Source organism: Amaranthus tricolor, chromosome 16, assembly GCF_026212465.1.
Source record: "Amaranthus tricolor cultivar Red isolate AtriRed21 chromosome 16, ASM2621246v1, whole genome shotgun sequence".
NCBI classification, from domain to species: Eukaryota; Viridiplantae; Streptophyta; class Magnoliopsida; order Caryophyllales; family Amaranthaceae; genus Amaranthus; species Amaranthus tricolor.
In genome coordinates this window covers 2,256,632-2,392,500 of record NC_080062.1, presented here as the reverse complement: position 1 = coordinate 2,392,500, position 135,869 = coordinate 2,256,632, and the positions used below count along the sequence as shown (strand labels likewise).

At 31.2% G+C, this 135,869-nt stretch overlaps 14 protein-coding genes and 1 pseudogene across 23 annotated transcripts; 3 read left to right on the top strand and 12 right to left on the bottom strand.

Annotated features, from left to right (window-relative positions):
- Positions 1-14,193: 14,193 nt before the first annotated feature.
- LOC130802321 (cell number regulator 9-like) lies at positions 14,194-17,453 on the bottom strand (annotated as a pseudogene).
- Positions 17,454-21,460: 4,007 nt separating this feature from the next.
- On the bottom strand, positions 21,461-25,147 carry LOC130802320 (cell number regulator 9-like). Of its 2 annotated transcripts, XM_057666282.1 has the most exons (4): positions 25,003-25,147; positions 24,049-24,120; positions 22,737-22,949; positions 21,461-21,769 (listed from the first exon to the last, which is right to left on the bottom strand). In XM_057666282.1, exons 1-4 carry the CDS (start codon positions 25,079-25,081, stop codon positions 21,693-21,695), a joined length of 441 nt encoding a protein of 146 aa, XP_057522265.1. In that variant the 5' UTR covers positions 25,082-25,147; the 3' UTR covers positions 21,461-21,692. The 2 variants fall into 2 exon arrangements, with proteins under 2 accessions (XP_057522265.1, XP_057522264.1); XM_057666281.1 differs by lacking the exon at positions 21,461-21,769 and having other exon boundaries at positions 21,805-22,949.
- A 7,752-nt stretch (positions 25,148-32,899) lies between these two features.
- On the bottom strand, positions 32,900-34,881 carry LOC130802319 (membrane protein PM19L-like). The gene is made up of 2 exons (XM_057666280.1): positions 34,433-34,881; positions 32,900-33,488 (listed from the first exon to the last, which is right to left on the bottom strand). The coding sequence occupies exons 1-2, from the start codon at positions 34,563-34,565 to the stop codon at positions 33,085-33,087; spliced, it is 537 nt and encodes a 178-aa protein (XP_057522263.1). The 5' UTR covers positions 34,566-34,881; the 3' UTR covers positions 32,900-33,084.
- A 698-nt stretch (positions 34,882-35,579) lies between these two features.
- Positions 35,580-41,804, bottom strand: LOC130802318 (RHOMBOID-like protein 9, chloroplastic). Of its 3 annotated transcripts, none has more exons than XM_057666277.1 (7): positions 41,679-41,804; positions 40,461-40,956; positions 39,561-39,705; positions 38,450-38,615; positions 37,481-37,651; positions 36,748-36,902; positions 35,580-36,226 (listed from the first exon to the last, which is right to left on the bottom strand). In XM_057666277.1, the coding sequence occupies exons 2-7, from the start codon at positions 40,894-40,896 to the stop codon at positions 35,950-35,952; spliced, it is 1,350 nt and encodes a 449-aa protein (XP_057522260.1). In that variant the 5' UTR covers positions 40,897-40,956; positions 41,679-41,804; the 3' UTR covers positions 35,580-35,949. The 3 variants fall into 3 exon arrangements, with proteins under 3 accessions (XP_057522260.1, XP_057522262.1, XP_057522261.1); XM_057666279.1 differs by lacking the exon at positions 41,679-41,804 and adding an exon at positions 41,628-41,645; XM_057666278.1 differs by lacking the exon at positions 41,679-41,804 and adding an exon at positions 41,294-41,599.
- Positions 41,805-45,673: 3,869 nt separating this feature from the next.
- LOC130802317 (uncharacterized) lies at positions 45,674-52,693 on the top strand. Of its 3 annotated transcripts, none has more exons than XR_009039767.1 (12): positions 45,674-45,947; positions 47,405-47,502; positions 47,606-47,692; positions 47,817-48,483; positions 49,072-49,214; positions 49,298-49,495; positions 49,575-49,665; positions 49,736-49,904; positions 50,690-50,794; positions 50,921-51,017; positions 51,472-51,635; positions 52,211-52,693. XR_009039767.1 is itself a non-coding variant. In XM_057666276.1 (11 exons), the coding sequence occupies exons 1-11, from the start codon at positions 45,834-45,836 to the stop codon at positions 51,578-51,580; spliced, it is 1,878 nt and encodes a 625-aa protein (XP_057522259.1). In that variant the 5' UTR covers positions 45,674-45,833; the 3' UTR covers positions 51,581-52,693. The 3 variants fall into 3 exon arrangements, 1 of the variants encoding a protein (XP_057522259.1); XR_009039768.1 differs by having other exon boundaries at positions 45,691-45,947; positions 52,217-52,684; XM_057666276.1 differs by having other exon boundaries at positions 51,472-52,693.
- Positions 52,694-55,297: 2,604 nt separating this feature from the next.
- LOC130803321 (transcription factor SRM1-like) lies at positions 55,298-55,957 on the bottom strand. Its single transcript, XM_057667522.1, has 2 exons — positions 55,925-55,957; positions 55,298-55,804 (listed from the first exon to the last, which is right to left on the bottom strand). The coding sequence occupies exons 1-2, from the start codon at positions 55,955-55,957 to the stop codon at positions 55,298-55,300; spliced, it is 540 nt and encodes a 179-aa protein (XP_057523505.1).
- Positions 55,958-61,254: 5,297 nt separating this feature from the next.
- LOC130802316 (uncharacterized) lies at positions 61,255-67,188 on the bottom strand. The gene is made up of 9 exons (XM_057666275.1): positions 66,813-67,188; positions 65,118-65,164; positions 64,933-65,035; positions 64,578-64,664; positions 64,353-64,436; positions 63,448-63,501; positions 62,540-62,620; positions 62,059-62,104; positions 61,255-61,511 (listed from the first exon to the last, which is right to left on the bottom strand). Exons 1-9 carry the CDS (start codon positions 67,092-67,094, stop codon positions 61,456-61,458), a joined length of 840 nt encoding a protein of 279 aa, XP_057522258.1. The 5' UTR covers positions 67,095-67,188; the 3' UTR covers positions 61,255-61,455.
- Positions 67,189-71,019: 3,831 nt separating this feature from the next.
- LOC130802315 (uncharacterized) lies at positions 71,020-77,401 on the bottom strand. 3 transcript variants are annotated; one of them, XM_057666274.1, is made up of 5 exons: positions 77,027-77,401; positions 76,638-76,682; positions 76,132-76,455; positions 75,108-75,313; positions 71,020-71,388 (listed from the first exon to the last, which is right to left on the bottom strand). In XM_057666274.1, the coding sequence occupies exons 1-5, from the start codon at positions 77,229-77,231 to the stop codon at positions 71,200-71,202; spliced, it is 969 nt and encodes a 322-aa protein (XP_057522257.1). In that variant the 5' UTR covers positions 77,232-77,401; the 3' UTR covers positions 71,020-71,199. The 3 variants fall into 3 exon arrangements, with proteins under 3 accessions (XP_057522257.1, XP_057522255.1, XP_057522256.1); XM_057666272.1 differs by having other exon boundaries at positions 71,020-71,400; positions 77,027-77,393; XM_057666273.1 differs by having other exon boundaries at positions 71,020-71,400; positions 75,108-75,310; positions 77,027-77,342.
- An 8,777-nt stretch (positions 77,402-86,178) lies between these two features.
- LOC130802314 (uncharacterized) lies at positions 86,179-94,352 on the bottom strand. 2 transcript variants are annotated; one of them, XR_009039766.1, is made up of 8 exons: positions 93,214-94,352; positions 91,791-92,075; positions 89,439-89,564; positions 89,220-89,300; positions 88,960-89,017; positions 88,410-88,483; positions 88,190-88,314; positions 86,179-86,860 (listed from the first exon to the last, which is right to left on the bottom strand). XR_009039766.1 is itself a non-coding variant. In XM_057666271.1 (6 exons), the coding sequence occupies exons 1-5, from the start codon at positions 94,145-94,147 to the stop codon at positions 88,989-88,991; spliced, it is 1,455 nt and encodes a 484-aa protein (XP_057522254.1). In that variant the 5' UTR covers positions 94,148-94,352; the 3' UTR covers positions 88,493-88,643; positions 88,960-88,988. The 2 variants fall into 2 exon arrangements, 1 of the variants encoding a protein (XP_057522254.1); XM_057666271.1 differs by lacking the exons at positions 86,179-86,860; positions 88,190-88,314; positions 88,410-88,483 and adding an exon at positions 88,493-88,643.
- A 2,706-nt stretch (positions 94,353-97,058) lies between these two features.
- On the bottom strand, positions 97,059-99,866 carry LOC130802313 (allene oxide cyclase, chloroplastic-like). The gene is made up of 3 exons (XM_057666270.1): positions 99,504-99,866; positions 99,292-99,416; positions 97,059-97,758 (listed from the first exon to the last, which is right to left on the bottom strand). Exons 1-3 carry the CDS (start codon positions 99,715-99,717, stop codon positions 97,354-97,356), a joined length of 744 nt encoding a protein of 247 aa, XP_057522253.1. The 5' UTR covers positions 99,718-99,866; the 3' UTR covers positions 97,059-97,353.
- A 3,043-nt stretch (positions 99,867-102,909) lies between these two features.
- On the bottom strand, positions 102,910-108,670 carry LOC130802311 (indole-3-glycerol phosphate synthase, chloroplastic-like). The gene is made up of 10 exons (XM_057666269.1): positions 108,261-108,670; positions 106,605-106,865; positions 106,355-106,531; positions 105,718-105,792; positions 105,589-105,633; positions 105,343-105,507; positions 104,652-104,730; positions 104,449-104,531; positions 104,258-104,326; positions 102,910-103,410 (listed from the first exon to the last, which is right to left on the bottom strand). Exons 1-10 carry the CDS (start codon positions 108,432-108,434, stop codon positions 103,327-103,329), a joined length of 1,212 nt encoding a protein of 403 aa, XP_057522252.1. The 5' UTR covers positions 108,435-108,670; the 3' UTR covers positions 102,910-103,326.
- A 2,964-nt stretch (positions 108,671-111,634) lies between these two features.
- Positions 111,635-115,885, bottom strand: LOC130802310 (putative disease resistance RPP13-like protein 1). Its single transcript, XM_057666268.1, has one exon. The coding sequence runs from the start codon at positions 115,843-115,845 to the stop codon at positions 111,916-111,918; it is 3,930 nt and encodes a 1,309-aa protein (XP_057522251.1). The 5' UTR covers positions 115,846-115,885; the 3' UTR covers positions 111,635-111,915.
- A 2,278-nt stretch (positions 115,886-118,163) lies between these two features.
- Positions 118,164-122,394, top strand: LOC130802309 (GDSL esterase/lipase At4g01130-like). The gene is made up of 5 exons (XM_057666267.1): positions 118,164-118,439; positions 119,055-119,267; positions 119,637-119,794; positions 120,193-120,463; positions 121,809-122,394. The coding sequence occupies exons 1-5, from the start codon at positions 118,214-118,216 to the stop codon at positions 122,075-122,077; spliced, it is 1,137 nt and encodes a 378-aa protein (XP_057522250.1). The 5' UTR covers positions 118,164-118,213; the 3' UTR covers positions 122,078-122,394.
- Positions 122,395-123,806: 1,412 nt separating this feature from the next.
- Positions 123,807-128,279, top strand: LOC130802308 (GDSL esterase/lipase At4g01130-like). Its single transcript, XM_057666266.1, has 5 exons — positions 123,807-124,254; positions 125,053-125,256; positions 125,873-126,027; positions 126,515-126,785; positions 127,591-128,279. Exons 1-5 carry the CDS (start codon positions 124,023-124,025, stop codon positions 127,857-127,859), a joined length of 1,131 nt encoding a protein of 376 aa, XP_057522249.1. The 5' UTR covers positions 123,807-124,022; the 3' UTR covers positions 127,860-128,279.
- Positions 128,280-128,432: 153 nt separating this feature from the next.
- LOC130802307 (ultraviolet-B receptor UVR8-like) lies at positions 128,433-134,252 on the bottom strand. Of its 2 annotated transcripts, XM_057666263.1 has the most exons (11): positions 134,093-134,252; positions 133,823-133,967; positions 132,811-132,921; positions 132,462-132,522; positions 131,836-131,951; positions 131,297-131,382; positions 130,944-131,145; positions 130,651-130,704; positions 130,262-130,372; positions 129,160-129,216; positions 128,433-128,891 (listed from the first exon to the last, which is right to left on the bottom strand). In XM_057666263.1, exons 1-11 carry the CDS (start codon positions 134,113-134,115, stop codon positions 128,688-128,690), a joined length of 1,170 nt encoding a protein of 389 aa, XP_057522246.1. In that variant the 5' UTR covers positions 134,116-134,252; the 3' UTR covers positions 128,433-128,687. The 2 variants fall into 2 exon arrangements, with proteins under 2 accessions (XP_057522246.1, XP_057522247.1); XM_057666264.1 differs by lacking the exons at positions 128,433-128,891; positions 129,160-129,216 and adding an exon at positions 129,316-129,381.
- Positions 134,253-135,869: the final 1,617 nt, after the last annotated feature.

Sequence of the window (135,869 nt, the reverse complement as noted above, 5' to 3'; positions counted from 1 at the left end):
TAAGTAATTTTTCTAGTATATAATTAGAAAATTTTACTAAGTTTATGAGTTTGGTGTTAATTTTGTAAGATTATCATTGAATCTTGTTATGGGTAAGAATTTGATTGATGATATGAATGTACTTATGAATTGGGTTTTTGAAATATGGATGAAAAGTGTTGAACTTTGTGTTATTTTCATTGAATCCTTTTGTGGGTAAGAATTTGATTGATGAATTAAACATGTTTATGACTTAGGGTTTGAAGTGTGATTTAAAATTATGGGTTGTTTTTCGATTTTGTAATAGTTTCTTCGAATCTTAGTATGGGTAGTAATTAGGGCTTGGATTTAGAGATGAAATTGCTAATAATGTGTGTTTTATACTATATTTTGGTGATGATTGATTAAATAACTTTAAAAGTTGTTTTAAGATTTGGTCGATTGGTTATTGTGAATAATTAGTAATGGTGATGATGTTAGTTGACTATGAAAGTGATTTTGATTGATTAAATTAAGAATAATAGCTACTAATTGTTGTGGTTTGATTGTTGTGAATTACAAATACTCTTATTAGGTTGTTATTGAAGTTATAGATACATGATATTAGTAAGCCAAGAGCATAATGTCAACTTATCGTCGATGGTTGCTAAAGTTAATTGTCGTGTTGTTTTGACTATAGTTCTTAATAGCTTTGGAGAATGTAACAAATGATATCTCGATACGATAACTCTAAGATTTGCCTTATCGTTATATTAATGTTATATTAAAATTGTAAGATTTAGTTGTGATTAGTTATTTTTGGGTAACGCGAGCCGATATGCTCAAAATTAGTTATTGTAAAGAAACGATTCACACATACTTCTACTTTAAATTGATGGAAAGACTTATGTTGTGTTGAGTTAATGATTTTGACTTGTATTGAATGAGTTGTGTGCGTGCTAGGGTAATCGAAAAGTAGTTACTTGGTATTTAGTTTGGTATGGCAAAGTAGTTAAGGGAACTCATTAGTTCTACTCATAACTTATATAGGTGCCCATTTTGTAAGAGGAAAGTAGAGCCTTAGTCGGGTGATTTTGTGACTTTTGATCGTGCAGTGACGCTTACAGGTACGTACACGCAGTAACTAACCCTTATACGCAATTTCCCTTAAGACATTATTGTTTATTGTGATAATATGTAGTGTATCAAAACTATGAGGTGCTAGTGAGAAAACTTTATATATGAAGGGCCATCGATTATGAAATCCTTGAGCTTAGAATAGTTTAGAGAATGAGAGTGTTAGTAGAAAGCGGGGACCACCCCCTTATTTATTTAAGAATTAGATTATGCCTTAATTGGAGTTATAATGACTCCTTTATAGGTGAATTTCATATTTTGATGAGTGGCTCAGTGGGTTTTGGCGTGCTGCTATCCCAGGGCGCTCATTATTAGTCGAAAGTGGAAGTTATTCCCTTCTGATAAAGTATTAGATTATGATTAGCTGGCGTGACTCAACTGGATTATGTCCGGTTGATTTATTAGTCCCCTAGGTAAGGTTCGACGGGACCACCGTAAGGGGGGTATGAGCATGCTTGGGTCACTGGGCGCCGGATGGCCGATACCGCCCCTTGACCGAGGTGTTACCATGCGGGCCTTGCAAACCCCAAGTGTGTTAGTTTTTTTCCCGAAGGTAGGACCCGAGAGGGTCAGCTGAAGGGGGCATGAGCTCGTACTTTGCCATGGGCGCTGGATGGCTGATAACGCCCTTGGCTGTGTCACTATGCCAGGAAGTAGAGAAAGATCCACTGATAAGAAATTATTCAGTGATAGAAAATTTATTCATTGATCGAAAGTTATTTAATGATAGAAGGTTTGTACTTTGATAGAAAGCTTACACATTGATAGAAAGTTGACTTTTGATAGAATATTTACTCATTGATAGAACATCTACTTATCGATAGAATAGTTTATGCTAGTGAGAAGTGTGCTTAAGTTAAGTTACCTCAAGGGTATTACAGACTATGATCACCCTTACCTTAAGATAGACAAGCTCTATAAGGTCATGTGTTAGGTATTCTGTTAGTGCCTTGGTCGAGTTGATACTATACGTGTTTTGCAAGAGTTTATGTTTGAAAAGAGGAGCGTGAAGACCTGCATTCTACCCAAGAACACATGGTTCGGCTTGGAAAGCACGTAATGAAATTAAGAAGTATAAGTGGCCGATAAACGGTTACTATCTGTGTTTGCGTTTTATGAAATCATCTTATGTTGTTTTATGATATAATGATATCTAGTAGTTGGCCTTATTATATTTGATGCCAGTTACTGACGTGTACGTGTTTGTGTTTATGTTTGATTTTTGATTGTCCTGCTATGATTGTCCTGCTATGACACATTAGCCTTTGGTCTAATGTCGAGCAGCAGGAGGATTATAGACAGGCGTAGCAGGTTCTGGAGCTTCTTTTGCATTGCATTGCATTTAGGGAGAGTGATGAGGGCAAAGCATAACCTGTGTCATACCGCTATCTTTCGATTTTGTAGCTCTTGTTATCTTTTGTAAATTTTGGTTGTATATGTTTTGTTATGAGGCCTTGTGTCCTCCCTCGTATATTTGTATTTCCGCTGTGTAGTTTATAACTCTGTATTGTTTTAAGGAGTTAAGTCTTTTTAAAACGCAAACGTCGACACTGGAACCACGATCCATGCTTGGCATGTTGATTTGAGAAGCTGGCGACGAATCATTCCGCCGTGACATAGTTTTGATAGGCCGTTGGTGCCTTTACTTTATTAGCTTCTAAATAACTTTTGTTTTTCTACAAAGCCGTATAATTTTAAAGCAGATGCTGTCGAAATTTCCACTCACTCACCTTTTTAATTAATCTTTAGCGTTTATTTTAATTATGTTCCCTTTTCTTTTTATGTAACACCCGAATTTCCTCCTTTCCTTCACGATTCTGGTTTCGTTTAAGGGGTTGGAAATTCAGGGGTGTTACAATAACGCCATTGAAGTTGCTGGTAGTGTTAAGAGGCGGTCGTAAAAGTGGACAACATTCAATTCAATTTCAATTTATAGATTTCTTTTGCTTTTTTTTAAAATTTATTTTTTGCTTTTTATCCTTGCTCATATTTGAGGAAAAATTATTTATTCGTGTAAGCTGAGATAAGCGTTACTATTAATGTCGGGTTGATCATTATCGGGCTTGAGATGAAGCAGCCATGGAAGGAGAGCAGAAAGAGGAAAGGGAAAAGGGAAAAAGAAGAAACTAACCACGGTTAGGTTAAATTCAAAATTTAACGGGCACTTAACGGAAAAATGTTTAATAGTGTCACGGTTGTAATTATTATATAGTTGGGGGTACCGTTGGAATTAACTGGGAAACCATTGATAAATTGCTATAGTACAGGGGTACCATTGATAATATCCCTTAATTTTAAATTTATGTTTGATACAGATGTACGACATTTATTATGCGTATAGCATATTGGCAATGACGTGGAGAACATGGTCGATAAATTGTGCGGCGGCAAGAAAAATCAGCAGGGGCAGATATTGAAGCAAACAAAATGGAACCCCTTTGTTAACAGTCTGATGATCCCTGAATTTGAAAACAGATGGGAAGGGATTGTGTCTACTTGGTCGATTAGGAACAGGAGGGTCGTGCGATATTTGGCTGGAACATGGATTCCTCACAAAGAGAAATTGGTGTGTGCGTGGACGACTGATTGTTTGCACTTGAGTAACCAGACTACCAGTAGAGTTGAAAGCCAACACTCTTCCTTCAAGTACAACTTGGGTACCGGTAATAGCTCATTTGGTACGCTCTTTAAAAAGGCACAAGCACAAATAACGAATCAGCAATCGAGGATAAGACAAGCTCTGGAGGAATCTATGAATTCCATTTCAAGGACGTCGCAACTTAATTTTCTAAGACCGTTGTATCGTCATTTTTCCATATTTTCCTTGGACCAATTGATGATGGAGCACAACCAGATGTTAAACTTAGGTAGTTGTCTTTTTGAAAAATGCGGTTGTGTCATTCAAAAAACCCACGGATTACCATGCGCGTGTTACTGTTACTTGATGATGGCAAGCGTTTAGAGGGCACAACCCTTAATAAACATTTGTGGAATTTGTATTGATGAACAGATTTTTTTTTACTTGTATTGATGAAGAATTTGTAGTATTACGTGTTGCGTTTGATTCACTTACACATTTATTCACTAACTTAATTATGGAATGAATACTATAAATATAATTACTACAATGAATACAATTAATAAAATGATAACACTAAGTATAGTATAATCAGTACAATAAATACTATGGAGTATCTAAATTGACCGCGTCTTCGGCGATGTTATTTTGTTGTCGTCGTTGTACGCCGCACAGTCTATTCCAAAGTGATATCCTATTGCGATACTGTATCTCTAAATCTATACATGAATTGTTAGCTGCTGCTCTCAAATTTTGCTGGACTGGCGGCATTGGAGATAAATCATCGTTCATTAAAAGCTGAACATAATGATTCCTGTTAACCCAAAGAATATGTACAAGTTTGTTTATGCCATGCATTCCCCCTGTTCTCCTTAACGAAAGAACTAAACAATTATAAATTAGATTACCATCGGCAAAGCCATAATACGCAATTGCTATGTTGAGAAACGTTGCTGCAGAATATAATGCAGTCATTTCCATCCAGTGACTGTACGGAGCAGGTCCTTTGCTGTAGGCACCAATTCTGTATATAGCTTCCTCCACCAAATCTGCTGATAGATACACGCGTCCATATTGATCTCTATGCGTTTCCATTTCCAAACTCATTGCACGTTGTAAAAGAGGCCATGCTTCCTTGCCTCCTCACTTTGTGACGACAATAGCTCTAAATCCACAATTATCGTCACCTATAACATCAATCCAATCAAACAGATACGGCGGAAGAATAAACGGAATGTGATTTTCCCACGGAAAAAGTGAAAAATCATGACCTGCTGAACCATCTGAAAAAATAACAGTATATTAATATCATTCGATTGATCTAAAACATATATGATTATATGAAAGGAAATAAGGGTACCAGATAAGTTGAAATTGAAGTTAATTCCAACTGACGATTGGTGCGACCAGCTGCTAGATCTACCACTAGATCTCCCACGTGATGAAGATCTGGATTCGCGACCCCTTGAGGACGATCTACCGTACTCAAACGCACTTTTGTTTCTCCTCCGGGTTTTGCTTGTCGTTGGTCTTCCCTTCCTCAGTGGACTTGCTTGTGACTTAGGTATATCGGTATCATCAGGGTGTAGTTCATGTTCAAGTACTTGAGACACGCGTCGTACAACTGAGGGGTCGGCTTTTAAAACTTCATCCACCAACGATTGAAAGTACTCTTTATCATCGGCGTTTACGTGTCGTACTTCTTCGTTGGCACCTTCTTCTGCCTCTAAGTACTTTAACGTTTTTCAAAATGGATGTATATCGTTCAAGTACAAAGCACCATGAGACCTGCTTGACAAGTAACAGTAACACGCGCAGGGTAATCCGTAGGTTTTTTGAATGACACAATCGCATTTGTCAAAAACACAACTACCCAAGTTTAACATCCAGTTGTGCTCCATCATCAATTGTTTCAAGGAAAATATGAAAACATGACGATACAACGGTCTCAGAAAATTAATTCGCGACGTCCTTGAAATGGAATTCATATATTCCTCCAGTGCTTGTCTTATCCTCGATTGCTGATTCGTTATTTGTGCGTGTGCCCTTTTAAAGAGGGTATCAAATGAGCTATTACCGCTACCCAAGTAGTACTTGAAGCAAGAGTGTTGGCTTTCAACTCTACTGGCAGTCTGGTTACCCAAGTGCAAACAATCATTCGTCCACGCACGCACAAATTTCTCTTTGTGAGGAATCTATGTTCCAGCCAAATATCGCACGACCCTCCTGTTCCTAGTCGACCAAGTAGACACAATCCCTTCCCACCTGTTTTCAAATTCAAGGATCGTCAGACTGTTAACCAAGTGGTTCCATTTTGTTTGCCTGAATATCTGCCCCTGTTGATTTCTCTTGCCGCCGCACAATTTGTCGACCATGTTCTCCACTTCATTGCCAATATGCCATACGCATAATAAATGTCGTACATCTACATTAAACAGAAATTTAAAATTAATTGAGATATATATATATATATATATATATATATATATATATATATATATATATATATATATATAGATCGACAATAATTAATCATTAAAACCTGTTTACTTGGAAAGACAACACGAATAGCTGCAAACAAACCCTCATCCTGATTCGTTACGATTACGTTAGGCGTCTGGACTCTGCCGTAAATATCCCTCAACCTCTCCAACACCCAAGAATAAGACACAGCCGTCTTATCTCGCATCAAATAGAACGCAATCAAGAAGTTGTGATTTGTTGGCGTCATTCCAATGATTTCGCAAAGGGGCCACTTTTGCTTATTCGTTTTGTACGTTGTGTCTATCAACACAACATGGGGCCACGAACGTATCATCTGCATAGATGTTGGATTCGCAATCAATAATCTACTTAACTGCCCCTCACTATCCAAGTTTGTCCAGACTACATAATTATGAGTCGTCGCCATATTTAGACAGTGTTGAAGAGGAGTCCTACCATCCATCTCTTCTCTCCTTATTGATTGTCTTAGATTGTAAATTTGATTCATACTAGACAAAAACCAGAAAAATTCCTTCTAATTGAAGTCATTATAAACGCTGGTTGCATGCCAGTTGCACTGAGATCTCGTATGTGCTGCCTAATATCGACAGTCATCCTATTTACTCTTAATAAATTATTTAATGTCATCTAAATATTTCTTATTTTATTTTATTTTTAAATTTCTCTAGCAGTAATTTATTAAAAGATATATGATTAATATTATGTTTTCTAATTTATAATTTTAAATTTATTAATATCACCTAAATGATTCTTAATTTATTATTTCTATTATCTTAGTCATTTTATAGATTAGAGTATTTGATTAGTTGAAATAATTTCTATAACTAAATCAATAAATTTAACAGGTTTAATATTGATTGATTGTCAAATCTTTGATTCTGTGAACTGGTCAGCTATTTAATTCAGTTAGTTTAAATAATCCAATCGAAAAATTACACATGACAAGTGCTCTAGAAATTTGACACTTGACTTTTTACAGCTTTTTTAACAGATGATTTGATTCTCCTATTATTTTTATTTGTCCGGCCCATTTTTCATTTTCCTCTATTAAATTAGTGCATCATTTAATGAGATATTGGAAAAATAAATATAGTAAGAAGTAGTATATTTTTTAGGTATCACTTATACTCCTATATATTAATATAGAACACCCATTTTTCAAATCCTTTATTATTTGATAAGATATTGTATTAAATTATATGAAATTTTCATGTAGTAATTTATAGTTTTTGACTTTTTTATATGATAGAAAAATATTTTTTAAAATTCGCATGGTAACCTCAAACTTTTAATTTTTCTATATGACAGTTAAAATGTTAAAAAATTTCATTTTGAACAAATTTTTGAAAAAGGTACTCCACAAAGGTGATCGTGACGTTTGAGTTTATGTAAATTTTGCAAAAATCTTAATTTTTTGCCTCGAAAAATAAATCACTACACGAATTAAAAATACGTTAATCCACCACATAAATAAATCAAAATTTATTACCACCACAAGAAATTTCCCTAAAGCTGAATTACACTCAATATGCGAAACTTTTTGATAGTTTCGTTCAATTATTGTGTTTCGCACTACCGTGGACTTCATAGTCAACACCTTAAAGCTCGGGTCTAGTCGCGTACCCGCGTAGGCCCCCGATTTTGGTATACAATAATCAATATGTACCACAAAGAAAAATTAGTTCAAATTGACTATACATTGAGTTATGTAGTATTACATTTTTTTAAAAAATTTTAATTTAATTTTCACCTAATTATAGTCTATACTACTTAAATGAGACGGTCCCACGGTGACACCATTTCTATTGGGCTGGTCTAATATATATTTTTTGTCTTAAATTGATTACTTATAACGTTAAAATGATCACTTATAATTTTAATATAATTACTTTTTATAGTCTTAGAGTGATTACTTATAAACTTAAAACGATTACTGATAATCTTACGGCCCATTTGGTAGGTAGTAATAAACGGTAGATATGAAAATGATTAACAAGTGTAATTTTGGTTGAAAAATCTCTTGGTTACCTTAATGGTCATGCTTGTCCAACTTCAATCATCTCGTTTTCTTCATAAAATTCATTTCAATGCATTATCATTAGAAGAGGTAGTATTAGGTGGTAATGAAAATTTGTAAAAAAAAAAAAAAAACTTTTTAGTGATCAAAGTTTCATTACTATAGGAATGTAATAAAACTTTTAATGAAATTTTACACTATAAATCATTTCCATTACCGCCATTTAGTATCACTAACCAAACGGGCCGTTAAAATAATCAATTGAAAAAATGTGATATTATATGAATTTGTCTCATTGTGAAACAGTCTTATACAAGACCAGCTGTATATTCTATCCTGAAATTATGAAAAAAGAACGTTTAGTATTTATTGTATACCATCTATTCATAATTCTTTTAATTAAGAGTTATTATAAATAAGATAAAATTATTGCGTACTTTTCAAAACTATTTGGAATCCAACAATGATAAGTCCATATATTAATCTTAGTTTTATATTTTAATCTATGTTCTTAATTTACTTTTTATTTATATGTTAAGGTCATAACGGCCGACAACCGTATACGCGTACTAGGGCTCGCTCGATCCAAGCAAGCTTGCTCGGTCTGTCGAGCAGCACCCTAGAACTTACTTATTTTGCTTGACCTGTCGAGTAGCACCCTAGAACCTATTGACCTGCTTCTGTCTAACTGCTCGATCGAGCCACATTCGCTCGACTGGTCGAGCGGTCTTCAACAGCACCCTCTGACCTTCATGAGTGCAGCTGCCATGCTTGAGCAATCAATCCTTTTAGTCTTGCTTTGTTCATCTTGAGATTTGGTGCTTGGCACAACATAAGAAAATTAATTCAAGACAAAATGTATTGAAACATTATAATCTAAAATTACTTAAAATATAAAAAAGTTTACAAACAAATTACTTAAAAAGTGTTGCTCAGACCCGGACCTGAATAGCACCACTTAATATTTGAGATCCTTCGGTTACCTTAAACGGTCGGCTACCTCAATTATGTTAAGAATCGGCCATGATTAAGTATAGGGGTAAAAGGAATAATACAGAAAATAAGAATGCTATGGTCATATCAAAAATAAAAATTATATAAATTTACTAGGATGAACTAAATAAAATATAAAACAAATTGAGTGAAATAGAGGAGTAAATTATCTAGGGAATCCCAATCTTTATTAGTTAGGTATGAACCAACAAGAAAAGTACATGATAGATGAGCTCTGGGTAGATGATGTGTTGATGGTATGTAATTAATAGACTGAGTGGACTTAGAATGTTTATTATGGGTTCATTCAAATTGATTATACAGTGGATATTTTGAGTGACTGTGTTTCTGAGAGATCGTTTTTTTTTTTAAATGTTTTTTAGTCTCAATTTATTAATGTTCAATTTTATCTTTTACTCTCTATTTTTTTTTATGGATTGGTCAAATTAGATATGATCTCTCAAAAAGACATTTTATCACAAGAATTTGAGTTGATTATAATAGCATAAAACCCGTGCAATGCAAGGAAATTCTTAGTATGAAAAAAATATATAAATCTTATTTTCAAAAACATGTAATAATAAATATATTCTATACTAAAGATGAAGTAATAAGTAATTGTTAAAAAGGGGTGATATGACATTTTTATATGTGTAATAAATTTAAATAATTTGTAGCTGAGTGAAATAAATAACAGGTTGATTAACTTTATTTACCACTTAAATCAATATGAACCAATAAAACTCTTTCATCTAGCGTGACTCTAAAAGATTGACATGTGATTTTTCAGTTTTTTTATTAAATTGTATAATGATTAGTTTCAAATAATTTCTGTAATTTAACCAATGTAAATCTTAATAAATTATTTAATGTCATCTAAATATTTCTTATTTTATTTTATTTTTAAATTTCTCTAGCAGTAATTTATTAAAAGATATATGATTAATATTATGTTTTCTAATTTATAATTTTAAATTTATTAATATCACCTAAATGATTCTTAATTTATTATTTCTATTTTCTTAGTCATTTTATAGATTAGAGTATTTGATTAGTTAAAATATTTTCTATATCTAAATCAGTAAATTTAACAGGTTTAATATTGATTGATTATCAAATCTTTGATTCTGTGAACTGATCAGCTATTTAATTCAGTTAGTTGAAATAATCCAATCGAAAAATTACACATGGCAAGTGCTCTAGAAATTTGACACTTGACTTTTCACAGCTTTTTAACAGATGATTTGATTTTCCTATTATTTTTATTTGTCCGGCCCATTTTTCATTTTCCTCTATTAAATTAGTGCATCATTTAATGAGATATTGGAAAAATAAATATAGTAAGAAGTAGTATATTTTTTAGGTATCACTTATACTCCTATATATTAATATAGAACACCCATTTTTCAAATCCTTTATTATTTGATAGGATATTGTATTAAATTATATGAAAATTTCATGTAGTAATTTATAGTTTTTGACTTTTTTTTATAATAAATAAATATTTTTTAAAATTCGCATGGTAACCTCAAGTTTTTAATTTTTCCATATGACAGTCAAAATGTTAAAAACTATCATTTCGAACAAATTTTTGAAAAAGGTACTCCACAAAGGTGATCGTGACGTTTGAGTTTTTGAAAAAAGTTATTATAATATATAATAATAACGTAAATTTTGCAAAAAATTTTAATTTTTTGCCTCGAAAAATTAAAACATTAAAATCACTACGTGAATTAAAAATACGTTAATCCACCACATAAATAAATCAAAATTTATTACCACCACAAGAAATTTCCCTAAAGCTGAATTACACTCAATATGCGAAACTTTTTGATAGTTTCGTTCAATTATTGTGTTTCGCACTACCGTGGACTTCATAGTCAACACCTTAAAGCTCGGGTCTAGTCGCGTACCCGCGTAGGCCCCCGATTTTGGTATACAATAATCAATATGTACCACAAAGAAAAATTAGTTCAAATTGACTATACATTGAGTTATGTAGTATTACATTTTTTTAAAAAATTTTAATTTAATTTTCACCTAATTATAGTCTATACTACTTAAATGAGACGGTCCCACGGTGACACCATTTCTATTGGGCTGGTCTAATATATATTTTTTGTCTTAAATTGATTACTTATAACGTTAAAATGATCACTTATAATTTTAATATAATTACTTTTTATAGTCTTAGAGTGATTACTTATAACCTTAAAACGATTACTGATAATCTTACGGCCCATGTGGTAGGTAGTAATAAACGGTTGATATGAAAATGATTAACAAGTGTAATTTTGGTTGAAAAATCTCTTGGTTACCTTAATGGTCATGTTTGTCCAACTTCAATTATCTCATTTTCTTCATAAAATTCATTTCAATGCATTACATTACCATTAGAAGAGGTGGTATTAGGTGGTAATGAAAATTTGTAAAAAAAAACACTTTTTGTAATTAAAGTTTCATTACTATAGGAATGTAATAAAACTTTTAATGAAATTTTACACTATAAATCATTTCCATTACCGCCATTTAGTATCACTAACCAAACTGGTCGTTAAAGTAATCAATTGAAAAAATGTTATATTATATGAATTCGTCTCATTGTGAAACAGTCTCATACAAGACCAGCTGTATAGTCTATCCTGAAATTATGAAAAAAAAAACGTTTAGTATTTATTGTATACCATCTATTCATAATTATTTTAATTAGGAGTTATTATAAATAGTTCAAATTATTGCGTACTTTTCAAAAAATATTTGGAATCCAACAACAATGATAAGTCCATATATTAATCTTAGTTTTATATTTTAATCTATGTTCTTAATTTACTTTTTATTTCTAGTATATGTTAAGGTCTTAACGGCCCGTTTGGTAGATGGTAACAAGCAGTGGTAATAGGAATGAAAACTAGTGTAATTTTAGTTGAAAAATTTCTTGGCTACCTTGATGGTCATGTCCAACTTCAATCATCTCATTTTGTTCATAAAGTTCATTCTAGAGTTGATCAAACACCGGGCCGGGCCGTGTGGAAAAAAACTGCCCATTGATGCGGGCTGGGCCGAAGTGCGGGCCAAAAAGTTCTTGCCCAAACCCGTAATTTGCGGGCTTGCGGGCTTTTTTTATATATTATTTAATTGTATCATACAATTAAACTAAAATTAAAATATTATTTTTTCCGTTTCAAATTAATTGCAACTTAGAAAAATGTCATTATTAATTCTTTACTCTTAATTTTTGTTTAATTTTTTTATTTATAAGTTGAAATATAATTAAGTGATATCTTGTTTGATTCATTTCATTGCAAAGATTATGAATATATAACTTTTGTAATTTTCATTACATATAATTAAGAATATTAATAATTGAATTAGTACATCAAACTTCATAACAAATAAAATATTGCAAGTATTTTGAAATGGAAGAAGCATCCGTGTTTTTATCGAGTCAAATAGAGTCATATTTAATTTGAATAATTAAAATTTTCGGCCAGCCCGCGGGCCAAACGTCAATCCCAAACCCGTCCCAAAAAAATTCGGGCCACTTATTTTCTGCCCAAAGCCGCCCATCGGGCCATATTTTGGTACCCAAACCCTCACTTTTTCGGTCCGGGCCGCCCATGATCAGGTCTAGTTCATTCCAATGTATTACCATTGGGAGATGTGGTATTAGGTGGTAATGTAAATTTGTAAATAAAAAAACTTTTCTGTGATCAAAATTTCATTACCATGGGAATGATATGGAACTTTTGATGAAAATTTTACACTATAAATTATTCTTGTTACCACCAAGTAGTACCACTAACTAAATGGGTCATAAGGATATTTAATTATTTATTACTAGTTTATTGTGTTTCGCCCAAACGCATAAATCAAAAAAAGACGTTGGACTACAAGGGCAACGACAAAAATCGTCACCTGATCGTCGCCATTTTTTAGAATACCTCTGGCTCTGGCGATGTTCATCGCCTAATTCATTTGTATGTAGTGTATCATCTGTTCCAAATTAGTGGTAATACAGGTAAAAATGGCATTACTCATTTATCGCTTTTAATTTGTGATTAATTTTTAATTTATAGGTTAAAATATAGTTAAGTGGAATCTTGTTTGATTTGTCTTATTGCATCATTCTTAATCAGAGATATTAAGGATTAAATTAATGCATTGGACGTGCAAGTTATCACTCTAAGATAGAGGGTTAAAACTTAAAACCATATTTAAAATTAATATTTCCTCCTATTCAGCTTATGTGTCTCATTTCCTTTTATGGTCAAGTTATCTTAATTGTCCCATTTCTATTTTTGGTATGGGTTTTTGACTTTTATGCCTAGCTTTATTCTATTTTCAATTATACCCTCCATTACCCATACTAATTTTCCCCCCTTACATTAAAAACCCATAATATCACTCTCTTTCCTACCTTAGACTCCCACTTTTGACTCTCCTTAAAATTCGTAAAAAGTCAAATGGGACTATTAAGGTGAATAGGAGGGAGTATGATAGAATTAGGGCCATTCCTGAGGGTAGTTTTGAGGTGTAACCGCCTAGGGTCTAGATTATGTAGGGGCCAAATTGAGTTAATCCTTATAATTAATAATTAGTATTTGCATAGGTAGCTTCTAGCATGGATCAAACTTGTTGTTTTAGGTTTCTCAGTTAAGCGCATGACTATTGAATTACACAGTTAGAGAAAAAATAACCGAAACTTTACTTATATAAAAGCTTTTTTTATTTTTCGCCTAGAACCCAAAAATTATAAAAACGACCACTTGATAGACTCATTTATTTACGGAGCATACATCTTGTAGTGGCCTTTAACAAATTTGTTTACCATGAACTAGACAGATTTTTTTTTTGAAAAAAAAGAATATTATAACGCAATTTATTTTATTTATATTAATGGCCAAGAATAGCATATACAAGCTCATACACTCACACTAAAGATATAATCGCACAAAAAGAAAATATTTTAAAAAAATATGTCAACTCAAACATTTTATTTCCGATTTTAAATTTCTTCAAAATAAAAAAAGTTCAGAAAAATGATCTTCAAATTTTAGCAATCACCATCAAAACCATAATAACACCAAACGAGAACTTATATTTTAGTGTAAATTATCAATCATATTCGGTGTAAACCGTTCATAAAAAATTATGGTCAAAATCTGAGGAAGGAAGAACAGCGACAACTCATATCTATAAAGATTTTTAGTGTAATACACATGAAAATTCACACAAGATTTTGTGATGTATTATGTCAAGCTCATCGGGCCATGCGATCCGGCATTAATGGAGGCATCATGGCTCCTTGTTGTTGTCTCTCCATATTACCATGCCATCCTGTAAACATAAAAAGTATTTAACAAAACAAATCAACACCATGGGTCAGGAAAGGAGAAAGTTAGGTAAAAATAAAATTTTAAATTTATGTGTGAAAATGATACTTACTTATTGTAACTGAAATAAGATTTGATTTTAATTATTTTTAAATTAGCTGAAAAACTTATTTTTAGCTAAAATTAGAAAATTGCCTTAAGATATTTATTGTTAAGTATTTGTATGTTGAAACACCTTTTCTCTAATAAATCATCAATGAGTAATTTTACTAGGCATTGACATTAATAAATACCTTATGCATTTGACTTGGCAGTTATAGAAAAAAAAATATTGGTAGTTAATTCAACAAGCCAATTAACTGGTCAACATTCAATTTTGTAATTTATATAATATTTTTGCTTTTCTAAACGATCTTTTATTTTCAAGTATTATGATTCATAATTAAAAAGTTGTACAAAACCTATTTTTATCAATATAATTGATGAAAATTGATTAATTATAAAGTTAAAATGATCCATATATTATTACTAGTATAGACTTGATCCACACAAAAACTATAATATTCATAAAATTACTAATTCTATCATTATTAATAATATTCAATAACATACATATGAAATTTCATAATAATTAAAGAAAAACACCAAGTAATAAGGATGTAAAAAATCATAAAATTATCAAAATATAAAAATATTTTTCAAATAGATTAATAAATGGTTAAATGAGAATCAAGCCTTTTCTTAGTAGGAATATAAATCGCTTTTCTCAAAAGAAATCAGTGATGGATCTTGGCCCACTAAGCCATATATTTTATTGTAATAACGCAAAAATTATAAGGGGACGAGCCCCAGGCCATTGAGACAAACACAAGTTTGATTTTTGCTGCCCTTTTTTCCAGTCCTCTCTTCTCTCTAACCTACATGTAATCAATATAATTATGATAATAATATTAAAAATACTAAAAAAAAATAAATGGTTAATATTACCTAGGGCAGGATCAAAGCCACGGTGTTAAAGCTCGCGATACTCTTGACTTAAGGCACAAGGCTCGCACCAAAAGTGAGTACAACAATCTTTACAATCATCTTGAGGCATACCATATTGTGCCTTCATCTTTGATATATATCCATTGACATGTTGTGAGTACCATTATTAGTGAATATAATGCTCCACTTACTCCACATGCTACCTCCATCAATTATTTAAGTATTAAAATTAATTTTTATAAATTTTTTTAAACAAATTATTTATTAAAATTAAAATTATTAAAAATAACCCATGTGATTCCACGTTGAAAAATTAGAACAAAGTTGACTAACATATATAAGTTTAATGATTTACTTTTTCTATTGTAAGTTGGTTTTAAAATGAAATCTCGTTAAATTTGATCTGTGCAGTTAGTTCTTTTCTTATGTGAGTCTTGTTGTTTACAAGTCAAATAACAAATTTATCAATTTAAGAGCAATAGAAAAAAATACAGTAAAATAATCAAAACTCGTTGTTACCATTTTTACACTTTAATGATTTCATTAGAACCTCCCCTAGTTTGGTATACTCTATCAAAATAAAGAAATTGCACTTTTTGACAGTAAATTAATTTTTTTTAACCTAACAACTTATTTATTTAATTTAAAAGGTAATTTTTTTAAAAAAAAAACTATAGACCATGTGTAGTAATACTTACATGATGAACCTTTATCAACAATTTCTGCTATGCGTCCGAAGGTGATGCATGGGCACTAGCAAGTCAAGAAATCTACATCATTTTCAAATTTATTATTAATTACTCCCTCAGTTTCCTTTTGTTTGTTCACTTTATTTTTTTACGTATTTTAATGTAAATTTAAACTTCGATATCTCATAGTACGCATAATAAATAATTATAAAAATTATATAATAAAATATTTTGCATCAAAATGAATCTAACAAGATCTCACATGAATATATTTTGTTTTGAATATATACTTCAAAAATCAAATTTAAACTTATTTCTCATAAAGTGGAAAAACTTAAAGTGAAAAAACAAAAAAAAAATAGAGGGAGTACATATTAATCATAATAGCAAATAAATTGTTAAATACTTATTGTTGTAAAGTTACAAATTAATTTATAATAATTGTAATTATGATAAAAGAAAAAGGAAATCGATAATAAATTAAAGACTCAGCTATATATATATATATATATATATATATATATATATATATATATATATATATATATATATATATATATATATATATATATATATATATATATATATATATATTTATTTATTTATTTATTTATTTATTTATTGGTCTTCTTTAGACTAAAGTTCTAAATTTAATTAAATATTTTAGAGTTATAACCATCACCTTAAATTTTTATTTTAGTTCAATTAATTTTTTGACATATGCTTACACATAATCCAAATGCATGACCATTAAAAGATACTCTCTTCATTTTCATATATTTTTCTCAAATAAAATTTACGAATTTTAGTGTCAAACTTTGACTACAATTTTTATCGATTTATAAGAAAAAAACATATTTATATGGGATCTTGTTAGATTCGTCTCAATATATACTTTTTAAATACCAACTTTAGAATTTTTAAAAACTCTCAATTACAACTATTTGATTTTAAATTCAGCATTATGATCCGCAAAAAAAGTAAATGAAAAAAACATTATAAATCAGAGAGTAATAATTAAAATTCTAATAACAATAATTTTTAAAATCAAACCTAATACTTTTTTAATAAATAATATTTACTTTACAATTAAGATTTATAATAAAAAGATTAAAAGTAGACTTATAAAGAGGAACATCATTGGAACAATCATAAAGACCAGTAGAAAACCCTGCAGGAGCGACTTGTGTTGGGGCAACATATGGAGGTGGGTTTGGCTCACCCATTGGAATTCCCATTGCAGGTTGTGGCTTCATAATTGATTAATTAAATTAAACTACTTAATTAACAATATAATTAGGTAAGAATAATTATATAATGATACAATGTGATATTAATCCAAAGACTTAATTAAGTTCCAATATTCAAGTATCCTGATAAATAGCATTTATATAGAAGAGTAACTTAGAATTATATAATATAATAATTTTAATTAAGTGTTGATTTTTCTATGGAGAATTTGTCTAGGTTTAGCTAATTCTTAGAGTACTTACCAAGCAAATAAATTTAATACTCATATTTATCATATATTGTAATATTAATTTGAGGGACACGTATTAAATTTGATATATATAGGAGAATATTTTTTTTAATTATTAGATGGTTATTTTGATGTGTTAGTTCAAAAAATCTATACTATACGCTCGCTACAAAAAAAATTAACTTTTGTGACATATATTTAGTGATATTGAAAAATATGTCATTAATTTATACTTTTGGTGTTATAATTGTTAGTTTTTATTTTTAGAAATATCACTAGATCCAATGTTTTGAAAATTTTTAGTATGCTTTTTTTTATTTTCCCGTTAAAGTGTCCAATAAATATCATTAAAGCCACTATATATACCGTTAGAAATTTAAAATAGTGACATTTAAATTATATATCACTAAATATATCCCACTAAAAGTGTATTATGTTGTAGCGGCTAGATATTCCTTTGAAATTGCTATTTTCTCTCATAATATATTTTTATCAATAGCAATTATAATATTTTAATGTTTAAATTTTTTTGCTTTAAATTTTTATTTAAGAATGATAAGCGATTTCATTGGATTAGACTTCTATAAAGTGGAATGTTTCTTTACCAAAAAAAAAAAAAGTACTTCTATTTTTTAACCTGAAGGATTGATTTGGTATTTGAAATGATAATAACAACAATCTTTAAAAATTTATGTCCATAATATAATGTATAAATTGTGAATTTATAACTAAAATATCAGACTGTCTTTTTAGTTATGGTGTAATACTACTTCCAAACAAGGCCTAGCTAGCTCAGTCAAAGTAGTACTAATTTTTAGGAATGTTCAATGCATATAAGTATACAATTCACTCTGTATTATTTATTTTTTGAATAAAAATAATGAAAAAGAAAATAAAATTGAAAAATAAGAATAAATAAAGTAAATGATAAAAGTAAGTGATTAAATAAAGAAAAAAAAAATGTGGGTCACGAGATTAAAAGAGGAGATTGTGACCATTGACAAAAAAAATAAAAGTGAATAATCAGTAGAATAAACTAAAATAAAAAAATTCCTAACTGAGAGGGGCAAAACGAGTATATGTGAAAAATGATTTCATTTAATAGTGCCAACTGTTTTGTTTTTAATTATTAATTAGGTATAATAAAAAAGATGAGAGCTAAGTGAAAATTTAAGAGAAAGACATTACTCAGGAAAATTGATACTTGGTAAAATTAAAAACAATCAAGACTGGACCAAACTTAAAGAAAAATAGTAATTGACTCAAATTAATGATTAAGAAAAATAGTAATGGACTCAAAATAATGATATGTTATAATATGAACATATTCCATGGATGATATTAGATATACATCAACGGAAAAGTAGGACGTTTAATGCTAATATTATATAATAGTAACAAAGTTTACTTTCTAAACTTTTATTTAAAAATATATTTTGTGATGAATTTTTTAGTTTAATGCTATTATATAATTTTTAAATAATTTTTAAACAATTTACAGTTTAAAATAATTCAAAATTACATTGATTATACTCCAAAAATTTTGCTACATTTACTATTCACACTATCCGATATACTTATTCATGATTAATATATTTAACTATATACAATAAATAATTATAAAAAATTAATATTAATAAAATCTGCACAACACGAATCAAATTAATTTAACTTGACTATGTTTTAACTTATAGATTAAGAATAAAATACAAATCAGATCAATTTATAAGCAGTGCCAAAAAGCAACCGTTGCAAAGTGTTAGGGACATAAATAAGCTCGTTTTGTATGAGACGGATCCATATAATAAGTTTATTACTCTAACTGATCAGCCTAATAGAGAAAATCTCACCATAAGACCGTTTCATTTAAGAATTTGTGAAAACAATTAGGAGACTATCCATATTGGATGTGAATTCAGCAGCCTTAGATTTGGGCCTTTTGGGCCGATTGAGCCAATTAATGCTTCGTGGCTTAATTGATGGGCCAATGTTTGGGCTTTCAAGCTCGGTGCAGGTTGTACATTTGAACCATTTGTGATCACCTTCAATCTACCCTACTAGCTCCATAAAGCAAGTCATAGACTCATGTGTTTCCATATGAAAAAATGTCATCATGATTGTCATTTATATTTCGCTCATAAAATTTATAATCAATATTTAGGAGGGTGAAAATATGACTAAAAAAAATCAAAAAGGTTTCAGGCAATGAAAATAAACGACGTACCCGTAACCCGTATAAAAAATGTAAAAACATTAAAATGAAAATCAATTTTTATTTAGTATTTTTTAAAAGAAATACAATCATACACCAATGCAAGTCAATGCTTAATACACTAGGAGATAACACAAATCAACAAACACAATACAACAATTGATTTCAAAAAGATGAATACATGGGAATGGTAGTTTCATTTAATCACCACCACCTCCGCCCCCACACCCTCCACCACCACAATTGCTGCCGCCGCCACCACTACCGCCACCACGACCATGCCAACGTTTTGGTGGTTTGAGATGATCAACACATCCAAATATAAACATAGAAATGATTGAAATTGACAAAAACACCAAACGAATTAACGCCAACATACAATCCATGCTTCCAATCATACCATGGAAGTATGGAACATGTTCATGATCATTCACAAAACCTAGTAACCTTGCCATTTGATCACCTTAATTTCTCCTTTTTCTTTAGTTTTCATGTGTGTTTTTTTGTTCAAACCTAGAGCATTGGAAAAGCCATAAGTAGGGCCATAGGGGTAAGTTCTTCAATGATCATGGTTGACTTAGTTGTTTAATGACACATATATTAAAAAATTGTGTATCATGGGCTAATTAAATAGTGGAATATTAAGAGAAAAAAATATCGACTATAAAGATGCTAGAGTTATATCCAAAAATAAAAATTAAGCGAATTCAATGTGATAGACTAACAAAGAAAATGAAACAAATTAAGCTAGACAGATTGAGTATAGCTGTAAGTTGTGGGTTGACTGGTTTTAAAAATTTTAAAAATCAAAGAGCTGGCAAATCTAATTTATAGATTAAATTATTAATTGATGGATTAGGATTTATGTGTTAGTTTGTTGGAAACAAGGTTAAGTCCATGGAAATTAGAAATTGTAATTGTAAGAACTCTATACACATGAGAAGAGAGCTGGAGAGCCGTTTCTGAGCGTAGTTTTGAGGTGTAATCACCTAAGGTCGAGCTTATGAAGGGGCCTAAATTGAGTTAATCCTTATAATTAAATTAGTATTTGCAGAAGTAGCATTTAGCATGAATTAAACTTACAGTATTAGGATTCTTAGTTGAGCGCATGACTAAGAATTTTTTTTTTAATTTTTCACCTAGGGCTCAAAATTGTCAGAAACAACACTAAAAAGAAGAAAGAATTGAAGAGAAAATTGACTTTTGTATGTGATGAAAATCGAAACTTTAATATAAGGTTGGAAAGTTAAATCTTCAACTACTCAATTAATCCAACTATAACAATATTTAAAGAAAATATGTTGGAAAGATATCTAAAGAAATGTCGTTATTCAAATATAAGTAATAGAAGTATAAAACAACACCAAATGTAAAATTTAAAGGACAATCCAAAATAAGATAAATGTAGCAAAATAAAAAATAGCAAAAAGAGTATCTTGTTAGGCTAATTACAATAATTATTTTACAAAATCATTTATAGACGGTCGATAAATTGATTATTGGAACACAAATAAAATAAAAATCAACAAACATCACAAAAGAAAAAATATGATGTACATACATACATCACTAAAGAAATGTTTGTCTATTTTATTTTGCTATAATTTTTTTTATGAAAATATTCCCACTACTTTTTTATATTCTTATTCATAAAAGTACATTTCAACTCTTATTTAATATCATCCACACAATTTAAATAATCCTATATAAAGAAAAATATATAATATTGTTAATATTATATATTATCAAACAATTTAATCTCATAATTGATTTTCCATTACACAGAAATTAGAAAATTGATATCTATCGAATCATGCCACCAGGCTCTTGAGGAGGCACAGTTGATGTAGGCCTTTGTTTCTCCATGTTACCTTTCCATCCTAGTAATGATTAACTTAGTAAGCATATCAAAAAACGAGTATGATCTTTTTTCTTTCTTTTCTTTTTTTTTTTTTTTTTTTTTTTTTTTTTTTGTAAAGAAGGCTACATATTATAAAATCAGGCTCTGACCTGATGGTTTGAGCATGATCAATTTAAGTTATTGTTTTTGACTTCCGCGGTTGTATTATACTGATTACATTTTTTTTATTACTGGTTACATTTTATTACTATATATGTCATAAAGTAATTTATAAATTGTCTTTTTACTTCTACTTTATTCTATATACTTTATTCTTACTTTATAGGTCATTAATTTTTACACTTTTGTTGTTATTTAAGGGAAAAAAATGCTCCCACTTATTCAGTTTAAGTGACTTATTTGACTTTTGACACTATTCATCAATCACGTTAAGATGTATTGTATTCTTATGCCTTGATTAGTTCACCTTAAAAACAATAAGTAATCAGTAAGAATAAGTTTTGATCAGTAGAAATCGGTTTTAATCATCAAAACTCAGTTACAACAAGTAATAATCGATTTTATTCAGTAAAACTCAGTTATAATTTATAACTAAAAAAATGGTTACAATTTATTAAAATCTGTTTCAATTAGTAAAAATTTGTTGCAATAAAAAATCGGGTTTGATAAGTAAAAATCAGGTGAACTAAACAGGGTTTAATCTATAAGTTATGAAATAGTCATTTGAAATCTTGTTTGATTCGTCTTAATATCAACTTATTATAATTTTTAATTATGTACAATTAAAGATATTAATGGTTAAAATGGTACATTAGCAAAAATGTCAAGTTAAATGAGATGCATATGGTGAATCTAAAGGAGCACTATTTTGTTTTTAACCAATTATTTATGCGTATGCCAAACTGAAATAGTGCAAGTACTATAGAACGGAGGTAGTATGTATGGAGAGAGATAGATGTATATTTGGAGGATAGAGTAGTAGTTACCAAGAGAAGGGTGGTAGCCACGGTGCTTAAGCTCACGGTACTCTTGAGCCAAGGCACAACAATGACAAAAGAAATGGGCGCAACAATCATCGCAAGTGCTCTTTGGAAACCCAAATAAGGCCTTCATCTTTGCGCGGTATGTGCATGTGTATAACCAGTGGAACCCAACAAATGTTGCAAGTATTAAATAAAATGTTCCAGCTGTACAACATGCTGGCTCATCCAAAATATATTAATAATTAGTGGCAGGTCTTCGAACGGAAGTTAGAAGGGCTTAAAGTTATTATTGAAATACAAATATACCGGAGGCTAAAATTTCAACTCTCAACCTCTTGATTAATACTATGGTCTTAATCACTATTAGAAAATATTTTGATTTTATAAAATGACCCAAAAATTTTCAGACGGCCAAGCTCATCAGCCATACTGAATATCTGTCATTGGACGTAATCGTACTATTCTATATCAGCTATTCTTGTGAGAGATCATCTCTCAAAGAGACTACGTCAAAACAAAAAGCCCATATTCTTATTTTTTCTTTAATTTGTATTAATTGGGCTATTTAGCCCATATATAATGTGTCTCTCGGAGATACCGTCTCCGACAACAATTTGTGATGCCCATAATTTTGTGGTGTTTAACTAGTAGCTTTTTGACCAATTTTTTAGTTGACTTTTAGCTTATTAATCTATCAAATAGTCAATAATTAAACAACTAATGTTACTAAACATATACTTCTATCTTCTTAACAGTTGGTTAGTTTATATACTTCATATAACTAGCAAAACAACTACCAAAAACAGTCAAAACTTCCTACTAGCTAGTCTAATAACTCAATTGAGTCGGTCAATAACTAATAATCAATTGTTAATTATACAATCCCTTTATAAATATTTTTGAACAAATAATGAGTTTTGCTCCAAGGTGTTATAATTTTGATAACATCCAGGTCAATTTTCATAATAAATATTATTAGAATACTAATAATTTGAAACAAAATTGACTATATAAAGTGGTTTTTTGATAAAACAATTATTCTACAAATCATTTAGTGAAAATTTGCCTAAAGCAATTAATTTCAAGGTAAAATTTGCCAATAATTTTGTATTTTTAAACACTTAATATATATATATATATATATATATATATATATATATATATATATATATATATATATATATATATATATATATATATATATATATATATATATATATATATATATATATTAGGTAATTTAATATTAAGCGATTTAGTATATTAAATACATTCAGAAACTCATGTCACGCTAAGTGTGTCTTTGTAAACTTACATACTGAGCCTTGATCGAGGATTTCTGCCATCCGGCCAAAGGAAACGCAGGGGCAACAAAATGTAAGGCAACCTACAACAATTTTGGTTTGTCATTTTATAGCATTATTATTATTATCATACAATTATGAAAGCCAAAATCAATTTTATAGCATTATATACGACAATTTTATAGCATTTTACCTTTTACCTTTTACCTTTTCTTGTTAAATTATTATTATATTAGATTTTTTTTATATTATAAATTTGAAAATATAATAATTTATTTTGGAATTTCTACAATATAAAAATATTTCTTGTCATTTCAAGGTATGTTTTTAAACAATTAAAATTTATAACTCGTAAATTCTCCAAAACTCCATTTTAAAATGATTTTTTTGTAAAATATAATTTGCGTCAAATATTCTAATCATTATTCGATTTTCCTACACTAACTTTCAACATAAATTGCTTCGGATATCAAAGTATCTATTGATAAAAATATTTTATAAGAATTGGCATTACAAAAATCAATGCTATATGAAAAAATTTTAATTAAAAATCCTAACATTGGGTATTTCAATTCTAACAATATTAATTTTGAGATATTATTTATTAATCTTAACTATTGGAGGGTTCTTATTTTAAAAATCTCAAAGTTAAACTTTTTAAAAATTTAGAAAGGAAATTTTACATAGACTAATAAAATAATATTATGTATTTAATTTTTTTTAGCTTTTATAGTGACCATGATCAATAAAATAGATGTTTTAAAATAAGATATCTCTAAAGTTGGAATTTATAATTAAATAAATTTGCCTAAATTTGTGAATTTTAAAATCATTTTTTCAAAAAGAAAATATCAATATATCATATTAGTCTAACATAAAACATATATAAAGTAAAGTCTATGCAAAAACAATATGAGAAAATAAAAATAGTGATTGTAATGACATTATAATTAAGCAATGCTTACAGCCTGAACAATCAGTGCAACAATCACAAAGGCCAGTAGTAAATTCACCAGTAGGTGTTTGATATTCCCCTTCCTTCATGATATTTAATAAGTGTATAAATTAGCAATATCAAAAATAAGGGATTTAAATATTATAATTGATAGGATATTATAAAAGCTCAGAAAATAGAGCAATAATGCAACATATATATAGTACTGGCTTGATGCTAAAAACACTATTGAATGGAAATATTAAAAAAATAAAATAAAGTCAGAGATATTATGTATTAAAAATATTTAAATTTGACAGTTTTATGTATAAATTAACTATGAAATTTTGGAAATAGTCAACAATATATATTATGTGATATATTACAGTAAAAATTATTGTGAATAATCCAACCTATTTTCAATTACTTGTCAATAATTTCACCTTTTGAAATTTTTTTAATAATCCAACTTTTGCTTTCAATTTGTTGCCAATGGACCCTTTAGAAAATGAACTGTTATATTAGATTTCCTCTCATGTTCTCTTTCTTTATAATAATCCAACTTATTTCCCATTACCTGCCAATAATCCCTCCTTTATAATTTTTTTAGTAATTCAACCTTTGTTTTCGTTTTGTTGTCAATGGACCCTTCAAAAAGCTAAATATTCAATTTCTCTTTGCAACTACTTTATAATAATCCAACATATTTTATCCATACATGTTAAGTCTCTTTTAATTTCTTTAATATATTTTCTCTTCAATTATTATTAAAAATTTCACAATTTTTAAAATACTCAATTTTACTTTTTGCCACTGATTTAAAGAGGAATTTTACTTTGAAGGGAATTTAAAAACTTACGACTATTATTAATTTTTTATAATTATATTTATTATAAAATTTTAACATGTAAATTTCAACTTGATAAAGATAATATATAACGGGTAGGGGGTACCCGACTCAATATATTTTGTGGCCCATGACCCAACCCGGTTAAAGCAGGTCGGGTACCAAGATCCGAATTATATTATTTTTTAAAAAAATTGATCCGCCATTTAGGATGTGGGTCAGCGAATCGGATCAAGCGGGTCAGATTTTTAAACACCCCTGGTTGATGGGATAATGTATGTAAAGACTATTACTCCCTCTTATTCACCACTAAAGTCCCATATTGGTTTTGCACGGATATCAAGAAATGCATTGGGGACCACTAATAGATGTAATTAGATAAAGTAAGGGTTATTTATTTACTTTAGTAAGGGTAAAATGGAAAAAAATCATTGCTAAAATAGGAAATGAGACATTAATGGTGAACTGACCTAATATAGAAATGGGATGTTAGTGCTAAATTAGAGGGAGTACTACTTATGCAATGATCAGTTTCATAAACTTGGGAAATAATAACAATTTCATTTAGCTTTTTGAATGGTGGCAACAAACAAAAAGCAAAGGTTGGATTGTTGAACAAAATTTTAAAGGTGGGATTATTGAACAAAATTCTAAAGGTGGGATTACTGACAGGTAATGTAAAATAAATTGGATTATTATAAAGAAGGAAGAAGATGAGTGATAACCTGATATAATAGGTCATTTTTTTGAATGGTCTATTGGCAACAAAGTGAAAACAAAAGTGGGATTATTAAAATTTTTTCAAAAGGTGGGATTATTGACATGTAAAAGAAAATAAGTTGGTTTATTCACAACAATTTTTCCTATATTATATTCTCTAATTTACTCAGTTTAAAAAATAAATGCTAGTCAAAGATACTTTATTGGTAGAGATAATGATCAAGATCAAATGTCATGTATTTTTTTTAACCAATAAAAGAGTTTCATTTTGTAGACTCTCCTTAGTTGTGACATTTGAAAATTTCCAAACTTTTTAGTATAATGTATAACATAAAGCTTATTTATATAGTACCATCAAAGGGTAAAAGAATATAGTGAAGTGAGATTTTATTTAAATCGTCTAATCAACAAACTTATATAATATTGTCTTTAATTTATCATGCATAACTCAAGATTTAAGTAATCAAAACCATCATCTTCATCATCATCATACCCAGTGTATTTTGTTCATAGAAAAACTATGATTAAGATTTAAAGAGAAAAAAAAAACGACAACTCACACTCATAAAGAAGAGTACGATCAAAATATGTCTCAGCTCAAAATGATTTAAATTGCAGAAATTAATTTATCTAATTACGTAAAAAGTAAATATAACAAGTACTCATGATGTGTTTTGTACGATGCGATATGGTTTTCGACTTTTGGTGTTACACGTTTTAAGAAAAAGAATATGATCAATAAGAAGAGCCACAAAAATTAAAATACTTGTCTGCTAAATGCAAAACATCCTGCATGTGCCTAGGAATTTAATCAAATTCTTTATAGGACACCAAGTTCCCAACTATATAATAACACGTTTGGTTTGAAAGTTGAAGCAAAGACACAAGTGAGTGACATACTAGCTAGTACTATGTGAGTTGTGGACACTTATAATAGCTGGTAAATGGTTAGGGACGAAATTATTGACCGATAAACCAGCTATTTAAGTTAGTTACGAAGATGTTGGAAAAATCAACTATTATATTTTTTTCGAGTTATTATTTTATTTTAAATCATAGTTTCGCATTTTAATTTCTATGTCTTTGATTTGATCCACTCTATTGTAACTATTTTTTAAATTAAGGTGTACAGAATATTTTTTCTGAGATTGTAAATTTACTATTGACAATGACATTTCCTCTTACAAGTATAACATATTATAATTATAATTATCTTCAAAAATTGTCATTAGTGTAAGTATATGTTCATTTAATGAATTGGTTAAAATTAAATTGTTTCATACTATCAACATATTTGAGTTAGATTTAGCAAGAGTAAAATTTATCTTAAGAGAATCGGATTTTGTTTAATTTGGAGCAAGTTTTGCGTTTTTGCACAAGATCATTGGAAATTGGAATCAAATCTCATCTTACCCACAAAGTCATTTATCTTTAATTTTTGTTAAGCTTCGTGATGTTAATTAATGAACCTTCACTATAATTACGAGTAATTATTAATAAAATCCCATCCATCATTTATCATTAATAAGTCCATTACACCATTTTATTCTTAGACATTCACTAAATACTTAATCTTAACATCATGATTATAGTGGAATAGTCGTATTTGTCTTTAAATAATGCAAAAACAATCAATTGATGTTGAAACTTGAAAAGAAATTAATTAGGTAATTAGCTCAAAATTATCATTTGCAAATTGCAATATGGAATGTGATGAGGAAAATGAAAGGGATATAATTGAATATAGATTAACTTTTGAAATTTAATTAGAAAATTATTTCTTTAATGAGAATAATTTTATAAGAAAATTATAGCTCATAAATTGCTACTCTTTTCGTCCTTTTCTTTTTTATTCCTTTCTTAAGCATTATCCAAATAATTTAATGTAGTACAAAATTACTTAAAGAGAAAAAATGTAGTACAAAATTACTTAAAAGAGAAAAAAAAATGTAATACAAAGTAAAAACGAAAGAAAAATATACTTTACATGTAAGTTACATGGTATAGTAATCTTATTAAAACACAAAACAATATATGTTGTGACAAGCCACAAATCTCATGTAGTTGGTGATGGCTTGATCATTCAAGCAATTGCATAAGATGTTGTGAGCCTTGATAAATGCAAGAAGGTGCCCCGAAGAGGCCTTGATAGGTGCGCGATCAAGTCAAGGGACCAAGGAGAACGTGGCTCGTTTGAGGCAGCACACGAGCGGGCGCAGAAGGCTCCTAAAGAGCCATGTCGAGCAGAGCTGCTCGGGTCAAGCAACGTGCAGCTCATCGTTAGTATGCGTATTCTGTTTTTGTTGCGGAAATGTTTGGGCTTTAAGCCATTGATCCTAGGGCTTCTAATATGTGCTAGGCTATATAAGAGAGCCTTAGAACATTACTAGAAGAAAGAAGAGAGGCAAATACATTACAGAAGTTAGGGCATTGACCATTAGAGTGTTTTCTTTGTATTAGTGCCATTTGTGGAGTTTCACCATTAAAGGTGAAACCTTTATGGGTTAAGGGTGAGCTCTTAACTATTGTAAGTTGAGTTATTAATGTAATTGGGATTATATTAATGATAAGATACTTTATTTGAGGAGGAGGTATCCATTGATACCTCATAAACACATTATGTTGCTTGTTTGATTGTCTCGAGTTTATTTTCTGTTTTTCACTCAACTTCTACTCATTAGTTCTATCATTGTTAAGTTTGAGCCATTCTCTTTCAATATATTATTATGATTCATACGATAAAATTTAGTATATATCTTAAGACTACAATCGTCTGACAAGAAATTCCATATATCATTAGTGGAAAAAACCTTATTTGCTGCGGTTTTGGCCCCAAGCAATAGTGATAGCAGCAAATGGCCTACTTTAAATGCTGCAATGCTGCGGTTAAAAACAGCAGCAAAAAAAGGCATTATTTGCTGCGGTCAACACAAAACTGCAGCAAATAAAGAGGAGTATTTGCTGCGGTCAACCCCAAAACCGCAGCAAATACTCCTCTTTATTTGCTGCGGTTTTGTGTTGACCGCAGCAAATACTTGGTATTTTTTTTCTTTTTTCGTTTTATACTAATAATAATCCAATAATAATGTACAATGTAATAACAATGATTAATCCAATAATAATCCAATGATAATCACAAATAATCACCAATAATCTCTTTGTAATAATAAACTCTCGATCATATATATAATATAATATTATGTACGTACACATATATATAATATACATTAAAGTTCTAAAAAATCTATACTAATTACAATTTATCAAGGACAATAATTAGCAAGATACGCGGCAATCTTGTCTTTTAATTCGCACATCTCTCCACTTCTCAGAGGGCGTGTTTCCCTTAAAATGTCGTATAAAACCTTTAATATAATATAAAATTAAAAGATTAATAAACATTAGATTTTACCAATAATAATAATTTAAGAATGTAACAAATACTTACGGCATCTATATTTTCGACTTCAAAATCCTTCACGGATTTTATAATATCGTCCATGTACTTCAGCGTGTAGTAGTCGCAATCAATGGAAGTAGAATGTTGTTGAAAGCACTAAGATAAAGTAAATGTTAGTGCCAATTAAAAAGCTTAAAAACGCATAAAATCGCAACTTAATACGTAATTTCTAGCATATGACTATGATTTTCAATTCTAACCACTTTAACACAATAATATATACCAAATAGTGTTGTGTGCCAAGTTTCGTGCAAAACAAACCAAGTTTGAGCTACTTTATGCTCAAAAGTGGCAAAAACGCTTAAAAACCGTTAAAATCGCAACTTAACACGTAATTTCTAGCATATGACTATAATTTTCAAGTCAAAAACACGAGGACGTTTTCCTAACTCATCCTCGACTCCCTCCATCATCTCATCAACACGATCCACATCCTCATCGACATTCTCTTCATCTGTCTCATACCCATCAACATGATGTACTACATCCTCATTGACATCGGCCACATTATTGACGTCCTCAACAACACTTTTCTCTATGTAAACTCCCTCCTCACCATGCCAAACCCAAACATGATATTGAGGCCTAAAACCACGTTGAAGTATGTGCTTCCTAAGGATATCAACACTATCTACCTTTGATAAATTGCCACAACTGACACATGGGCAATAAAACCCAACTCCCCCCGTCCTAACTTGATGTTCAACCGCAATACTACAAAATTTTAATACGCCATCAATAAATTCCGACGATTCAATGCTTCCATACATCCAAGAACGATCTTTTGTCATCCTAATTAGTGTGATTAATTAATTCAAAACAAAATTAATACACAACTTTTAACATATATACTTAACGAACTCTAACTAACCACAAAATTAAGTAATAATCATTCATTTAACCCTAATTAACCCAAATAATAAAACAATGTTTTTTAAACTGTCCAAATGATGTTTATTGTACTAACCATAATTAATATTCATATATATTAACAACATATAAAAACAATAAAAATAAAATCACATTCATAAACTTGGACAACTAATTAACGTTCATATCAACAACTCATTCATTTAACCATAAACAAACCTAATTAAACCTAATTTACAAACTATAAAAAAAATTATGATAAATTTAAAACTTAAAAACCACAACTACATACACATTCATGAATAAAATGAAGAAATTACTTAAAAATATAACAAAACATGATATATATGATAAATTTAAAACTTAAAAGCAACAACAACATACACATTCATATATAAAGTATGACAAATTTAAACCTACTTTAAAAAATCAAAATGAAAAAAATACCTTGAATTTTCGTGGGTTTTTTCTAAGTTAGTGTATAACCTATACAATGAAAAAAAAAAATTAGTATAAAAAAAACTAAGCGCCCTAAAACTTACACAATTAATGAAGCTTGAACAATAATGGGTTTGAGAACTAAGCTTTAAAAAATTATACCTTGAAGAAGAGCAAGAACTAAGCCCAAATTTCGTGGGTTTAAGAAGAGCAACAACAATGTGTACATTATGTATGTTTCGTGGGTTTAAGAAGAGCAGTTTCAAGAAGTAGATGATGAATAAGAGCAATAAGAAGAGCAAGAATGATGAAGAAGAACAAGAACAAAGATGATAAAGAAGAGGGATTGAGACAAGAAATAACCGCAGTATGTATATGTTTTGAAAGAGTAGTGCAACAGTCGTATTATGAACAATGAAACATAATGTATATGTTTTAACGTTATAAAATGGTGGGTTTGAGAAGAAGCAAATGCTGCGGGCAAGGAAGAAAACCGCAGCAATTGAGTGAAGCAAAAGAATATTTGCTGAGGTTAGTTGAAAAATCGCAGCAATTGAAAGAGCTATTTGCTGCGGTCAGTTGTAAAACTGCAGCAATTAAGTGTGCTACTGAGTATTTGCTGCGGTCACACCCTAAAACCGCAGCAATTAATGGTTTTTTTTTTCTTAATCTTTTTCCTATTTATTGCTGCGTATATACAAAAACCGTAGCAAATGATAAGCAGCAAATACGATTTTTTCCACTAGTGTATTATCGACATTATTGGGGTTGGTGCTTTGAACATTATGATCTCAATTTGGACTATGCTATTGGAAGCTCTTTTATTATAGTGATGTGATTAATTGGCTAACTTTCATCCTAAATGGAAAGAAATTTTTGAAACAATAAAAATTATTGATGACGTAACCCTCTCAATTGATTGCACAATGATGTTAAACAAAGACTTTGGATACTTATAATTCTTTTTTTTAAATGTGATATGTGATCGGCTGAGTAAATACATTGATAAAGTGAAAGATTACTAACTCGTCGTGCTCAAATAAACAAGCAATTTTTCAAATGAAAACAATAAATGCATTTTCAAAAGAATTCAAATAGTTTGATCTCTAGTTCGAGCATAATGCAGCTCGTCCAAGCAATGACACATACATGTATAAGCCCGTCCCTGATTAAACTATACATATCCGAGCATCATTAATAACATCAAAATATTCAATTATAGAGAAACAATTTAACATGTATTAGTATACTTAAAAAGAAAACATAAATTATTGTGATTCCTAAAAAAATTAGTTTCTAGATGAAAGAAAAAGTGACCTAATACTAATGCATAAATACGCAATTTGAAAATAAATTTCCACATATTAAATCAGATTGAAACTTAAATTATCGTTCAACATATAGAAACAAAATCAAATAGTGTTTAAGTTATTTTCTTTTACCAAAATAAATATTACTTTCACTTCACATTAAAACATTAAATTGTTTTAATTACATTTACATGTCATTAAGTAAAACAATAAGTCTTATATGAGACCATTTCACTATAAATCAAGTTTATAATTAGTCTATTTTTCTAATTGGTCACTTTAAGGTTATAAATTATCACTTTTACTGTAAGATATCACTTTAAAATTATAAGTGATCACATTAAGACAGTAAATGTACATTGAAACAATCCAATAAAAATGATTTATCATGACACCGTCTTAGAGAGTTTGTGCTAAATTAATTATTTGTAAAACCATGATATATATAATGTATACCAATTTGATCAATCAAGCATTAGCATGAGTTTCACTGCTTGAAGCCTTTTGGGCCTCCGATATTGGGCCTTCATGACCATGTTGGGTATAGTAAGGCCCATATATGTGATTAAATGAACCAGCATGCAGGAGCATTATGTACAACAAGTGGATCAAAGCTGAAATTATGATAAATACTTCAAGTGTTGTTAAGCGTTTCCCTCTATGACCACCTAGCCTGACCTCCTTCCAGGCCAGTCCAAATGCCAGCCCAGTAAGGGCCCATGATATGGCAGCCACGGAGGCGGAGGCAGCCATGCTGGCTGTTGACCATGCTCGGTAGTGAGCGAAACCCGCTAACACCGATGCAATCCCGGTTGTTCCGGCTAAAAGAGCAAAAATAAGCATGTAACTTGTGGCTGCATTTCCACCCAAAACTGCATTGAAAGAGCAATTTTTATTTGCATCAGCCACTATAATTAGCTATCAGCTACTAGTTATCAGTCATTTGCCAAATACCTCATATGACCCATAGAATTTCCATATTCGATGGGATGATGCTATCAGAGTATATAACATATTCTGAGTTCTTAACTATCAATTTAAGTTTTTAATTTTGTAATTGAATTGATTCCTTAACAATATATTAAAAGTCAACGTAATAAAAGGTTACATGCTCAAATCTCACTCAACTCTATTAAATATAAAATAACATTTTAATTGAATTGATTACTTAATGGCTACAATAATAATTTTACTTGACTACTTATTTTACAACCTTTAAAAATTAAAAGTAATTTAAAAAATAATATAACCTCATAAATTATCATGCGTTTATCTACGTAAAATAATTTGAAAATTAATATAACCTCACAAATTATCATGCGTTTATCTACGTAAAATAATTTGAAAAATAATATAACCTCATAAATTATCATGCGTTTATCTATGTACTCTCTTTGTCATTGCCCCCACCTTTAATATTAGTCTCGTACTATATATTTTATTTGTTTTATTATTACTTTTACACATGATTTTAAAATATTTATAGTCCGTTTGAAAATCATTATTAAATAATAGAAATAATAATGGAAAATTAAGTGTAATAATAAAGAAATAGTTTTTATAAATTTAATAGTCATACTTATTATCATTTAACGATCTCATTTAGCTCATAAAATGCAGTCCAATTATTACCCTTTAAAAATATAATGTCAAGTAATAATTAAAAATTGTAATTTTATAATTAGACTTTCATTATATGGAAAATAATATAATACAATTCATCAAAATATTTTATATTTATAAATATTTTATAAAATTCATTTCAATATATTAAATTTAATTTGAAAATAAAATATGATGAAGAAGTTGAACTTACGAGGGTTATTTTGTTGGCCATCGATGTACTTATTGAGAGACCAAGAAGCAAGACCCAAAATTATGAGGTACACAACCAAATCAACTACTAATACGGGCAACATCAATACTCTTCCTACCTTTCCTTGTGCCATTTTTTTGTGCTTAATTCTTTAAGCTTTACTAATCACAACCAAATAAAGAGGAAAACAAATACAAATTAAACAAACGGTGGGTTTTTGTCTTTCTTTTTATGTTCAAGCTTTTCTATTTATTCCTATCTAATTTAAGTTTTTTTTTTTTTTAATAATATTTCATTATGAGATGGCAACTATGAAACAAGTGGAAGGTTCTTGAGTCATCTTTCTTTTGCTTTACAAGTATACTTCTATTCCCCTACTTTTAAGTAATATTTTTATTCTTAAATTTCACTTTTAGTAGTAAATTTGAGGGATAGATGAGTAGGAGTTTAAGAGGAGCATTTTTTGACGAGATACGCTTGTAAAAGACTCTCTATCCGTGAAACAACCTTAAAACAAAAAGCTTATATACTAATAATTATATTAATTAGGCAATTATGTTCTTTAATTTCCACTATAAAAGGAAAGGAATATAATAAAGGGAGTACGATCTCTCTTGGGTCATAGCATTAGCATGTCCTAGAACGGATTGCTTCCTCACTAAATAAAAAGGGTGAGTAATATTTTTTTATTTAAATTAAATAAAAAAGTGTAATGTTGATATGATTGAGCATTTATGTTGAAGTACTATAGAATTTACTCAAATATAATATTTAATAAATTATTAAAAAAAATAAATTTAAATTTGAGTCAATTTCAGTATTGTTTTAAAATTATTATTTTCAAATTCTTTATTTATGATTTTATAATTAATATTTTATAATTTAAAATAAATATTTATTCTCAAACACAACCTTAATGTTATTAAGTGGTGCAGTGGTGCACACTTAAACTTTCACCAAAATGAATTTCAGAGTATCGAATAATCATCATATGTATCTACGCTTGAAAAAATCATTTGGTATGTAGTTTTGAAAACGTTATTCTAAAGTTTGGCAAACAAAGACTTTATGATAGAATTCAGTAAAAAATTTTCGATTTTCGGTAACTATAGTTGTAGCTCTAGTTTACTTTGTGGTACATTCTCTCTAAAGACAAAGCCAAGAAAAGTGAGCATTCTATATTATTTTCGTTTGATTGTTGATAATAGACAAATCAACAACTTTACAAAAATAAACACATATGCAATTACGCATAATCTACAAACTGTTTTACCACACTCTATTATAATCAAAACAAATAGTTATATAGCTAATTATATGTAATACATACTAGTGTTATATTACAATCCTATGGTATTATATTTCCTATGTATTACATCAACTTATTTATTACACAATTGTATATAATACATCCGTTTTTATCAATAATTACACTTTACTCAAAAAGCTCTCACGTAAAAGGGTAAAATGTAGTTATTAATAAGAAAACGGAGGATGGCAAAAAGGACGCAAAATTATCACTCAATAATCTGGATAAGTTCATCAACTTCTACACTATCAAGTGAAGATTGAGTAAGGAAAAGCAAGGAGCAAAAAACAGACACAAAAAGAGTGAAAATAAAGAGTGATTTGTAGGGATTTGCAGCTTGTGTGTTATTTAGGATGATTTCTTCTTTAATTCTACTACTAGTTTTTTGTGATGTAGAAGTGGGACCGGATGTATTATCTACTTGCACCATTGGACATGTGAAAAAACCATATATGATTCCTGTTATTGCTGCACCAAGACTTGTCCTGTTACATTTAACATTAGAACTTCCATTAGAGTAGCAACGTTAGAGTGTATAATATATTTTTGGGTCTTTTAACTATTAGCTTAAGTTTTTGATTGAGTTGGTTTCTTAACATGGTATCACAAGTCAGCGTGACAAGAGGTCACGGATTTGAATCTCAACCACTTCTCATTTAAAGTGGAATATTCAGCGCCAGGTATGAGAAGGGCCTATGTTGCATTCACAGTTCTAGCCCAAAACGTTCTAGGGTGAGGGGGCGAGTTAGAGTATTTAACATATATTGGGCTTTCAACTATCAGCTTAAGTTTTTGGTTGAGTTAATTACTTGACAGCAACTTGTAAGTTTTCAAATATGACTCGATTTGAATAAACTTTTACTCTCGAATATGATCTTGATAAAAGATGTCAAATCATACTCATTGACCATTATAGAGAATACAGCTAAAAAGTCTCTCCAGTCAACCTTATTTGCTACTTCTAGAATCTTAAGTAACATAATTAAGTTGAAATAGAGGAGTTTACCAATTATCCATAGGCCCAAAATTTCCAAGCAAAAAGTTGAGTGTAGTGGCAAGTATTGCCTTCTGAAACATAGAGTCAGAAAGTTCCTTTGTAATAACATCCTTGTTCTGAATCTGATAAACAAGCCAAGCTCCTATAACTGCAAAAACTGGTCCCTGAAATTGGTGTTGAAGACTTGGTCAAACAATATCTAGGAAAACTAACTCAGATACTCGCTCCGTTTCAGTTTGTTGGTTACACTTTGACAAAAATTGTGTATTGGTATTGACAGTTGTCTTCTCAAGCGTGCTGTGTATCACTCATCCTTCTATTGCGGAAACCTATTCTTTTGGGCAGAGTCGTCTTGGAAAATTTGGGGCCCTATGCAAAATTTTTATTTTGCGCCTTATTTATAATAAATATATTTTTTTATTAATTAACTTAACGTATTTCTTTGTTTATGATTAACTTATTCATATACGGAGAAAAAAAAGTCTTGTGCGGTCGATCGCCTCGCACACCCTTAAAGACCCTTCTGCTTTTGGGGGTAAATTGAGTACACGCATCCATGCCCTCTCCTTGAAGGGGCACGGGTATGATATATCTGCTCTCTCTCCCTGAATTCTGACTTGTGCAGAATATTAAATTGATGATTATGAATATAACTTTGACAAAAATTGTGTGAGCTTTATGGTCAAAGGGTAACCGGCAAACCGAAACGGAGGGAATAATAATTGAGGATAAAATTGCTTACTGATCCACCAACAGTAGGTTCTGTTGTATGAAGGAAGCTTGAGAAGTTTCCAGAAATACCCCCTACTATAAATATTAGGAGGAATGTAAAAGGACCATATCCTTTGCATACTTGAGTTCCAAATGATAAGAGCACCCATGAACCAAGTGCAATATGCAGAAATCCTATATGCTGCACAAATTTCACCTTGCTTAGTTTGAATTCTAGAAATGTTTAAAAACTCTTACTAATCGGTCAATCAGAAATAATATTTTTGTTATTATAAGAGTAAAATTATGTACATTCGATCATTAAACTCTGTCTAGATAGAAGTCACCTAATGACGTTGGAATGATAAAATATTTAAGTCTTCTTCAAGGACGGATATTAAACAGTAATTAGAGGGGTCAAAGTCATTGATCAAACAAATAAATTTGGGATTGAGATTCAAATCTAACCTCTAGTTCAAAAACTACACTCTTGAGTCTTAAACACTAGTATTGTTTGTCAAAATAGCTTAATAGACAATTTTAGCTTATTTTATTATAATATGTAATGTTAGAATTTGGTAAATTGGCTGGTTGAAACAGTTTATTGTTATGAATAAGTTATTTTTGAACAAGCAACTCATAGCAGCGAATTCAAAATCAGCTGGTCAAACAAGTCAATAAAATCAGATGGTCAAATCAACTACTAGCTATCAGCTATAAGTCACATATTTTTATTGTTATAGTTATTTAACTTTATGTTCTTCTATACTGGCCCAAAAAAATTTAGGGGATGTTGGCCCCATTTTCACTACACAAAGATCCACTATTATGTAGATTAAACCAGCTCAGCTACCACTCTTCTGTTTTACATGCTATACAATTCATTGTTAATAGCGTTTCTTCTCGACTACCATTTTCAAAATGTAATCAGTTTAATTAAGGACTTATTGTGATCAAACATAAACAGAAGGAACTACCAACCGAATCATTAATCTTGTACCAGAAACATGGGTGTGAGAAGCCTCCACCATTCACCAAGCATGATGAGATCATTAACCTTGGCACCATACATCATAGGCAGTGAATAAAGGTTATAGTATGAACCCTTTACTGGACTTGCTATCTCGAACAGAAACACTGCTATATTTATTGACACCAATGTACTTCTGCAGGAAACAAACCACATACATGTTAAATAATCACCAACATAAGGAATTACAACAATATTCCATCATTTCAATATCACTAAGTAGGCCCAAGCCTTAACGTATAATGGAGCAAGAAAGTTCTATGTCCCGGTCCCATCTAAAGGTTTTAGAAAAATCATGCTTTAATAGGTAATAGTTAGAGGCCTATAAAAGTATATTTAATTAGTAGTCAGGGGTCCATAATTAGTTTTCTGCTCTGGGCCTCACAAATCTCAAGGCCGGCCCCGTAAGTGGCTTCCACCAAGGTAGAGTTTGAAGGGCAGGACGTACACTGTACACAACCTTACTCTTACTAGTGATTGACGACAAAGATGCATTTTTCGATCGACTCTTGTTTTTGTGTTACTTTCACATGGATAAGAAGTGTAAGTGTTTTAATAACTTCTTATAATCCAAAACCAAACGATAACTCTATGACCCATCAAAACAAGGGACATAATATACAGAATTAACTAGCAACAATAACATTTCATTAGCCTAATGCCTTTAAGCAGTATCGTCTCGTTTTTTTGAACCCTTGAGCAAAAGATAAAAGGGCCCCTAAATACTTAAGGCGTAACGAATAATATAATATACTTGTTATTTTTTATTGTTGATATTTAAATTACTTTGTAACAAAAGCACTAAGAACTCACATTACTTAATGTAAGTAATATCTAAATTTAAATAAAATTAATATCACTTGTATACATAAAAATAAGTTTTTTGGGCCCTAAAAAATTCAAGTCCCTGACCCTTGTTAATCGACGGCCATGCCTTTAAGTAGTTTCCACCTAGGTGGGATTCGGGGGTCGTATATATACAACCTTACCTTGTGATAACAAAAAAATTATTTTTAATTAGTCCTTATAGCAAACTTATAGTCTATTATAATCCGAAATAAAAAGCGATAAGAAAGTGTACATGAGGTATAAGTAGCCGCTCTCTTTCTCATCATACATAGGAAATGATGCAGTTTTCCTTGTGTAAATATCATTTTTTCTGTAAGTTTGTGTTCTCTTGCCTTGCTGTTGATTAATAACAGAGTCTTCAGAATTTCCTGATGCATCTGCATGGAGAGAAACAGTAAGATTTCATTTCTGCCACAAATAGAATGACGCTAGTCTAGTCGAGACTGATACGCTAACAAAAAAAATATTATATAAGCAAATATTAATTCTAATGTTTTTGTATGGAAAATTTCTATAATTTAAGATAAAATGTCTATTGAATTTTACCAATGATTAATTTTGTAACTTAAATAAAAGATCTTAACCATAACCTTAAAAATTCACATTTCAACAGCTTTTACCATTTATTTTTTTTTTGTTGAATTTAACAAGTAAATATATATAATTCAACATGGGCCTCATTGTTTATTTTAAATTGTGTTATTGGACAAATAGATTGGCTTACTCAAAAGACTAATCTAGTGGTCGAGACTTGAGAGACTATATTTGACTATCAACCCCACACCAATTGCAACACAATCATGTGGGATACACAATCGACTCCCATAAGGCCAACATCCTAATTGGGTCACAGTTACATTAGTTCATGACTAGTTTTCAACCCACCCACTCCGAGTCCAGCTCTGATGTATTATTTTAAGACAAACATAAGATTTCACCCAAAAGTCTAACCTAGTGAGTAAGAGAGTCTGTTTACCAATAAACCCCACCCCAATAACATACGCAATCGAATTGTAACAAGGACATCATTAATATAAAAACATATTGAAATATATATAACATTCAAGATTAAGAAGAAAACAAGTACTATTGTGTTCCTGCCTCTAAAACCCAACTTGTTCTCAATTCTTACCTTCTTTAAGTGCATTGAGGTACTTCTCAAGTAACCCAAGTTCCTTCCTTGCAAAAACTTGACTACCATGATCATCAATCTCAGATTCATCACTTCCATCAATACCCTTAACTTTCTCCAAGTAAATTTCCAACGAACTCCTATGTTTTTCTATGGAATCAGATTGCTCTGAAGCATAAAAAACAGGACTTAAACCATCCTTACTTAATAAACCTTCAATTCTATTAGCTTGTAAACATTGATTACACCTTTTTATCTTCCCATGATCATCTTCATCTTTTGAAAAACTTACTCTTCTATTCATCATATTTGTTATACTCTCATTACTTTGATGCTTTTTCTTGCTAAAGTTGGTATTTATTGATGATGATGAACATCTAAAAAACTCTTGAAATTCTGAACTGAATCTTCTTGGTATTGGTAAGATTGTAGCCATCTTTGTTGGGAAGATTATGCACTATTGTTGAAGATTGAAGGGAATATATCAATTGGGTACCTATTCATCAAAAGATATATGATTAAGTTTTGTTCATAAAACTTCAAAATTAAGCTCTAGCTCAAGGGAAATACAAGCTAAAATCAACTCGACCAAAAGCTTAAGTTGATTATTAAAGTTTCAGATATGTTTTATACTCTATCAGCCCCTTAAAATGAAAGTAAGTAGATGCAACACATGTCCTCTTACAAATCGTGCTAAATGTTCTACTTGAAATGAAGAGTGAATAGGTTTTAAATATATGACCTTTTTGTTGCGTTTGCTTCTAACAGAGTATACAACATATTTTGTTGTTTTAGCCATTTCATTAGGCTTTTAGTTGAATTGGGTTCTTTACCTTAACAATAGGTAACACATTAGAATATTTACAACTATGATGAGGTTTTGTATTTCATCGACACTTCTCGCTCATAAGAATTTTGTATTACATACTTTAGAGTCTTAACCAATAGCATAGACATTTGGTTGACTTAGTTCCTTTGCAGTTTCTGATGCCATGTTAAAAAAACCAAATCAACCAGAATCTTAACAGTTAAAACTCTAAGCTATGATATATACTCATCAAGATGGAAGAAAGAAAAGTTCATGTCAATATACTAATCAAAAACCTGAAAATATATAATTGTTTCATGCAGAAAACATAAAATAATAAATGAAAATGGCGGCTTTACCATTATTAATTTAAAAAAAAGACAAATTAAAGAACAAAAACATTATCTTACTTCGTTAGATTATTCTTCCATGAAAAATTTGTATTTTATAAGAAATATGATTCAAATTGTTGTGAAGAAAATTGTAGTAATAAATAAAGAAGAAGTGGGTACTTGTTAAAGCATAGTGAAAGAAACTAGAGAGAAGGCCCAAGAGGATAATCCAACAAACTAAATCTACTCTTATCCATGTTGGCCTCTAGGATGCTGCCACGTGTAGAGAAATCAAATTTATGTCGAGTGTTGGTGGCCAGGTATTTGATTTACAATTTGGGATTGTTAACTTCAAACCATTTTATGACAAGAATGTATGGCTGAGTTTGGTCTAAATTTTGACACTTTAGTCCATTAATACTTTAGAAGCAAATGAACAAAAGATACTCTTCTTTTTTTTTGAGTTTGTGACATATATAAAATGTTAACTTATATATTTGGATTTTATTTGAAGAAAACAAGGTAAAATATTTAATGATACTGTATCAGAAAAGCTAATCAGAATAATTTAGAAGATGATTATCTAGAACTATCTAGTGTTAAATAAAAAGTAATAGTTAGAATATACTAAAATATAGTGAAAGGAAGGTGTAAAGTAAGAAAAAAAGTATCTAGATAAAATCCTAACTTAACTACTAAAATGGTCAATAGTAAGTATAAATAGAGTATTATGACACTTGCATTATATGGAGCAAGAAGCTCCCATAAAAAAAGGATTGAGCCATGAGCTCAAATCACAAAATATTTACACAAAAATAGAGAGATTGATAAGTAAGATATGAGCTCACGCATAAAAACATAAATGATGAGTGTATAAGTGCTAAGCAAGTGTCCCACTAAAATTATTATTGTACAAATTATGATGTAATCAAGTATTTGTATTCAGTAAATGTATTACAATATTTATTTGGGTTCAAGTACAAATTTCGCGTGTGTCCAAAACTTCTATCAAGTGCAGGGCTAATTAATTCACCTTATGTAGGATAGTGTGAACATGAACTCTAGACAATTGGTTGAAGCAAAGACAAAGGATGAACCATGTGCGGCACAAAATAGCACAACAGTAGAAACGATAGGGGCTGACTAGGGTCAATTTGCTCGTTCGAGCATATCACAACAGGGCTATTTCATATTAGAAATGTATTTGATTTCCTTGTGCGAGATTTTTTTTTACTAGTTTGGTGGGGTTTATATGAGACCTAATGAAATAGAGTTTGAGAGCCTTTATAGAGGGTCTTTCATGTATTAGTGTGAAGTCTCTATTAAAGAAGCGAACTTTAGCTAGTGATCAGAATATTTATTTTTTGTTAGTGGTATTCTTTAATGTATTATTGAATAGTTAATGAAATATAATCTTATTTGAAGAGGACATTAATTTCTAAGATACCATTGTATACTTATATTGTGTGTTTTGTTGATTAAGGCTTTGATCTCTATGCTTGACTCTTGTGTGTGTCCTTTTGAATTTATTATTATACATATTTATTTATTTTGAATATAATGGGATATGTAATGTCCTTGAAATTATTTATGTATATTTATATTCTCGGCTTATAAAAGGGGCATGGGAGTGAGTGAAAAAATATAGTGTTCTAATATTAGGTTAAGAAAAAGGTTTAGGGAAATTCTCAGGTGTTTTTCCTTAGTATTAAAGCGAACTTTTAGAGTGAAAACTCTATTTATGGAGATTTTGAGACCTTGAATAAGTGATTTTATTATTGTATATGTGAATACATTAATGTAGAGTTTGGGAAGAACTATTTCATTTTAAATATTATGAATTTCAATTATGAAATCATAAATGAAGAATTTGAGAATGACAAGGTTTGGGTAGTTATTCTCAAATTCTCAACTTTAACTACTTTGAAAACAATGGTGGAATTTGATTCAAATTCAATATTGAAAATTTTTTATTAGCTAAACAAAAAATTTGAGCCAACTCTAAATTTTCAAATGAAATTAATGTTTCCAAACATAGCATAATAACCTTTTTCCTATTTTTGAGGGAAAGGTATTTAAGATTAACACTTGTGATTTTGCTTGCTTTATTTAATTATGTCATTGTTAGGTCTAATACTTTTCTCGTATAAGAACTTTTTGGATATATATTACAAACTCTTTATGTACTATTGAGAAATACTCTATCTCTTCTCTTGAGTTTGTTAATTTTTAATAGCAAACTTAAAAAAGAAAAAGTAAAATATTAGAAAACAAAAATTATATTAACTCTATAGTAATATATAACACACACAAAACTCACACTTTGCCCCCACTCGCAACCATCACAACTAAAGCATTGATCCTAGTGGCAATGGTCAATCCCACTACCCCAGAGGCTTGAGTTCTAAATATCAAGTCATGGAGATAAAAAATAAATAAATACTCTCCACTTATTATTCTCTCCCTCTAATTAAATTTAACATATTTATTACTGTCATCTATTAATCAATCTATTAATTATCTAATATTAAAACAAAATACTGCTCATGTTATCACTTAAGAAATTGTTTAATTGTCATTTTCTCAATAAAAGTTTTCCCTCTAAAATTGGATGATGATGTCATCGTTATTACTCCCATAAATTATTTTCATATCTTTAACTTACTACAATCTAATCATTATTTTTTAAATTTTAGGTCACATCATTTAATGTTTTAGAGAATTATATATTTTATTTTATTTTTTTCAATTATTTATAAAATCTTTCAATTTTATTGATTAATTGATTTGATGTATTAGATATTTTGAGATGGTTAAAGCATAATATACTTTTTATCTTTTATTATAATTTATTTGTTACAAACTAAATTTTCTCAATCACTTGCGCGCACAATACAAAATATAAACAAATGTTCAAAATGAAATGAAATATAACTATAATGTAAAATTTATTTCTTAAAATTTTAATTTTTTAGTTTATACGCACAAGTATTATTTAGTTAATTTAATATAATAAATCTCATCTACAACTTAATTCTTTCCTTCATCTCATTAATATACCTCCCATTCACCAATCTTTTATAGGAGTATGATCTTATTCATCAATTAACATTTATATAAACAACTCTGCCCCTCCAAATTCAATTAGTATATCTAAAATATTTCATAGGAGTATTTGAGTTTATAGTATTTTATTTGTTTTATTTTGTTTATTTCATTTGAAATATGTAAAATAAGAAAGAAATTTAAATATGATTTTTTATGATGTATTGAGTGAAATTTTAATAGATTCATCTTAATGTATAAAAATTTAATGAATACTTTTTATGTTTTTTGCGAAATATTTTTTTTAATAAATATATGGAGTAATAATAAAATGCATACTTCAAGTGTCTCATTTAATTTGTATTTGTCTCACTTTACTCTGTAATTCTTCCTTTTCTTTTTGATTCATTGGTACGCTAGAAGACTCTAGCAATAAGAGGAGCGGATTCGGGTATCAATTTTTTTTAGATGATGAGAATTAAAAATTTTTCTTTAAAGGAGGAAAAACGTTCAACTACTAGTGTTAATATGATTTTCTTTTGATATAGTTCCTACAATTTTTTTCTAATCTCATTTACTACTATAGATCACAAATTCATTTTCCTTTTAATGTCATTCAACACTTATTGTTTACCTATTTATTATTTGTCTTATTTACTAAGTATACAAATTAATTACACATTCATTTATAAAATAATACTCCCTTCGTTACTTTTTGTTTGTCCACTTTAAGTTTTTCCAATTTAGGAGAGAGAAATTTAAATTTTATTTTTGAAGTATATATTGAAGATAAAATATATTTATGTGAGATCATGCTAGATTCATCTTAATGTAAAGTTTTTTAATGTACAATTTTTACAATTTTTTATAATGAGTACTTAAAAATATTAAGACTCAAATTTTGTTTTAAAAAGCATGTAAAAAATAAAATAGACAAATAAAAAAAATAGATAGACAAACAAAAAAGAACGGATAGAGTACAAATTAAATACAATATAAAGAATAAATACAATTGAAAGAGTATTAAAGTAATATTAACAAAATCCAATTAGACCACATTTGTTACCATTACCATTGCCCAATAATAAATAAACACAATCCAAAATTCAATTTGGCGCCATATACTCACCTCTAAATCTCCTCAAACAACACAATAATCCAGTTGCTGATGCTGAAGAAAAGAAGGAAATGGAGCCACAAATAGAGGAAGTTCAGAAGAAGATGAAGAGGAGTAAAGATCCTGGAGTTAGGGTTCTTCATGGAAGGATTTATGATTCCCAAAATGGCAAAACATGTCATCAAGTAAAAATCTAATCTTTGTTTTTTTTTTTTTTTTTTTTTTTTTGGGGTTGATGCATGAATTTTAATCACATTTGTGTTTATGGGTTTTTTAAATTGAATTTTAGGTTATTGAAGAAATTTCTAGGAAAGAAAACCCTAGACATTTGGTAATGATTTTTTTTTTTTTTTTTTGTGTTGATGCATGAGGTTTAATCAACATTTGTGTAATGGGTTTTTATTGAATTTGAAGTTTTTGAAGAAATTGATAGAAAAGAAAACCCTAGACATTTGATCTTAATTGTTCTTATAAAAGAAAAATACTTTTTTTTAGGGTTTATGTCTATTTTTAATGGAGCCAAAAACTGATACTTATGTTGTGATACTGGGGCAATGTGTTATTAATTGTTTCTAGGGTTTGGAGAAAAGAAGTATTTTGATTTGTTAAATTTATAGTTATGATTTTTATGTTGATCTTGTTAAAATGTCTACATTTTGTAATTTTGGTGATATTAAAATGAACTCTTTAGTTTTGGTTAGTTGGCTCTAATTCTTGTGTAATGAGCTCTTTGTTCATTTCTATTATGTGGCTTGGGGCATGAGTGGAAAAGGATGCGAAGGATATAGATTACATGTTGAGGTGGTAGAAAAATTGAGTGGATAACTAGAATTCATGTGGATGAGTATGACCAATGAAATCAATTTATTAGTTAATGTAGCCGACTCTAACTTTTTGGGATCATGGGATCAAGGTTTTGGCATCGTTGTTGAAAGAAAAGTTCTTTTATTGATGAGGGGACACTAGATTCTTGGGATAAACATTTTTTGAGGTACATTTGGTTATATAGAAGTGTAAAACAATTGGGTCCGTGTAAGCTAGCCTTCTAAAAAAGTAATTAGTTATTAAGTAATGATTTGCTTGTTGATTGTTTTTCTTGAGTTGATCAAGTAATTGAGGTTGATCAATAATGTAATGGTTATTGTCTTATGGAGTATTTTTAAATATGAAATAGAAATGTGCATTTTTGAGAAATTTAAGAGAATCCATGTTATTAAATGTAACTTATAAAAGTGAAGTTTTGAAGCTGCAAGAGAAGCTCATGTTTCTTGTAGCATTCGGAGCTGTTTCACATGATTCGCTAATCTACTCATGAATCACGAATCGAAAAAAGCGAATTATAGTCTTTTTGGGCTATTCTTGGGCAAATTTGAGTGAATCACAAATTCAAAAGGCGAATAAGCCAGCGAATTATGTTACACTGATTCGGAGTATTAAATTGTTTTTGGTTGATTATTAACTGTTGATCTTGATGTGTAAATCAACGTGTACAACGTGATGGAGAGATACAAGTGGTTTTTTTGGAACTTCAAGTGATAGTTTGATACTCTAATCTTTGTATATCGGAGATTTTGCATTAATGGCTTTCTTTGTTAAGAACTTGTGATTGCGTTTTAATAAATGCCTGTAAATGTTTTTTAAGTGCCGTCAAAAAACCATGGATTTCACTGCGGGATGCACTAACATGAAGGGGGATAAGCAATGCACTATGAATTTCTGCCACAAGTGCCTCCTTAATAGGTATGCTTTAGATTTGGAGGGATTTTAAATCAAAACAAGAAATACTAGTGTATTCATGTCGATTTCTATGTTTACTTTGTTTTTTTGTGTTGTCTAAATTTAGATATGGAGAGAACGCGGAAGAGATGGAAGCTCTTGGTAATTGGAACTGTCCCAAGTGTAGAGACATATGTAACTGTAGTTTTTGCAGGTAAATGTATATTGTTATTTTATTCTCGGGGGCTTTTTACATTTAATTTGCTTCAATACCTTTCCAAAGTGGCTCCCGAGATTACGGATCTTTTGTGTGAACTGTTTTGCAATATACACGACAGGAAGAAAAAGGGTCACAAGCCTACTGGTAAACTTGTTCACACCGCAAAGGCAACGGGATTTTCTTCTGTTTCAGAATTGCTGCACGTTACGGGTCCTGATGTATGTCAGGAGCTGATCGTCAAAAGCAAGACGGGTTCTCCAAAGAAAAGAGGGAAGGAGAACTTAGACTCCAATTCTCCACCGTCAAGTCCTAATCAAGACAATGCAAAAAATGTCAAGAAAGAGGTGACGGAAGAGCTCAAGGTAAAGGTTGAAGTTGAAAATGGTAATGGTTTATGTCTCCCCGAAAAAAATACGGAGGAGATTGCCCTGGGAAGAAGTCCGAGAAAATTCAATATCCTGCAGGGCTGCACTGAAAAAGATGTGGATGTTGCGAGAAAAAGTTCTAGGAAATTTGATGTTTCCCAGGAAGTGAGTAAAACTGACGAAAAAATGAGTGATATGACTAGCGCAGAAGAAACTAAGGAGGAGAAATCAACTGAAGTCCAAGCAGAACGAAAAGTGAAGCCTCGTAAACTTAAGAAAGAACCAATTATTGATGATATCGTCGTGGATGTTGTCTTACCCCCTGGAAATATGCTGACCAGTGTGGCCGGGACTGACTTCCTTCCTGAGGATGCTGGATATGCTTTGCAATTCCTGGAATTCTGCTCTGCTTTTGAGGAGGTAGTTTTTCGGGAAAGGTCTTTCTTATCTCCAGTACAGTTATTTTCTGTTTTATGCTATGTAGAGGTATTGTAAAATGTTCTTACCCTTTAATTGACACATTTGTATTTAGGTTATCTTAGTCTCATGCCATGTTGCTCGAATTCTTCATGCTTCACGAACCTGTGTTTGATCCTTGATGCTTGGACACTTAGACACTTCATTTTAGGCGTAAAATTTAATATTTAGACGTATCTGACACTTGGACACGCACCAGTATCTCACATCAGTACTCATGATTATATTTAATAGATTTTGGAGTTTGGGCACATACTTTAAGGATTTCCCGGAAGTATAATTGTATTTGTTGATCTTCGGTCTTTGAAGCTTTTTTTCTTTTTCTTTTATAGTTTACCACCATGATTCGCCAACTGTATCCTTTTCATCGTACTTGTTCTATTATGGTACCTTCTCTCTGTTTCTTTTTATGCCAAAGGCTTGGCTCGAAAATTTATCGATTTATAACTTTTACATGCATATTGAAAGTTCGGGGTAGACATGAAACAATAATTATTTTCCATACACAATCTTATTCATCTTATTGTCTAGGTTTTGGCCATCGGGAAAGGAGAACCTGAGTCAGTACTGAGAGACATAGTGTGTGGACGGGAACACAGGGGAAATTGTTCGCCTGCGGTCCAGTTTCTTACCCTGCTATTGGCTTTAATCTTGAAGGACGAGGATGAAGAGGAGTATGGATTTTTCCTTCCCAAATTGATAAATGTGCAATCAAGACTATTACAAGAGCATTAAATTGTCCTTATCTTTTCTGCAGATCTGTTACCTTAAGCCCGTCTAATAATAAAGATTCTTGGATACTTTCCCTCAAAAGATGCCTTGATGAATCCGAGCTTGAATTGGAGGATTTCCCTGATCATATCCTGGACAAAGGATCCGATGGGTATGAGATGTTGGAACCCTCACAAAAACTAAGACTTCTGACTTTTCTTTGTGATGAATCGCTTTCTACCAAGTAAGTAAGGTGTATGATTTATACTTTAGCACCCCGAAAGAGAAAAATGCTAATTCCCGTGTATTATTTACTTGTCTAGAGAATTGAGAACTTGGATAGAAGAACAAAATACGAAGCTCGTTGAAAAAAAGAAGGAAGCAAAGGATCATATAAATGCGGCCAGAGAGAAGGTTTATATTCCGCAACCTTGTGATAATAGCTTCCGAGCTTGTTGTGTACTAAGTTTTGTAACTTATGCAGGAAAAACAGGTGAAACGAAAGATGCAGGAGGAATTTGTTAAATCTCTTTATGCCAAAAATGGTGTGCCTCTGACTATCGCTGAGCATAATTCTATCATTTCACAACTAAAATCCGAAACAGAGCGTGCACGAAAAGAGATTTCGGAGGCTATGGGATTGATGCCTAAAAGTATGTCTTGGCCTTTACCTTCTCTTTTACATTTACTTTTCTATTTGTTTAAATTTCTGCCCCATTGTTTTATGGTTGTGTAATATTTCCTTAAAAGTATGTTGTCCGTTAGCTTTCTAATAGACGGTAACTCTAATAGACATCAAGGGACTGGTTGCTGAACAATTATGGTAATTTAGATGATTATTTTGTTCCAAAACAATCAATGATTAGAATTTTAGTGTGTGCTCTCTACTTTTAATGTTACTTGGACTTGGGTACTGATGTTGGATACTAGTACGTGTTCAAGTGTCGGATACGTCTAAATATTCAATTCTACGACTAAAATAAAGTGTGCCATACCAATGTCCGAGGATCATGATCGGACACGGGTACGTGAAGCAAAATGAAGAATCTGAGTAACATAACTGAGTTTTACCTTTTCGGGTTTTACCAAGTGCTTCATTTAGAAGTTATTTGTGTTCAAACGACATGGCAATTTTTGACAGAATCTAAAACTAAAATAAAACTTATGACAGATTACATAACGTATCCTATTTTCACGTGTTGTAGCTCACTTTGACATAAGGAACTGATTTGCATGGTCGGTGTCTCCATCAAATCTAACATTCTTGCAAGCTTTCATTCAGAAGTCTAGGAGATTTTATAAAACGTGGTGATAAGAATCGTTTTGTTAACTCTGCATCACTTGACCATCAATATCGATGCTTGCATTGCTATTGGTGTATTGCATTAAATTTTCGGATATGTGATAATGTATTCTCTACGGACAATGTTGTACATAGAACGACAAAGATCAGATGCTGTGAGGACAGAACCTGTGTTTTTAGATGGCAATGGTCATGCTTTTTGGAGACTGAAAGGCTTTGGTGACGCAAACATACTACAAGGTCAGTTATACTACAGCAATGCTGTGTTCGTTCGAGTGAATTTCCGTTTTGCATAAAGTACACATACATCGTCATGAATGTGTAATTTAAATATAGGCTGACTGCTGAACTCCGCTTGCTTTGCAGATTTGGGAATGCTAGATCAAATTGACTATAAGGATAAATGGTTTAGTTTTAACAATGAAGATACCGAAGTGGTTGAAACGTATATGTCTACTGTAAGGTAAAATATGCTTTCTTGCTAAAAACATCAAGGGCTGTCCACCAAAATGAACGGTTTCACCGACTGGTCGGATATTGTTAGGTTTTTGTGTTAATGATAAAAAAGAAGCAAAGAATAATAGTTCTTGTTCAAAATGTCTATTCTGATTGTTGATTGCTTATCATTTTTTCTGCTTATGGACGATGTTTCTTGGACTCGAGTACTGATGTCGGATACTGGTACGTGTCCAAGTGTCCGATACGTCTAAATATACAATTTTACGCCTAAAATGAAGTGTCTAAGTATCATAACAATGTCCAAACATCAAGGATCGGACACGGGTACGTGAATAAAATGAAGAGTTTGAGTAACATAGCTTATGGATATGGAAATGACAGTTTTCCTATAATAGATAAATGCTATCGTTTTGTCGAATTCTTCATCTCGTTGTGTTATTTTCCCAATTGACTTGCAGGCTTAATCTAAACAAGAAAATTAAGAATGAAGGTAAAACAAAGATGAATTGCTCTTCAGATTCTGACATCGACTCGAGCTCTAATGATGATTCAACATCTGCAACATAAATTCCTAGCTTGGATTCTTTAGTGCATTTATCAAGTGTTAATCTATTTATTCTCTGTAAGTAAACCCATTTTCCTTCTATTAACCCTTGTTTTAGAAAATTTAAAAACGTCTTCAATATTGTTCGAATTGAATAGAGAAGAATCAATATGGACTACTAATATATTTGTTCATCTAGCTGACCCCAATCTTTTGAGATTTAGGCTCTAGCCGACCCCAATCATAATGCGTGCATTTCTCCTTGCCCACTTGGAGGGGGCACGGGTATGATTTTCCCGCTACCCTTCTCCCCCCTAACTTGTGCGGGATACTGGGTTACTGACTATGACTATGACATTGTTGCTGTTATAGTATTGTTTGAATAGCTCAAACCTAAGTATGACAATATTGGTAAACATCTGAACTCGAACATCGAAAGTCGAAGTGCATAACCCGATATTATGCCAGATATGCAAGGATCCTCTTTAGTTATTGCACGATCTTGTTACTTGTACTAGTGATGAACGATGGTTGAATTAAGAAGGAATGTTATATTGCTGAATCTTTTAGCATCGTTCAATAATTCGACAATCCGGTAACTGTAATGGATCCTCTTATTATTCAGTTTTGACCTTCAAACCTTTAATGCTCAGTTGCAGTGACTTGGTTCATGTGGACGACTATTGGAACTGATCTATTTGTTTCAATCTTTGGGATTAAGGCTTTGACATTGTTGTGGCACCGACTTTCGGAAGATAAAGCAGTTGTTAGATATGAATTCTGTATGCAGTACATCAGCTTTTGTGTAGGTTAAGAATTGAGTTGAAAGAAGGCTTTCAAGCTAATTTTGTATGTATCTTGCTTTTAAAGCTTGCAATATGAGTCAATTTCAAGCTCTTGGAGCTTTATTTTTTTATGAAAAAAATTTGTAGCTCTTGCTACCAAAGGTCGATCGAAAAGACCTTTTTGTTATCAGATACTAACTAGGGTAAAGCTGTGTAAATTCAACCCTCAAACTTCACATATGTGGGAGCCATTTTATGACATTGGGGAAACAAAATGTTATTGTAGACTATAGTAACATTTACTTATTAAATCATATGTATTTTTTATTTATATGAAGTTATGGTTAATATTTGCTATCAATAGTCGTTTTGAAACAATCTTTATTACTATAATGGTAAGATTATATTTATCTGACCTTCGTAAATTCTGTTCAGGTGGGAGTTACTTAATATTATTAATAGATGTGTTTGATTTTGCATGCACTTTTAAAAAGGAAAAATATTTATGTTTGTCAATTTAGATTCATGTGATTATTTCCTTTATTACCAAAGTAGCTACTAATTTGTTTGAGTTAAAATTTATAATCTCACTTTGTTATTCCTCCGTATAGATGATATATGAAATATGATGAAAGATTGAAATGACTTTTTTTTTTTTTTTGTTACAAGGGTTGGTTGAGGGAAGGGGGGCTAGGTGAGAATTGAATTTAGGACTTTGATTAGGAAAATTGATACTTACCCCAATTGAGATGAGACTCAGTCTCGTTGAATTGTTTTTTTAAGAAGTTCATGGAGGATATTAATATTTTTTTTGTTGATTTATGGAGTTTATTAAGTGAAAAGAAAGAACAACCAAACCATGTAGGAAAGCAAGATAAATTCATTAAATCCCCCTGAACCATACAAATCATACATAGTACTCATGCAATACAACAACATTCTAAAATAAATAAAACTAGAGATTAAGCAACATAAAACAAATGTTGCGTATAATGTTGCTTGCTAAACATAAAAAACAATTTTCCCTTATTAATAATGTAAACTAAAAATAAAACTTACTGATAGAGGGGTTCATAACCATACACTTGTTTTCTCGGATAGTTAAGAATACGGATACTCGGAGCTTTCGCTAGTTGATAAGTTACTGGGGTAGGAATTCAGACAATAACTCATCCATGATCTTCATATCTTCGTCGCTGATCCACCAATTTTTCGTAGGAGAGACCGCTTGGGAGCCATCAAGGATTAGACAATGGTACTGTGATCCCTCATTGTTAGCCACATTGATGACTGGTTCTGCGCCTGCGCCAATTTCTATTTGGTTCTGAGGTTCTTTTTCTGTTTCCGTTTCTACTCCCATTTGAGTTCGAGCATTATTATCAAGGAGTCCCATATCTTAATTGTTGATAGACAATGTAGCCGGAGGCAATGGTGGGAGGTCATCAATGTATAGAATACAATATGGAGGCCCCTCATTGTTGGTCACATTGATCATTGAAGCCATATCTGCATCCTTTCCTAGATGATTTTGGTGTTCTTTTCCTTTTCCCTCTTCCATTCCTACGTGGGTTCGAGCATTATCATCCATGGTCCTCATATCTTCATTATTGATACGCCAACTAATAGTAGAAGGCAAAGGTGGGAGATCATCAAGGGTTGGACAATAATACTGTGATCCCTCATTGTTTGCCACATTGATGACAGGTTCTATGTTTGCATCCATTCCTGCTTGCTTCATCCTTTCCTTTTCAAATTTTGCTCCCATTTCCATTTGGGTTCGAACATTCTGATTCAGAACACTCATATCTTCACTGTTGATCCACCAATTAATTGTAGAAGGCAAAGGTGGGAGTTGATCAACAATTTGCAATTGATACTTTGATCCCTAATTGTTGGCCACATTACTGCCTGTTCCTCTGTCCGCAATCATCTTATGTTCCTTTCTTGTCTCTGTTTCCATTCCCATTTGTGTTCCAGCAGTATCAACCACGGTCCTCATATTTTCATTGTTGATTCGCCAACCAGGATAGTTAGGTGGGAAATTAGTAAGGAATGAATGACGATACTGCGATCCCTGATTGTTTGCCACATCACCACTTTCTCCTGTGTCTACATTAATCTTCTGTTCCTTTCTAGTTTCTGTTCCCATTCCCGTTCCCATTTGTGTTCGAGCAGTATCACTCATGATCCTCATATTTTCATTGTTTATCCACAAACCAGGATAGAAAGGTGGGAGGTTAGCAAGGGCTGGATGACAATACCGCGATCTCCCATTGTTCACCGCATTACTACTTTCTCCTGTGGCTTCAATCGTCTTCTGTTCCTTCCTCATTTCCTTATCCATTCCCATTCCCATTTGGGTTCGAGCATAATCACCTATGATTCTCATATTGTCATTGTTGTTCCACCATCTAGGATAGAAAGGTCGGTAATCACGAAGGACTGGACGATAATAACGCGATGCCTCATTGTTTGCCACATTACTGCCTACTCCTGTGTCTGTAATTGACTTCTGTTCCTTCCTCATTTCCGTTCCCATTCCCATTTGGGCTCGACCATTATCACTCATGATCATCATATTGTCAGTGTTGCTCCACCATCTAGGATAGAAAGGTCGATAATCACCAAGGACTGAACGATAATGCCGCGATCCCTCATTGTTCCCCATACTATTGCCTACTCCTGTATCCGCAATCGTCTTCTGTTCTTTCCTCATTTCCGTTCTCATTCCCATTTGTCTTCGAGCATAATCATCCATGATCCTCGTAACTTCATTGTTGCTCCACCTAGGATAGAAAGGTCAGAAATCACCAAGCACTGGATGATAATACCGCGATCCCTCCTTATTACCCATATTGATAACTGGCTCACGCAGTGCACACTGTCCTGTTTCCGTCCCCTTTCCCATCTGAGTTCGCGCAACATCTCCATTACTACCCCCACCTTTGTCGCCTTTCACATCTTTATCACCAATACCAAGATCTTTTTCTTCTCTTCCTCTCTCTTTAACCTCGCAAAGTACTTCTGAGCATGACTAGCAACCTGACTCGACGACCTTGTTTTAAGAAGCCTCGAAATGCTTTTCCATGAACCTTTTCCGAACTTTTCTAGTCCTGCAAGGAATAGTTTGTGTTCTAGCACGGTCCAAGGCTCCCCTTTACTGCAATGCCACTCCGAATCCATTTTTGGCTTCGGTTTTTTCTTCTTCATCTTCATCTTCATCTTCATCTTTTTATCATCCATATAGGATGGTAAAGGAACTTTTCCCGATACGATATTTGCAATATCATCAACTAATTTTTGGCGATGTTCTTTTAACTCTGCTAATGTTTTTTTGCCTGGGATTTGCCTTAATATTTTCTCCAAATCTTCATCATTGGTTAAATGTAGCTCTGATTCAAGTGATGCTAAAGCCTTCTCATATGCCTCATTTTCTTCCTTTGTCCATTCAGAACTTAAACTCTGGTAATTAATTAAAAATAATTAATTAATATCAATAATGATTAGATAAGTAAGTATACAACAACAATAATGCCAAAGCCTTAATATATCAAAATATTTGAATTAACTACATAAATAAACAAATGTTTGCATGAATTTATATTCTCTGTTCATTTCGAAAAGTATTAAAATACGGTAAGTTAGCTTAAAATAAACTTAATGAAATACTAATTTATAAAACTTGCTCTAATCTAGTTCAAGTATATTATTTGCTTGGTCAATGCACTAATTTAATACTAAATAAATTAAATTGTGCATAATTAAAATCTATATAAAATTTATATTAAGATGAATCCAATAAGATTATACTTGACTTTGTTTTAACTTATAAATTAAGAATATAATATAAATTAAGAGTGATTCATAAATAGTAAATAATTCCAAATGAAATACGATAATATTAAATTTGAGATTATTGAAGGTTACTGGAAGTATTTACTTAATTTTGTTTTAAAGTATAAAATTTTTTAGAGTTAATTGTTAATTTTAAATAATCTGTTTGCTTGGTTGCATAGTGTCATAGAAGATTAACTGTAAGTCATATTTATTATCACCTTTTATTATTATTAACAATTAAACGGACTGCTAATTGATTAAGGAAGTCAAAATTAAGGCGAACTTTAAGATTAATGTAATATAAGCAAATAAAATTAAATTAAAAAAAATCTTTAAAAGTATTGCAAAAAATCTTCAATAATAGGTGATAAAACAATGACCTAATTCCTAAATCTGATTTTTTTGCTACAAAAAGTTATGGTGTTTATTTCTGCAAAAGCTGTGATATTCGGCTTTTTTTTAATTTTATATTTATTAGAAATAAAATTAAAAAATAAATAAATAGAAAAAAGAAAAGTAACTTTTGTCTTGTATTTTTTTATTCACTTTGGGTACGATAAAAGGAAAAGTTAATTGGTATTCGCTAAAAATATTATTTACGCGTGTGATTTCCAAAATTAACGTTGTTTATGAAAAAATTTTAATTTCAACATTAAGTTTTAAATATAACTGAGGTCACTAGCAATGAACAAAACATAACTAATAGCTTCACCTATAATAAAATATCAATAAATTAACACTCTTTAATTTATATATTCTCCTGTCACTAATTAGGTCAATTTAAAAATAAGCAATTTTAATAAGATAGTAAGTATATAATTTTTGATATTTTCTTTATAGATTATATATGGTCTCGATAATATCATTATATATATATATATATATATATATATATATATATATATATATATATATATATATATATATATATATATATATAGCTACATATATAAATATATATATACATGTGTGTGTATATATTTTAAAAACCATTAAAGTAGTAAAAACCGTAAGACGTAATTTTAGGAGTATATTAGTATTTTTAGCTAATTATATAAGCTTGTCTCATGCATGTTGAAACGGTTTTGGATAGTGGTGTGCACGAGTCCAAATCCAGATTGGACCGGACCGGAACTGGTTGGACCGAAAGTTCGAATTTTAACATTTTGAGGATCGAAGACCGGACCTATTACATCCGGACATCTGGTTGAGGTTTGGACCGGTTGATTTGAACTGGCTAGAAACTTTGAATGTTCTTTGAAAATTGATATCATAAATTATTGAGATGCTACATGATAATTGTTTATGTCAAAAAAACTTTGAATAAATTTATGTAGGGATGAATTTAGTTATCCATCACGTCAAAAAACTTTGGATAAATTTTTGTAGGGATAAATACAAAAATTAAGTACTTTTAGAAATAGTTCTTAGCACAATTTTGTAAGTCAACATCACTCAAAAAAAATATATATATATATTTATATTACCTTTAAAACTATAAAATCATCGATTTGTGTAAGTCTTTTAAGAAAATTGTTATGATTATGCAAAATAGGAGAAAATATATAAACAAACACAAATTTAATGCTTATAAGAGTATAGTTATTTGTAACTCAAAATGTGTTTGAAATTTAATTATAAAAAATTATGTAAGATGTTTTGAAGTAAAAACAATAGGAATTTAAGTTCAATAAGAACTAAGCTTACATAAGTAAACACTTGAGATGAAAAATGTTATTTTGTGAAATGTTTTTCGTGAGATCATTGGTGATAATGAGACAAAATGCTTGGATTTTTATAGTGAAAATTGGAGAAGTAAGGCATTAAAAATAGGGTAAGTAAAGGGTAGCTTGATTGAGAGTAAATATTTAAAGAGATAAAGAAATCTAACTAATGTAACAAAGGTAATAAGAGATGCAGATAAAGTTATTAAAATAATTGTGATATAGGTAGAATGAGAGTAAATTAAAAAAGATGAATAAAAAAGAGGTTGATTTCCCTCATTTGGAGGTAAAGAATTCTCTCACTCTCCCTTAGTGTAAATTTATACACCAAAATAAGGGAACATATTGCTATGTTATCCATTTTTCATTATTTTCTAGCAAATTCTTTTATCTCTTTAACAATCAAATTCCTTTAAATCTATCTAACTAACTTTGTTTTCCCAGTTTGATTTTTATTTACCCCTTAAATATTTGCCCTCAATCCAAGCGAAAATCGATTTAGTCTATAATATTTTTAGTGTGCACCTTTTCTTAATCTTTTATTCACAAGTCTATATTACTCACTCCCCACTAGGTTCGACAAAAACTGACCCAACTTATAATTGACTCAATTTAAACCTAACCCGAAATAAGTCGATGTTGAGATTTTTGACTCAATTAATAAAATGGGTCGACCCAACCTAATCTATTTATTTAATGGGTTATGTTAAAGTTAAAATTTTAAACCTAAAATAAACTTGTATAACTCATTTAGTTATTATTTTCGAGTCAAATCAACCAATATAACCCAAGGTTGTTGGAATCGGAAGCCTACTTAGGCTCAATAAGGGGTAGGATCAAATTCAGTAAAATCGGACTGTAGAATAGTAAAATCTTACAAATATATTTTGATGTGCTTTATGATAATTGTTTATCAGCCATATTTGTTCATTTTAGTTCATCTTTAAGGTTTTGAGCCATAAATAAAGATTTATTTGACTTTATTATTTAATTGATTAAAAGAAAACTTTTAATAATCATTTATGAAGCTCAAATTATTAAGTAGTACATGAATTTTCATAATTATAATAACGATATTTTTTTAACTATATTTATATGTAAGTAATAGTTAGAATATTGATTTGTTGGATTTTAGGATCGTAAAATCGTGTTATGATTCCATCGTCAAATTCTTGATCTTAGTAGGGACGTGCAATCCTACCATTAATAAGAACATACTTAAAATTTGGATAACTCGCTTATTTTAGAATCTTGAAATCGTATATTATCATCGAGATTCTGATAACTATGATATAACCTGAATTTAATTTATTTAATTTTATTAAATTTTTCATTGTAACTACAATATAAACAACTCATAAATAAAGATGGAGGCACACATGTGCCCATGTGGTCATTTGACCCCAATGGACTATTCCGACTCTCGAAAATTAAGGTGTATTGATATGTATATTATAGAAAAATAAAATAAGGTTATTCAATTGAACCTTCTTGACATTTAGATATTGTAATTAAAATTAAAAGTAGTATACACATTTAGATAACTAGAAAGTGTAATTAAAATTAAAAGTAGTATACACATTTAGATAACTAGAAAGTGTAATTAAAATTAAAAGTAGTATATTATTATAGTGACATTTATGAATAAATTTGAATGAATATGAATGACTAAATTTATAATAGGCTATAAACTTTTTTATATCAGTTTGTCGGATACTTATGAGTATGATCTATGGGCTGCTATAAAATACTATTTTTTAAATAAAATATAATTTTTCAGCCCAAATTAAATTTTTTTGTTAACAATAACCACTTGACATTTCGAACCTTTAGATATTTACCTTATTTGTTTATGACAATGACATAAATTGATAATTTATATGGAGTAAATATGGAGTAATTACAAAATTTTCGATTGACTGACTTATTATCGACTTTGACTATGACTTTTTGAACTCACTTAATATAAATTTTGGATCTACCACTGCTTAGAAATATTTTAAATTTACGCCTAAAGGATAAGATATATTTAATGTTAAAGACCTTGAAATGTAAACAAAAAACTTTAAAATGGGTCAAGTGGGTCGAAAGCAGGTTAACATGATATGTTTGACCCAAATCAAGGGTTTTTTTGACCTATTTATATATAAATGACCCAAACATGAACCCGAACCCAACCGAACTTGATCTGTTTGACATGCGTACTATTCACTCCACTTAATTACACTGTCTAACTCACACTCCTTAAGTTTAAAGTTGGTACGCATTATTTTAGCGCACACTATCTATGTCCATACAAGACCTACTCTTACAAATAAGGTATGAAATCGACTTAAATTAAAAGTATAAAAGAAAATCAAAAATTTTCTGTATTATTTTGATTTTTTGAAAAAGTGAGTAAAATATCTTTTATAAACAGATTTTCTTTCTATTACTAAAGAAAATTATACTATTCCATATATATTATCCAATAAAGATATATTATTCAACAAAATAAAGAGCCAGCAGAGATATAACTTTTTATATACAGATAATTTCCTTATTAAAGCTGAAAAGTATATTATTTTAATTATTATCCAATAAAAAACATAAATAAATAAATAAAAGAGCCAGCAGAGATTTTAGGAAAATATTTATTTCTGTTTAATTTGAATTAGATGGGATAATGAGGGAAAAGGAAATATAATTTCTCTAATTTGTATATGTAATATATTTATTTCTTAATTTAATTTATACTGCTATAAACTATCATATACCACAATAGAGTCATTGTCTAGAAGAGTATCTCAAAAATGTTTAATTATTTTTAATAAATAACCATTTATTTTTTTAATCCTAAAATCCTAATGCATGAAATGTAATTCATTAATTAAGTCTGATATACTTCGAGTCACAATTAAATGCATAAATAGATTCGATTATTTTTACAACAACATTGAAAATTTTTTGAAAATAAGAAAATACTATTACTTAAATGATTACAAAATTATTGTGAGTTTTCAATGTGATAAATCATTTGGTAATTAATAAAAAACCAAATTTTTATTGTGAGAAATAAATAACTTAAACAATAGAATGAAAAACTTAAAAGTAAAAAGAATGAAATAAAAAGGAAAACTATAATAAAAAAAATTGTAACTTTGTATCATTTATTCATTTAAGTAATACACTAATAAAATGCAAATAACAAATTTTATTTTATTTTTAATCACCTTGTCCATTTCACCATAGTTTTTAATAAGGAACAATGCACATTAAAAAGACACCTAACTTTTTTTTTTTACTAATATCAACTTCTTTTCTCAATGAACTTTTAATTTTACTAATTAATTTAATTGTACAAAGGTAGTATCATATGAAATAACCAACAATTATAATTGAATATGATATTAGTATCTTATAATATAAGGTTAGACATATAATCCAAAGGCATATGAACAAGCTAGTAGTATTTTTTCTATGTACTCCTATAAACAACTATACAAAAATCTCACATAGCCTACAATCAGGCTGCTAGAAGACTGAGTTCTTTCTTTACGGTAGACTACTCCGTTACGCTTGTGTATTAGATATCAGACGAACTTCGTAAAGATCATTTCCTGCTTTCCCTGTGAAACGAAAATAACTCAGTGAAGCATCTAGGGTTTGCTATAAAATCTTTGAAAGCACAGGATAGTTCGTCTGGTCGCAATTATCATCATTAAGTACTATACATGATACGAGTTTTGATTATGGATCAATATAGAGACTTGGCTCAAATATGGTTCTAGCGGTTTCAAGTACAGCTTAGTTAAGTTAATAAAATGTTAGCATCGAAAAAAATTACTATTGAACTTTCTTGCTTTGGTGTTTACGATAGATGGTAAGCTTCTTTCCTAATGCATGCTAGACAGAATAATTTGGTGTTTACTAACAACTTTGCTCGAGTTTTTGGTAACAAGAATACTACTTTTGGTTAACACTACTAATTTTGTTCTAATATTGATTTCGATGGAGGCTAAAATTATGCTGGTCTAGTTTAGAAAGAATCAGATGATTTAACTTCATATTTAACAAGCAAGGCAAAACATTTGAGATTTAATCTTTTACCGGTAAAAACAGATTTGCAGTAAAGCTGATCAAATAGGGAAGAAGATTAATAGAAGTATCACTTACCAACTTCAGCAGTGATTCCTGGTCCAAAGAATGATGCAAATTTTGCCTGAGAAAAAAAAGAGGCAATAATTTATAGTTCAATGGAGTAGCTATCACTGGTCCAAAGAATTAAACATTTTGCGTGAATAACCAAGACGAGGAGATTTAGATTGGTTCACACTGATACCCTATACGCTAAATTTTGCACACCTGTTTTGACACGAGATTTACAACTTCAGTTTTTGTGGAGTCCCAAACTTTGTGGTTAATTAACTTTGGTGCATGATGCGAATGGAGAAGAAGAATCCACATGAACGACCATAGAAAATGATCTATTGGTTAATGTAGCCAACCCCAATCTTTTGGGATTAAGGCTTTGCATGGAGCATGATGCAAGTTAAAAGGACATCATCACGTAAAAACCAGTTTCAGGCTAGAAAAGCTAATGCTCTGGAAGAGGGTATCTTCACCAACAAAGATACTAACAAACATTTTATCTTACCTGTCTTTGTTCAAAATCTGAGAGCTGCAGAGTTTTTGCTTCAAACACCAACACTAAGCAATATTTGCCATCTTCAGTCACCTGGACAGATGGTACACAAGCTTGAATTCACAACATGATCATATCTAAATTCATTCACTTTTGCCAGTTCTATCTGAGAAAGCAGTTATTATGACAAGAAAAGATCTGATGCCAATATGTACAATCGTCATTTTCACGGAATGGCATGGAAAACAGTTGAAGTTTTTACATGCTAAATATCAATTCAATATTTAACTTCTAGAACAGAACAAAACAACAGTGGCATACATTGAAACCTAAAGAAGAAACAAGTTCCACAAATACATGAATGCAAACCAAAGAACAATTACAACTTTACTCGGACATTATCTGGTGGGTGTAGTAGTGAAGATACGTTTAGAAAAGGAAAGTGAACACATAAAAGCCAAATCTAAAATAAATCCAAATATACAACTCAGATGTCAGATCATTAACAACCAATAGCACGTGGATGCAAAAAGGCATGTAAGGGCTGGTTTAAGAAGGTATTATAAGAAGCAACTGTAGCTATGCTTTACCATATCATGTTAAGGCTCCAGTAGAAGTGATAGAAGGAATTAGGGGAAAAAGTAGAAATGAGGGTGAATTCTGTATTACCTAAGAAAGTGAGCGGCAGAAATAGTCAGTGGTTGAATCATTTGCATTTGTAATGGAGTTTGGGAAAGGAGGCCCTTCTTAGAAGGTAAGCCCTTCCCAAATTTCCATGTTTTGCTGTGTTTACAATGTACTTAATGTATAGATTCTTTTTGGTGATATATAAAAACTTGTCTTTTCATTTCATAATACTTATAAACAAGCTACAAATTTCTAACAGTAAAAAATCAGAAGGGTATGAAAAGAAAACATACTTCTTCACGGATCATTTGAAGGATTGGAGCACTTCTCCTTGGAATACCTCCACCCTACACGTAAGATACATCAAAGCAAATTTCATTATACGAAACAAAAGTCTAACTTCATAAGCTCTCCGGTGAAAGAAATGTTAGCTCTTTTACGACTTACAAGTTTGCTCATATCATTTTCTTTGGTCGATTAAAATTCAAATTTCAAGATTGATATAACAGCTAATTTATAGATAACCATGGTAACTTATCCATCAGACCATTAACCATTAAGGTAATTCACAATGATTTGACCTTGTAGAGGTGCCAAATTATTTTAAATTTCACTTCAAAAGGAAAATATTAGGTTCAGAACTAGACAAGAATTTCTTTTTACTCTTTCCTAGAGCCGTCCAAAATTGACCTGATTAACCAAAACCAAGTATATATGACTCGATCCGAGCCGAAATAACCCGTATATAAAAATTTAAATTAGATTGTCAAGGTATTTACATATACTCAAGAACTAAAATTAACCAAAACCAAGATATGATTCCCGGAACACTTAAGTGACTTTCCCATACATAGTTGTTAATATTAGCAAATAGTAGGTGGTTCTAAAATTTCATGCACACAAGTGATCTTTGTCTGTCAAATCAACTGAGTGGAAAATGCACTGTTAGAGACAAACTTCGGAAATGATTGATACTAAATATTTTCTATATGTGCAAGATCATATATTAATCCTTCTACAAAATGTTGGAAAGGAAAGAATAGAAAGAAAGAAAATAATAGAATGAATTTTGAAATAGTAGCAAAACACTATTAAACAGAGGTCCATGGTACTGTAAATGGCCTCGCACAATTTAACAACTGAAAATATTCTTTTATAGTGTTAACCAGTTAGGTAAAATAATTATCAGACAACATACCTGACCATATTGGAAAATTCGTTTCAAAGCCTCATCAAGATGTTGTTCATCTCCATAACGAAATCTTGTAACATCAGTCTTCACCTAAAAGGTCGCAGCAGGCAGTTCATCAAATATCAGCAAAGCAAATAAAATTATTAGCCATACAGAGTTAAATGCATAGAACAAAGGAGAATATGTAAACCTATGGTTTCACTTTAAAGTTTCCACTCAATTGAAACTAACCTGCTTAAGAACTTCAGTAGCACACTTATCCCGCAACATTTGAGCATTAAAATAAGTTACACATGGAACAGGTTTTAGTTCTGCATACTACAAAAGTGAATAACGAAATTATGATTGAACAAATATCACATAAAAATTTCCAAGCAAGTTTAATAAGGAGTAATTATTATGTGTTATGGTTGACCAAGTCATTAAAGCATCATAAACTCGAAATACTGATCCGGATAAGCTACAATAAAATGCAAGATTTTCAACCACAATCTACTTCCTTGGCACATTTATCAACACTGGTTGATATGGAAGTCCAAATTATTGCATTAATTTCATCCATGATGTGCAAGTCAATAAATTTCACCTTGAGGGCCATGCCAATAACTGCAACGGGGAAACCGTAAGTCAACATTATTGCTGACCATTCTGATCCAGGAAGTATATTAAAGTAAGCACCAAAGCCATACCTGCATGACATGAACATGTGTGTAGATAATTATCTATATGCTTGAACAAAAATTGAATACATATAACCATCAAAGCTCTTACGAAAGTAGTGTGAGTCCACTTCCAAGTCCCACGACACCTAAAGAAATCTGAAAAGTGAAAGATAGTCCCACTTTAGTTATGGTAGAGAACAACTTTAATCACTTGTGCATATAACACATGAAATAATTCAGCATTTACCGACTAAACAAGTGCAGTAAAGTTCACATCTGAGAGACACGCACATATTCCCCACCCAGGCATCGGGTCATTTATAGAAATGTGTCTCTAAGATCACGAGTATCTCATAAAAATTCATGCCCTTTGGGTTTCAAACCTGAATCTAAACTATCCAGGCACAGTCATACTTGATATAAAATAACCTAGGTTTGCATCCCCTCGTTCTCTTAAACCATCAAATGATCAAATAAGCAAAGGTATCTGGTCCCTAATCCAATATTCCCTCCATTTCTAAACAACAATATAAATGTGAATTCATGAGGGAAATAAGTGAATAAATTCCCGTATTATAAAGGGAAGGATGCACAGTAAGGTAACAAGAGTGGAGTCGTGAAAGTCTCATTTAGAACTTCAAGAAAAATTTAGAATGTTGACGCGTGACATACATTCAAGACAACCAATTTCTAAAAATGACACTTGATACCCAATATAATCATTTAATATAAGATTCATTCTTTATTATCCTATAAATAGAAACATTTTCACATCCACAATTGTGCCATACTTAGTTACTTCCATAAAATCTCCAACGCAAAAGCTTGTCAGAGCCAAAGAGGTGGTCGAGATCTCCTAATGGATGCGATCTCATCACCTTATTTTATGTGTCCTATACTTCTCCAAACTTATTAGTTCTGTTCCATCTTGGTCAATCATGGTTAATCCTGAAGCTTATAAATTAGCATAATCTGTGCTTATTCTAAACATAACACTTGATACCCAATTTAATCACAAAATATATGAAGAATCATACTTTATTTTCCTATAATTAGAAACATTTTCACATCCACACTTGTGCCACACTTAGTTTTCCATAATTTCTGCAACACAAAATTCATGTATAAGGTGGTTTACCAATGATTGTGTTCTCTTCACTTATTTTATATGTCCTTAACTTCTCCAAACCTGTTAGTTCTTTTCCATCTTGGTCTATCATGGCTAAATCCTGAAGCTTATAAATTGGTATACTTTTTGCTTATCATTCCTTTGGAGTCCTGGTCGATGTATCCTGACAACTTATTTTACACAGTGAAAATGTTTATATGGTTAGCTGACTTGCTTTTGATACTGCCTAGCAGTCAATGTCTAATTATAGCCTGAAACTTGCTTTAAAGAGTAAGAGAATTGTTTAGATGAAAATTATAAATTAATTCGGTGAGCTGAAAGCGTGCTCTTCACAACTTAGCTATGATTCAATTCATTCCTAAACAGTTTTTCACATTACTTTCGATCTCTCATATTAATGCTTAATAAATTCTAATAATTTACTTTCTATTTATTTCAGTTTGATGAGTAAATCTCAATTCCAATCAATTGGTGTGATAACATAAATACCAGCATACAACTGATTCCAATGTCATCTTGACTATATGAAACGCTCAATATCATCACCAATTCATCACTCAACAATAATCCAAGAACAGAATAAACACGAAAAAATAATAAATAACGAAATAATTCAAGCAAAACAATAAATAAGGTCAAACAAACTAAAAAAAAAAGAATTAGTAAAACTACTACCTTAGAGAGGGAAAACTGATCATCAGGAACAATCGATTTGTCGGTGGTAGAAGCTGTTGAAGGTGAAGAAGAAGAAGAATCTACAGCTTGAGCTACAAGCACAAAACGCTGCCGTTTAGACGAGAAATTGAGTCGATTTTTGAGTAATATAGCAGAAGAAGAAGAAGAAGAAGAAGAAACAGAGGGAAGCTTAGTAATGGTGGATAGTTGGAACTGATTATGATGATATCCAGTAGGAGAGAGAAAATAGTTGCGGCAAACGTAGAGAGGAGAAACCGCCATTGATGCCGATTTGGAGAGATTTAGGAGAGATAAAATCAAATTAAACGATTTTCAACCGCCAAATTGTTACATTTGTACTCCATAGAAAGATTGATTACTTGTCACTTCCTTCTCTACTCATTATTTTATGAGGTCCGAAAAAGAGTTTTATTGGGCTTTTCGCTTTTAGGCCGTTTGGATTTAAATTTTGGGCAGCCCAATCTGGTTTCATGTCTCAAATGGTTGCTTTGGTTGTTCACAAATTCATACTTGAGACCGTCTTATAAGAGGCGTATCTCAAATGGGCTGGCTCATTATTACTTAGAAAAACAACTATTAGAAAAATACGTGTTGTGTAATCCTATTTGGAGTTGGTATTATAACCTATTCAAATTGGTAGTATAACATGTTAAAGTTGGTATAATAACCTATTAAAGTTAGCATCTCCAAATAGGTTATAATATCAACTTTAATAAGTTATAACACCATCTCAAAATACCAACTTTAATAGGTTATAAATAGGTTATAACACCAACTCCAAATAGGCTTAACCGTGCGCGTGAGTTTTTAAATTTTTTTCTTTTTAATTATTGGGCCTGAGCCTGGAAAACCGTCTCTTATAATAACGGTCACTCGGGAGAGGTTTTGTTGGTTGTTTGGAGACTCCATACCATTGTACTAGAAATTTTTCTTTTCTTTTCTATCATAATTATTTACACATATTCTTATATAACTCGTTTTTTATATGATCGTTTCACCATAAGATAGATTCTCATAATTAGTCTATTTCTCTGATCAATCACTTCAAAATTATAAGTAATCACTTTAACACACTAAATGTACATACGCCTGACCAATAAAGATGATCTCACCATAAGATTGCCTCATTTAAAAATTTGTGAATCTTATATTAGATAATCTCACCGTGAGAAGTGCTTTATACATGGATTCAAAAGCAATAAGTGACTTTCTCTAGTTTAGCTAGGATAATAGAGTCGAGTAAATAAAAAGGTCATTTTCAATTATGCTTTTAACACTAAACATTTTCTAACACTTGATCACATATATAGTGATTGATATATACAGAGACCACATAATTATTTCATATTAAAAATAAATTTCCTAATCTAGAATGAAGTAGTAAAGTCTTTGTTAAAGTATATGACATATTATAGAATCTGATAGGTCGTTTATGTACTACCAAACAATTTCTAATATACAACTAGTATAGCAGCAGTTAGGGTCGAATCTACAGGGAACAATATAGTAAATGATTATTTTCCGGCTACCAGTTGATCCTAAGTAACACACAAATTTGGAGAATATATGTCTAAACTAACTAAATGACTAGAATACAAACAATTAAATTAACAAGGTAAATCAATGATACTAAAACATCTAGGGATAAATTTCCCCACTAGCATGATATGATGACAATGAGATCCTACTACCCCTACAACAATCATAACCAAGTTCAATAGGATAAATACACCATTAAAGATACTAATAACTCCTTTCGAAGACTATTAGCTTCACTACCATACTATCAAACCTATTTTCATGGAATCAAGTATAGTAATGACATTGAGCATAGTATTCTATAAGATCCAACAATCAAATCTATTTATTCTCATGAAGATTATCAAGCCCTTGATCTAAAAGGCAATTCACTCAACTCTAACTTTCGTTAGCAATTGAATGAATCGTTAACCACAATTTCTAAAATTTCTATTAAAAATACATGAGTTAACTAGCATAAGAAACCAAGCATGAACAAGGATTATGCATAACAAAAAGGGATTGGGATTCAATAATTCATCATTAACATCATGGCTAGGGTTCCATCTAACCCTAGATTAAGAAACTACTCACACATATCAATTGCATCAAAACAAGAATTAATTAAAGAAAACATGATTAAAAGTAATAACAATGAAAGGATAAAGAATTAATACTTGAAGTTGAATACCAATGAACGAAAGTAATTGAAAGTTACAAAGTTTTTCTTCTAAAGTGAAGAATTAAAAGTCTCCCCCAAAACAGAGAAAATGTTACTCCCCCCTTTTTCTATTACATTCCCTAATCATTAAATAAAAAACTGTGCGGAAAAACGGTTATTAAAGCAGGACCGGACCAGGTTTCTGGAAGATCGGACCGGGTCCGCGTGCTGAGAGTTTCCAGAGAGCAGAAATCGCAGGACCTGACCGGGTTTAAGCAAGACCGGACGGGGTCCGTAAGCTGAACATTCATGCAAGTGATTATTGACAGACCCGACCGGGTTTAAAGTATACCCGACCGGTTCCTGGGCTTGGAGGCTTACATTCCTATTTCTCACTTGAAATCGCCCGGGTATGAAAATACCCGCCCGGGCCCATCATCTTATGCTTACTCTTCTTCATTAGAACGCGGCAAAAGTACAAACGACATCCAACGAGACTAAAAGCATATCCGAATGGATCCGTGAGCTCACAAACGTGTCGTAGTGCGGTCTTGAACTCTGCCAAATCTCGAAGCACGCATCCTAATGCCCAGGAGTGATCCGCTTCCAATACAAGAGTGGAGTAAAATGGCCTAAAATAATCAAAGACACACAGAAACTCCAACCAAGCGTAAAACCACATGGAAAATGCGAAATCACACATCAGAATGCCATAAAATGCAAGGGAAAGGAGCATAAAAATATAGTACAAAGTTCATACATCAGAACCTCAACTATCAATTCAAGCATTCAATAAATTAGTTTCTTAATATAGTATTAGAGGCCAACGTGTGACAAGAGACTATGAGTTTGAATATCATCCACACTTTTAATACAAAGAACTCTTATGTAATGAGACGTCTTAAAATATATACCATATTTAGAGAATTTCAACCATCGATTTCATTTTTTGGTTGAGTTAATTGCTTACCAATATTATTAGTGATCTACAAATTTAAATATACTAGATTATAAATATTATGGATGGGAAAAACAACTTTTATGAATAAAAGTATTTTGATACTTTTATGTAGTTTAGTCTATCTTTAAGCGTCTATCTCTAATCCAAGATGATGATGATGATGATGATGGGGATGGTGATGCATTTAAGATTCCAAAATACCTCATTGCAATAAATAAAAGACAAATTTGCCAACATAATTTGATGTGGCAATGCAATTTATGTTCTTTCGTTTGTAGTGACATAAAAAGTAGCATCACCATTTATCATTATCTAGGTTTTAGCCTTCTAGGGCTAGCTAAAGTAACCCCCTAAAGCTGTTAAAAAGGAATACATATGTAGTATATACATCCAATTCCATAGGGGTCAGTTAAGGTCTATAGAAACACAAATACTTAGTTTCTTCACGTGCACATATTATATTTTAATTTTTTATATAATTTAATGTGTTATTTTAAACAATTAAACAAAAAAACCACTTACATTTACATCACAAAATCCCAATTATGTATTCCCTACACATTTGTAATTTGATGCTTCTTTTCCTTTTTCTAGTACAAAGGTAACTAACCAACTTACCAACTTGCTCATACTATAAGCTATTGATTACTTTTATAAAAATACTTCATACTATAAGGCAAGTATTGGCTTATAAGTATGTTAATTAGTATTTTTCTTATTCCTTTTTTTAATTAGGATAGGCGGATTGAAAAAAGCCAATGGAGTAACGAGATTTAAACTCAAAATTTTTCTAAAAAAGTGATTTATGCTTTTTTAATAGTACAAACAAAAAAATTTACATTAAAATAAAAAAACATGTGAATAAAATTTAAACTCGTTATTGAAATATACATGTAATAGTTAATGCCTCAAAATTGATTTTATACTCAAAGTTTTCCTTAAAAAATAGTTTATGCTCTTTTAATAGTACAAACACAAAAAATTACATTAAAATAAAAAAAGCAGGTGAATAAAATTTAAACTGATTATTGAAATATACATTTAAATATTTAAATCCTGAAAATTGATTTTATACTCAATCATTTATAAATTGAACATTTTGGAAGTAATTAATATGCATGCATGGCAATTATGAAATTTTGTTTAATACTTCTATATATACTCTTGGTCTTACTCTTGCCATAAAATGAAAAAATAATTTATTCTAAATAGTACAATAATTGAATTTAATTTTTTGATTTAAGGTTTTTTTTCTCTCTTTTCTTATTATTTATCCCGAAGCTGCTCCATGATAATTGTAAGCACCCATTATTTTGCCTGCAGATACAGAATTGCCCTATTTTCTTCTTGTTGTTCCCATTTTCTTTTATTCTTCTTTTTGTTTCTTCTTCTTCTCTTGTTATTTTCACTTCCACCTGCATAGTACACTTTTCAGAAAGAAAAAAAGAAATAACTTTGAGTTAATTATGCATGGATGTTATGTAGTATGTACTCTCAACTTACAATCAAATAATAAGAGTAAAATATAATTTTTGTTAATTTAATTGCTTTTATTATAGTTCAAATATTCATATCAAATGTTTCATTTTATTTTTTTTTAATATATTCATATCAAATGTCATATTTATTATTTGGAAATGTTTTTTCATTACTGTGAGTTACAATTGATCTTGGATAGACTTAATGCAAACTGTGCACAAACCTTAAATTTAAAGAGTGAGTTCGCTAGAGTGTTTGTTCAAGTTGAGTGAAAGGTGGAAAGTGTGGACATGTGAATGGAATATCAAGGAAAAGTGAGCAATAAAAATAAATTGGACTAAATCTATTTGATCTACACATTAAATTATCACTTTTTTTACTTACTCCTTCTATTTATATACAGTTCCTTTTCCTTTATCTAACACTGATGTCAGAAACATTTAATTAGAATAGAAGAAAGTAATTTTATGAAAATCCCCTTTACTCACTATATTGAAAGCTCTCACAAATACAAAAGTACAAAGCATAATAAATCTATTAACATTTTTTTTTTTCCTAAAGATCTTTCTCAAATTGTGAGAATGGTAACTTGAAGCATAATGAACAACAAAAACAAAGAGCACCCACTATTCACTAACTTATACAATGTGGTACCATTAACAAAATTTAACTTCTAGTCATTGTAACCACTTATTTCAAATTCCCTTAAATTTCTCATCAAATTGATATTTTTCTCCTCTTTGCACATGATCATTTGAATCTAGTGTATGTATGTTACTTATGAGGCACTCCATAAGCAAGGTTAAAGCGGGCTATTTTTCAGGGCTTTAAATTTTTTAGGGCTTAAATTTTTTTCATATAAAAGATTAATCATAATTTGAATTAAATTTGGATATAATTTATGTTTTTTGTTATATAATGAGTTATTAGGTTTTTGTTTTTATAAAATTGTTAAAATATCAACAATACAAAACAAAATGAATATTATAATATTTACTACGAATTAATTTTTAGGGGCTCTTTATCTTTCACCCTGGGACCAAAAATTTAACAAGACGGCCCCTAACTAACTCATCAACCATTATCATCTTTTCTGAGATCTACAATGAAAGAATACGCAGTAATTTTCAATGTCAAGTTTAATTTTTCTTAGAAATCGAAATCAGAAGTAGTTTCAAAAAATATATTCAAACTAAAGTAAAATTCATGTAAACCAATATTTAAACCTTTTATAATTAACGGAAATTCCACATGCTAGTATCAAACTTTTATGAAACGCCAGTATGTAGCACTTTTGTAAGATTTTTCCACATGGTAGCATCCAGTTTATGCCTTATCTAACCGTCGTTTAAATTCTTGTCAATTTCCGTTTAATTCACCATTTTGACGTTTCTACACTTTAAGGGCTGGTTCTTGTCTTTATAATTTGCCCTAACCATTTTTATGCTCTTAAATGTTTAATTCATCATTTTGACGTTTAATTCACCATTTAATTTATCAACGTTCTCAAATGCTTAGGAAAACTATAAAGACAAGAACCAACACTTAATAAGGGTAGAAATGTCAAAATGGTGAATCAAACAAAAATTAACAAGAATATAACGGATAATGTTATAGCAGTTGGATAAGGCACGCATAAACTGAATGCTACCATATGAAAAAATCTTACAAAAGTACTACGACTGACTTTTCATGAAAGTTCGATGCTACTATATAGAATTTCCATATAATTAATTAGAATCAAGGGTCTGACTTAATGATTGAATTTTTTTTAGCTTATATCTAATGTTGTGGAACGATTCTAACCGCCTATAAGGATCAAGTTTCTCTCTTCTTTACCTATTGGGGATTCATCGGTCTTACACCTAAATAGAAAAAATCAATGACCCCTAATAGTTGATTAAAATCTTGTATGATACTTTAGATGTGTTTAAAACTACCTAATTTTTAGTTGTAATATTAGAAAATATGACACTATTTATTCACCACTTTTAATTTATGATTAAATTTTAATCTATAAGTTAAAATATAATCAAATGAGATCTTATTTTAATCGTGTTATTGTAAAGATTATTAATATTAAATTTTTATATTTTTTATTATACGTGATTAAAAATATTAACAATTGAATTAGTATATTAGACGGAAAGGAGAAATTCAATGAAAGCATTAGTAGTCCAAAGCAAATGGTGAGGGATATTTAGAAGTTTGCACCAAGTTTGTAAGTTGGCACAGTCGTGGTGGACCAAATAGTATGTATAAGGTCCCCATTCTATTAAGGGCACTGTCCCAGTTGAGTGGTGGAGTTCCCTTTCATCTTGAGAAATACACCTTTAGATATTAGGACATTTCCTTGTCAAAAAGTGGCATGGGGGAATAATTATGGGGAACTCTTGGTTCTTCTTCTCCATATATTATATATATATGCCATCCTTTTGTGGTGAACTCAATGTCGGATGAATCATGTGTAGAATTAGGAAAATTTACTCCATTCATAGTTCTTTGACGTATAATACTACTAAATTCTATTTTTATTATTGGGTAGCGAAGATTTATAGTTATTTGACATCAGATTATAATAATTAATTACATTAAAATGATTTATTAAATTATGTGCATTTTTTATTTATGTTAAGTTGTAGATGATATTTGGTGATATAAGAATCGACTTAGTGCATGCTAAAATCGGGTGCATCAACCTTAAATTTAAGGAATTTGACTAAGTGGATTGGAGAGCGAGAAATATTGGTTTGTGAATGAAAGATTAAGGAATAAAATGTTGCACAATAAAAATATGTGGACATGTTCATAATAGACTATACCGAAAAAAGAGATATTCTGAATACTAGTTTAGTCATTCATCTTTATGTATGTGCTGAACCAATTCGATTATTATTTTTTTTTGTGTTATATATTGAACAATTTAATTAATATTACACAATACATTGTCTAAGACTAGGACAGTTTTCTCATAATTGGGTTAAAGATGTGATTTGGTGATCTATATATGTACAAGTAATAATATAGAAGCAAAATTCAAGCTGAAAAGCCTCTTATTAATGAAATCATTTGAAAATATGTTATGGAGACATGTGATAAAAGACATTTAATATATTATCTTTTTTACATATTCATTCATATATTTGAAACAAGAAATTCCTCATGCTGCCACCAGATACAACTTTTAAATGATGAAATAATAAAAAAAATAGAGTTGACTTATCATACTTATTTTCGAATTTAAAATATTTACCCTCATTCTTATTTAATTAGAGGGTTGACTTATTTTCTGATTTAATACTCCTACTTCACTTGTTAATTAACAAAATTTTTTAGATTTTTATAAATAAATAGTGATATTTTATAAAATAATATTACGCTATTAATAATAAGTTCATAAAAACAGAACATGAAAAGTGGGTCATATAGATGCGTAGCAATCAATTGGTAGCATATTTAATTTCTAAAAAATTAAACGATCTCTTATAATTGACTTTATACTTTATTTCTTATAACTAATTAAACCCGTCTGACCTCTTACAAGTTACCAATAAGACACGTTAATATTATTTTTATTATATTTTTTATCCCTTTAAATTTACAATATTATATGAGAAAAAGTGTAACATAATAAGACATGTAATGAAGGACATACCTCTTCTTTAGGATTCAATTTAATATTATTAATACTAGAGCTTGAATTTTGAGTATCACCATCTTCAGTTTCTTCACAAAACATTGTCTTTCTCTCTTTAATTGAAGGAGTTGATGTGGGACTTGGACTACTTGAACTGTCCTCTGTAATTAAGCTACTTTGTGTCCCTACATCTCTTGTTTTGATTTCCACCATTTTCTTCTCTTCTTTCACCCCAAAAAATAAAAGATAGAATTAGAAAAAAAATCCAAAGAAAAATTAATATTTAATTCTTAATTAAATCACACCTCTAGGCGATCAACTTTTTGAAAATTTCACCTTTTATTTATCCTAAGAAAAATCGACATTTTCTTTTATTTAAAGGACAGTTAGAGTATATAATATATTTTAAAGTTTTAACCATGAGGTTAAGCTTTTGATTCAGTTGGTTTCTTAACAAGGACTATGCGAAATGTAAAGTTAAATTTGTAAAAGCTAAAATAATGCTGAAGTTATTTTGAAAGTAAAAATAAGGTAAAGATCGGATTTTTATAGAACATAAAAGATAAAATTTTTAAAAGTTGTTCAACTAAAATCCCCCTGTCTTAAAGTTATGTTTTCTTTTTTCGTTTTAAATTACCTGTAACATTAGAAATATTGTACTATTTATGTATCTTACTTAATTTGAGATTAGTTTTCAATCTATTAGTTATAACATAGTCAAGTCAAATCTTGTTAGATTCGTCTCAATGTAAAGATTATTAATATCAAATTTTTATAAACTTTTGTTATACATATGGGTAATTCAAGATAAAATTAGTGTATTGAACTACATGAAATGTCACATTTTAATTAATCCAATTCAATGTCACATGATTCACTAATCTCTTTCACTAATCTCCTTGCGAATCGCAAATAAAAAAGCAAATTATAGTCGGTTTTAGGCTATTTTAGGGTCCTTTTAAACAAATCACAAATTTTAAAAGCGAATTAACTGTAAAATTATGTTATACAAATTTGATTTAAAAAATTGAAAATTATTTACCTTGTTCAAGAGAGGGAAGTTTGACAAGTTGTTCTTTAAGGAGAGTGACATGAGGTGACATACTATTAATAGAAGGGTAATTAGAAGTAGTGCTTGTTTTTCTATGATGCATAGAATAAACAAGAGGAGCAGACATGGTTACTCTACTAGCCATGTAGCTTCGAAACGACCTCCCATTTAGCGTTTTGGATGATAAACATTCCATTGGAACTTCTCCTGATAATGGATTACATATGTATCTTTCTGCTTCATCCCATTTTGAATTTAATGCAAATCCTTCTGGTGATACACATTCCCATACATATCCTGATTTTGCTTGTAATGCTTTTTAATTATTTCAAAAAAAAAAAATTTATTAGTAAATTATGTTATAATTAAATATATAATTTTTAGTAAATAAATTTTACATCTGAAATTGCTACATTACTTACATTAACTAATATGAAATTTTGAGATGAAATGCAGCAATCTCATTGAAACAAGAAATAATAATTATATTTGTGTACCTTTGAGTGCTTTGGTGAATGAGTACGTTGAAGGATCAATCTCATCTGTAATCAATTTTAAAATAAATAATTAACATTAAATAATGTCGTTTAATATGAATAATCCCAATTTTGCTCTTTATATAGATATAGACCATAGTAAAAGTTCTCTAAATTCTACAGATAAAAAGGTAAAAAAATTAATCATCTTACCGAGAAAATCAAACACATAACATAAGAGTGATACTAAAGACTTTTATTATAAACTAAGTGATAACATGATTTCAAGTCAATCACTTTAGATTATTATAAAAATGTTACGTACCCTTAAAGTTGAAATTATTTTATATTATGATTATGATTATGACTAATAATAATAATATTGAACACACTTTATTAATAATACATACCTTTTATATGGTAGCCGGGAGAGGAGGCAGTACTAGAGATGGTAAAATTCGACTTAAAAGATGTTCTTGATTCTTCTCGAAAACTTCGAATATAAGAAGCTGAATATCTTCTCGAGCTCGGATTATCTCGACTAATCCGAGCTCGAAGATGCCATTCTTTTAGATTGAATTCTTGCTCGGCCTTATGTTGTTGGGCACCTTCCATGAATGATTTTCTTAGTTTTAGTTGTATTTGCTTACTTTAGAAATGTGTAATGTACAAGAAAAAAAGAAAGTATAATGGCATATGAGAGAATCCTTAGATCCTCTCTTTTTATTACTACTGTCCAGCTACTAAAAGGCGGTTTTTTTATATGGGAAATTGAATTTAAAAAATAATGATCCTTAGAAAGTGACATTGATGAGAATGATACATCTTCATATATTGTATCATCACAACCATGCATTATTGTTTGCATTTTGAGCCCCAATTCTAACAAACTATGTTTGGTCCCACTTACTCATACTCCCTTCGTTTCTATGACAAAAAAACCCAAAAAATTTACGGTAAAAATTGAAGATAATTTCTTTATTAAGACCGTCTCATCGTAAAACGACTTAATATGAGTTGGCTCAATATTTACTTTGTAAAAACTGAAAAAAAAATTGTTTTTAATTTACTTAATGAATTTTTTTCAAAAAAAAAAAACCATTAATTAGGCTGCTTGTATAAGTCCATTTCACGGTGAGACGGTCTCATGAAAATTAAATTGTAGTTAGTTGGAGATTAAGATAAAATAAACAACTTAAGTAGATGGTAAAAATGAATGGTTAAAATCAACAGAATTGTCTCGTTCATTTTTGGACTTGAAGCAAAAGATAAAAGGCCTAATAAATAATATAATACTTATTTTGTTTTTTGTTTGTGATATTTTAACTACTTTATATAAACAAATTAATAACTTGTAGTACTTATGAAAAATGTAAATTATATCTAAATTTAATTCTAAAAATATCTATCTTTGTATATGAAAATAATTTTTTGCACCCTAAAAGTCCTGAAAAATAGTTATTTTACCTTGCTAATCGACAGTCATGTTAATATATATAAAGAGAAAATAGATTTCAAATAAGATTTAAATAAAAAAGTAAAATCATTAACAAAAAATTAATGTTAATTTAGTTGTAGAATCCAAAACAAAAATAAGAGTTTTTTTTTCATATGGATAGAGGTTGAATTCTTTCTACAATTCTACTATACTTTTTAGTCTGCAATTTTCATATATTTTATATATTGTTCTCAGTTTGTTTTGAATATCTATACTTCTATCTTTACCTAATAGTATTTTTAGAGAATTATGTAGTAGCTATTAAAAAATGATATGTTTTTAAATTAATAATGTCATCATATTTTTTTCATCTCCTTTGGCAAACGTGTTCTAGATTTTCATCTCATTTATAATATATTTTTGACTCTTAGTTTTTTTTTTTTTTTTTTGAAAAGCAACTCTTTTAGTTTTTATAATTTATCTCGTTTTTTATCCATTAAACTTTAAATATATAATAAATGTAGTAATTTTGATAGGATATAGAAACTCAGAGTAGATGCTTCTACATCAAATTAATGGGATATATGAATTTATATAGTCTTTTAGTAATTCGAATTTTGTGTAATAATTTTTTTTATTTTTAATAATACCTCATTCATTAATAAAAAGTCATACAACATTTATAACAAAAATAAAAATTAGCAAATACATAACAACTTTAACCAAAAATAATTCAAAATTAACAAAACTACGATCGTTGTATATGAGATCTGATGATTATGAATATCCTCTTCCACATCGTTGTTTAATACAGCCTTCTACGAGGGGGTCTTTTAATTTGTTGTAGTCTTGAGATAGAATTGAATTTGATGTAGTTGATAGTAATTGCAATTTTTGTGTTTATTGCATTATCGCATTAATGTCTACCAACAAATCAACTAGAGACCGAAATTCATATCCTCAAAACCTCACGAGGAGAGAAATTAAAACCCAATATATGAGTAAAATCAACCCAATGAATAGGGAGAACAACTCTCTTGTAGGGAGAGAATAAAAAATTATTCTAATCATATTAAATAAGCTTAAAACAAAGAAATTAGAAGCTTACCATCAATTAAAAAATTGATATTCTCAATACAAGTATAGAGATTAGAATTTTTTTTTAAAGAGAGAAGAGAGAAAATTGGAGGCCGCTAGGTTAGAAAATATAATTGTTCACAAAATATTGATACACATAAAAACGTGCCAAATATATCATTTAAAATTGAAAAGTTGGTATACTTCATATATGTAATTCGAAATGCTCTAATTCAAAAGAAAATAAATGATTATAATTGTTTAAAACTAATCCAACAATTTAATATTTATCTGATTTTGTAATTGAATTTAATTTAACCCAATATTAAAAATATATTTATAATTATATAAAAACTAAAATAAAACAAAAAAAATCAATTTTAACCGATTAAATTAAACATCTAACCCAAAATCTAAAAATCCGAAAAAACACCTCCAGCAATAACAAGTTCATATTCAATTAATCCAGCTTCTTCCTCATTTAAAGATACTTTAATTTTGAATCATAACCTTAGCTTGAATCCAAATTTGTCTTTTCTTCTAACGTGTTGCTGCTTTTTAAATCTTACCTAATAGAATCCATTTTAGCCCTGAGATTGACTTTGAGTTTACACAAAAACAATGAATAATATATAAAAAAATAAATCAGAGAAAAAAAATTCAAGTTGGTATTCCAACGTGAGACTAATTATTATATGAACTTAATCGATATTAAAATATTTTGCACCTTTTTAAATATTTTCTCATTTTTACTTAATATATTTAACCTTTTAAAAGAAGTTGCACACTACTTTTATTTATATCGCCTAGATGATTTTTTAATATTTAATTTCTCACAAATTTATCATATGAAATCGTTCTGTCATCAAAATTTTTTTAAAAAATCTCATTTTTTCTTTGCTACTAATTAAAGGGATGTAATTGTACCATAAATTTTTTTTGACAAACTGCAATAATTTCTAAGTAAACAAAAAAGACAATTAATTATCAGAAAAACAATGTAAAATTAAATTCATGTAAAAATATAGTACACAAAATTGCCTTGCCTAAATGCATAAAAACTTTGAATCTAAGCTGAACCAAATTGGTTGGTGAAGAATTATTAATTTTATTAGTTATCAAAATTAGGTGAATCAATCTTCATTCTTCACCAATGATTGTTGTGCATTACTAGTAAAAACAACATTATACCAAGTAACGCCAAACATATGATAATTATTTTAGGAAAATGATTGTAACATCTCATTAACTTTACTATTCCAAATAGATTCCAACAATTTTGTTTTTATTTTAGGATCAAGCGTTTTAAGTTGTCGGTTCAAAATCAGATCTTGTATTCATATTAATTTTTACATATTTTTACATTTATTTTGAAGTCGGGTCAAGTCGGATCGATTACTTGGTCAGATAAATATCGGATCATCGGGTCTGTTTTGAACATCTAGAGAAATCACCCCATCACTTTCTTTTATTCTCATTCACACATTTCAACTTTTAACTAAATAATATCATCGATCAACACAATTTAAATAACCTTGTATTTATAAATCTCTGTACGTTATACAACCGTGATAATTTCGAAAAGAATGAAAATATTAAAATTTGCACCATCAATTTTTTCACGAATAGCAATCAATCATGTGAATTGTAATTGTTAGAGTGTATCATTGTTGTTAAAATTGCAATTTTGATCTACAATTCTACGATTTTACGATTCAAAAATAAGTGAGCGATTTGAATCATAGGTAGAATCTTAAAGTTGTAGAATCTTATGATTCTAATTGGAATAAAATTTTTAGATGTAGAATCATAACACGATTCTACGATTTTAACGATCCGATTCTACTAATTTAGTATTAATTATTATTATTTTTTCTTATATACCATCTTTCACTAATCTCTTTCACTTATATAAATAAATTTTAAATGTATCATGCATCATGAAAACTTTAAAAAAAATAAATTTCTTTATCAGTTTGAAGATTTAAACTAATTATTAAAAAGTTTTTTTACATTCTTAAAAACAAAGTCAAAGAAACTTTAATTCATAAATTTGGACTTTTAGAATGGATAATAATGATAAGATACTATATATTTTAATATATTTAAGTTTATTTGAAGAATCGTACGATTCTACCGATTCGATTCTACCTCTGTAAACGATTCTAAGTAGAATCTCGATTTTAACAACTTTGGAATGTACCACCAAGAAGTGGACTCTTTATATCCTCGTTTTAGCGCAATTGGTTATGTTTGAAATATTTTGTAAATGGATAGAATAATTTTAACTACTCTTATAATTTTCTTAAATATAAAAAAGTTGTAATATATATATTTCTGTTGGATCTTGTTCAATTTATTTTCAAATATTTTCGATCCACCTTTTTATTTATATGAGTTTATTATCTAAATTAACTCGAGTGTATCTTAAGATGGAAGTATAATATTATATCTTTTCTGATTCGATCATTAACCTAAATTATTCAAATACAAAATCAAAATCACGGCTAGCCTTATGATGAGCTTAAAATATTAAACATAAATACAAAATTAATGTTCACATATAATTTTATATTTTATTTATGGGTGGTTTTGGACATGTGCAAGCTGTTCAATATATTGTATAGCACCCTTTTAGTTAATGGGTTTTCATTTATTAGTCCACATTAGTTTACACTACATTTTAATTTAATTAGTCTAATATATATCTTGTTTTTTAGCCCCAAAATAATAAAAATTAAATTAAATAAATAGAACCTCTAAATTAGTGTGTAATTTTATTCCGCCTTAGATCCCATCAATTTTTTTTAAGAAATAATAAAGTAATTATTAAAATCTTGAAACTAAGAAGTAAGACCATTACTTTTTGTGTAAAATTGGGCATATTACTTGTCAATTGTCATCAAGATAGTGGGAAATATTCTTACATACTTGGAACAATAACATTTTGACATGTGGAAAATAAAGTTAAAAAAATTCATTCAATTTTAATTATCCTCTGCAATAATAGGATAAGAGTTGCACAAATTTTATCAAAATAAATTAATGTATGGTAGTTTTCGAAATTATGAAAATTGACAAAATAAAATATTGATACGTGGGCAACTTGATTCTTATCATGTGATTGTCATCATCATGAAAATGAAAGATCTAAAGCAAGCTTGGATGGTCAATATTCGTTTGATGTTGGAGATGAAAAGATCTGAGCCATTCAAAACTTGTCCTTTTTAACAGGATATTTTAGTTTCTGATAATTTTTTTATTTTTTATTTTTTATTTTTTATTTTTTATTTTTTATTATTACAGGCGGGAATGTGTTCAATGAGAAGTGTATCTAACGCAAGACCCGACTCACCAGTGGCGAATCCATGAAAAAAATGAATGGTGTCAATTTAAATATAACGCCCCTATTAGATTTTAAACCTTAGTCGTCACATACTCACATATGTGAAAGGCAATACACTATCCAACTCATTTAGGGTATATTTACATGTAATATTTGATTTTATTATATTTTTGAGTGATGTCAACTGACCAAAGTGACATCATGCTAAATCCGCCATCGTGACTCACAGGTTTCAATGAAATTAAATGTGTTTGTTAAGATCGGATTTTATTTCAATTGGAGAGTATCATTTCTCGAAAAATATTCTAAGTTCGATTCTTATCTAATTCAGGAACATCACGCTAGATCCGCCATCGTGACACACAGGTTTCGATGACATTAAAATTTAATGTTTGTTAAGATCAAATTTTGTCTCTAAGTTGGATTCTTATCTGATTTGTAATCAAAACTTAATGTTTATAAGAGAAATAAATGAGGCAATTTTTTCGGAATTTTATGTACTGCAGACTATATGTTTTGGTGCTTTCATTAATCTGGAAAAGGGCTTATGCTTAGAGAGTAGGACATTGACTGGACTAAAGTCTAAAGATATTAAATGGTTTCGATCAATTTTATGTATAACCTACAATTTTTTCATTTACTACTTTGACAAAAAAAATAACTATATAACGTCTATTTTATCTATATGTTTAACCTGTTTCTAATCTCAATAACTTTTATACATGCTAAAGTATATAATATATTTTGGAGCCTTATATAGCGTATTTTGGGACCTCAACCAAAAGCTAATGATCTTTTTGAACACAAAAATATTCATATTTTTATTCTTGTGCAAAGTCATTGTGTAGCGAGTAAAACAGAAAGGAGGAAGTAAAACTTTAATTTAACTTATTATTTCTAACTATAACCACTCTTCTATAATTCTTATCCACATATTTAATTTACATTTGTACTTGATAAATTGATTTGGAGGTAATGATGATAAAAATCTTTTAATACCAAGGTTATAGTAATTGAGGCAATATTTTTTTGTTGAAACTTTTTTAGAAATAAGCAAGAATATCCTCACGAGAAATTACACCATTATTATCATTGTTAATTGTTCCTCATTTCTTTATAAATAACCCTAAAACAATAGTTTTAAAGAATCAATTCAATTAAAAACTTAAGGCACAATTATATTTTTATGATATGAAATATACTCCATATCGCACCCTTGAAATGAGGGGTAGATGATTCGAATTTCAAACCTGTGACATTTCAATCGAAAAACCAACTAATAATCGTTTAAGTTGATGATTGAAGTCTTAGGATATATATACTAACATGCCCCACTACACGAGAGCTCTTTAGACTAGATCCATACATGCAACAAAGAGTCTTCTCATACATAGTGTTAAATATTCTATTTGAAACGATAGGTAGTGAGATTTGAACCCGTGATATCTTTATTAATTATATTTGATTTATTTGTTACCATGTCAAAGAATCAACACAACTAGAAGCTTGAGTTGATGATGGTAACCCTAACATAATTTACATACTCGAATAATTTCGTCACGTTAACTTTAATAAGTGATAAACTCAATTAAAAGCTTAATCTAATGATTGCAGCCTATAATATGTTATATTATATACTAAACAATAAACAAATTAAAAAATTTGTTCTATAAGAACTAGGAGTAATAAACCAGTACGATGTAATTTGAAAATTGAAAAAAAAGATAGAGGAAAAGATTGAGAAAATAAGAATACATAGGATGCACTCAATCAAAGGGATAAATTGGTCCCCAAAAATGGAGTCTATAGAGGATGTATAATGTAGTGGCTGAACCAAATAAGGCCAATATTAGATGGGCAATTGTATCATCACATGTATTCTCTCACTTTCGGAGTTTGCTCTATTTGAATAAAAAAAAGTACTTTAAATAATTAAAAAAACTAATTTAAAAGGACAAAACTTGTAATTATTGGAATTGAAGTTTTAGTGGGACTCATTTCCTTTTCACTACCAAAGATACTTTTTTAGGTACTTTGGATTGTAACCGGATTTCAGGGTAAAAATACTTAATAAATTTTAAAATTATAATTATTTTAAATTTATTTTTTTAGACCAGTGCGGTTGAGTATTGCCCAGAACCGACTTTCCCCATCCTATATAGAGTATAGAAGTATATACTCCTTCGATTCTTCAAACCTATATCATGATTAAGTTGTTACATTATTATTTTTGTTATTTTAACCAACTTTTACTATTCTAATCTTTGCAATAGAGTCGTATTTATGGGATACTGTTTTAGATTTTAGACACGAACAAACTAAAAATTATAAACATATCTAAAATCTTATAGAAAGTAGTTTGCATGTAACAATTTGAAATTTAATGAATAACTTGAAATCAAAACTAATTTTAAAATAATTTAAAATAATTTTTTTTAATAAGGACATTATAAATATAAAATTAGTATTAAAAAAATATATATAGTCGAGCACTCGAGCTTAGAAATTAAATTTTGGGGGAAATTCTTAAGGACAAAGTGGGTAACATATAATTGTCCACCTTAGAAATTAAATTTTGGTAGGAGGAAAAAATAAAAATAGGCATCATTTAGCAGGACCAACCGATGGACTATGGTTGTCTATGTTGTACGGACGACCATTTGTTCTATTTTCAATGGGTTTGTTTAGAGGTTGTTCTTTACCTTGTTTTTACTTTGTTTGGAAAAAGAACTATATATTTGGTACCTTATACTTTTATTTTTGTTTTTGGAAATAAATTAATAAGATAAAGGAATTTTTTTTTTTAAATTATCTCAATTATAGCTCATTCTTCTTCATCACACCCATAAATAAAGAAGGATACGGCTAAAAAATCCCTCGACTTGAGAACGATTTTCCGGAACAGAAAATTGTCCTCAATTATAGCTCATTCGTTTAAAATAATTTCCACTATGAATTAACTCAAAATAATCCACATTATTGGGTAATGTTCTCAAAATAATCTGAAGTATCATCTATCTTCTTAAAAAACACCCAATTATACTAGTAAAAATCATACTTGTACTTAGGTTTATTTTAAGAAGATTACCCTAACGGCTCGTTTGGTTGATGGTAATGAAGTAATAGGAATGAAATGTTGTAATGGCAATAGTAATAAAGGAATGGATATGAGAATTGGTAATAAAGATTCTTTTGTTTGGTGTGCATGACTAAAGAATGGTAATGGAAGATAATATTCCATTGATTGCATTTGGTTGTTAGTAATAAAAAATGGTAATGACTCTTAGTTTCATTATTGTATATTTGTATCTAAAAGCATTATTGTATCTAAATTATTCTATCTAATGATTCTTTTTTTAATAATAATATTTTTTTGGATAATTACATACATTACCTTTTTTTTCTTCATTATTTTTTTCTTCAGCTCAAAATAACATTACCTTATTTTATTACCACGATAATACTTCATTACCATTACAGCCTAATACCATGTTGTTTGATGGTAATGAAAATGGCCCTTTTTGGTAATTTCATTACCTTATTTTATTACCATTCATTATCATTGAAGGCATCCAAACAACCGAAATTTTCATTACTTAATTAATTTTATTACCATTACCACCCTCTAATACCATGTACCAAACGGGCCGTAAAAGTATGAATTACTTCAAATTAATTAATAGTAAAGATTATTTTGAACAAAAATGAGTAATAATTAGAATTATTTTAACAAATTTTCCGAGATTAATTGGTGTACAAACTGCCTTCGCCTAGAACACTCACTCGAAAAGCCAAAAGGTGAAGTAAGTTACGATTGAAACCCGACTTTTCCTTAACATCAAACAAAGGAGTATGTAACAGCTTATTCAAGAAAAAGGAAGTAACCAATTGGTTGTAGGATAGAGATACCGTGTTTTGTTAATTTATCAAAAGAACGACGAAGATGATAAATAACAGTCGATCAACGATAATCAAGTAGAATTTCAAAAAAAAAAAAAAAATAGATTACATGAAGCTTTCTTAGAGGTGTAATAGTGCAACTAATCAGGCATTCCCAGAGTTCAAAAGGAAGACAAAATACGAACTTTAACTACATAAATTGGTTCATAATAATAAGAATGGAGTTTCATCTAAATCACGAAGTAAACCAGCAAGACGCAAAAATGCCCCGTACTTCTCCACAGATGGCAGGATAGACGTGAACTATTCCGTAACAGGCGTATACTGGCTGTCACGAGCCTTTCGTTCCTCTCCCTGAGCCTTGCACAGTATATATTTTGTCTGTAGGCAGAGGGATGCGACACTGGAAGGGCTCGGTATGTAGAAAGATTTAGAATCTGCTCCATTTCCAGGCATCCAACTGATCACCAGATGATCCTTCCCCTGAAAAACATGGAATCCCTTTGTAGTTAAGGACATATACTAGAATAGTAGTAATTGTAGATGATTTCGTTAAGTTGTAAACTTCCCGCTGTTCATCAGAGTTCCCTAAATTTAGAAGGTTTATATAAAATCAAATGCTTCACGCTTGCTCAATCACAAATGAAATACTAGCTATGCTACTCGGGCTTTTCATGTTGCTTCACATACTCATGTCCGATCCTTGATGCTATGACACTTAAGACGCGTAAAACTAAATACTTAGACGTATCCGACACTTGGACACGTAACAGTATCCGACATCAGTACACGAGTCCAAATAACACATTGTACCAGTAATTCACTGTCACATGATTCACTAATCCTCTTGCAAATCGCGAATCAGAAAAAGTGAATTGTGGTCGATTTGGGCTATTTAAGGGCCATTTTGAGTGAATTGCAAATTCAAAAAGCGATTTAACTGGCGAATTATGTTAGACTAACCAGTCTATTTACAAAATGACCTTCGTCTCCTTCAAGGTGCACTAAATTGAAGGATGAATATCCCACATTCAAAAAAAAAAAAAAAAAATCAGGAAACAGCTTCTGCTCCCCTTGGCCCCTTCCAACCCCAAAAAAGAAAAATCTTATAAACAAAGTCCCCAGGAAAATTAAGAGTGTAGGATCAACAGGGTCCATTGAGTCATTTGGTCATCATCAGTACAAAGGTAAAAAAAAAAAATTAAAAAAAAAAAAAAAAAAAAAAAAAAACTAGAAAATGATAGCACTGGTGAGTGTAATTTCATGTAAACTATGAAGTAGGGTAACAAAATATTATGTTTATTATACAACTGGAAAATCTTGTATACAATAACACTCATGCACATCTCGATCATAATAAAAATGTGGTTTTGGTCACAGTGCAGTAATGGGCCTCATTCAATTGTCGTACCGTCAAATATTGGCCAAACCCATGAGGTATACCTGTTACTTAACACCTTTACAATGCGTATAACATCGATTCGGAAAGTTTAAAAAACTTTACGACTTAGATGATACAATCTAAGGTAACCTTGTTTTTGCATTATGATCCTTATTGCCTTAATTTATCATCACTTACCAAAACAATTACGATTTTTTCTTTGATAGTTTTTTATTTTCTCTCTCGACTATAGTATCCAGATATCACAAGATGTCCGGATCTATGCCAAATGGTAATTCTATATTCTTTTTAAGTTTTCAAATTCGGATCCAATTTCTCCAACCCATTCACGGTTTTACACCCACTTCAACTAGTCACTAAATCCAATCAAGATAACCATGATAAAAAAGACAAAGAGAGGGTCCAATTACCTGACGAGCACCCAGTCCTGAAAGCGACATTAAGAGAAATGTATGACAACTGCAGTTCATGACTTCGATAACTTTATGTCAAGGTTAGATCAGAGGGTTAAGAACACTGGAACAAACAGGGCATTCTGCAGAGATTGATTCCCGTAAACAAGTAACACATAAGGATAGAAAATGGTAAAAAAGTTGCCAAATATATACACCAATAGAGTCGACAACTTACAGTCTAAATAGAAAGCGATTGCGGGGCCCCATTACTCAAAAAGGATTGATATTTGATCAGGATGAGAACTTATCCTATGAAGAAAGCAAAATTTTAAGATCCGTGTTGAAATGCCATAAAACACAGAAAAACGTAGAGGAGAAATGAAGGTGAAACCATAGCCACATTCCGCGATCTGGAAACATCTGTCCCCAATCACCACAAAACACGACCCAAATCGCTCAAGGTGACCTCCTGGTGTAGAAGACCTTTTTTAAAAGGTATCTTGGACTTCATTTTCAAATTAAAGAAAAAAGAAAGAAGGAAAAACGAGATGAAATTTACAAAAACTAAAAAAATTCAACTTAAAAACAATTTCTTAAAGCCAAAAAATCATTTTAATATACTTTTGTTTTCAAATATACTTTTTACACATAATGTATCTGGTACCCAATCGTTCTTGAGTCAATCTAGGTTACATTCCTTGTTCCCGTTCCAGTTCTCCATTCCAAACTAAAGGTCGTTCCAGGTAACAATGGGTGAAACCAAGAGAGCGCTAACACAAACTTACCAGCACAAAAGAAGATTCCACAAACAACTTCAAGAAATTGCATAAGCATAGAGGCTATCTGCAAAAGAGAACATTTGTAAAGTTGACGAACTCTTGATATGGAGAAATAAAACATTATTCATTATAAGATCAGGTAAAATCGGTGTATTTATCAATCGTGAAAGATTGAAACATGTTCAAGGATAAAACCACGGACATGTATGCTTTGTGATTATTTCATTCGCAAATACGAAGGAATTTGATTAATGAGCTGAAGTTACCTTGTCCAAGAATCAGGACTTTGTTTGCAGCCAAGGGCACCATTTTCTGAATGTTCTCGCTCGTAAATATTGCTCGAGTAACTAGCAGAATAAATATTTATTAAAATTCGATATATATATATTCATAGTACCTTATAGAATACTCAGCCAAGTAATCCTAATGAGAGAAAGCGAGAATATAATACTCAACCAAAAGATTAAAGATAAATGTGTACAAACCTGAACTGTGAATGATCTCTCCATCATTACTGCTCTCACCATTCTCCTTCTCTGTGGTATCAGAAGTAGGTATCACCATCACGTGCACAGAACAGAGTCCCTCGGATACCCAAATGATATGCGAATCTATATCGTCATAAATAAAATCCCACACGTCATTGATTGTTCAAAACACGATTGCAAAAGTCAAGATAATCTGAATGAAAATTAAAAATAGAGCACTTATTCACTTAACAACTGAGTCGTTTACATTCTAGACTAGACAGTAGTCTTTTATGTATTATTAAAAAAAAAAAGTTTTGAGAGGGAACTTGGAACTTCAGTCTTGACGTAGGAGTGAGTCGAGAAAATGATAATAACTTTGTTAAGTTGCTGATGGCATTTATCTCCCTTTATTATATTATTGTGGCATTGCTTTGGGATTATTATTTGCATTATACTGCTTGTACTGGTCAATTTGGAGTACTGATTTTTTCGGTAGTTTAATTTACAAACAACATTCTACTGAAAATTTACAATTAATCTATTTATTTACTTCAATAGATTGGTGCTACCCATGCGTTGATATTCAAGCATATCTCCAAAACCACCCCCATCACAGTTAGTTATCTAATTACCCTTTCTTAACCCAAAAATAAAACTTAATGTAAAGTGTAAGCCAACCTATTAAAACAATCCCACCAATATCTCCTCCTGCACTACTAGCCTTAGCTTTTCCCCATGAACCCAGTTGTCCAGCCTCTCGTCTCCCCTGAAAACAATGGGTCATAAATACAGCAAGAACCATAAGACTTAAACCCATCGGTACATTCATGTTTTCCTCTCCCTCTCGCATTCATCCTTTCCCTTTCAAGGTTCAATATCTTCATTTTTATACTTCTCAAACCTTTAAAATTTTTGACATCTTCAAAAACCTCACATTTAAATTCAAGCATTCAATAAACGTGGCCACAGCTGCATACAGTAACTCCTCCTTATATCCCCCGCTGCCCCCTCAATCTATCTTTCTAACATGGTGAAACTAATTTAGTCTTTTAATTGTTCAGCACAAATAGCAAAGGCACGTCTACAACGGATTCACTAGCATGATGATGACACACAGATCCAATAATTGTTTGATCTCTGTTCCAGGAGAATTGAGGCGTTGATGCCTTGGGTTGTGAGGTGGTGATTAGTGGTGGTGAGGCGATGACTGCGACTGTGGGATGACTGATAGGGAGGTAGTTTGAAGGAAAAAGATAGATATATGGATGTAACTATTCAAGAAAAGTATGTTTTCCCAATATTATCACTTATCAGATGATCACTAATAAGGGTAAATTAAGAAAGCTAAGTGGAAAGGTGGCTTTTAGAATATAATAGAGTTGCAAGGTACATAGCACAAACTAAAGGGGAATATAATGAGAAGTACAGTAGATTTTTTTAGGGGATTTTGCTTGGAGCAAAGGCACAAGTTTTAGTTAGAAAAAAAGGAATCTCGTCATATTAGTACAAATAAAGCATTAGAAAGAGAGAGCACTATTTCATTTCTCAACAAAAAAGAGACTAATTGTGCAAAAACAAGGCCGTATCGTATCGTATCAGTTGTATCGTAAAGGTTTTCTAATTTTCCGAACCGGTATTACCCATATAGTAGAGGTGTAAAAACCCGTTTTAGGTTGTTTCAAGTGATATTTCGTGGTTGCGGCCAAAATTTGGCGATACGATAACCGCATCACACCGTTACCGTATTACCGCGTCGGTTACTGCAACCACGACCGTTACCGTATATTTGCACTATGAGAGAGAGCACAATGAAAATAGAAGAGTTTCTTGCCTTTCAAATGCATAAGCTACTATTTTAGCTTAGTTTTGAGTTTTAACTAGGTTACACTAAATTATCATTTTCCATTTCTTCTTATATACTAATCAATACAAGCTTTAAGTGTTCAACACTTCAACCTTCTATTTCACACTTCTAGTACATATAGCATAATTCTCAGGTTGTAGCAAAGAGCTTAGGGGTAGTATATTTTGATTTTTTAAACTTGATTTTACGTTACTAATTCAGGTAAGTTCAAGAATTTCAAGGCAGAATAACGCACCCTAAGTCTATTTCTATCGAGTTCAGCTATCTCGTGAACTACTAGTGCACAAGGCCAACAATAAGATAATGACACTTAATTTAGCAGACCACTTCCAATTCTTATATTTTTAATAAAATAAACGTACATCACCTATACACTACTATTTTCACCGTTCTTTTTACTTAAAACTTTCAAATTTGTTTGACAAACATCTCTTCAGAGTGTAGCAAGACAATGCGACAAATTCCAAAATAAGAACAAAGAAAAGAGTATGGGAGAAGCACACCAGCAAATGCATCGGGAGATGTAGCCAATTGTCGTGCTTGGATGGTGCAAGTTAACTGTCTCATTTGAGAAGAGCCAGATTTCGACACTTGAAGTATATGCAAATCTCCATTTGAATCCAAAATCACAAACTTCTCCTTTGAAATTGCTTGGATGGAAACCGCCTTTGTTGTGTTAGAAGGCATCAATCTGGATTTAATTTCTTCACGGACACTATCATTGAACAAAACAAACTGCATCCCGCACTCACCAGAGTCTTGTCGAATTTTTAAAGATCTCGGCGTCACTGGAGTTACAGAACAACATCAGCTGCTGTAGCCAACGGCACCATTTAGAGTTTCAACAATTCATTCAACACAAAATCTCCAAGAAAATTCCCAAAGAATGAGAATACAAGATTACGTATGAATAGAAAAGTTATTCAAAGTTTATTAATAGCTAATAGTCGTTCAAGTGCTTAGAACGTCACACACTGAAACATGTATGAGCAATCACAAAACAGACTAAAACATGAAACAAACAGCGTGCAACACTAATCAGAGATGTAAAGATATGCTAATATAATGACAACAAAGAGACCATTATAACTATACGTAAGACAGCACCTTACCCTGTGTGATTAACAACTGGTTTCATGGTCAGTAATGGCATGGAAGAGGAAAAAGGTAAAAATAAAGAAACACTTGAAAACCAAAGTCTACATACAGATGAAAGTCAATGGCAGAGCATAGAGAACTGAGAACCTTCATAGCTGCATAGGCTTCTAGCTTTTAGATTAGCTAAACTACAACTTAATACTTTTTTTGTGTAGAGGAGTTTATTTGGGTCATCGGGTTGATTGTGAGTTAAGTGTTTCGGATCAGTTTAAAATCGAGTCTTGTGTCCAAATTGATTTTTACATAATCGTAAATCATTTTTGAACTTGGGTCAATCGAATTTGGTTACAAGGTCGGATAAACATTGAGTCTGTTTTGAACACCTCTATTCTTGTGTTTCTTTTTACTTGCAACGCTTCTAACCACTAATCATACAAAAAAAACTCGGATCTACTTAGTAGAGACACTCACACGGATTTCATTCATGAACCACTTGATTTTGTATAACTACAAACAAAACATGCTGATCAGACTAGCATTTGTGAACTATCTCATGGGAAAAAACGAGCAACAAATTCTATTACACCGAAGTAAAAAGGTTCCATAAAACAAAATACCATAAATATACTTATATAAAACATGGATTCCTTTACAATTTGGCATTCCCAAAATAGAACACTACTCAAAACAAGCAATCAGTACAGCAACTACTAGGTAGTTCGATCTGATAATATCGGAACATGAAACACATTTATTCTACCACATAATGCACATCCACGTAACAAATTATCACATCAAACAGCATAATTAACAAATTAGTGTACTCACAATTTCCATCAGCAATCGATCTCAAAGCCACTCCACCAATAACACCATAAGCATGACCATCAGGCAACAACTTGGATGAGCTCACATTCCCACTATTTTTATCAAATTCATGACTTTCATGGGAAACCCTAGTAACCCCATTCGTAATCTTCGAGTATCTTCCCTCGACTTTCACATTACCTTCCTGATCCTCCACATTCAATTCTTCACCTTTCACCTTCGCCACACGCATCCTCCTCCTATTTCCAACCCTCCCTTTCACCAACGCCCGCAATGGAAAAACCCTAACTCCTCTTAACTCACCCATGATCAAAAACCCAAACGAAAGACAAATCGACGAGATAGGCAATGTACAGTCAATTACAGCACACTTAACCAACCTTAAATCCCTCCCACTACCTATCAATTTCACCCCAAAAACCCACATTTTCCCACCTGAAGCTGAGTACAAAGCCAAGTAATTGACAGACCCACATAGCATAACCTTCATTCCATAACTTACATCTACAATTACACCACATTTCCTATCAAAACGAACACCATTTTGACTACAACCCACCTGGGCAGTCACAAATTTTCCATCTTTACCCAACAAATAAAATCTCAAAACAACCCTAGACGCACCATTGTAAGGTCCAGAAACAACAAAGACAACATTTTTATCATCTTGGAAATCTTGATTTTTAGTGCTATGACGATTAAGCGGCACAAAACAAGCAGAAGAAAACGGATTCGGAATTAGGGTTTGAGGAGCGGGTAAAAAGCTAGAATTAGAAGAAAAGGGGGAAAAAGAAGGGAAAAGAGAGAAACTTGAATCAGAATGCATTAAAGCTAAAGAATGAGAATTGGGTTCATATAGAAAAGATGTAACCTTTGGAGAAGACAAAGAAAGGTTAGGGAGATCGAATTTGCGAGCTTCTACTGCAATAACCATTGATCTTTACCCACTAATATCTCAATTCTTAAAGGAGATCAGAGGAAGAAGATGAAAATGGAGGAAATTGAGCATGGTTTTGACATTGATGAATAATTGAAGGAAGATTAATTGATGATCGTGAGAAATTGAGAAAGAAGAAAAGAGGGGATAGACAAAAGGAGGAGGGAAAGTATTTTAATGGGTTCTTGTTGGTTTCGTATTGCTATTTGGTAGAGTACAAGTTTAGTGAGAAAGGGAAAAAAATTAGATTATTTAACAACTTAATTTCAAAAATAAGTTCCGTGAAAATTTATTTCCCAAAATAAGTGTCCGTACTTCCAAGTCTAGCCTCGGGAAGAGTCGCTGTTAGTAACAGCGAAAGTGAAAAAAAAAAATTAAAAGCCCAAAGTCGCTGTTAGTAACAGCGACTTAAAAAAAAAATTTAAAAGCTCAAAGTCGCTGTTACGACTTAAAAAAAAAATTTTTTTTTTTTAAGTTGCTGTTAGTAACAGCGACTAAATGCGTTTTATATTTTTTTGCACAATTGATTTAATCTTACTAAACAGTATTTGTGAATCGAAATCCCAAGATCATGATCGGTACAAATGCAATCTATTGCCATAATTGTCATCCTTTTTGCACATATGGCTACCAAATTAAAGATCAAGCTTTCCTCTTAATTCGTTTATTAAGGAAATCTCCTACCTAGAACACAACCATAACCCACACCAAGAATACCATCCAACATTGCTTCCCTAATAAACACGAACTTATACGTACCTAATGCCCCATATTGGTTTGGCATATATATTAAGAAAGGGTAGGGACCACTCTAAATAAGTAGGTGACATGTGATTTTAAGGGTAAATATATTGGTAAAAAAAATAAATACTATAAATAGAAATTAGATATTTAAGGTGTACTTACCCAAAAAGAAAATAAAAACATTTCTCTGAATCGGAGGGAGTACTACTCTTGTAACATTACTAGTAGTATACAATTAAAATAATTGTAGGAGCCAAAAACTAAAAATTAAGCGAAAATAGTGAACGACGAGAGTGGGCAACAAGGGTGGGCCGCATTGTAACTTCGCCATTAAATCAATTGTGCAAAAAAATATAAAACGCATTAAGTTGCTGTTACAAACAGCGACTTTAAAAAAAAATAAAAAAAAAATAAATTTTTTTTTAAGTCGCTGTTAGTAACAGCGACTTTGGGCTTTTAATTTTTTTTTTCACTTTCGCTGTTACTAACAGCAACTTTTCCCGATGCTAGGCTTGAATGTACGGACGCTTATTTTGGGAAATAAATTTTCACAGAGCTTATTTTTGAAATTAAGTTGTTAAATAATCTTTTTTTTTTTCAAATTTTCCAAGTTTAGTCAACAAACTTGGCCCTTGTGAGATTTGGGTTCTATGAAGCTACTTTATTAACTAGTTAAATTAAATGGGCTTAAGAACAACAAATCTTAAAAAAGTATTTTAATGAAGTATACAAAATGTTGTATGAGATATCAAATTATGAGATGTGTCACGTGTTATATATATATATATATATATATATATATATATATATATATATATAGATAGATAGAGAGAGGTTAAATAAAGGAAAAATTACCCAAAATAATTCAATTTTTTCCTGATATTTCTATAATAATCCACCTATTGATTATCCATAATTCATGAATGATTTCAACTTTAGGGGATATTTGCCTAGAGTAAACTCGGATAACTCGATGACCTGCTATAGTAAATAATTTACCAAAAAAATTAAACTAAAAATTAATTTAAAAATCAGATAAATTTTTTGAAATTTACATAAAAAATTCTGAATAATAAAAAAAATGAAAATAAATTTTAAACATTTTTTAAACTTTTATTTCGACATTTTATTATAATTTATCTTTTTTTCTAAAAAAATAAAACTTGCTACAGCAAGTGATCCGGTTACCGGGTTTACTCTAGGAAAATACCCCTAAAGTTAGGATTACTCACAGTTAATCAATATGTGAGATTATTGTAGGAAAATCATGAAAAGATTATATTATTTTGACTTATTTTTCCTTAAATAAACTAATAAATAAATTGTAAGAATGTAAACTCTTTGTTTTAGATAATTTTTTTTTACAAAAATAATTCATTTTAATATGGAAGTGGATGTTTTAAATAATTTAATTGACTCTTTAGCACAATTTACACTTATCTCATTACGACGCTGTGCTAAATAAGAATTTTTGATTGAAGAATAATTATTTGGATTTTTGAGAGGGAAAGGTCAAAGGGTTTGGGTAAAAACATTATTCAATATGTTTATGTCATTTTTCATCGTAATCTATTTTAATTAGTCATATTTACTATTTTTATTTTACCAATATGCATTTATTTTATCTTTCCCGTGTAGCTACGTCTCCTATTTTTTTCGAGCCGGAGGATTCCTTTGGCCGCGTTCTCCTTAATGGGTATGAGTTGTCGTCGTCCTTTCCTCCCTAGATCCTGTCTATAGTTCTTCTATGAGTGTGATAGACTAAATAGAATGATGATGATTACTATTTTTAGTTGCCTTTGATTTTTTTATGAAAATAATTTAAAATTTTTTTTTAAGATTTGTTACATAAATTTATCTTCTCTTTAATCTTATTCACTATTCCTTAGACATTCGTTGATGAAATTAATGATGTACACATTAATATATCAACTTTTCAAATAGGCAAAAGCTCACGAAAAGACAATTTAATTTTGTAAAGAAGAAGACAAAAAATATGAATTGAAGAAAATGATGAGAACTAATTTCATTAATGAAAATATAGCAAATACGAATAAAAATGAAAATTATAGCAACTTAGAAGGAAGCGAGTATTGAACACATAACACATGCGCAATCATTCAATATAAACAAAAGAATACTAGAATGAAAGCAAAACAAGTACTCAAAAGAAAATGATCCTCACATTAAACCTTATTCGTGGAAAATCAAACCCATTACATTGACAAGAAATACACTCCCTCTCAAGGGGTACGGGTGATCAGTTCACTACCTCTCTTCAGGACTCTGACTTTGTGCAGAAAACTAGACTGATGACTATGACATTGACAAGAAATACTACAAAAACATAATAATACAACCAATCAACCAAAACCATTCCCTAATTACCCTAAAAAAAAAACTCATTAAACACTTGTTTATAACCTTAATTACTTCTTAATTAATACTACTTGATTAATTTAGTCGGTAAAATTAGGGATACATGCCCCAGGGAGAGTGGCCTTAGCATCAGGAGAAGGCTCAACACCAGGATGAGGCTCAACAGGCTTACAAAGAAGCTCCTTAGGCAAATCACCCTTTATTCCTTTCAAGTAAATTGTGTAGAAAATCTTGAATGGGTACACAATTTGTTGCAATTTCACCTGCCCATAAGCACCTTCAAAAATACCCGACCCGCCTGTTATGGCTAAGTATGAATCCCCAAAGGTTAAGTATGCACCTTGGAGTGAAAGATGACCATAATCTCCTAAGTGTAAGCTGAATATTGCTTCATATCTATCTCCATTCTTTTCTGGTTTGTTTTGGATCAAAATGCATATTCCTGCTGATATTCCTAGCCTTTTCTGTAGATCACTGGTGTAAACCTGTTCATTAGCACAAATCATTACCATTATTAATCAAATTAATGAACAGATGGGAATATTATAATTTATAAAACATGTTCATTAACACAAGACATCAACATTGACAACGCTAAGCAGGGGAGGAGCAAAAATTGGCAAATAATCTTTAAGACTTGTGTGCTTTTAATGAAATGTTGTTTCATATCAAAACCTTCGATCACCTACTCATGTTGACCCGTAGTTTGTAAATTATGCATCGTTCAACATGTGAAGCCCTATGTTTTCAAGGGCTTTGTATGATTAGACATGTTACATCATTATACCCAGTATTTTCCGCTCATAGGAAACAATGATCTGGGTCTGAGAAGAAAAATACGATGCTCATACCCATAAAGGAGAGTGCGGTCAAAGAGTTCCTCAGCTCAAGAAATATCTTCAAGGATCAGACATGTTACACATATTTAATAAATCACAATAAACATGCTCTTTTTCTTTAAAATAGTTCATTTTTCATTTTCATGTATGAGCCTTTTCAAATAAATAAAGCAAATTTAAAAAAAACATGGAAAAAATATATTTTTTCCGTCCCATTGAAATTGTAATATTTACTTTCAAAATCTCTCACATTTAGCACAATGCTGCAATCTCAAATCTCAATGGAATGTTGAACTCAACAATGCCCCAACCAACAACTCCCTCAAAAAGGGTAAAAAGGTTATATGGAGCTCTTTTTCTTACATGTCCAAATTAAAGTAATTGGATTATTCTATTTATGTGCACTCAGACAAAAGTCCAAAACAAGAGGATACTTTACTTAGTTTATTAACATTAAACACATGTTGCTAAGCATCTTACAACTGTTTTAATGTTTTAGTTGAATAAAATAGTAATTACTTTATTTGGATACTTCCAACCAATCTCCATGGACAACTCACAAGTCTAATCACTTTCTTTGTTCCTCATTTTAAAACATGAGTATTATCGATTCTAGACAATGATTCCAATTGATCAAGAAAAACTATATATCTCACAATGAGATCAATTTTTTTTGCATTTTCTATTGTGCTATGTTTCACGAAATTTATACTTTTTATATTATTTCTTTTAATTTTTATTTATATATTTAATATCTTTTAATCTTATTTAGATATTTCTTTCACTTTCTATAAAACCTCTCTTTTAACATCACTTTACTTGTAACATCACATTTTCCTTGATATTCAACATGAAATTATTACAAATGTTGCGGGAATAATTCTTAATATCTCTAATCACGCCACAATAAAAATTGAAAGAAAATAAATACTATTAAAATTAAAATGACACCAACCAAACAAAATCTAACTTACTACAAAAATAAAAAATACAAATTATGATTAATCAAAAATAGTACTTCATATTTACGCTTAGGATGCGAGTAGTAAATTTAAAAAATTATCAATAACAGCATATAATTGAAAAACACGACAAACTTCATAAGAAGAAAAAAAAAAGAGTGTAGATAGTAACTAGTTCAAATCAAGTAAAGTAAGAACAAAAAGAAGAAAAGGACACCTTGTTGGTGAAAGGAATCAAATCACCAAGTGCAAAAACAGGTTTCTTGCTAAGTTTAAGCACTGCAGGGCTTTCACGATCACGCTCATTGATCTCATAAACACTAAATTCATGAACTTTTACATCTGCTAACCATAAAATTGAAATGTTAGAAAATATAACCCAAATTGTAATTTCATAAAATAAAATTTACAAATTCATACAATCCATACTTTCGGATGAATCAGAAGAGCTTCTGCAAGTAAATGATCTTGTGGGTTGTTGATGAACAGTGTTGATTTTCAGTGATTTAGTAAGATTATACCCAGAAGATTTGACCCCAATTTGACCTAATTTTAGAGAAGAAAATGCAAGAGATTTAGGGATTTGAGAGGTTTTAAGAGATGAAGAAATGGAGTTAGATAAAATTGAAGATGATACAGCCATGATTTATTATTGGGTTTCTTTGCAGAAAACTGTGTAATAGAGAAAAAGATGTTTATGGAGAAAATTTGATGATCAAAAGGGGAAGAAATTGGTGAGTATAAATAGAGAAAAAGAGAAAAGTGGAGATGTGAATAAAAAAGCAAAGTGATTATTGTTACTTTGAAGAGGTTGGTATGAAAAAATTTACGTCCGGGTGTCTTTAGAACGATGTCACACGAATCTCGAATCGCGAATCGAAAAAAGTGAATTAGATTCGGTTTTGAGTTACTTTTGACAAACTTGAACGAATCAAGAATTTAAAAAAAGAATTAGTTAGCAAATCATGTAATGCTAGTTTAGACCGGTGAAACATATTTGTTAGTTAGATCGACTTTTGAATTCGTGATTCACTCAAACGATTCAAAAATAACCTAAAATCGACCATAATTTTCTTTTTTTGATTATCGAGGCGGTTAGCAAATCATGTGACACTGATTTACAATATGCCTCAAAATATTTAATTAATAATTTTATTAATATTGAATAATTTAATATTCACTAATTTTCATCGTATGTGTTCGTTAATATATTAAATAATATACTCAACGAGATGTTATTTAACTTTCCATCACGTGACACTGATTTAGGCTATGCCTCTCAAAATATTTGATTAATAATCTTACTAATATTGAATAATTTAATATTCACTAATTTTCATCGTATGTGTCTAATTTTTTTTAATCATTAATCATTCTTAATTTTTATTTTATTTGTTAATATATTAAATGATATATTCATTGAGATGTTATTTAATTCATCACAAATAATATCGAACTAGGATAGAAACTCATGCAATAAACGGATTTTTAAATACGTTAATATTTTAATGAAATTTTAGATTGCAAATCATATTTTACATTTTTCCTAAAATTTAAAATTGTAATTATGATAGTCTAACAATATAAATGACTGATTTTAATAATCAATTAATTGAATTTTATGTCAATTTAGTTTTAAATAACAATTGATGGAAAAGAGGGCTATTATGTACTTTAAGTGATTTCCTAAATTGCTGTATAATTTTATACACAGTGCAATTTTGTAGTATATTTCTAAATTGTGTAATTTCAATTACACTGGAATAAATGTAATTTATTCCGTAGTATAATTTTCTACGCAGTGTAATTCCAGAATTTTATCAAACAATATATAATGTTCTACACAGTACATTATATATTTCACATTATAATTTTTAAACTTTGCATTTATATACAACTGTGTAATTGGAATAATTGTGATTTATTGCATCCAATAATATATGAGTTTTTCCAAAAATATAAATTTGTAAATATGATAAATGTAAAAAATACAAATTAATTAAATTCCATTAATACTAACCAATGAAAAAAAAAACAAATAATATGCTCACAATCAAACTTCATAGAATGTATGATTGTAGCATTGGCAAATGTTAAAAACTAAGCTTAACACCAAATCCCTGTATTGGTATTATTTGATTTGTCATAAAAAAAAAATGAGTTTCTTGCCTATTAATGGTCAGACCACTTTTGTGTTCATATTGTTTTTTACGTAATCTTAAATTATTTTTGAAGTCACGTCAAATCAAATTTAATTATAAATTAATAAATTTTAAATTATTAAATCTGTTTTGAACATCTCTAATATATCCGATTAGCGCTGTATTGTGCTGTGTACATACCAATATAAAGAAAGAAGACAGGAGTTGGGATGTTTCGATCATGGTCAGAGTGCACTAATTGTTTAAGTGGTCTGTGGTCAGTGTTTTGGGTGTATAAAAACACATTTTAGGTGTGCAAAAATAAAATATGGGGCAAAAAGTATTAAAAAGTGGCTACACCGGCCTAGTTGTGAGTTGTGAGTTGTGAACACATTTACTCATGAAGCTCATTGACATTTTAGAGCTCACCTTTGGAATGGAATGAGTTGGATTGAATTTGATTTTTTGAGTGTTAATTATAGGACGTTTAATTAAAGGTGAAGACGCATGTTGATGATCGATGATTGAGTTTTTATTTTTATTGGAGTGAATATTATTTTTTTCAGATAATTTTAGATTTTATTGTCATATGAGTTTACTTTTTTCTCAGCCATACATATAACTCGATTCTTGAGACAGTGGAAAATTTCAAATAGAATGCTGTATTTCATGCATTTTTGTCAACCTTCATATAATTGCCTTACTTACTATCTTAAAGTGTACTTACTATCTTAAAGTGTATAAAATTGCCTTTAAAATTTTTTTAAAATTTTCCTCTAATCTAATTTAGAACCACCCAAACATTCATATAATTGTTTATCTAAATTCTCAGCTAATTCATCTCTTCTTTCAGCCTACTCGATGCTCCCAGAAAAATAAATAAATAAATAAAGAATAGGAAAAAATCAATTGCACAATTATTATAATTAATAATAATTATAATAATTTAATTATTATAATTAATAATAATTATAATAATTTAATTATTAATTATATAATATATATTTACTTTTTTAGAGAGATTACTTATAAATTATAACTAAAAGTGATCAATTATAATTTTAAATTAATTGTTTTTCATAAATTTAAAATAATTATTTATAATCTAAAATTATTACTTACAATCTCAAAATAATCAGAAACGATCACCCACAACAATTTGGGATTCTCAAATGAGCATGTTAGGTTTCATGAAATTTTACATTTTGCAAAAGTCAAACCTCCATGAAAAATTGGTGAAACCGTATTTTGTAGTTTCACGCATTAATTTCTTCAACAATTCTGAAGACTAAGAAAAGTCAAAATGAAAAAAGTCTAAATCAATATTGTTCTAAACTTTTAGTTGACTTTTGATCAGTTTTACAAAGTTTGAAATATGTTAATTTTCACCTAACAATTATAAGTTAATTTAGTGATCATGCGCTTTCCATTCTTGATTTTACAAAGGTTTAATTTTCACCATCCATACAAAATACAAAGGATTAATTCTCTCTTATTCTTATTTGTATGAATTCTCTAATCTACCCTAAAAACAAACTCACACGGCAAAACTTAAAATATTTACATATTACTCTCTCGTCACTCGTCACTCGAATTTGTAACAATTACTAAAAAAACAAAAAAAAAAAAATAAAAACAAACTATTTTCCAATCAGTGTTTCAACAATATTAATGACAATATAAGATTGACTAGATGGATCAAAACAAGATTAAAATTGAAAATTAAAATATGTTTGATTATTTGAATGTATGATAGACATAAATCACAATGAATAAGAGATTTCCAAGTGCTTCAAAATGGTTCCAAACTTCCACTTTAGTGCCTCAAACATGTGAAATATAGAAGCAATGATAAGGTACAACCAGGAATGACAACGGATCAGATTTGGACCGAGTCAAGACTTCTACAACAAGTTATACTAACTACTACATCTCTAAATTTAAGATATATCGAAAAGGGACATAAGCCCTATTAATGCTTGGATACATCATTTTATTTCAATTTCCGAATTATGCTAATAACAAGGCGATACAACGACAATATATTGCAAGTTTATAGAACACGATAAACATCATTCGTCTAAGTGCAACTGATATATAGTTATATAGACTCACAAGGATATATCTTTACCGAAAAGATTTGCAATTCCTTTGGCAGGATCATCTTGTTTAACAAGGGATTCCCCAACCAAAACCTGCAGAGACGAGAAATTTTCTTAAGGTTAAAACGCAACACAAAATTAGAGATTATTTTTTTTGTGTTCGAGAGCATTCATCACCAACAAAAGGTTTCAAAAAGAATTTTTTGCTGATTTACTTGAATTTGGCAAAAAGTACGTAAAATGATTCACGTTTTTTAGCAAACTGTCTTAGTAGCTTGCAATAACTTTTGCCCTATACATTGCAACCGAGGGCAGGGGTGATAATATTACTGGAAATACTTCACGTGTGAGAAGAATCCCACATCGCTAAAATATTGGATTGGTGGCTCGTAGGTGTGTCCATGCGAGTGGGCCTATGGGGTTATTATGTGATAAATTTTCACGGCCTAACAGACATGAATAAAAATTTCTTTTAAGGGGGGATTCAAATATCCGATAAACTAGCAAAACAACTATAGTTAACTCACCGATATACAAGCATATTAGTTGAAAAGCTCAATTTGTTTTGCGTGATGTGGCAAATTCGAAGGGGCAATTGAAAAGTTCAATTCGCCCCTGATTGCAACACAAAGTCGCAAACTTTACATTGGCAACCTTTTCCATAATGGCAAATCGAGAGGGGGGCAGCATTAAGATATTTTCATTAGCCACTATCAATTTCATTTAGATTTATCCAGTATTTCGTCCTTTCTCACTAATTCTTTTTTTTTTGGGAGGGAGGGGGGGAGGGGGGAGAGCCCGGGGAGGGAGGTGATAGGTCGGAATGTCTAAGGAACCTCGACCCCTTTAATCAAAATGTTTCTACTTTCTTGTAAACGAAAGGTTGTTAAAACGGAAACAATTTTCAAGAAAGTAAGATGGGTACTAAATCAAAAATTACCGCTCTCACACCAGCGTCCTGAACAAAACTAATATCAGCGGGAGTGAACAAGCCAGACTCTCCAACAACCTGAAATAAATGGAATATTCGGTGGAGCACAAAAGATAATGTCATTAGTTAGCATCTAAAACATAAACAAAGTGCGACAAACGAGTAAAAACGAACAGAAAAGGATCCCAATGACGACTCACAATAATATTTTTCTCATTCAAAATGTCTAAACGTCTTCTATCAAGAAGCATCTTAGTGTTGCCAATGTCCACCTTAAATGTGCCTGCACGAGCAGAGGTCGAATAACTCAGGAGAGAAACAACTGTAATCGTCGAAAGCCTATGACCTTCACTTATAAGACGAAATTTAATCGGATACATAAATTAAAATGAAATAGTATTACCAAGATCTCGATTGTTGATTCCAATAAGTTCAATGCCTTCAATACCAAGCATGCGATCCATTTCTGTTTCATCATGCACCTATAAACAAAAAAACAAACAAAAATACTTCAAGTTTTTGAAGTTTGAACCACAAACGCATTTGTATAATTCATAAACTGCTTTTATAAAATAGTTTGACAAATGGTGCTAACCGTCTAAAAAAATGCACATGACATTCGTGGGCTTGTGGCATCAGCTTGTGGCATCATGTGCATTAATCAATCATAAACCAATATGAACAAACATGATTTTTCGTAACTTAAACAAAATATTCTATCTTACCATTTTTAAAGACAAAGGTCAAGTCCCGAGTGTAAAATAATTTGTAGGCTAATTCACTTTTCAAAATCGCATTTCGCTCAATTGACCAAAACCAACCATAATTTGTTTTTTTTCAATTTGTGATTCATGAGGAAAATAACAAACCATGTGACATTGGTTTGAAGCATTGGGGTGTCATATCACATCATGGGATGGAGACAATACAAGTACATAGCTTGAAATGAACAGTGCACGTACGTTCCTATTAGAACAACCAAATGCTAATTATAACTCTTTAAGAAATTGCACGTTAACGGCTGTAGAAAAATCAGGATCATGCAAACAATAACGGTAGACCGAAAAGAAAGCCAATGCAATTTGTATACAAACCTCAACCAGAGCTGCCAGCCCCAATTTTTTGCATATCGCCAGGAATTGTTTGATTTCTTGATCAGTCAGAACAGCGGCAATTAATAGAACGGCATCAGCTCCTTTGGTACGAGCGTAATATATTTGCCAAGCATCTACGATGAATTCTTTGCACAACAGAGGACACTGAAACGAAAATCATTCCTATGTTTAATTTGATGAACGACTACAATTATGAAAAAAGACGGTGGAGAATCATACACTAACCTTCACACCAGCATTGCGTATAGCCTCCAGATTCTCAAACCCTCCCTTTTATCATTGAATTATAAGGTAAATAGCAACGTATCGGAAACGAAATGAAGACGGTAGATAAATTGAATTACATGAGTTTACCTGAAAAAACTTCGCATCAGTCAGAACACTGAGACAAGCAGCTCCACCTTTCTCATAGGCTTTGGCGATATCCACCTGTAAAGAAATATTTTTGTCAACTATGCTAAATAGTACGTGAACATGCATGGAAAACAATGAATCAAGTTCACGGTTTGAAGGATTGAAAGTACGTGAATATGCATGGAACACACAAAAAAAAAAAGAAAAACAAGTACCCCAATCCAGGTGGCGAGTAAATGCAATCATGCTAATGAGACCAAAAAACAACATTCTATAACCCCAATGTCATTAAGTGACTCCCACCTAAACACGGTTTGGAGGGTTAAATGTACGCAGCCTTACCCTTGCTAGTGATAACAAAGAGGTCGGTTCTGATTGACCATTGGTAGTAAACATCATCTATAACTTTACATAAATAAATAAGAAGTGCACATGATTTAATGATCAATTTTAATTTGTCCACCGTAATTTAGAATCAAAGAACTACAAATCTTAAGACCCATAGAAAATGAACAATAATGAGATCAAACAAAAAGTTATTATATTCCAAAATATGCTAATTGTAATGTTGATGTGATATTTTTAAGGTCATATGGAACAAAATGCAGCAAAGGGAATGAAACATCTATATCCATACCGGATTAAAGTCCGCTCTTAGAATGCCTCTACTTGGAGAGGCCTTCTTAACTTCAGCAATTAAACCAGGCCCTCCTGTCCGCTGGTAAGCTGCTCTCAGAGCTCCAACAAAATCTCTAGTTGGGGGAGCATCATCAACAGCTTTTTCAAGTGCATCAAATGGATGTTTCTCCTTAAACTATTAAGAACGCTAATGTAAGAAGCAACTCAAAAAATATTATAAATGAGGACGAATATAAAAAGTATCATACCTGTGAAACCTCAAAGTCCTTGTACCATATAATTTCCTCCAAAACGTCAAGAGGAGTGTTTGAAATGTCCTGCGTTGAAACATCAATAGGACCCTCGTAACCTGAAGGAGGAGCAGTTGGAGGCCGTCTTCTAATTTTAATGCCCTGACTAGCCGCCATTTCCTCTTGTAGCACTCTAGCCTCCCACTCTTTGATTTTCAAAGCACGCTCTTGAGTATCACCAACAGATGAAAGTGTTGCAGATATATAACCAGAACCAGACTGCATAGTAAAACACAAATCGAGCTTTAGATAGATAAAACTGATAGAATATTTTACAACTTGAATCACCCATGAAACCATTAGCGGCCCGTTTAATTATGGTACTAAATGGTGGTAATAGGAATGATTTATAGTATTAAATTTTATCAAAAGTTCCATGTCATTCCCATGGGGATGAAACTTTGATCACAAAAATGATTTTTTGTTTACAAATTTCCATTACCACCTATTTCCAACTCTCCAAATGGTAATACATTGGAATAAATTTTATGAACCATGGCCATCAAGGTAGCCAAGAGATTTTTCAACCAAAATTAACTAGTTTTCATTCCCATTACCATCGTTTATTACCACCTAGCAAACAGGCCGTAAATTTCCAATCGAGTTCAAGTTTTGGTGTAAAGTTAAACCCATTCCACTCCATCAAGTCAATCATTTATTTGAGAATTGCTTATAAATGCACAAAATCTCAATTTCGAGATAAACCACATATGAAATAAATGCAAAGTTTAGAACATCTCAAAAATCTAGTGATCCTTTCAAAAGCATCGTGATAATCTCATCTAAGAGAAGCGCACAAGCTCAAACAATTACAGATACGCAAATTCAACAATTTAGCCTCAACTACCAAGTACTTCAATTTAGCCTCAACTAACAAGTCCCTTCAAACTCCTCCACAAATGAAATCCAAACCAAACCATCCTCAACTCAACTTACTCTACATTACAGTGCAAAAACAAGGCCGTATCGTAAAGGTTTTCAAATTTACCAAACCGATATTACCAGTGTCAGTAAAAGTGAAAATAACCACGTTTAAGACTGTTTCAAGCGATATTTTATGGTTTAGGCCAAAATTTGGTGATATGATAACCACATCACCCATTACCGAATTACCGTGTCCCCCAACCACGACCGTATGTTTGCACCATGCTCTACATTACTCAGCATGAAAGCACCATCTCTAACAAGTACAGGTTCATCCAGTAATCCAGATAAATCAGCAATAGATTCCATAACCAATTATTTAAGGGTTGAAAGAACATTTGATCACAATAAAAGTCTCACACTTCTTCAAAAACAAAACCTCAAGTAATAAAAGCAAAAAACCCATAATTTATAATAATACTAAATTTAATCTCCAATTCTCTATTGACCCAGTTCATGATATTACAAGGTGTATAAAACAAAAATGTAAACAAACAATCATATTTTTCAAACTTCTTGATCAATATAACTCAAGTAAATTACAGCAAACAAAACACAAATTCAATAAACATAACAAAAAACTAATATTCAATTTTCCATTTCCCCAATTCGTGAATTTTACAAGATGAATAGTAAAATTGCAGAAATCTCTGACATAATAATAATGAAAAGAAGAAAAAAAGATGATACCTTTTGAGATTGAGCATGAATGAGAGAATTACAGTTGGGATTGTTCATTGAAATGCCAGAAACGGATCTATTAATGAAAAATTGAGGGCTTAATTTGAAGGGTTTAAGGGAATCAAATGAAACCCTAGAAGTAAAAATTGGGCATTGATTCAATGGCAAAACACATCTTTCCATTAGAAATGATTGTTGCAGTCCTGATTACTGGGTATTGGTTGACGATCAAGAATTAACCAAATTTGGGATTAATAAGTGATGGAATTCAATTATTCAAACTTGGTACATTAAAAATTGTTAAACAATGGAAGAAAGAGATGTTGGGATTAATAAGTGAAGTACAAATTTGACTAAATGAGTTGGTGGCAATAATAGGCGGCATTGGAGAGTAACGAAGTCAAATGAAATACACGAAACAAATGTCTATTTTGATTTTTGATTATTTTGATCATATGAAGATCATGAAAAGAAAATATTAGATGAGAATACGACAGTTAAATTTTTGAGTTTTTTTGTGTATTTTGATTTTTGGGTTTGTTGTTATGTTTTGTGTGTTTATGAATTTAGTGTTTTTATTGTGTATTAGTTTTTTTAAACCTTTTTCATTATCTATATTGTTTTATGTTTAACTTTATTAATTTATACTCCTTATTTTGATTAAATGTTTTATTTGCTTGTTTGATATATTATTCGTTAATTACTTTTTGTTTGAATATTATTACTACTTTATAAGTTAAAACATAATTAAGTGGATGAGTTCTTAACCGAGCACACTTATAGATGTTGAGTCAAGATCCGATTCCCATGACATTGGTGATGATTTTGATCACTTGATTATTCATGCCTTATCTTGCACTCTTAAGAGTGAAGATGTGACGGACATGAGCTATGAAGGATTAAGATTTGGATCACTTGATGAAGTGATCAAGGTGAATGATTTGCAGTGTCTTGATGTTGAGAAGACACGAAGAATGGGAGGCCTTGAAGGCAGCTCGAGTGGCCGAGCATAATGGGCTCGATCGAGCAAGTTAGTAGTAGCAAGGTAGTAACTTTTGGAAGATGGCTCGACCGGTCGAGCAAGGCTACTTGGGTCATGTGAAATTAGGCTGGACTTATTGTGAATGCCAGCATATTAACGGGGGGACACAAGTGCACACATTTCATAAGCCAAGGAGATATATACCATCCCAAAACCATATGGCAATGGGAAGAAGGTCTCTAATAGCTTATAAAGCGTGCACACCATTTTCAATTTATCGATGTGGGATAACTCATCCCAACACCCCCCCTCACATGCGAACCCCCGTCAAGTTCGCATGTGGGAGTAATCAATTAGGGTAGGAACGCCATTCTTTTCGAACCTACCATTTTTAAATTGTTGATCGAACCATCGGCTCGGATACCATGTCAAGGAACCAATTTAACCAAAAGCTTAAGCTTTTGGTTGAGTTGGTTCCTTGACATGGGCATGCAGTCCCTCTCCAATACGCGTTTTTGTTTTGTATGCTGGATTTTGTGGGCTTTTAGTCATTTGTCCTAGGGTTCTCTAATATGTTGTATGACTATATCACGAGTCTTAGAGCATCATTGGGTTAAGGAGAGACTAATACAAGTGAGGCAACTAGGGTTTATACCATTAGAGTTCCTTCATCTTTGTATTAGGTTGTTTGTGAGAGACCACCATTAAAGGTGAGGTCTTTACTTTGTGAGTGTGTTCTCAAAGCTTGTGTGAGGCTTCTCATTGATATATGTTGATATACTAATGATAGTAACCATTCTTTGAGGGGGAGGTATCCTTAGATACCTCATACATCTTGTATTTTGCTTCTTCCATTGTTGTGTTCTGTTTTAGTGTTGTCTTTGTATTTCTTTTGTTATTGTTTCTTCACTATTACCATAACCTATTTACAACAATAGACATTAAAAAAAAATTACTTTATTAACAAGTGGCAAAAGCAAATAAAACATTTGAATAGTATAGAAGAGAGTACTTCATGACTAATACTTTTTAAATGTTAATTTACGACATACTATTTTAATGTCTATTAATTACATTCAAAAAACTTGTGTTAGTCACATTACTTCAACTACAATGCTATTGGCTCTTTTCGATTTAAAGATTTGATGTGATTAATTTTATTTATTAATAAAAATTTAATTTTGATTTGAAATTATAACTCCCTTAATAAAAATTCAAGAAAACTAAATACTTATTTTCATTTTTGTGGGAAATAGTTATTTTTATTTTTTATGGAAAATAGTTATTTTCATTCATGAAAAATTATAGAACATCTGTATGTCAAGGGTAACTCTAATTTATGATTTTTATAAAAGTATGCTTTAGTTGACTTGGTGGATAAATTACTCACTATTAATACATAAATAAAATATTCAATGGTATTGGTGAGTTGAATCTCACTACTTCTTGATATCTATAAATAGTGAGTAATTTACCCAGTGGATAAATCGAACTTAGCTCATGCCTGAGTGGGTCTGTGTGATTGCAAGTACTTTTTTATCCCAATAAAATTATTAATCGCAAAAATATTATTTTATGATTACAAAGAAGGCCGTTGGAAACTGAGGTGAGGTTAGGTGAGAACTAAATTCATAATTTTGTCGAAAAAAATGATAATATTGCTTAGATAAACTAAAACAGACATACTTGCTACTTGCTTATTTAGACAGCCACATAAATAAATCTCAAGATTAGTTAACATGTCATTGTGCTACTTTTAAAGCCTTCTTTAAAAAATGTTATAGTGGATAAAAAAGAATACTTACGAGTAGCATTGGGAAACTAGTCTTTCCACTATCTTGTTCAATATTAGTGTTGTCTTTGTTGTTGTTCTTTAAATAATGAGTGTTAATCAGCCCGGTTGAGTTGATTATATTATGGAATTAAATTTTTTCCACCCTCTCAATTCAAATTAATATTAACCGTCAACTGTTAAGTATAAGAAGGATTTGTATTCTATACTCCATCCTTATACTACATTTACACTTTCATACCAAAAGATTTTTACAGGATTTGTTATATACTCTAATACGTCCCCTCACAAGAGAGTCATTTAGGTTATAAGGGTGGATGAACATAGTTACACAGGTCATCCTCATATATGTCGCAAAATATTCCACTTGAATTTGAGGGGTAGTTGAGATTCAAAACGGTGACTTTTTGTCACGTTGATTACTGATACCATATCAAGGAATAAACTCAACAAAAACTCAAACTTATGGTTAAGCCTCATGATATGTTATATACTCCAACACTGTTTTAAGATTTTGGTTCTGGTTCATTTACATATTTTCAGACTTGTGATAGTGCGTAAAGATGCAACAATAAGTTATGATCATAATACCTAAGAAGTGATCTTAAAGCTCCTCTAACTTTGCATAAATGGGGATTTTTTACACAAAAAAAAGAATAACAGGTAAGTGTATACATGATAAATGCAAAAGAGTTCAAAATTCATAATCACCCTTATTGATGTGCTTCAATATGTTAGCACAAATTGTTGTATGAGACACTCTCATTCAGAGATGAGTCTCATACATGTGTTGAATAACACATCTAATACATACTATGAGAACATAACATGAGCTTTTTATTTGAGGTCCTCTCGTCGAGAAACCGTCTTTCACAAAAGCAGCTCACATGTTAGATGACAATGCGGTTGATCTTCACACAAGGAAGGTTACGAATCTTAGGCCAATCACGGCCTATATTCCTCTCGCATCGTGCTTCCAGCAATGGGCATCCGACTATATCCAAACGACCAAGAGTAGGGGGCAGCTCCTCATCAGGCAAACATATCAGATTAGGACAGTTCAAAATATGTAATTCAATTAAACATTTAAGCCTTTTAAGTTCTTCCATATTCAGGACTTTCAAGTTGGGACACCTCACTAGGCTAAGTGTACTAATTGTAATAGGAAGACTACCCTTCTCTGGTAAGAACTCTGCAACATGGCATTGTATAGATAGAACTCTTAAACAAGAAAACGCGAATAAAGTCTGAGTACTCTTGTGTGAACTTATCTTCTCGAAACTGTCAATGACTAGAATTTCTAGATGAGATGATGGTAAACCTTCCCAATCTCTTGTTAGCGGTTTTACATGATTACATGATAAGACACGAAAATCTCTTAGATTCGGAGTAGGAAGATTTACTGCCCCTAAGCTCTGTGTTTTCCCTATGTATCTTAATATGGGATTGTTTTTGATGATCAACCTTTGAAGAGATTTCAAGTTGTTGAGGTCTATTCCTGTCGCAATATACACAGCTTGAAGGTCGGTACAATTGTTAAGGAGAAGATGTTGGAGTTTCGGGAGGACACCCAAGGGAAAGGATGCAAAAGCGTTTCCAATGTTTATGATTCGTAAGAACTCGAGGGAGGAGTATTGTTGCATCTTAGAAGTATTATGGGAGTCAAATAAGGAAAACTTCCACCTCGCACATGATTTGATTCTAAGATCTGATAATGAAGTGGGCAGGGTATCCTCGTCATTGGAACTTAGACAAGGACAGTGTTCTACTGAAAATTCTCGAAGTTGGGTTGAGTTAACCATTGCATTTGGTAGAGACTCGAGAATTTCACACTCTTTTATTTTAAGGCATTTGATGTTCGGAGGTAATCTGATTTCTGCTAGCGAGACTAGGCTGGGACTGTTGTGTATAGACATGGTTTCTAGATTCGAAAGTGTTTCTATTTGTGGGGGTAAGCTCGCTAACCACACTAAGTTATGCAATTTTAAGGAGGTAAGCGATGAAAGATGAAATGAACTCGCGGAAACTGACTGTGGTGGACAGTGCAAGGGATGTAAGAATGAATTGGGCAATTTGTCACACCCATCTGTGTTGAGTTCTTTTAAAGTCGGTAAATGAACAGGAAAGTCACCTTTGAGTTTCGGGCAATTTTGTAAGGTGAGTGTCTCAAGACGGGGAAAAGGAAGCCCTTTACCTTCCATTTCATGTCCTAACCACACTTCCCAACTCTTCATCTCCTTGAAAACAAGACTACATAAGACAGGAAACGGATTGCTCAAACCGGAGTTGTAAGCATAGAACTCGGCCTTGACACTTGTTATAAGGTCCATTCCCATAATTTCGAGGTGCATCAGAGAAGATAATTGCCCGAGTGGCGGTAATGAGTTGCAATTTTTACAGCCATTAAGACACAAATTGACAACATTTGTGTACATTGAAAGTTGGGTATCCAACCAACTTGGAAACTTCTTACCTCGGTAGTTTCTTATCATCAGTTTTTCCAAGTTTGCTGGTGGCTTCAAATATTCTAGAACAGTTTCAAAGTCGAAGTTTTCACCGCTATTATCATCATCATATTCAAGTGCCAACACATGGAGATTTTCCCTACTGCTCAAATTTGCATCTAAGGCGTCATCGGGGGAAGACACATTTTGCAAACTTCGGATTGAAAGTTCACCACGAATCTGCATCAACTCGCTTAACTCTCGGATACTTGCTCCACCGTGCTTGCTCACAACAAAATCCGTCATAGTTTGCAAAGAACTCAATTTTCTCATTTGCTTAGGCATCTCTCGAAGTGATGATGTTCCCCTTATATCAAGATGGCGCAGTGACATTAGTATCGACATATTTTCTGGCAGTCGTTCAAGATCCTTGCATTGGGACAACAAAAGAGTTTGTAAATGGTACAAATTGCAGATTGACTTAGGCAACTTCTTGATTCCTGTTTCGGATACATCTAGGAAGCGGAGTTGTTTTAGATTTCCTATAGATTCAGGTAGCTGAATAACAAAATATCTCGAGAGAGACAAGACACGTAGACAATGAAAGCGGGGAATAAGTTCAATAGGAAGTTTAATGCTCAAGTAGCAATTACAAATCCCATATGTTGCACCCAATTCTGCAAATGAAGTCCACTTTGGCAATTGATAAAAGGTCCTCATATACTTGGCTACATGGAGAAGACCAAATTTAGAGAAGATATCATAATGATCTCGAAAATAAGAGAAGTATCTAGTCTTTTCAGAAATCTCCGATGTTGTCTGTGCATTCTCTAGGCGCGACAAAAAGTCCCCTGATATTTCTTGAGCTAGATCATGTATAAGATCATGCATAAGAAGTTCATTAGTGTCAGTTTTTTCGAAAAACGAATATGATATCAACTGATTTACGTAATCCTCCCCTATGTCTTCTATCCTCCTACTACGCTGAATCGACTGCACAAAATTTTCCGCCATCCATAACAGCACCAATCCTTTCCTGTCAAACCTATGACCTTTAGGAAAAAGGGCACAATAAGAAAAGCATTGCTTCAAATGGGAAGGCAAGTGATAATAACTAAGCCTTAGAGCAGGAACAATACTGCTTTTACCATCATGACAATCCCACACAGAACTTTCTAGAATAACTTTCCATTCCTTGATATCCTGTTTAGACCACAATAACCCACCTAGAGTTTTAATAGCAAGAGGCAAACCACTGCACTTCTGAACAATTTTTCGACCAACATCATGGAACTCCGAATGCAGATTTGAACTCGAACTTTCAACCCCAAGAGCATGTTTTGAAAACAACAACCATCCATCTTCCTCCGACAAGGGCTTCAAACGGATCACATTAGTTGTGCGCATGGTTGTCGCAACCCCATCATTCCTCGTTGTGACAATAACTTTACTCCCTCTCGCACCAAGACTAAATGGAACCCTCAAGCAATCCCAATCTTCGTATTTCTCATTCCATACATCATCCAACACAAGAAGAAATCTATTGTCTTTCAACATCTTGCTCAACTCATACTGAAGCACACTCAATTCAAGCGAGCCTGAGTATGCCCCAAGAGTAATGCATTCAAGAATAGACTTTGTCACCTTAGAAACATCAAATTGATCAGACACATGCACCCAAGCTTTAAGATTAAACAAACCCAACTTATCATCATTATACACCATCTTAGCAAGAGTAGTTTTACCCAAGCCACCCATACCCACTATAGCTACAACACTAATCTTGTGTCTTTCACTTTCCTCATATAGAAGTTTGTTCAATACCTCCTCCTTCTCATGTTCCCTACCAACAACATGGGTATCATCAAGCATATAACTAGTTGGAATTGTAATCCTTGTAGAAACTTCTATGTTGCTACCATAATCTTCTCTAAGATTCAATGCACTAGACTCACTTACCATATCTTCTAATTGACTAATAATCTCCTTAAGACCCAAATTAACAATTTTGGCAAAAGAAGAAGAGGTACTAAATGGAGGAATCAAGTTCCTTACTTTGGTTTTCAATGATTTACGTCTGGAACTCGCATCCATAGAAGCATGTATTGCTTCAGTAGCAATCTCATCGACAAGCTCTTCAGCGCGATAGAATAAGTGTTTGAGTTCACTAAGCCATGATTTCACTGCAGGGTTAATGGTCTGTTTGTGTTCTGCATCAGCAAGAAGCTTTTCAACAACTAGCATCAAATGTTTAAGCTTTTTCAAACAAGATTCATCAAGTTTTGATGATTTTAGATAGTTCAGGACTTGTTTGGATGCAAGCTTATCTAAAACAACACTAAGAATGGCACCAAGAATTGTTTCACTTATGGGCATTTTGTTTAGGAAAACAAAAGAGTTAGACAAGGAAGAGACTGAATGTATCATGTAACTCTTTTGCTATAAAGATAAAAGATTGTAATGGAGTGGGTGACTACATTGACATCATGGGCCTCAATTCAGCCTTTTAAGTTTTTGGTTGAATTGATTCCTTGATATGGTATCAAAAGTTAACGTGATAAAATATAACAGGTTAGAATCTCAACCACTTTTCATTTAAACTGGAATATTCAGCGCCAGGTATATGAAAAGGGTTTGCATTGCATCCATACTTTTAGTCCAAAGAGCTTTAATTTGAGGGGTGTGTTAGAACATATAATATATTTTAAGATTTCAACCATTAATTTAATTGATTTTGATTGAGTTTGGTTCTTGAAAATATTAAATTCATGCATCTTTGTTTTTCCTTTACTAGCTTTACATAAAAAATAGTGAATTACCTAATACCTATGTTGAAAACCTGAAAATGAACGAGTGTAGGGTCATTTTTTAATGTGGAAAATTATAGCATTGCTTCCTCCAATCAACGCTTGACGTTTCAAAGTAATCTCACATGATTAGCTAATAATTTTGCCAATCGAAATCTATAAAAATTAATTATGGTCAGTTTGGGCTATATTAAAGTTATTTTGAGTTAATCATAAATTTAAAGGACAAATAAACTAGCAAATAAGGAGATTTAATCTTGATTCATGTAGCCGATTTCATATTGTTATAATAGGGCTCCATATATTGTGTTGTGTGTTTGTATGCAAGTGGAAGTGGTACATGAATCAGTAGCAGCCCCTATTATAATGGTGGAATTTAATTACACTCTATTCCTTAATAATATAGTTATAATAATATTAAATTTAATATACCAAGTCAACATGGTTAGGTACCAATGCTTGGAAGTTTCTTTAAAGTGCAAAAATATATCATTCATTTGGTAGTTAGTAATAAATAATGGAAGTGGTAATGTAAAGTTAGTATCAAAAATGACGGGTGGCAACTAGCTGTTAAGGTATATAACATATTCTTCGACCTCAACCATTAACTTAAGCTTTTGGTTGAGATGGTTTGTTAACATGATATTAGAAGTCAGTGTGACTCAGTGTGACAAGAGGTCACGGGTTTGAATCTCAAACACCCCTCATTTAAAATGGAATATTCAGCGCCAGGTATGAGGAGGGTCTATCCTGCATTTCACACTTCTAGCCGAAAAAACACTTGTGTAAGGAGACGTGTTAGAGTATATAACATATCTTAGTACCATAACCACAACCATCAGCTTAAGCTTTTGATTGAGATAGTTTCTTTTACCGCTCTCAAGAATAGCTTTTCTTACTTTTATGGATGGCTGAAAACTTTGTGCAGCCTAGTCGGTGCAACAGAAGAATAGAACACATAGGGGAAGAGCACTGTTGTCAGTTGTTATCATGCACGACCTAATGCATGCCTTAGGTGTAAATTTGAGCAGTAGAGAGTGCCTTAGGCGTCTGAGCTTACAGGTGACTCGTAGGTGTGTCTATACGAGTTGACTCATGGGCGATCGTGAAATGTCACGGCCTAACAAATAACATATCTTGAAGGGGGAGACCCTTAAAAGCCTCACTTATAGTCTACCATAGCATATCTTGAATTGCCCAAATCTTCCGTGTTTGCCTAAAGAGGGGCTATCCAAAACCGATCATAATTTATTTTTTATGATTCGTGATTTGCAAGGAAATTAATAAATTATGTTATCGTGATTCATCGGTCTCTAATTCTCTGTTTCTGTAGTGAACTAGCACCCATTACAAAAGATTAAAAAGTGATGCATAAAAACAAGGACTTTAGGTACCAAAATCAAGGAAAAGGGAGAAAAAATTGGGGACAAAACTTAAAGACATGTCAAAGATCACCATTCACCTATCATGCATCAGCACAATTATGATCATCACAACAAAACACACAGGCCAAAAAACATGCTATAGTACCAGTTTTTGTCCTGGTCCAGAAAAGGTACCAAAATCCAAATTCTCATCTATTTATTCGAGTCATCAGATTGATTTTGGGTCAAATATTTCGGTTCGGTTTAAAATCGATTCTTGTATCCATATTGGTTTTTACATAATTTTTAATCCATTTTTATGTCAGGTCAAATCGAATTCTATTATAAACTCGAATAAATGTTAAATCATCAGATTTGTTTTGAAGAACTTAGTTATCTCACAAGATAATAACGCATGAAAAGATATAAACAGTGCATTTTTGGTCCTTACCATAATTAACACTTTCTTGGGGCTAATTTTATATATATACATATATATATATATATATATATAATAAGTATTATATGGTATACAAATACAATTACTTGTATTAATACAACACACCCTCAGTAATGGGTTTTGCATTGGTGGTTGTGGTGGTGGTGATGGCGGGTTTTGGTGGTTTGTTATGCGAATGTAAATGTGAAATAAAAGGAATATTCAATTTTGGTGATTCGAATACTGATACTGGTGGTTTTTTTGCTGCATTTCCACCACAGAAGAAGCCTTTTGGTATGACTTATTTCAACAAACCTGTTGGTAGAGCTACTGATGGAAGGGTTATTGTTGATTTCTTAGGTAAGTAAACATCTTTGATGCATAATACTTTGTCTGTCCCTATGAATGAAAGTACCATATAAGTCATATGTTGTTTTTATCAAGGAACCAACTCAATCAAAAGTTTTAGCTGATGGTTGAGGTTTCCCTCACACCAACGCCCTTTGATCTAGAATTGTGGATGTGGTTGAGATTCGAATACGTAACATCTTGTCACACTAACTCTGATACCATGTCAATAGGAACCAACTTAACGAAAAGATTAAGCTAGTGGTTGAGGACTCAAAAATATGTTATAAACTCTAACAGTTTTTTTATTCATCTTACTTATTTTGTTATATTTCTTATTACGGATATTGTTCGGTTTCTACTATTTTCTTTGATTCTCATCCAAGCACTTCTTTTCTTTTAATACTATTTATTGAAGTACAATTTAAATGTTGTCTTATTTACCAACAACTAAATTACTCCTTAATATTTGTATCAATAATTTTAGTAGCAAATTCAGAGTACAGTGGAGTAATTAATGTGGTGGATTCTAAAATTGACAATGTTTGAGGGAGATAATAATAAATTGTAGTATGCATATGGTTGAACCAAGTATGAGTAGGACTAATATTTTCTTGTTTATTTCAGCACAAGCAATTGGGATACCATTTCTAAGCCCTTACTTAAAGTCAATTGGAGGGGATTATAGACATGGAGCAAACTTTGCAACAGCAGCATCTACTGTAAGGCTACCAAACACTTCTTTATTTGTTACTGGAGTTAGCCCCTTTTCTTTGGGTATTCAGCTAAACCAACTCAAGGAGTTACAATCTAGGATTCTTGATCATTCTTCTCTTGAAGGTAGTAATACCATTTAAATTTATTTATTTATTCCAACAGACCCAAGGCTTTAACTACCAGCGACACAAAAAAAAAAAAAAAAAAAAAAAAAAAAGTCTTAGAGGGGCTAATACATTTTTGTTACGTAAAATATTTAATTTTTGAGAAATTCACTTCAATGTATAATTTATGTTGAGATTTGGGCACTCTCCAGCCTCTGTATGAGTCGGCTAATGTTCTTAACCAAGAAGTTATACGTGTACAACCACTTGAGAAATAAATTATTAAACGAAATCTATTACTCTTTCTTTTCTATGTTATAATTTTTTTTTTTTCACTAGTGAAATATTTATTTGACAAAAGTTTTACTAATTTGAATAATTGTTGTAGTATCAACCCCTTTACCTTCAATGAGCACATTTGGTAAAGCACTCTACACATTCTACATTGGCCAAAATGATTTTACTGGAAATTTAGCATACATTGGAATTAGTGGAGTGAAGAAATACCTACCTGAAGTTATTTCTCAGATTACCTCTACAATCAAGGTAACTTTTATTTTTAACCTTAAGGCCTATTTACATAATTTATAGTCTTTTATTTCAGTACTAAGTTTTCATTTTTTTTTTTATTAGACACTTTTATGATATATCATTTTTCACTAAGACGACTTCAAATAAGGAGCTCAAATTCTCATAATATGTATAAGATGAGTTATTTAATCCATGTATGTGGGCATCGCATTGTGAGACCATCTCATATAACAATTTATGTTTTTTCTATTACAAGATAGGCGAGAAAAGGTGAATGCTATGTGAGAATCGAACTCAGCACTTTTATATGAAGAAAGTAATATAAAACAAAACCCGATTCTCCATTGATTTAATTTTCAACATTCATTGATTCAAAAGTAATACTAACATTATAATATGCAATGGAACAACAGGAAGTATATGGCATAGGAGGAAGAACATTTTGGGTACTAAATCTAGCACCAATTGGTTGCTACCCAGCATTCTTGGTAGAGCTTCCACACGAAACCTGGGATTTGGATGAATTTGGGTGCATGATCTCCTACAACAATGCAGTGATAGATTACAATAACATGCTCAACAAGGCACTCCAACAAACTAGGGATGTTCTTCCAAATGCTTCCATTGTCTATGTTGACACTCACTCTGTCTTACTTGACCTCTTCCACCATCCTTCATCTTATGGTATAACTTAATCTTCCCTTTTCTTTTAAGATCCTTGCCATGATGTAATTGCGGTAACGGCCGTGATCGCAATATCATTGCGGGAGTGATGCAGTAACTGTAATGTCTAAATATCGGGCAAATTTTAAGATATTCCTTAATAAGCCCTAAAACGCGATTTTTTTTTACACCTTTACAGTGCAGAAAAAATATCGGTTCATTTGTTTTGAAAACCTTTACAACACCGCTGATGCGATGCGTTATGGCCTTGTTTTTACACTATGATTCTTGCTTTAATCACAAATTCTTATGTGAGACGGTCTCATGATGTCTCATCATGAGACGCTATTCGTATATGGCTTGAATAGCCCAACTAACATAATTTTTAGCGTATAAACTCCTTATTTTGAGGTCATCTCACCAAAAGACTATGTCTCACAAAAATAGATCTGCTTTAATTTACCCTTTTATTTTCGATGTTTTTGTGGGTTGTGAGGTTAATGAAATTGTATAACCTACTTATTTACATTATGATTATGAATAACTAGTTTCAATTCTATGCTAATAATGGATTATCACTTTAAGATTATAAGTATTTGCTTTAAGACTATAAAAAATTATGACTTTTAAAATATAAGTGATCGTCTTAAGACAATAAGTGTACATTGGGCCAATTAATAAGATTGGTCTTACCGTGAGACCGTATCATTTGAGAATTTGTGATAATAGGTAGTGTTGGGCATTATAAGATATTTGATAGTTACATAATTATAATCTTATATTTTAGACAGTACGAAATTTAATGTAATCGCGACGCGTGACACTTAAAAGTTCGGTTTTTAGTACATAAAGTATTGATAGGGATGGTTGAACACTCACATGTTCATATATGTTGAACCAACTTAATTACTATTCTTTTATGCTATATGTTATACAACTTACGGCCTGTTTTATTAGTGGTACTAAATAGCGGTAATGGAAATGATTTATAGTGTAAAATTTCATTCAAAGTTCTATATCATTCCTATGGTAATGAAACTTTGATCACAAAAAAAGTTTTTTTGTTTACAAATTTCCATTACCATCTAATACCACCTCTTCCAATGGTAATGCATTGGTATGAATTTTATGAAGAAAATGAAATGATTGAAGTTGAACAAGCATGACCATCAAGATAACCAAGAGATTTTTCAACCAAATTTAAACTTGTTTATCATTTCCATTACCACCAAATTTAAACTTGTTTATCATTTCCATTACTACCTATCAAATGGACCGTTAGTATTTATAAGAATTTTAATCAAATGGAGACATGACTTAGGCAAGATTCTACTATGATTATTGATACCTCTATAATGTAAAACAGGTATGAAATACGGAACTAGAGCATGTTGTGGACAAGGTGGTGGGCCCTACAATTTCAACCCCCAAGTATTTTGTGGGAATTCCAAGCTCATAAATGGAAGCACATTAACAGCAACAGCTTGTGAAGACCCTAACAACTATGTAAGCTGGGATGGAATACATGTGACTGAGGCAGCAAATAAGATTGTTTCCTTAGCCATTCTTAATGGATCTTGTTTTGATTCACCTTTCCCTCTTCATCATATTTGTGATCTCAAACCCATTGGATGATCAGCTAATCTTGTAAGCTAGAGACCGTCATGAGCCGATCTTAAAGCAAGGAGTTCATATGTTAATAATTGTATTACTTGGACTATTTAAATCCATATATGAGGAGTGTCTCACGATTAGACCGTCTCACACAAAAACTTGTGTTGGATGATAATTTTAAGGTGACTAGCAACAGACTAGCCCTACTTTATGAATGCACACGGTCCAAGTTGGTTTGATATAATACTAAAATCAAACAAGATTAGAAATTCTAATTTGGAAATTTTACGGACTAGATCAGAGCAAAACTAACCGAATCGAACTAAATTTTTCTACTATAATATGATCTAATCTAGTCTACCTTTTTGTTTAAACTTTTTTTTCTATGACAATCTATTATTTGTTTATACTTTTTTTTGATTTCATTATAATCATCATATCCGCAAGTAGAACAGATATTTATTAACCAAATTAATACACGTAAGCCAACTACTCCTCAAATTAACCAAAATAATTAACATTTGAGCAACTTCATAAAGAGAAGCTAATCAAAGAAGTGAGGCAAAAAAAATAGGAAAAAAAGTCTAATCAAGTTAAATATTGTGATAATGAGAGTCATTTAACCATCACAATGGAGGAAAATAGAAATTTGAACAAGAAATAGAAAAGGTAGTTATAAATAAATAAATTAACGGAAAAATTACCTAGAATAATCTAACATGTTTATAATATCTTACAATAATCTCACCTATTGATTAATTATAAATAATTCAAACTTTAGAGGTATTTTTCTAGGGTGAATCCGGTAATCGAATGACTTGTTATAGCAAGTTTTATTTTTTTTTAAAAAAAGATAAATTTAAATAAAATATCAAAAAATGTTAATTTTTTTTTAGTTTTTTAATTATTCAAAATTTTTATATTAATTTTTAAAATTTTTCTTTTATTTTACATTAATTTTAAGTTTATTTTTTTGGTAAATTATCTATTATAGCAAGTCATCTAGTTATCCGAGTTTACTCTAAGCAAATACCCCTTAAAATTGAAATTATTCATGATTAATCAATAGGTGATATTATTATAGGAAAATCATAAAAATGTTAAATTATTGACGTAATTTCTCCTAAATTAACTTGTTACTAGAATTTATAATACAAAGAATTAACTTTCTACATGGGCCGTTTAAGATTAAAGACCCTGAATGATAGCTCATTATGCTCCTGATTGAAAACAAGTCGGAAGACTTAAAAAATAGGCTCAAAAATCAAAATCACCGCTTATAATTTACTCGCTCAATTATAATCACAAAGACCAAAACTCGTGCTGCCGGCCCTTCCAATACCGTTTCTTATCATGGACCAAAAATGTCCCACAAGGTAATTTTATTTTGGTATTTTTATAAGGGAGGTTTAGATGACTATTTTCTGATATATTATATTCTTATAAAAAGAAATAAGAAGGTTGAGCTGTAAAACTCTCAACTCGTGTTGGCACATCCACATAACACTTGTGGGTTCGAGCTCACAAATTTATGGGTAATGCGCTTGCATACACATTAAATAATGTTTACTTTTTTGCAAAATTATATAGTAGTAAAAAGATTACCCATTAAGTATTATTTATAAGTCTACATTTATTATTTTTGTGATATAAAATCTTTTTCACATGTAAAGTATTTCCAACCGACAAACAATTAAAATAAAAGACCCTAAACATCATACCAAAGCCCACAAGTTGACACCATAATTCTTAAGAGCTGTACATCGGACAAATATCACTAAAGTAGAATTCCGTGAATGTACATAGTGGGCACTATAACTCCACCCAAGTTGGTCCTTTGAGATAATTTTTTTTTTCCATCAGAAAAGGTTAGAGAATTTCTACAGACAAATATAAAAGAAGGTGGTGACAATAAATTTTATTCCGACTCTTAGAGGATTCGCACAGCTAGCTAGCTAGCGTCATAATGAACTATATGCTGGTGGTTGTGGTGGCGGTGGCGGAGGTGACTTTTGGGGGGTTGTTAGTATGTGAATGCAAATGTGATATAAAGGGAATTTTCAATTTTGGGGATTCAAATACTGATACAGGAGGTTTCTTTGCTGCATTTCCAACACAAAAAGGGCCTTTTGGGATCACTTATTTCCACAAACCAGTTGGTAGAGCAACTGATGGAAGGGTCATTGTTGATTTTTTAGGTATGTGTATTCTCTTTGTCTTAATTCTTGAGTTAATTAGACAATGATTACTCCATTATGATGTTTAAGCGTTATGTTTAGCAAATGAATGTTGGTTGAAGTTATTGACAGGTTTGATTAGCTTCAAGTATTAGATGATGATTGTTGACTGTTAAGCGGGTCGTTGAAATTATTTATTGTGCAAAAAGTTTGGTAAATATTAAATTGGTTATTAGTTGTTTATTTGATAAAATGTTTAAAAAGCAAAAAAACTAAAAAGTATTTCAAAAGGTTAATTATGGTAACTTCTAATTTTGGCTCAAAATACGGATTTCAATAGGATTAAAAGTCATTTATCAATTATTTATTGATGTTTAAACAACCAATAAGCCTTTTATTTATCAAACATATCCTTTTGTTGGATTTTAGATAGGTTTTTAGCTTGATGGTTGTTTGATCATTAAAAAATATATTTGATAAATTGTCGACTTATATCCCAATGTGAAAAATCCATTCTGATTGACTTTGGTTTGTTTACTTTTTATCTAACAAACAGTCCACAACTAATATTGAACTTTACTAATTTGTCCTTAACAGTTGGTTGGTTATACAAGTGCCTTAATAACCAATAAAAAAACAGTCAATATTTCCAACTAGTCAAATAAGTCAAATAAAAAAACCAACAACCATTTGCTAAAAGCTCCTTCGTCTTAAATTGCTTTTTAGTTTGCTCAATGCAATTATTAGTAACTCAACTAGCTAATTCGTTAATTTTTTCTCTAATGTTATAATTAATTAATTAATTAATTAATTAATCAGCACAAGCAATTGGGATACCATTTATAAGCCCATATTTGAAGTCAATAGGATCAGATTACAGAAATGGAGCAAACTTTGCAACATTAGCATCTACAGTTTTGATGCCAAACACATCTATGTATGTAACTGGTGTTAGCCCTTTCTTTCTGGCCATTCAGCTTAACCAACTTAAGGAGTTGCATTCCAACGTTATCAATAATGCTGGTAAATATATCATCATTTACTTTCATTTAATTTTTTTCTTCAATATTTAGTTTATGATTCAAGTTTCTAGTGAACATTCTGTTGGAAAATAATCCATGTGTATTTTCATATCGAAGAATCATAGAGAGGTTGATTAACATATGGGTTTAATGGGCTACTTCTCCTACTACCGATTAGGTTTAGGATGAAATTTCATTGAATTTGCGTGCAGTCCACTTTAATATGGATCTTGTTGTGTTCAAGCCTAACAACAACTTGATTACTTTCCTCTATAGAATGGGTGTCGGTTGGTTGTTTATTAAAGAAAAATATGTCAAAAGCTAAAACAAAATAAAATGCTAATCATTGTAGATTTTTGGTTTGGCTTTAAAACAAGCTTTCCAACTGGTTTTAAAATCACTTACCAATTACTTTTAGAACTGTTTGACTAACTAAAAAATAAAAAGTCAATTAAAAAACCAATCACCAAACTCATTTAGGTCTTAACACTTTAATTAGTTATTACGGACCGAATTATTCTTGAATAAGCCAGTCTAATCCGCCCAAAATTAAACCAGCCTAAACTAAACCGAACTGTCGCCATGTCTAACTTAACTAAGTGAATATTTGTTTGTAGTTTCAACTTCTCTTCCATCAGTGGATATATTTGGAAAAGCTGTGTATACATTCTACATTGGCCAAAATGACTTCACAGGAAATTTATACCTTGGTATCAATGTAGTGAAGCAATTGTTACCTCAAGTAATTTCCCAAATTGTTTATGCCATCAAGGTTAGCACTCAATTAATGTTTCTTAGTCATAAGGGTTTTTAAGTGTCGGGTTGAAAATAGATCGAGTCAAAACAGACTCTATTATAATTAAAATGAAACGGACTATAAAGGCTTAATAAGAACTGAAAACAGGCCTTTATAAATAGAAAAAATGAGTACTACAATTATTATAAATGACTATGTCAATGGAGACTATTAACGTTTCTACAAATTAATTATTATAAACGATAATTTAATCATTATAATTTTGATCAATGGGGATAATAATAATTTATATTAATGAAAACAGGTCGAGCTGGCCAAATTGGGCTTGAACAAGCCCAGTCAAAATAAAGGTCATATTAAAATTTTTAGGTTCTTTATCCAACCCGGCTCATATCTACTTAAGTCTGCCCCAACCCGGCCCTTATCCAACCCATTGAACACCCCGATCATTATATAATCCTTCAACTACTAATCCTAAAGTCGTGAAAAATGAAATTTATAGGAAGTATATGGCATAGGAGGAAGAACATTTTGGGTGCTAAATCTTGCACCAGTTGGTTGCTACCCATCATTGTTGGTAGATCTGCCACCCGAAATCTCGAATCTCGATGAATTTGGATGCTCGATCGCCTACAACAATGCAGTAAAAGATTACAACAACATGCTTAAGGAAGCACTCCAACAAACCAGGCCAGATGTTCCTGATGCTTCCCTTGTTTATGTGGATACTCACTCAGTTTTGCTTGACCTCATTCAACACCCTAAATCTTATGGTACATAAATTAATAACTATACTTAGATGTCACTTAGTTAAACTGTGTCAAAGAACCAACTCAACCAAAAATTTAAAAGCATGGTTAATGCCCTAAGATATGTTATATACTTTGACATGCCCCTCACACGAGAGCCCTTTAGACTAGAAGTACGGATGCAACAAAGGCCCTCCTCATACCTGACGCTTAATATTCCACTTTAAATGAGGGGGTTAAGATTCAAACCAGTGACCTCTTGTCACGCTAGCTTTTGATACCATGTTAAAAGAACCAACTCAACTAAAAGTTTAAGCTTATGGTAAAGCCCTAGGATATGTTATATATTCTAACAAACTGGTACTAGAATTAGGAATCAAGTTCTGTGATAGAGTATATATAACATATTCTAGAGCATCAATCAACAACTTTAAGTCTTTATTTGAGTTGGTTACTTGACATGATATCAGAAGTTAACGTGATAGAAAGTTACGAGTTTGAATTTCATCTACCTTTCAAATTCAAGTAGAATATTTAGTCATATATGAAGAAAGCTTGTGGTGCATCCACATTTCTAGCCTAAAGAGTTGTCATGTGAGAAGACTTGATAAAGAATATACAAACATATATAAGATTTCAACTACTGGCTTGTGCTTCTAGTTAAGTTAACATTCCGATTCCACTTTTCTCATTCAACTCTCTTCAGATACTATACTTATTATACAATAACATTTCATTATCCAATACCGTGCGTAGCTCCACAAGTCAAAATCTGAAATTTATTTTGTCATTGATGTATGATATATTGTTGTATCATCGTTTGAAATAGGTATGAAATATGGAATAAGAGCATGCTGTGGACAAGGGGGTGGACCCTACAATTTTAACCACCAAGTGTATTGTGGGAATACCAAAGTCATAAATGGAAGCATACTAACAACAACAGTTTGTGAAGACCCTAGCAAGTATGTAAGCTGGGATGGTATACATCCTTCTGATGCTGCAAATAAGCTTATAACCTTGGCCATTCTTAATGGTTCTATCTTTGATCCTCCATTTCCTCTTAATCACATTTGTGATCTCCAACACATTGGATAGTTAATGTATGAGAAGTGAGAACAAATGAGTTGCTAGCCCTAAGGATCATGTCTGCCTAAGTTATAGCCCGGATTATTTGATTAAAACCCTAATATTAAATTGTATAATATATAATGCTGAAAAAATGTAACAGAGCTGGTTCAATTTGCATGCTGAGATAAATGTCTCGCTCAACCTTTACTAGTATCTTGAATTCACCCCTACATGTGGATATTGCTTTGTCCCACTACAATTGCTAAATTATGAATTTTATGAGAGTTTTTGAGAAGAAATATAACAATTTGAATGATACGAAAGAATATCCATGTATCCATTTCATCTTTGAGAAGAAATAAAGGTTTAGTAATGTAATTTCCAAATAATATAGTCGCAAAACCTCAATGCATTTGTATGCAATGAACTCTATTTTTAAATGGGTTTTATCATATACCGTGTACATGCCCAATACCAAATTTATTAGCAAGTACTTTGATACTAATTTAATAAGAAAAATGCTCTGAAAACAGACAGAAAAAAGCAAAAGAAATTTGGTGGAAATGGGTACAGAAATAGAAGTAAATAACAAAGTTTAGATGCAAAAATAAAACTTTTGGCACATAAATTAGCATTCTCCATGAGTTGGAAAATATACGGTCCATGTTTACATCATTAGTTTTTCATTTAGTAGATATTTCATAGTGCAAAAATAAGACCACATCACCGTATCGTAAAGTTTTTTAAGTTTACTGTGACCGAAACATAGGCTGCATTGACCACGAAATCCATATCACCATCGATACTGAGACGGTATATTTGCACTATGGTAGATATAACAGCATTTTGGTTTTATTATTCATGGTCATTAGGTTGCCATTCAACAATAGCTAGAGTATGCCGACCACCACAAGCAATGAGGTTAGCCCGCCAACGCCCTTCAGCATTATCCTCCTCGCTAATATTTTTTGGAGGTGGGAGGTTTATAGGCACCTCCATTGGATGACCAGTTGTCACCTTCCTTCCGAATCCTAAACGCCCATGGTCGCCTCGCCCAAACTGCAAAAGGGGGAGAAAGTGCAACACCGATCGGATCATCTTAGAAACAAAAACTTACTCAACATTTAACCCGATTCAACCAACTTGTTTCTTAGCTACGTCCAGTTGCCGATTTAAAACTATTGTAATTAGAAAATGCAAAACTTAGCAAAACGATCCTTAAACCTTAGCATCCAGCACAAGTGACTTAATATGGTAAAAAAAAACTAAGCTTAAAACAGATCAAGCATCCAGAGTGTGTGATAAGATAGATGCAAAAGATGCTTACAGAAAACATGCGTCCATCTCGTGTCAGTGCAACCGAATGAGTTCCTCCACATGACACCTGATGATCAAAACTCGGTGTGTCACTTTTCAATTGAGCCAAAAAAAAATATAAGACGATTTACGATGAACCATGTAGAAGACTACAGACTTACATACATTCCATTACCAATTCCAAATGTCATTAAATGAGTCCCGCCTACGGAGGTTAAATGGCAACCTTACACTTTTAAAAACATACATAATTACATTCCGTGATTAGAAGACTGAGTTCAAAAAAAATTAATGACCTTCTATTTGTGCCACAGCAACAATGTGGTTTCAGTCATGGTCGGTAATGGTCATGAAGCAATTTTTGCAGTGCAAGTGGTTATGCGGTTTTCTCGTCCTATATTTCATGCATACATGTCTGGAACAGAAGAGTCGATTGCTTTCTACAGACCCGTTTTTGAACTTTCGGTGGCCTAGGTGCGAGAATAGAAATAGGAGGCCCTTATCGCCTTTCAAATATACTATAAATTATAAATGATAATAAAAAAAATCCTATAATTGCACAATTAAAAAAAATATATTATAAATAATTATAAAAATAAGATAAATGATAAAATGAATGACATTATATATCAAAAGTAAAAAATTTAGTAATAGAAACATCAGAATATAGAATCAAATTAGAAGTTAAATTATTCTTAAGATGAATTTGAAAAGTTTTCCATTCTTTTTTTAAATCCACAATAGGAAATGGAAAAGTTTCCATTTAAGTTGGAAGAAAAAAGCGTGTAAATCTTCTAAAGTTATTATACTTGTCAGAAAATTATTGTCTTGACAATATTATCCAATTCTCATTCCTACAACCGTACCTTTCTCATGTTTTTATTTTTTTTATTTTTTTAATATTTAAATTTAAAGCTACATAATTTCTGAAATATGGGGCCCTGGGCCTTTGCCCCACCCGCCCTGGGTCAGATACGGGCCTGGCTTTCTATATGGTTGTTTCTTTCAACACGGGTTTTTAAAGAAGAGGTCTTTTATCAAAATTTGGCGGAAATGGTTCTAACCATATGACCCTAGGAAAATATCACGAGAGACTGATTTGATGATCATACCTGAATTACATCTTCTCCAGCTAAAAGTTGCACCTGTTGGGGCAACATTTTACTGCTCTTGTCATCTCCGAATCCAAGCCGTCCATGTTCTCCTCGGCCCCAACCATACACCTAAACGGAACATTCAAAGACGTACTCCTCAACCAAAAACAGCGGTAAAGAAATAACACATCCATTAAACAGTTGTACTCAGTGTGAGAACTGAAAACCCTAAAGTTACTCTGGAATAATCCGGATTCATTGCTATTTTTAGAATAAAATACATGCACTATTTGAACATATAATATACATCATCCCAACGGCATTTGGAAAGATTATCTTCAAGAATAATAAGTACCTATATTACCGCTTTAGTATGAAGATATCTAACGCACATTATAATTGCATACCTCTCCTTCATTCGTCAAAGCCGTAGAATGCCAACCACCAGCAGCGATATCAACCTATTCTCACATGAAAAAAGAAATCAGATTTCAGCTTGAAGTTCCTCAATAAATAGAACTAAAAAGCATGCAAGTATCATGTAAGTCGGTTAAAATGTAGTAAAGGGTGTTGTCAACAAAAAAATATACAAAGGATGGATTATTTAGAAATAATTAATATTAGGAATTATTCACAACAGATGGGCAAGGGATTATTTAGGACAATTTTTCCTAAAAAGAAAGGAAATTGTATTGCATACCAATGTAAGACCAGAGAGCCCTTGTACACGAATAGGTTGTGATCTTGGTTGAGTATCTCCAGTTCCAAGTTGCCCGTACTCGTTATTACCCCATGCCCACAAGGTTCCATCTTCTTCAAGAGCCAAATTATGAAATGCACCCGCTGCGATTAACCGCACCTTTTCAAGTCCTTGTACTCGAACCGGGACAAAAATTTGCTTTCTGACAGAACAAATGACGATAAACACCATGATATGAAATTTTGCTAAAAAATGGTCTCACTTATTTAAGGATATAGCAAGATTCAGTCCCATAAAATAATATACAATAAAAGATCGATGTTAGCGGAAGATAGTGAAAGGAATATGCCTACATATCTCCAGGCGGCCATGGCTGACCCCAAGTCCATACGTGTCCGTCACGTGTAAGAACCACTGAATGTGTGCCGCCAGCAGCCACCTAAAACAATGAACAGTAACTTTAATTATCAGATTCATATTCCAAAAGACCTTCCATGCTAGCATAGAGTTAAAGGCTTAATAAGCGAATCACGAATCGAAAAAAGCAAATTATGGTTGGTTTGGTACTATTTTTGGCCATTTTGAGCAAATTGTGAATTTAAAAAGAAAATTAGATGGCGAACTATGCTACATTAGTTGCGACTTGCGAACTTAACGGGGAACAACAAACCCCTCTCAGAGGCTTCCTGATCTTGAACTAGAGTTAGAGACCAGCTATTTCTAGCATGCCTCGTTACCACATAATTCAGTTCTTCATTGCATTGCATGACATATATACACCGAAACAATGAAATATTTTCCCTATTCAAAAGCAGTAGCGAAATCGTAACCATAAAGGTTGCACCACAACCAAGACAAAAGCTAAGTGCCTAAAAACCTGCTAGCACACAACCTGGCGCACTGTCAACAGAGTTGCACATCGCTGAGGTATCACAATATCCCTTCTCAAAAGTCTACCCGTGTCATCCTTCTCGGGATCTTCGCCACACTGCCCATACTCGTTACCACCTGCAACAAACCCGTGAAAATACATTCAAGTAAGAACACTTTGATGTTTAATTTTGAGAGAGCAATAGATTTTGTTGTACCCAAAACTCTGATTTTACCCTTTTTCAAAATGAAAATAAAAAAAATGGAAAATGACATTAAGAATCAAAGCAATGGAAAAATAGAAGTATCAACCAGAGGCGGAGCAAAAATTGATAAATTCTTTGAAGGCTCTGTGCAATTTTAAATATTATGATATTTTTCTAACAATTTTGCATCTTTAAACATTTAACATATACTACGTAATTTAACATTGAAGCCCCCAATTTTTGAGGCCTGATCGAACATGTTAAACTTGCTCAGAACCTCCCCTAGTGCCAACTATGTACAAAAAGAAAAGAACACAATTTCTTATCATCCAGTACACATGGACAACTTTCTTCAGTCTCAACTTATAGCTAAATCAAGTTATTGAACTCATACAACCAATCATACAAGAACAACTCGAGAAATGAAGAGGAAAACATATACCCCAAGCATAAGCGCAGCCTTGATCATCAACAGCTAAGCAATGCCATCCACCAATGGCAGCCTGAAATCCAACACAATCCTCATAACTTACTCATAAAAAGGGGAACTAAGACAAGATCTATGTTACTCGGACTCTTCTTTTTGCTTCGCGTACCCGTGTCCGTTCCTTGATGCTCGGACATTGCTATGACACTTAGACACTTCATTTTAGGCGTAAAATTGAATATTTAGACGTATTCGACACTTGGACAGTAATGGACACGTCCTAGTATCCGACATCAGTACCCAAGTCCAAGTAACATAGGCCAAGATAAAGTACAGAATTTTCGAGTAAAACATTAAACTTTACCTGTACAATTTTCACATTAGCTAGAGCTTTAACCTGACTTGGAATATTTTCAGTCTTAGTCTCAGGTGGATGCCCCAAGGTCCCTCTTTGGTTCCATCCCCATGTAAACAACTACAAATAACACAAATTAAATCAATATCAAGGAACTCTGGTTGATATCATTGATTTGCAAATAAATATAAACATGCATGAGCAGAAAAGGGCTAAAACCAATCTGCTAGGGCCAAAAATGTTTCCAAGACACTTATCTATTATCTATTATCAAAAAAGGTTTTTTTCCAAGCAATGTCACTTACAAACATATTGAATGACAACAGGATAACAAAATTCAATAACCCACAAGAATTAAGCTAATAAAAGATAATAAAAATTAGTTTAAAAAATCATGGACAAACAAGAGATAAAGAAAATTCAATCTTTCATGATACCCATTAAAGAAAAAACTAATAAGTATTGGAAACACATGCTTAAAAAAAGAGCCTTGCTAATTTCATAAAGAGCTAAATAATTAATTAGCAATATATTTAATCATAACCCTAAACCCCACCAAAAATAAGCTAATAATTGTATGCAAAAGAAAAATGAAATTTTGAGCAGAGCCCAGAACAAACAATTGAATCTTTGATCAAACATTCAAAACCCATTGATTGCAAAAACATTCCACCATAAACCCACCAAAATTAAGCCAATAAAAGTAATACTCCAATACAAATTATTCAATCTTTCATGATAAAACGCTTTAAAAAGGGCCTTGCAATCTTCTTGACAAAGAAAAAACAAATTAATTGGCAATACATTACATCATAGTCCCACCAAGATTAAGCTAATAATTATATGTGTTAGAGTATATAACATATCTTGGGCCTCAACCATCAGTTTAAGCTTTTGGTTGAGTTGCTTTCTTGACAATATGCAAAACGAAAATCAAATTTTTAACAGATTACAAATAATGAATCTTTGATCAAACCCATAAAGAAATAGTACAAGTAAAAATAGGGAATGAAAAAAAGACCTTCCCATCTTGACAAAGAGCAAGAGAATTGCGACTTCCAGCAACAACAGAAGAAACAGAGTAATTTTCAAGAGCTTTAACTTGACAAACCCATTCTTTATCTTCATTATTACCAATTCCTAATTGCCCATCTTCTCCAGAACCCCTGTGATTATAAACAAAGCATCAAAGTAACTTCTTTAGCATTAATTATTAATCACTTTGAAATTGAATGAACATCCTATAAATAGAAAGAAAAGAATAGGAGTAAAAAAGAAAAAGAGACTAGACCAAGCGATGACGGCGGAAGACATTGAATATTTTGTAGGCTGTAGCAGTGGCAAAGTTTTTAGGGGAAGAAACTTTGGTTATGAACTCGGATGAATTTTGTTACTTTTGTGCTAGTCGTCCTTACATATGATTTTTTTTTTTTTTTAGTGTCCTTACAAATGATTTGTCCTATTATTAATGGGCGAGTCAGTCTTGTATCAAACCCTTTCATTATATTATAGTCTCTTCAATTTAATTTACTCGTCTCATTTAGGTTGAACATGTAAATTAAGAGTTGTGGGAGGACCACCTAAAAATTGATAATTAGGGTATTTTAAGAGTAAGAATTAATTATTAATAATTTCCTCCTTTTTCATAATTAAAGTAGATAGAATTCAAATTTGGAGGGAAAATTCAACTGCACATTAGAATTCATTTAATTTACGTAATTACAATTCATAATTTTATGATTAACAAAGTTCTAAAGTACTTAAACTAAAATTACATAATTTAAATTACAAATTGAAAACTTAAAATAAAAAAAAAATTCATTTCTTCCTTGATTTCTTCAACGTCTTTTGTACGGCAACCGATAACGAACAACCCTCTAAGCACATGCACATGCACATGCGGATATTAAACCTTTCATTAACTTCAGATTTTAAAAATAAAGACAATATGCATTTAATGTTTAAATTAGCTACAAAGACAACAACAAGTTGATTTTTAAGTAAAGTCATGTAAATCCGAAAATGTTTTCCAAATGGAGAGTCAATTTCACAAAACAGAAACTCACAGTCAAATCAGAAATCAAACACACAGCCAAAACAGAACAAAGAGGCGCCAAGTACAATGAAGCTAAAAAGTTGAAAAATTCACAAATTTCATCTTTGGTGCTAGAAACACCAAAATATCTGCCAAAAAATCAGCTCAGAGCACTTTGGCACCAAGCAAAATAGAACCATCACATGGAAAAAGCTGCAGCATTATAAAAGGGACAACCACAATTAATGAAACCACACTTTTAACTTCATTTATTGCTTGAACTTCAATTAATATGAAAAAATCAAGGAAATTAGACAACTACAGTAGAAAACAAATAATGCATGAATTGCTTTTATCTGTCAACAATAGCACATGAAATCTTGGGTGATATGTCAACAAAGTACAAGGTCAGTAGAAAGACCATTTCAAGAATATGGAGTCAAGTCAAACAGCAACAACAATAAAACCCATTCCCAATAAATGTAAACAGCAAAAGGCTTGGGAAGAAATCAAGGGGACAAATCATCTTTGATGATACAAAGTTTAAGAGCCTAAAAAGGCCGAAAAAAAAAGTCAAGCTACTATTGCCAAAGCGATGGGTCTAAGTCAAAGCAATGGGGACAAATCTCTACAACTAACTACTATGAAATTTGTTTGGATCACTTTACAAGCATGTAAAGTTGAAGTTTTAAGAAAATTGGGGAATATAGACTATCACATTCCTCACATGAACAAGACAAAACTCGCAAGGGAGGAAAGACTCCCTGAGTATTTGAGTGCAAGGTGGGAGATCATTTACTATTCCTTGCGTTATTTAGACACAAAAGTAGACAAGAACATGTTTGACATCATCTTGTTCTACTTAGGTATAAATGATCAACAGATTTTCCACCAAAAGGGAGAAGGAACATCACAGACCAATAATGAATCAGGAATGAGAACAACAGCAACAACAACAGATGATGAACCAGCACCAGCAAATACATCACAAGAACAAGATCAAAGTCCAGCAACAAATGAGGAAGCAGAAGAA

Excerpts from the sequence above, each read along its gene's own strand:
- LOC130802320 (XM_057666281.1), bottom strand. The coding sequence starts at position 25,081 with ATGAAGGAAGGGGAATATCAAACACCTACTGGTGAATTTACTACTGGC. Across the intron at positions 24,121-25,002 it reads TTGCACTGATTGTTCAGGCT|GTTGCCTTACATTTTGTTGC; the intron begins GTAAGCATTGCT and ends AAATTGTTGTAG. Across the intron at positions 22,950-24,048 it reads CCTCGATCAAGGCTCAGTAT|CATGTTGTACAGCTGGAACA; the intron begins GTAAGTTTACAA and ends TGGATGAGCCAG.
- LOC130802319 (XM_057666280.1), bottom strand. The coding sequence starts at position 34,565 with ATGGCACAAGGAAAGGTAGGAAGAGTATTGATGTTGCCCGTATTAGTA. Across the intron at positions 33,489-34,432 it reads TGGCCAACAAAATAACCCTC|TTTTGGGTGGAAATGCAGCC; the intron begins GTAAGTTCAACT and ends CTTTCAATGCAG.
- LOC130802318 (XM_057666277.1), bottom strand. The coding sequence starts at position 40,896 with ATGGCTACAATCTTACCAATACCAAGAAGATTCAGTTCAGAATTTCAA. Across the intron at positions 39,706-40,460 it reads CCTCAATGCACTTAAAGAAG|ATGCATCAGGAAATTCTGAA; the intron begins GTAAGAATTGAG and ends CTCTCCATGCAG. Across the intron at positions 37,652-38,449 it reads TTCTCACACCCATGTTTCTG|CATATAGGATTTCTGCATAT; the intron begins GTACAAGATTAA and ends AAATTTGTGCAG.
- LOC130802317 (XM_057666276.1), top strand. The coding sequence starts at position 45,834 with ATGGAGCCACAAATAGAGGAAGTTCAGAAGAAGATGAAGAGGAGTAAA. Across the intron at positions 49,496-49,574 it reads GATGAATCGCTTTCTACCAA|AGAATTGAGAACTTGGATAG; the intron begins GTAAGTAAGGTG and ends TTACTTGTCTAG. Across the intron at positions 49,666-49,735 it reads TAAATGCGGCCAGAGAGAAG|GAAAAACAGGTGAAACGAAA; the intron begins GTTTATATTCCG and ends TAACTTATGCAG.
- LOC130803321 (XM_057667522.1), bottom strand. The coding sequence starts at position 55,957 with ATGAACAGAGAATATAAATTCATGCAAACATTT. Across the intron at positions 55,805-55,924 it reads ATAAATTCATGCAAACATTT|AGTTTAAGTTCTGAATGGAC; the intron begins GTTTATTTATGT and ends ATTAATTACCAG.
- LOC130802316 (XM_057666275.1), bottom strand. The coding sequence starts at position 67,094 with ATGGCGGTTTCTCCTCTCTACGTTTGCCGCAACTATTTTCTCTCTCCT. Across the intron at positions 64,665-64,932 it reads TTATTGGCATGGCCCTCAAG|TATGCAGAACTAAAACCTGT; the intron begins GTGAAATTTATT and ends TCACTTTTGTAG. Across the intron at positions 63,502-64,352 it reads GAATTTTCCAATATGGTCAG|GGTGGAGGTATTCCAAGGAG; the intron begins GTATGTTGTCTG and ends TCTTACGTGTAG.
- LOC130802315 (XM_057666272.1), bottom strand. The coding sequence starts at position 77,231 with ATGGAAGGTGCCCAACAACATAAGGCCGAGCAAGAATTCAATCTAAAA. Across the intron at positions 76,683-77,026 it reads TCCCGGCTACCATATAAAAG|ATGAGATTGATCCTTCAACG; the intron begins GTATGTATTATT and ends AATTGATTACAG. Across the intron at positions 76,456-76,637 it reads ATTCACCAAAGCACTCAAAG|CATTACAAGCAAAATCAGGA; the intron begins GTACACAAATAT and ends ATAATTAAAAAG.
- LOC130802314 (XM_057666271.1), bottom strand. The coding sequence starts at position 94,147 with ATGGTTATTGCAGTAGAAGCTCGCAAATTCGATCTCCCTAACCTTTCT. Across the intron at positions 89,301-89,438 it reads AGAGATCATTCACAGTTCAG|TTACTCGAGCAATATTTACG; the intron begins GTTTGTACACAT and ends TTATTCTGCTAG. Across the intron at positions 89,018-89,219 it reads AGTCCTGATTCTTGGACAAG|ATAGCCTCTATGCTTATGCA; the intron begins GTAACTTCAGCT and ends TCTCTTTTGCAG.
- LOC130802313 (XM_057666270.1), bottom strand. The coding sequence starts at position 99,717 with ATGGCTGTATCATCTTCAATTTTATCTAACTCCATTTCTTCATCTCTT. Across the intron at positions 99,417-99,503 it reads CTCTTCTGATTCATCCGAAA|ATGTAAAAGTTCATGAATTT; the intron begins GTATGGATTGTA and ends TATGGTTAGCAG. Across the intron at positions 97,759-99,291 it reads TGATTCCTTTCACCAACAAG|GTTTACACCAGTGATCTACA; the intron begins GTGTCCTTTTCT and ends GCTAATGAACAG.
- LOC130802311 (XM_057666269.1), bottom strand. The coding sequence starts at position 108,434 with ATGGAAAGATGTGTTTTGCCATTGAATCAATGCCCAATTTTTACTTCT. Across the intron at positions 106,532-106,604 it reads AGGACTTTGAGGTTTCACAG|TTTAAGGAGAAACATCCATT; the intron begins GTATGATACTTT and ends CGTTCTTAATAG. Across the intron at positions 104,731-105,342 it reads GGCTGGCAGCTCTGGTTGAG|GTGCATGATGAAACAGAAAT; the intron begins GTTTGTATACAA and ends TTTTGTTTATAG.
- LOC130802310 (XM_057666268.1), bottom strand. The coding sequence starts at position 115,845 with ATGCCCATAAGTGAAACAATTCTTGGTGCCATTCTTAGTGTTGTTTTA.
- LOC130802309 (XM_057666267.1), top strand. The coding sequence starts at position 118,214 with ATGGGTTTTGCATTGGTGGTTGTGGTGGTGGTGATGGCGGGTTTTGGT. Across the intron at positions 118,440-119,054 it reads GGTTATTGTTGATTTCTTAG|CACAAGCAATTGGGATACCA; the intron begins GTAAGTAAACAT and ends TGTTTATTTCAG. Across the intron at positions 119,268-119,636 it reads TGATCATTCTTCTCTTGAAG|TATCAACCCCTTTACCTTCA; the intron begins GTAGTAATACCA and ends TAATTGTTGTAG.
- LOC130802308 (XM_057666266.1), top strand. The coding sequence starts at position 124,023 with ATGAACTATATGCTGGTGGTTGTGGTGGCGGTGGCGGAGGTGACTTTT. Across the intron at positions 124,255-125,052 it reads GGTCATTGTTGATTTTTTAG|CACAAGCAATTGGGATACCA; the intron begins GTATGTGTATTC and ends TTAATTAATCAG. Across the intron at positions 126,786-127,590 it reads TCAACACCCTAAATCTTATG|GTATGAAATATGGAATAAGA; the intron begins GTACATAAATTA and ends CGTTTGAAATAG.
- LOC130802307 (XM_057666263.1), bottom strand. The coding sequence starts at position 134,115 with ATGTCTTCCGCCGTCATCGCTTG. Across the intron at positions 132,523-132,810 it reads CTAATGTGAAAATTGTACAG|GCTGCCATTGGTGGATGGCA; the intron begins GTAAAGTTTAAT and ends GTTGGATTTCAG. Across the intron at positions 130,705-130,943 it reads GGCTCTCTGGTCTTACATTG|GTTGATATCGCTGCTGGTGG; the intron begins GTATGCAATACA and ends ATGTGAGAATAG.